General features: G+C 48.7%; 3 protein-coding genes and 2 long non-coding RNA genes across 7 annotated transcripts; 2 read left to right on the top strand and 3 right to left on the bottom strand.

The window, feature by feature from the left end:
- Window positions 1-48,989: 48,989 nt before the first annotated feature.
- Window positions 48,990-82,216, bottom strand: NPY4R2 (neuropeptide Y receptor Y4-2). 3 transcript variants are annotated; one of them, XM_077124678.1, is made up of 3 exons: window positions 82,118-82,216; window positions 72,450-78,003; window positions 48,990-53,014 (listed from the first exon to the last, which is right to left on the bottom strand). In XM_077124678.1, the coding sequence occupies exon 3, from the start codon at window positions 52,956-52,958 to the stop codon at window positions 51,831-51,833; it is 1,128 nt and encodes a 375-aa protein (XP_076980793.1). In that variant the 5' UTR covers window positions 52,959-53,014; window positions 72,450-78,003; window positions 82,118-82,216; the 3' UTR covers window positions 48,990-51,830. The 3 variants fall into 3 exon arrangements, with proteins under 3 accessions (XP_076980793.1, XP_076980792.1, XP_076980791.1); XM_077124677.1 differs by lacking the exon at window positions 82,118-82,216 and having other exon boundaries at window positions 72,450-79,692; XM_077124676.1 differs by lacking the exons at window positions 72,450-78,003; window positions 82,118-82,216 and adding an exon at window positions 58,880-59,098 and having other exon boundaries at window positions 48,991-53,014.
- On the bottom strand, window positions 81,000-88,482 carry GPRIN2 (G protein regulated inducer of neurite outgrowth 2). The gene is made up of 2 exons (XM_077124675.1): window positions 88,406-88,482; window positions 81,000-82,637 (listed from the first exon to the last, which is right to left on the bottom strand). Exon 2 carries the CDS (start codon window positions 82,628-82,630, stop codon window positions 81,320-81,322), a length of 1,311 nt encoding a protein of 436 aa, XP_076980790.1. The 5' UTR covers window positions 82,631-82,637; window positions 88,406-88,482; the 3' UTR covers window positions 81,000-81,319.
- A 1,087-nt stretch (window positions 88,483-89,569) lies between these two features.
- Window positions 89,570-92,167, top strand: LOC143653561 (uncharacterized). Its single transcript, XR_013161372.1, has 2 exons — window positions 89,570-90,207; window positions 91,903-92,167. It is a non-coding gene; the product is annotated as an uncharacterized LOC143653561 (long non-coding RNA).
- An 8,033-nt stretch (window positions 92,168-100,200) lies between these two features.
- On the bottom strand, window positions 100,201-103,298 carry LOC143653004 (uncharacterized). Its single transcript, XR_013161005.1, has 3 exons — window positions 102,728-103,298; window positions 102,422-102,492; window positions 100,201-100,727 (listed from the first exon to the last, which is right to left on the bottom strand). It is a non-coding gene; the product is annotated as an uncharacterized LOC143653004 (long non-coding RNA).
- Window positions 103,299-104,003: 705 nt separating this feature from the next.
- LOC143653562 (synaptotagmin-15-like) lies at window positions 104,004-115,714 on the top strand. The gene is made up of 8 exons (XM_077124679.1): window positions 104,004-104,077; window positions 105,012-105,201; window positions 105,700-105,842; window positions 106,604-106,899; window positions 108,201-108,371; window positions 108,916-109,036; window positions 110,044-110,223; window positions 111,054-115,714. Exons 1-8 carry the CDS (start codon window positions 104,071-104,073, stop codon window positions 111,194-111,196), a joined length of 1,251 nt encoding a protein of 416 aa, XP_076980794.1. The 5' UTR covers window positions 104,004-104,070; the 3' UTR covers window positions 111,197-115,714.
- Window positions 115,715-121,896: the final 6,182 nt, after the last annotated feature.

The following is a 121,896-nucleotide window of genomic DNA, read 5'->3' on the forward strand; positions in this document are numbered from 1 at the left end:
TTACCAGCAACCCATGACTTTCCTTGGTTTGCGGCATAATTCAATCTCCACCTGTGTCACACGGCCATCTGTCTCTCCGGGTGTCCAAATTTCCTCTGCTTTAAGGACACGAGTCATATTGGAGGAGGACCCACCCTAGTCCGGTTTGGCCTCCTTTTGACTAGTTGCATCTTCAAAGACCCTCTTTCCAAATGGGATCACATCCATGAGCCTGCGAGCTGGAACTTTGTTCTAGTTTGCTAGCTGCTGGAATGCAATATACCAGAAACGGAATGGCTTTTAACAAGGGGAATTTAATGAGTTGCTAGTTTACAGATCTAAGGCCGAGAAAATGTCCCAATTAAAACAAGTCTATAGTAATGTCCAATCAAAGGCATCCGGGGAAAGATACCTTGGTTCAAGAAGGCCGATGAAGTTCAGGGTTTCTCTCTCATCTGGAAAGGCACATGGTGAACACGGTCAGGGCTCCTCTCTCAGCAGGAAGGGCACATGGCAAATACAGCATCATCTGCTAGCTTTCTCTCCTGGCTTCCTATTTCATGAAGCTCCCCGGGAGGCACTTTCCTTCTTCAACTCCAAAGGTTGCTGGCTCGTGGACTCTGCATCGTGGTGCTGCAGCATTCTCTGCTCTCTCTGAGTCTCTCTGAGTCTCCAAAATATTTCCTCTTTTATAGGACTCCAGTAAACCAATCAAGACCCACTCAAATGGGTGGAGACATGTCATCCCCTAATCCAGTTTAACAACCGTTCTTAACTAAATCACATCAACTAGGGAGATGATCTCATTACAGTTTCAAATATGCAGTACTGAGTAGGGATTATTCTACCTTTAAGTAATGAGATTTATATTAAAACATGGCTTTCTTAGGGGGCATATATCCTTTCAAACCAGCACAAACTTGAACACATCTCTTGGGGAGGTACAACTCAGTCCAGCGCCCAAGGCTAGTTTCCAGTCCCCTCCTGATTGAGCATCTAATCTCTCAGGCTTGGAGGGGGCTTGAAAGGTCATCTATTTCCGTTCCAACCCAAGGCGTGACTCCCTCCATTGCATCCCACCCAAGCAGGCTTCCTCCGGGGATAGGGGCCACCACCTCCTCAGGCAGCTCATTCTTTTTTGTGTAATGAACAGGTGTAACGGAGCAAACTCTACCCCACCACGCCCTTTTCTCTGGACTCTGCCACCTGCAGACGCGAAGGTTGTTTTTTCCCAGACACAGCATTTAGGACCATCTCAATGAGCCCACAGAGTCCACCAAAGCTGAGTCAGTGTGAAGGGGGCCCAGTCCCTGCAACCACGCCTCTGGAGCCCGATTTGAGGTTGCCGCCTTGAAACATGCCCTGCTTCACAAAGGGAACACCCAAGGGAGAGCAGATCAGGGTTCCAGAGACAGCATGGGTTTGGGGTTCAGTAACGTGGAAAGTAGGGTGAAGTCAGCCCCGTCCTGGCTCTGTGACTCTGACCCCGTCACTTATTCCTCTGAGCCTCTCTGAGCCTTTAGATGCAGAAGTGGGGTCCCAGTTGAAAAATTGCTGCATTTTGAGCCACCCCAGAATTAGTGGTGTAAAGCCATCATTTTTATATGCTCAAAGACCTTGGGAAGGGAACTCAGGGCACAGTGGGGATCGTTCTGCAAAGTCTGGCCACGGGGCCCCTGGTCTGAACCCATTATAAGGTGCTTGAGTCAACTCCCTCCCCTCTGAGGTCACGGACCTGAGGCCGGAGATGGTGGAAGTGACTTAATGGGGCGAGGTGTGCTCCAGAAATGCCAGGGCAAAGCACAGGAGGGCAGGGGAGCAGCTAGCTGGAGGTGGGCTCGGCTGGAGAGACTGGCTGCCGCCTGGTCCCACTGGGGACACTGAAGCCAGAGGAGGCCTCTGGTGCCTGGGCCAGGGGGTCACGAGCTGAGGCTGGGGTGGTGCCGTGCAGCCTCCCCTGCAAGTAGCTCCCAGGTGGCTGAGGACACTTCTGGAGAGAAGGGGCCAGCTGGGTGTTAGTGCACACCCCTCACGGCAGCTGGGGGAGGGAGCCCCCCTGGCCAGGGGCCCCTAGGTGGGGCACCAGCAGGGTCTTTTTTTGCCCCCAAATCATTTTGGCTGGGAAAGCTTTTGGGGTTCTTTCTGATAACACAGACACACTCCTAAGGTCCTTTTTCACCTGCAGTTTGGGACTTTTTTTTTTTTTACACATTTGTGTAATACTGGGGTCATCTCGGTTGATTTCAACAAAGGGGAAAAATGGGTGGTGGGGGGTATCCTCACTTGTGGCCTTGCCATAGCTTTGTAATGGAAAGTTTGGGGCTTTTTTTTTTTTTTTTTTAATTCTCTCCAGACCGTTACAAATACATACACTCCCTCTCTATCCTCAGATCCAGGGTTTTTCTTTCCTGAGAAACTGGTTGGAGGCAGCACCTGGGGCGTGCGGAACACACCATAATAAGCTTAATAATAAGGCAATGAAGAATCCTATCACATCAAATCCCTGCCCCTGTGGCGTCATGGGGAAAGTATCTCTGTTTTCTATGTGTTCCCCGCATGAATCTGTGAGCCCCATACGGCAGAAACACGGCTTTCCTTACTGTCGAACATTCTGTGCCCAGCACACAGCGGATGCTCAGGGAGAATTTTTTGGAAGAATCGCAACAAGAGTATGGAGTGTGGGGACAGGAGACCCTACTAACTGGTGAGCTGGAGCAAATAAAGCCCTTTTCACCTCCGATTCTGTGAAGACACTCCACCTGCTTAGATGTTCCTGTCAGGCCGAGCCCGTCTGACAAACGCAGTCCTGAAAAGAATCTCACGAGACTGTGATTGTGGAAACCTTGTGTCTGATGCTCCTTTTATCCAGGGTATGAACAGATGAGTAAAAAATAAGGATAAAAAATAAATAAATAATAGGGGTATAAGGGGTAAAATAAATTAGGTAGATTGAAATACTAGAGGTCAATGAAAGGGAGGGGATAGGGTCATAGTATAAGTGAGTTTTTTCTTTTTTCCTTTTATTTCTTTTTCTGGAATGATGAAAATGTTCTAAAAATGATCATGGTGATGAATACACAACTATGTGATGATACTGTGAGCCACTGATTGTGCACCATGTATGGACTGTATGTGTATGAAAATTTGTCAATAAAAAAAAAATAGTAGAGAAAAAAAAAGAAAGAATCTCGCAAGAGGAAGCAGCAACACAATTACTTTGGCACCACTTTGTGCCAGGCCCTGACTTGAGTTCTGATGCTGTAGAAACAAACAGGGCCCGACAGGGTTCACTCCCTGTGGGAGCCCTTGGTAAGAGCTCACCCCCTCCCCCACCCCCCACCTGTCCAGTGGGGCCTGAGGGCAGCGGCCAGAACCGGGCACAGGGCCCTCCCATGTCGGTTTCCTGCCACTCGGGCATATGGGGCTGCCACACCGGCTTGTCCTGTTTAGGGTTTGTCCTTGAGCAAGGGAAGGGACACCTCCCTGCAGGCTGTCTACGGGGCAAAGCCAGGATTCTCTTACCAAGGAATAGAGGGGGAATGGATTCGGAGGGGCAACCCACGTGCTCTGGGACCCCAGCCAACAACCGTCCCTACCTGCAATGAGGACGGGCTGGCCAGGTGAGGCTTCACAGGAGGGCCGTGCTGGAACCGCGTCCTGGAGGATAACTCAGGACTGGTCAAGGAGCCAGGACAGGGAAGAACATTCGAGCGCCGAGGAAGGAATGCAAACAGCGCCAGGGGAGTCCGGGCTCCCGCAGGCACGCTGCAGGACCGGAATGCTCCTGCCAAGGTGGGACAGTAAGAAGAAAAGACCAAGATGTGGTCGGGGCAGAGTCAGGCAGGGCTCCTGCTGCCAGGCAGAGAAGCACAATTTCCAAGGACAGCGGTGGGCCTTGAAGAGGGTTGGGCTGGGGAATGTCTTGGTTGGATTTTAGCAAGATTTCAGCAGCAGTACAGGAGGATGTGGCTGGGTGAGTCTGGAGGAGGGAGCCCAGGGCCGAAGCTGCTGTAACACCCCGGCAGGAAACAGAGACTACACTGACAGCCATCACCACTGCCTGGCCAGCTCAGGACTTGTGGTGCTGGGATTGATTCCCGGGGAAGCCCTGGCCTTGGTCACCTTCTCTCCTGGTCCCCAGGAGTCTGCTACATACTTGGGATGTCCCAGATACTGATTTCCACAGCGTCTGCCACGAGCCCATCAGCATCTGAAATAGCTCTGCGAGCCCCAGACCTGGGCAGAAGAAGCTGGGATTCTGTGGCCCCCTGGGTAGGCAGAGCTGGGTGGGCACCTCTAGGATGGTACTGGGCTGAGGCGGGTCCTGTAAGATGGCTCAGAGGCTGCGACTACCTGTGTTCCCCTGCCAGGCTACTCCTGGCTCTGGGCCTGGCTCCCGAGCTGTGCACTGATGAAATCCCGGGGCCACCAGCGTGGTCACCAGATGTCCTCGAGACGAACCCCCAGGGCGCCTGATGCTCAGCCTTGCCTGGACATGCCCGGTTCATGCCACCTGAGCAGCTGGCTCCTCCCCAAGGCCACAGCTTATCACAGCCTCCCCGCCCCCACCCCAACACCTGGCTCCTCTCCAGGACTCAGGCTTCTGCTGCTGGAGTAACGGTGCTGACGGCAGTGCCCCGTGCCCCCCACGCTGTCCTCACAGCGAAGCACACCGTCCCCCACAAGCCGATCCTAATTGAAATGGGAAGGCAATCCTCCTCAGCCCTGCCCCAGATGGGAGGGACGTAAGCCAGCACCCTCCCAGCCTGGGGTCTAGGACCTGCCACCGATGCCGGGCTCTGCCACATCCCCCACAGCCCACACCCTGGGTGCACCCTTGGCCTCAGGCCCTCCTCCCTTCCCGCGCCTGCCCCAGGCTCTGGAGGAGCAGGCCCGCTGGGGAGGACCCTTCTGTTGCTTCCTATTGAAACGGAGCTCGAACGATGTTAAGGAATGTCGAGAAAGAGAGACTGAAAGAAAAGAAACTGACGGGATCAGGGAGTCTGAAGCTTAACCTTAACAAACAACAGACAACTTTATTCTGAACCAGCTCCTGCTTATTTACTGCAGGGTAACAAAAGGCATGCCTGCTTCTCCTGAGGAAACAAAGTTCTTAACTTTCTTCATACTTAATGTAACCATTTGGGGGTAAACGAACATCCTGTTCCTCCCAGACTGTTCCAAACAAAGCAAGTAACAATCTCCTCAGTTTCCTACCCACCCGGGACGCCAGCTGCTCCCAACACATTCTGCAGGTCTTGTTTTAACCCTTTGGCTCCTACACCCTTCCACATCCCGGGCGGGTCCCTGCCCTGCCCTCCTCCCCGCCTCCCTCGGCCCACGCGTGACTGTAGGGCCGTCCCCTGCCCCCAGAGACCAGGTCCCCGCAGTGCCGGGGAGCCGCAGGCCAGCTGGAGCTCGCTCGTGCAGTGCCCTCTTGTGGCCACTGCAGCCAAGGAGGGGCGCGAAGTGTCCACACAGGGGCTGTGGACCCCTGCCCGGGCCAAAGGCAGATGGGGCCCTGGGAGCAGAGAGGGCTGAGGACCCAGAGTCTGGGGAGCCCCAAACCTCAGCAGTACCGGGCAGGGACGGATATGCGTTGTCTTGTACACACTTTCTACAATGTCACGTGTTCTCACAGCTGCCCAGAACCTTTCTCCCGCTGGGGTCCAAAGCACTTAACGTTGCTGAGCCACAGCGCTGCCCCCTGGTCCAGTTTGTCCTCTGGGGAGTGTGACCTGCCCAGGCGACCTGGCCGGACACAACCAAGACATGCCTTGGGCTCCAAGGCCACGGCTCTTCCTACTGATTTCTACATGTTTTTGTGTTTTTTTTAATTAGTTCTTTTTCTTGTTTAAAATATAAAATGTAACATCTGTACCTAATTAAAATTTTTTTCAGAAATAGATCATAGGCCTAAACTTAGAAGGTTCTAGAATAAATGATAGGACACTATCTTCACTGACGTGGGGTAGGAAAAGATTTTTTAGAACACAGAAAGCAGTAACTGCAATAGAGGGGATAAAAAGGGATAAATGGAATTCATTAAAATTTTCAACTTTACCAGCTAGAAAATTAATAGAAGATTCACAGATTGGGAGAAAATCCTTGCAAAATATTTACTAAATAAAAGACTTGATTCTAGAATATTTAAGAATTCCCACAGCTCATCATAAAAAGATAGCCCAAAACAAAAATAGGGGAAAAAAATACCCTGAGCAAACACTTTACAGAAGAATACACATAAATAGCCAATAAGCACACAGAAAATGCAAGCACTTTTAAAAACTTCAGGCAGTTCCAACTCATCTATTACTGGCGGGAGAGTAAAATGGTACAAACACTTTAGAAAATGGTCGGGTAGTTTCTTACAAAGTAACCCAGCAACTCCGTTGCTGGGTTTTCATCCAGAAGAAATTAATGTTTATGTCTAACAAAAAGACTTACACAATGTTCATAGTAGCCCCAATTCATAAAAGACAAAGGCTGGAAGCAATGCGCACACCTATCAATAGAAGAATTAATGAACAGACTGTGGCATAAGCTTAGCGTGGAACACTGGTCAGCAACATGAAGAAATGAACTACTGGTACTTGCCGTTACGTGGTGGATCTGAGCCACAGAAGCCAGACACAAAGGAGCGTGTAGTATATGATTCCGTTTATATGAAAACTAGTTCACAGAAAAAGATCAGAACTGTTGCTGCCTTGAGGTTTGGAAAGGGGAGTGATGTGGCAGATTGGCTGAAAAGGCCACAAGAGAACTTTTCGGAATATTAGGAAAATGTTCTAAATTGTATGGGCTTACAGAAGGGCATGTGTTTGCCAAAACTTGCTGACCTGTAATAGTTAAGATTTGTGCACGTCACTATAAGTAAATTCTCTCTCAGTAAAAAAAACATTACAAATGAAGCCACAGTAAACATTAGTGTGCAGGTTTTTGGGTGTACATAAATTTTAATTTCTCTGATAGATGCCAAGGAACGTGACTTGCTGGATCATATGATAAGTGTACTTTGAGTTTTTAAAGGAACTACCAAAATATTTTCAAAAGTGACTGGACAGTTTTATATTCCCACCAGTGGTATATGAGATTTAATTCTTCCACATCTCCGCCAGCATTTGGTATTGTCACCATTTTTTATTTTAGCTGTTCAAGTAGGTGTGTGGCGAATTCTCATCATCATCTTAATTTGCATTTCCCAACAGTTAGAGATATGAAACATCTTTACATGGGCTTATTTACCTCTTCGGTAAAATGTCTCTTTATGTTTTTTGCCCACTTCCTAATCAGATTATATTTTTACCATTGAGTTTTGAGAGTGCTTTAAGTATTCTGTATATGAGTTCTTTGTAGACATATGGCTTGCAAACATTTTCTTCCATCACTAGCTTGTCCTTTCAGTCTCTTGGCAGAGACTTTTGAAGAGAAGAAAATTTTAATTTTGATGATGTCCAATGTGCATCTCTTTTTTTAATGGGTCATGCTTTTGGAGCAATATGTAAGAACTTTTCGTCAACTCGTTAGGTCCAGAAGATTTTCTCCTGTGCTTTCTTATAAAGGCCAAAAACTTGTAACAACCAAAATGTCCCTTAACAGTGAATGGTTGTACAAATATTTCATCATATAAATCTCGGCAATAAACAGGAATGAACTATTGATGCCTTCAACATATTAAATGGATCTCAGGGGCATTTATGCTAAGTGAAAAAAGTCAACCTCAGAAAATCACATACTGATGATATTGTGAGCCATTGATTGTACACCACGTATGGAATGCTGTGTGTCAAGAATGTTTGTATGATTGTATGTTAAGTTTTTACAATAAAAATATTAAAATTTTTTAAAAGTTGCATACTATGTGTGCTGGTTTGAAGCCATCATGTACATCAGAAAAGCCACATTCCTCTCACCCATTCTCGTGGGGGCAGACCTACTGCTGGGTGGGACCTTTTGATCGAGTTGTTTCCATGGAAATGTGACCCATCTAATTCAAGGTGGGTTTTAATCCTTTCCTGGAGCCCTTTATGAGTGAGAGCCAGAGATATTCAAAGAGAGAGAATATGCCCTGGGAGAAGCTAGCAGAAGAGAAACGCCTGGAGACATTTTGGAGAGAGTCAAAACAGAGAGCAGAGAGATGAAACCAAGTGAAGCATACAGAAGAAGAGAGATGCCCCAGAGATGCTGAGGGGAGACCCACAGGACAGAGAGAGCTCAGAGAGCATCCCCAGAGAAACAAGCAGGGACCCACAGACACTCAGAGAAAGCCGCTGAAAGCAATGCACTGCAGGAGCAAGTGACTGGCAGATGTCACCAGGTGCCTTCCCATGTGACAGAGGAACCCTGGGGGCCTTTCTTCAGAGTCAAGGAATCTTCCTCTTGATGCCTTAATTTTGACATTTTCATGGCCTTAGAACTGTACATTTCTAACCTATCAAATCCCCAATCCATTTCTGCTATGTTGCATTCCAGCAGCTTCAGCAAACTGAAACACTGTGTGATTCCATTTATGGAATACTCTTGAAATGACAAGTTACAAAGAGGAAAACAGATTCTAACCAGAAACAGGTAGTGCAAGGGAGGTTGTTACGGTGGTAGAATGGTACCTTAATTGAAGTGGTGGCTTACACGAGTGCTCACACAGGATAAAATGGCATAGAACCGGACACAGCCAGTGTCCAAATGTCAATTTCCTGGTTTCAATATCACACATAGTTTTGTCAAATGTAACCATTGGCGGAAATTGGGTGAAGGGGACATGGGACCTCTCTGTACAATTTTTGCAACTTCCTGTGAATCAATACCTATTTCAACATTAAAAAAAATCAAATGCATGCAAAATATATGTTATGCATGATTACTCCATAACCTACAACCTCTCCAATAAAAAAATAATTTGAATACCCCCAAATGTTAAGCTTTTCATTGAAACTTAAAAATATGAGAAAAATATTAAAAGGCAAAAATAATAATAATAATAACCTATGCACTTGCTTAAAAACTAAAACAGTACACACCAGGTCAATGGTGAAAACAAATCTCTCTTCTACTCCAGACCCTTCATCAAAGCCCTTTCCAAAAAACCGCAAGTATTAGCCAGTTTCTTGTATATACTTCCAGCAATGTCTTAAGAACGTACAAAAATATATTTATTTTTCCCACATCTCCAGCTTTTGTTTTACACTGATCTACTCCTTCTTTTGTTTCATACAAAATTAATATAACAACAAAAAAAATAAGTGCACATAGCTGTAGCCCATTCTTTTTAGCAGGAGCATAGGATTTCACAGCCTAATGAACCATAATTCATTTAACCAGTCTCTGCTCAGCGAACATTTAGGTTGTTTTGGTCCTTTGTTATTAGAAGTAATGTTGTAATAAACATCCTTGTAGGACGTCATACAGAACAGTCAGAGGATAAAATCCTAATATGTAGTGGCTGGATCAAAAGGCAGATGGATTTGTAACTGAAATCAATTTTGTCAGATAGCTCCACCGATGCATCCCACCCGTTAACTGCCAGTCTCTTACCCCTCTCACCAACCCGACACATTTTCAGAATTCCATCATCACTAATATGATGGGTAAAACAGAGTGAGTTGCTGCTTTAATTTGTATTCCTACAATAACAGGTGAAGTTTTAAACAAATGGTGTTTCTCACATATGTAAAAGCCTTTTTTGGTTTTGGTTTTGGTTTTGGTTTTGGTTTTCTGTGAATTGTTGGCTCAGGTCCCTCCATCACTATATTCCTCATCAATTCTCCCTCTTACTACCAGGAACAGTATCTCCACCTGCTCTACTGTCCTGGTGCCCCTCAAGTCCTCTGACTCTCCATGAGTGACCCTGCTTGGGATTTCCCTGAGAAAATTAGCGCAATCCCGAGACAATCGTCAGAAGTTTCCCACACTGGTGGCCAATGCTGTCTTTCCCGAGGACCTCATGGACGTTGCTCATTATTTTCAGGGCGTGAACGTGGCCATGGAAAATTGAGGGCCATCTAATGTGCCCTCCTTACAGAAGACCCCATTTTTTGTGGTTAGCTTTTCTTTTCTTTATCTTTAAAACTTGATATATAATTCACAAACCATAAAAATCACTATTTTGAAGTGTGTAATTCAGTAGTGTTCAGCAAATTCAAAATGTTGTGCAATCATCGCCACTATCTGGTTGCAAAATATTTTCCTTATCCCCAAAAGACATCCCATACCTGTCGGCCATCACTCCCCAGTCCACCCTCTCCCCAGGCCCTGGCAAGCCCTCAACTACTTTATGATTCTGTGGATTTGGCTACTCTGGACACTTCATATGAATGGAATCACACAAGTCGTGACTGACTTGTTTCACTTAGCATAACTTTTTCTAAGTTCATCCATGTCATGTATGTATTTTATTTCTTCTTATGCCCCGTTGTCTAGATATACCACATTTTTTATTCATTCAGTTGATGGATATTTAGATTTTTCCAATTTTTTTTTTTTTGGTTTAAATAATGCTACTGTGAACCTACGTGTAAAAGATTCTGTGGGAACATATGTTTTCATTTCTCCTGGGGAGATACCCAGGAGTGGATATGCTGAGTGGGATGGTAACTCTATGCTTAATAATTTGAGGAATCATCCAACTGTTTCCCAAAGTGACAGCACCGCTTTACAGTTCCATCAGCAATCTATGAGGTTTCTAACTTCTCCACATCCTTACCAACACTTGTTATTGTTTATCTTCTTATTATTATAGCAATCCTGAAGGGTGCAATGTGGTATCTTACTATGGTTTTTATTTGTATTTCTAGTGACTAATGGCGTTGAGCATCTTTCCATGTGCTTTTTGGCCACTTGTATATCTTCTTTGAAGAAATTTATATTCAGATCATTTGCCTATCTTTTTACTGGGTTGCCTTTTTTTTTTTTTTTTTTGCATGGGCAGGTACTGGGAATCGAACCCGAGTCTCCGACATGGCAGGTGAGAACTCTGCCTGCTGAGCCACCATGGCTCGCCCTGGGTTGTCTTTTTACGGTTGAGTTGTAGAAGTTCTTTATATATTCTGGATACAAGTCCCATATCAGACATATGATTCAAAAATATTTTCTCCCATTCTGTGAGTCCTATTTTCACTTTCTTCATGATGACCTTTGCAGCACAAAAGTTTTGACATCTGATGAAGTTCAATTTATCTATTATTTCTTTCGTCACTTGTACATTTGGTGTTATATCAAAGAAACCATTGTCTAATCCAAAAGCATGAAGATTTACTCATGTGTAGTCTTCTAAGTGTTTTATCATTTTAGCTCTTACAATTATGGGTATGATCGATTTTGATTCAATTTTTTTTGCATACAATATGAAGTAGGGGTCCACGGCATTCTTATGCATGGCAGAGAGCCAGTTGTCCAGTACTATTTATTAAAAAGAACTTGCTCTCAGTTGAGTTGTCTTGGCGCCCTTGTTGAAAAGCAATTGACCATAAATGTAAGTGTTCATTTCTGGATTTTCAGTTCTACTCCATTACCAGTACTACATGTCTTGATAACTGTAGCTTTGTACTAAATTTGAAGTCAGAAAGTGTGAATCCTCGAACTTTGTTGTTCTTTCTCAAGATCATTTTGGCAATTTGTGGTCCCTCAGATTTCCCCAAAATTTTAGGAACAGCTTGTACATTCCTCCCCCTCCCCCACAAAAAATAGGTGGGATTTTGATAGGCATTGTATTGAATCTGTAGATCAATTTGGGGAGTACTACCATCTTAACAATATTGGCTTCTAATCCAAGAACATCAGCTGTCTTTCCATTTATCTACCTTTTATTTTCATTTATTTCAACAGTTTTGTAGTTTTTGCTGTACAACCTTTGCACTTCTTTTGTTAAATTTATTACTGGTTTAGTCCTTTTTATTCTATCACAATAGAATTTTCTTAAATTCATATTAATATTTTTAATTATAGAAACAATTGATTTTGTAATATTGATGTTTAATCTGCAAACTTGCAGAAATAATTAGTTCCAACAGTTTTTGGTGTGATTTTTTTAGGATTTTCTATATATGAGATGTGTCATCTGTCAGTAGAGGTCATTTTACTTCTTCCCCTCCAACTTGGATACCTCTTATTTATTTTTCTTGCCTGGTTGCCCTGACTAGAACCTCTAGGACAATGTTGGAGAGAAGTGGCAAAAGCAGGTATCTCTGCCTTCTTCCTGATCTTAGGGGAAAGCATTCAGTCTTTCACCACTAATGATGAGTTTAACCGTAGTTTTCTGCAGATTTCTTTGGTCAGGTGAAATTTTCTTGACCTAAAACTATTTCTAGTTTTTATAGTGTTTATATCATGAAAAGATTTTGTAAAACACCTTTTCTGTATCTAATTAAATCATGTGGAATTTATACCTTATTAATAGGCTTCTTTCATTAATTTCCTTTAGTTAAATTGAACTTGTATCCCTGGGGAAAATCTCACTTGGTCTTAATGTAGAATGTATTTTATATACATCGTTGGACTTGACTTGCGAGTATTTTGTTAAGGATTATCTTGTGATGTCTTTGTCTGGTTTGGTATCAGGGTAATACTGACCTCACAGAAAAAATTCTGAAGTGCTCCCTCTTTTTCTACTTTTTGAAAGAGATTATGAAGGATTGGAGCTCATTCTTCTTTAAACATTTGGTAGAATTAACCAGTGAAGCCATTTGGACATGACTTTTTCTGGTGGGTATTTTTATTACTAACTTTAACTCTTTACTTATTATGTGTCTATTCAAACTTTCAATTTATTTTTTGATAGGTTTTTGCTAGTTTGAGTCCATTTCAACTAGGATGTACAATTTGCTGGCGTACAATTGTTTATGATTTCCCTGATCATCATTTTGTCTCTGTAAGGTTTGTAATGATAGACCCTCTCACATTGCTGATTTTAATAGAAATTTGAGTCTTCTCTCTTTTTTTCTGGGTCAGTATAGCTAAAGGTTTGTCAGTCTATTTATCTTTTCAGCAAAGTAACTTTTTATTTAATTGAATTTCTCCAATGTTTTTCTGTTCTCAATTTCATTTATTTCTGCTCTAATCTTTATTATTTCCTTCCTTCCTCCTGTTTTGGGTTTAGTTTTCTCTTCTCTTTCTGCATTCCTAAGGTGGAAGTTTAGGTTACTGATTTGAGATTTTTCTTCTTTTTTTAACATAGGCATTCACAGCTGTCAATTTCCCTTTGAGCACTTTTTTGGCTGCAACCATATGTTTTGATATGATGCATTTTAATTTTCAGGTATTTCAAAGAGTTTTCAAATTTTCCTTATGATTTCTTCTTTGACTCATTGGTTATTTGGGAGTGTGTTAATTTCTATAGATTTGCGAATTCCCCAAATTTCCTTCTGTTACTGATTTCTGAATTCACTTTGATTAGAAGGTGTACTGAACATAATTTCAACTTTTTTAAATTTACAGAAACTTGTTTATGGCCTAACATGCATTCATTAGTTTTCCCCTGCAGCTGTAACAAATTCCCATATAGTGACTTAAACCACAGAATGTAGTATCTTTACAGTTCTGCAGGTCAAAAGTCTGGCATGGGGGTGGTGGTGAAAAGGCAGTTCAGTGGTAGAATTCTCGCCTGCCATGAGAGAGACCCAGGTTCGATTCCCAGTCCACGCACGTCCCCCAAATCAAACAAACAAAAATTCAACAAATGGTGCTGCAATAACGGGATACTGACATGGAAAAATAATGAAATGTGACCTAATCATACAGCATACAAAAAAAAGAAGTCTGACATGGGTCTCACTGAGCTAAAATCAAGGTGTCGGCAGGGCTGCATTCCTTTCTGGAGCCACTAGGGGAAAATCTGTTCCCTTAATCATTCAGGTCTTTGGCAGAATTCAATCCCTTGCAGATGTAGTACTGAGATTCCTGTTTCTTTGCTATCTGTCAGCTGGAACACTTTCCCAGCTCCTAGAGGCCACCTATATCCCTTAGCTCATAGCTTCCTGCCTCCATCTTCAAAGCCAGCAATGGCAGATGGAGTCTCCTCAGACCTCAGATGTCTATTCCTTTTTCCATTTCATCTCTTTACCCCAGCCAGGAAAGGGCTGCTGCTTTTAAGAATTCAGGGGTCTGGTTTAGACCTACCCAAACAATCCAGGGCAATCTCCCAATCTCAACATTCATTCCCTTGATCACATTTGCAACACTCGTGTTGCCATATCGGATTATATGCACGCAGGCTCCAGAGGTTTGGGTGTGGACCTCTTTGGGAGACCATTATTGTGACACAACATGGTCCCTCCTTGAGAACGTCCCATTAGCACATGAGAAGAATGTGTTTTTTGCTGTTGTTGGGCGATGTTCTGTAGACGCCTGTTACATATAATTGTTTACAGTGAGTTGTTCAAATCTTCTATCTCCTTATTGACCTTCTGCCTAGTTGTTCTGTTTATTATTGAAAGTGTAGTGAAGTCTCCAACTGTTATTGTTGAATTTTCTATTTCACCTTTCAATTCTGTTGGTTTTTTCTTCACATATTTGGGGCTTCGTTATCAATTGCATATCCTTTTATGATTGTCGTGTCTTTGTGATGTATTGACACTTTTATCATTATAAAATATTTCTTTGTATAGTAACAATTCTTGCCTTAAAGTCTTTTTTTTTCTTTCTGATACTGGTAGGACCACTGCAGCTCTCTTTTGGCTACTGTTTTCACGGTATACCTTTTTCCATCCCTCAACTTCCAACCCATTTGAGTCTTTGGCTCTAAAGTATGTGTCTTATAGTCAGCACAAAGTTGGATCATGGCTTTTTAAATTCATTTTTGTAATCTCTGCCTTTTTATTGGAATGTTTAGTTCATTTACATTAATTTGATTACATTAAGGTACTTTTTACATTTGTCGTGCTGCTATTTGTTTTCCTTATGTCCTGTGTCTTTTCTGTTCTTCTATTCCTCCAACTACTTATTTTCGTGTTAAATACGTATTTCGTAGCATACCATTTTAATTTCTTGTTTTCTTTTGATATATATTGGCAATTTTCACTGTGGACATCTCATTGCCCAGTTTTTCCTTTCAAGTTTTTCTGGCCAGCCTCTACCTAGTCACAACTGGTATCACTACCTTAAGCAGCTGAGATGTTAAACAATTACTGCTGATTTGTTTTTTGTTTGTTTGTTTGCTTGTTTTTTTACATGGGCAGCACCGCGAATAGAACCTGGGTCTCCAGCATGGCAGGCGAGAACTCTGCCACTGAGCCATCGTCACAGTGATTGGTGGTGTTAGGGCTATTCACAAAGATTGAGTTCTGAGTCATGTCAAAGAAAGACAAGCCCTGGGAATGGAGAGTTTCAGGAAACTGCTGGGCAGATCAAATAATGACAATTTTCTGGTTTAGGGGTTATTTAAGCAAGTTTCAAACTTATTCCGTCCCCTCCATTGGCTGCTGGGCACCTGGTGTCCAGAGGTCCTATGGTTGGTTTTCAAGTGAGGTTTGGCTTCCAACTCTACCATGAAGCAAGTGAAAACACCACAAAACCCATTATTCTTACAAGAATATGCAATTTTTCTTGTGTAATTGCTCATCAGATTTTTAATCTTTGGTTAATTTCTAGAGCTCTGAAAAAATTGCTCTGAGAAATACTGACCAGCATTGTCACTGCTTTTATAGAGTGGGTTTTCAAGCATCCTTGTCCCGCCATTCCGGAGTTGCTTCTCTCGGTTTGGGTTTTGTGCGATTGGTTTTTGTTTTTTTTGCTTTGTTTTGCTTTCATTTGATTTTTGGAAGGATGATTTTTTTTTTCAATGAATACCCTTAGAATTTTATTTTCTTTGAAGTTAAATCATTCATGATATGAGGATCTGCCTCCAGTATTGGTCACTATATCAATTTACCTTTCAGGAAGCAAATTCAAGTCTTGCTTTATACCAGGACATGTGTTATGAACTTTGAATTTAAGTTTTTTCCTATCATGTAGTCCAGGTTTCCCTATCTGGGAGGTGGAAAGCGAGGCAGGGAGCAAAATCTTCTCCTCATTTGAATATCTTATGCCCTTATCTACTGTAAGCTGTCTGCATATCACTTGCATCTAACCCATGATGAAGTTTAGAGACCTGATTGTCCGTTTCCACACCTCATCCCATGAGACAAGCATCTAAAATCTTAAGCTTCAAATTTTATCTCACTTCAGGACCATAAATACCATGTGAGGTTGGTATTGTATTCATTTTACAAATGAAACCACCATTTCCCAGAGTGTTTAGATGACTAGTCCACTGCTACTCAGGAATTACATGACAGGAATGTACGGCTCCAAAGCCCATGTTGTTGAACAGATGGCATATGGTTGCTTGATCCTGCCTCGACCAGAGCACTGTACATTGTGCCAGGAACACTTGCTGTCCTTAAGCCCACTACACTGAGAACATCTTGAGGGCTGGACTTATTTATCTTATTTAACAGGGCCCCTTGCAGAGCTTTGCATGGTCCAGTCCAACGATAGCAAGTCAGGTGGTGTGTGTGCCACCCCTCAGCACTCCTGCAGCCATGGGAGATGTGCTCGTTGAACAAAGTGCTCTTGCCCTTTAAGCCCAGATAAGTCCTCAGAATCCTTCTAGACCCAGTTTTAAAAGCAACTGCCACCAGTCATTTGGAGCTGACATGCAAACAGAAAGATATTTGCTGTCTCTTGTCTAATAGCTCATAAAATGAGGAGGCTGAGCCTATGGAACAAATGGAGCCCTCCAGAGATTTCCAGAAATAAAATCCGCAATATTCCTGGAATCTTGGAGGTATGAATTCCAGAATAATCCATAAACTTCTGGTTTCATGACCAGATGCCCACCAACACAGTCCTCACCTAATAGCATATTCGCATTTTCTGTAGGAATGACGCCATTGAAACCTGTCTGGGGCTTCTTTGTGTGTTGTTAAAAGCCTTGTGTCTACATGTCTAACCATCTCTGCTTCTACATTTGCTGCCAATAAGCGATCCCTGTAGCCTCAGCCACGGAAACACTTCAGACCTCCAAGATTAGTGAACTCTTAGGTGACAAAATGCCTCCATTCACTATAAGCCTGAGACTGTCCTGAATGCCTCAGTGCCTGGGACAGGACACCCCGCCCCCACCCTCTCCGAGCTTTAATTCCAATACCTGCAGCTGTTGTGAGGACCAGGAGAGCTGCCAGCCCCCCAAAGGGAAGGTCAAAATGTTGCCCAACAGACCCAGGGAGCTACAGCCTAGAGGGCTGGATGGCTGGCAGCTGTGGAAGGCAGCAAGCAATGGGAAATGATGCAGCCCCAGTCCTAATTGGATTCTGAGTTTCCGTGGGGTATGCTATCACTGCTTACAAATGTAGCCCAGCAGCAGAATTGAGTTATCAGCGGAGCAGATTCCTGAGTCACAGATCATTCTGTCCTCCACAATGTGATTAAATACTGACTGCTGCTTGAGAAGACCTCTGCCACTTGCCAGCTTGGAGGAGTGCTTTTTTTTTTTCTGCTAAAGCACAAGAAACAAGAGCCAAGCAAATATTATCTTGTGACGTTCCTTGCTGACTCCAAAAGTTTGTGTGTGTGCACACATGCACCAGCCCATAATGGGGATGGGCAGGTGAAAGCTGATTCCCTCTACACCTTTGCCCAACTAGGTGCGTCAAGAATGTTTTTTGAGGCTGAGAAAGTGGGGGTATCTGATCCCATCACCTCAGCATTCATGTAGTGAATTAGCAAACATTTATAGAACACCAGCATTTTGCAAGGCCCTGGCTCAGCAGTGGAGTTTGGACATCATGTCTGAAACCAGACAGCAGAAGGCGAGAGGACCAACCACTCACTGAGGGCCGAGCACAGGGCAGGCATATATGAAACATCCCCATTATGCTACTAGCAGGCTGCAACCACGTTGTCTTCCAACTTTCCAACAAATTACACTATTAGTGATGCATTCCTTTGGATCAGCTGTGTGGCCTTGGGCAAATCGCTCAACCTCTCTAACCTCCATAAAATAAGGGGTTGGGTCGAGGGTTCTCCAAGGTCTCCTCTAAAATCTAACTTTTCCCCAGTCCCCATTATGCAAAGAGCTGGTCTCCCCCATGAACCCACCAGCGTAAAACCAGGAGAAGGCCGGGGTGGTGGCAAGGGGCATGTGACACTGGGCTCTGAGGATCATTCCTTCAAATGATCCAGTGCAGGTTCTGGCCCATCGACAAAAAAACAAACAAACAAAAAAAAACTATAGCTAGCATCATACTTAGCAAAGACTAAAGGATTAGCCTCTAAGATCTGCAACAAAACAAAGTATCCGTTCTCAGCACTTTTATTTAACATAGTGAAAGTCCTATCAACTGCAAAAAAGAAAAAGTTGGGGGGGATAAATAGAAGGAATACAGATTGGAAAAGAGGAAATAAAACTGTCTCTGTTTGCAAATGATGTAATTGTCTACATAGAAAATTCCAAGGAATTTGACAAAAAAAACTCCCAGAACTAATGTGTGATTTCAGCAAAGTTTAAGGATACAAGAGGCACAGGCCAAAATCAATTGCATTTGTACCAAGCAATGAGCATGCAGAAACCAAAACGAAAACATAAAATGCAGTAATCCAGAAATCAGGATTTAAGGGATGATTTTGATTACTGAATCATTATATAGATGTTCCTTTTATCTCTTGTCTGGTGCCTTTGTGACTGTAAGAGCTGTTACACCCTTTATCTGGTCATTTTCTTACTAGACCCTAATGGCAAGGAGGACAGTCATTAACTAGCTTCAGTCCCTTACATTTGTAAGTCATATCCGCTCAGCTCCGCCACTGAAAGATAACTTGGCTGTCCTTCTGGCCCACACCTGTGGTAATGAATTGCTAGCTCTGCCTCCCTTCCTTTCAGTTTATGTTATCTTACGTTAACAATGTTTTCTTTTCCACTTTGAACTTTCTTATCCGAAATGACATCACTTTTCTTGCTAGAAAAACCTCAAATCCCCTTTTTTTCGGGGAGACAGATTTTGGACCGCTAGGCTATCTGCTCTCCTGCTACACATGTAGTAATAAACTTTTTCTCTCTCTGAAACCCCCTTGTCTGAGGAATTGGTTATTGAGCACGTCAGGCCTTTTGCCCAGTAACGACAAAGAAGGTGCCATACTTAAATAAATGTAACAAAATGAGTACAAGCTCTGTCTGCAGAACATCACAAAATGCTGGTGAAAGACAGTAGAGATCTAAATAAATGGGAAGACATGCCATATTCCAGAATTGGAAGACTCAGTACAGTCGAAACTTTGATGCTCCTTAAATGGACCTGCAGGTTAATGCAATACCAATCAAACATCCCAGAAGGATTTTTCCTTGTAGGTGCAAATAAGCTGCTTCTAAAATTTATATGGAAAGGCGAAGATGCTGGAATAGCTAAAACAATTTTTGAAAAATTAGAGGACTTACAATACTGATTTTAAGAAAGACGTAAACCTCCTCTAATCAAGACAATGTGGCATTAATTAATTAATTGGCTAAATACATAGATCAGAGGAAAAGAATGCACAGTCCAGTTTCTCGGGAAGGAGTTGCTTTGGGGTATAGAGGCTCTGCATTCGAATCAAGTTAACCCTTACAGGAAAACGTGTATCTATTTCCCTGGTATTCTTCCTAAAAGTATTTAAAAAGAAGGCACTTCCACATGGATGAATCTTGAAGACTTCATGTTGAGCAAAATAAACCAGACATACATCAGTGAGGTTGTTCTATATTTTCCACTATGGCTTTAATAGCTGGTTTAGTTTGCTAAAACTGCTAAGATGCAGGGCAGGCCATGGTGGCTCAGCAGTCAGAATTCTTGCCTGCCATGATGGAGACCTGGGTTCAATTCCCGGTGCCTGCACATGCAAAAGAAAAGAAAAAAAAAAAAAAGCTGCTGAGATGCGATACACCAGAACAGGGTTGCCTTTTACAATGGGAAATTTATTAATTTACAAGCTTACCATTCTGAGGCTGTGAAAATGTCCAAATCCAGGCATCCATAGGTGATGCTTTCTCCCCAAAAACTGGGTACTGGCAATCCTGGCATGGCCCATGGCATGCCTTTCCCTTCTCTCCTGGGTTTCTGTGCTTTCAGCTTCTGGTTACTCCATCTGTGGCTTTCTCTCTCAGCTTCTGTGACTTTCTCTCTCTTCTGTGTGTTTCTTTGATTCTTATCCTCTTATAAAGGACTCCAGTAACAGGATTAAGACCACCCTGGGCCACACCTCAGCTGATAAAACCTAATCAAAAGTCCCACCCACCATAAGTCTACACCCATAGGAATGGATTCCCTTTAAGAACATGATTGTCTGGAGTCCATAAACGACACTTTATCTTAGGCTAAATTTTTTTAATTTGATATTATAAAAGTGCTGATGAGGATATAGAATGACTGGAACTCTCACATATTGCTGATAGGAATGAAAAATGGAAAGTGGTTCAAAGTTTCCTATAAAATTCAACACACACTTGTCATATGACTCAGAAATCCCTTTTCCAGGGATTTTCCTAGAAAAATGAAACCTAGCTTCATTCAAAGACCTGTACACGGATGTTCAGAGTGGCATTATTCATAATTGCCAAAATCCAAAAACACCTGACTGTCCTTTAGTGGGTGAACGGATAAACAGATTGTGGTACATCTATGCAGTGGAACACTACTCAGTAAGGAAAAGGAATAAATGACTCAGACATGCAGCAACATCAGTGGATCTCAAAGCCATTAAGCTGAGTAGAAGAAGCTAGTCTCAAAAAGTTATGTAGTGTATGATTTCACTTATATGAGATCCTTCCCCCCACCTCCACAAAAAGAGGCAAAATTGTAGGGGCAGGTTTCTCAGGGAAAGGGACTGCCTACAAAGGAGCAGCACCAGGGAACTTCCTTTGATGGTAAAACCAATCTGTGTTCTGGTTATGGGGTTTCGAAACTCACCAGGAAAGTAAATTTAACTCTATGCAAAATAAAAAATATATCTATAAATTCTTTGTAAAAATTTGAATTATGTGCCTTCTCCTGAGATGCAGGATGAAGTTCACAAAACAACTATGAAGGAGAAACGAAGTTAAACATACACTTGCCATATGGTCCAGCCAGTTCATTCCTAGCTCATTTCCCAAGAGCAATGAAAGTGTCTGTCCATAAAACTGCAAATAATGCAAATGTCCCTCAAGGACATTTCCTTCAAACACAGCGTCTACAGTGGACCAGTTGTGGTCTAGCCCTGAAATGGGACACCACCGAGTCATGAAATAGTAATAATAATAATGATCTATCAGGACACACAACAAAGATGAACCCCAAAATAATTACACTTGGCATCCAAACATATGTACTTCATCATATATCAATTACACCCCAAGATGTTTTTTAGAAATTGTATTAAAAATGATAAATGCGCAGCTACTAGAAGAAGACATGTGGAATGGATTTGAAATGTAAAGGAAAGTATAATTCCCCCTGCCCACCCTGACATGTCCACTTCTACTCCCCAGAGCCTGCAACTATGTTAGGTTGCGTGACAAAGGGGGAGTAAGGTGACAGATGGTCTGAAGCCTGCTAATCAGCTGACCCTGAAATAAGAGTCCATCCGCGGTGATCCGGGGGAATCAATGTAATCATGAGGGTCCTTAAATGTGGACGAGGGAGGCGGAAGGGGAGGTCAGAAGGAAGCAATGGGGAAGAGGTCCACCAGCTACCGCTGACTTTAAAGGTGAAGGAGGGGCCATGACTCAAGGAATGCTGGTGGCCTCTAGACACTGGAAAAGGCAAGAGGACGGATTCTCTGAAAGAGCCTCCAGAAAGGAACTCAGTCTACTGACACCTTGTTTGTAGCCCAGTGAGACCCATATAGACTTCTGACCTCCAGAACTCAACTTACCTGGAGTGGAATTTTCCAAGCACTTTCATTGGCTCTGTTCTAATCAGTGTTCTAGTTTGCTAGCTGCTGGAATGCAATATACCGGAAACAGAATGGCTTTTAAAAAGAGGAATCTAATACAGTTCTAAGGCTGAGAAAATGTCCCAATTAAAACAAGTCTGTAGAAATGTCCATTCAAAGGCATCCAGGGAAAGATACCTTGGTTCAAGAAGGCTGATGAAGTTCAGGGTTTCTCTCTCAAGTGAGAAGGCACATGGTGAACACAATCAGGGCTTCTCTCTTACCTAGAAGGGCACATGGCGAACACGGCATCATATGCTAGCTTCTTCTCCTGGCTTCCTGTTTCATGAAGCTCCCTGGGAGCTGTTTTCCTTCTTCATCTCCCGAGGTCGCTGGCTGGTGGACTCTGCTTCTCGTGGCTATGTCGTTCTGCTCTCTCTGAATCTCCCTCATTCTCCAAAATTTTTCCTCTTTTATAGGACTTCAGAAACTTATCAAGATCCACCCAAATGGGTGGAGACATGCATCTACCTAATCCAGTTTAACAACCACTCTTGATTAAATCGCATCTCCAGAGAGGTTATCTAATTACAGTTTCAAAGATACAATATGGAATAAGGATTATAAGAAACGGCTGCCTTTACAAAATGGGATTAGGATTAAGACATGTCTTTTCTAGGGTCCATACATCATTTCAAACCAGCACAGTCAGAAAACTAACAAACTGTATTTTTAGGCTCATGTAACTGTGACGTTCAGGAGGTAAATTAAGATCGATTTCAAGTGAGGCAGGATCCAGCAGTCTTTCCCAGCATGAACACTCAAGTCTCTCTCTCACTAACCTCCTCTCTCATCTCTGTTTGCCCCTGGGTTAGGTTTCTCAGGTAGGGCCTCTTGCCACAGTAGCCAGGAAAACCTGCAAGAGCTGGTTTTACATTTCCCTCCTAATAGGTGAAACTTTTCTTTCACAGCAATTTTAGTAGTGACAATCCTGGGGTGGATATTTAATGCCCTGGATTGGGTAACATGCCACATCTTCAGTCAGTTGTCACGACTGAGAAGGTGGAGTGTGTTGATTGGCCAGCCAGGAGCACGTGCCTACCCCCAGGCAGAAGGGAAAAGTCTTTCCCAAAAGAAAGAGGGTTGGAAAGTATGGTCAGCAGACAAAAGACCTGGCTGCCACAGTTTACCACCCTGACAAGAGCTGATGAAATGCAGAATCAAGGAATACTTACATAATTTAAACTTGTAAAAGTAAATAACAGAGGAATTAAAAATATTTATGGTAAGACTATAAAACTTTAAGAAGATAAGAGAGGGAAGGAGAGGCATAGAAGTGATTTCTTATCATTTGTGGGGGAGGTCAATAAATTTTTTACAGATGATGAATCAAGAAATAAGAGTACATGTACACGCTATTTAGCTATGGAGGTAACCATCAGAAGTACTAAAAATGGAAATGTTTAAAACAGTTGCATATCTGGAGAGTAAGATCAGGACTCGAGAGGGTGTGAGGTTGGAAACTGTTTTCTTTCCTCGTAAACCCTTCTCCACTATTTGATTTTCTCCTATTTATATGCACTACTTTGATAACAAAATATACTATGACAACGAAAGGTTTTAAAATATTCAGATGAGTGGAGCTTTGTATAGAAGTGCTGATCTGATGATAATCTATTGTTGTAACTTCATTTGGGATGAAATTTTAGGGTCACAAGGGAAAAAATATGTAATTTAGAGCCATCTGTATTAGCATTTGAGTTACGCTTTTTAAGGGAAACTCATTGTTTCTTATCAGTTGGGGTGAACTCCAGGCATTCGACCTCTAGGAGTCTGCCCTGCTACCTCAAGCTCACACATGTCAATAAAAGATAGATGTCTCCAAGTTTGTAAATAAAAAAGCAATTACAAATAAACAAATGAATGAGCAGATGAATGGACCTCATGTCATTGTCCTCTCACCAAGAGCCAAGGAGGTATGCTAGTTCTCACAAGAACACCTGCCCTCCTCATTGACCTGTCTCCCAGGCAGAGGATTTTCCGTCTCCAGCGATTGTCCAGAATGCCCCTTGCTCCCTGCTTCTGCCTGCATCTTCCCTGCCAGCCCTGGTCTGGAGAAGCTGTCCAGAAATGACCTGAGATTGCAGCTGGACGGGACCCCATTCATCCTTGCTTCTCTGGGGGCTGGACCTGGAGCTCAGAATTCTGGTTGAGATCCCAGTCCGACTGCCACGTTTCCTGTGGCTCATAGATGACAGCCACCTGGAGCCCCAAGGCTGGGATGGTCCCTGCAGCTCATCTGCTCCCAACACTCTTATGTTCGCCTTCCTTTGCCATCATGGTCCCACATGGTCCTCAGCTCCTGCAGTCAGTTCCAGAGAACTCCTTCACTCACTGCGTGGCTGCTCCCTTTCCAGGCTCTTCACATTAATTACATATTAACATATTTACATCTCCATATAAACCCATAATCTTGCCAGGCTTTTCCCAGGTTCCCCCAACCCGCACAACTAATCCAAGATGCAGTGGTCATCGAGACAGCACCCAGTCCCCGCGTTCCTCCCAGGCATCCAGCTGTGGCCCGCAGGGTGCCAATGCACCAGGGACCCAAGCCTGACACTGCCCTCCAAAGTTTTCCTCCAGGTCCCAGCTCCCGCCACACAGGGGAAGACCAGATCTGGTATTCAGGGGGCTGCTCCAGGGGCCCCCTCGCCATTTAACTGGGCCCAAATTGGGAGCCATAAATAACGCTGGTTGATCCCATTCCTGGCGCCTTTGGTCAGCACCCCAAAGACAAAGGTTGCCCAAGTCCAAATGAGGTTTGTGGCCAGGCTGAGTCCAGCCCTCAGATCACCATGTCCCCTGCTGCCTGTCACTCAGCTCCCTTCTCTGTGGTCCCCTTGAAAGGTTGATGCACTAACAATAATTTTTAACCCATCTTAATCACGTGCAGTGCTTTGACTCCCTCCCTCTGGCAAGAAACGTGCCGGCTGGCAGGAGGCTCAGGCGGGGATGCTGAACTCGCCTGACCCGCGTGTGCCCTCCGGGTGCGCTTTTCCATCCGGCGGGGTGGAGGGGGCAGAGATGAAAGAGCCCCGGCCGCGTGTCTGCTGACTGCGCTGCAGCTGGCAGCTGGAGGAATATTCCGAGAGGCCTGGCGGCGAGCCGTAATTTAATTCCAAGCATAATAAATTGAAACCAACTTGCTCGATTTATGACAGTGTCTTCTGGCATCTTTTAATTCTGCGTAATTCTGCGTTGCATTCGTTTGGAGCCAGTCGAATTAGGGCGCTCATTGGAGATGAGGCGGCCGAGGTTGGAGCCCCGTTCCCAGCCGCTGGCGGTGATTAAGTCTCTGGCCCCCGTGGGATAATTCCTAGGGGAAAAGGGAGCCTGGGGAGGAGGTGAGCAGGGGCACGGTGGTCTGCACTTCCATATCAGGACATTCAGAGTCTGCTGGAGCTCAGAACAAGGAGCTCGACTTCAGCGGGTGTGGAACTCGCATTCCTCTTTATTGAACAGGAAATTGGGTCCAACAGCAGCCTACCCCTGAGGGCCCAGCGGCTTGGAAATGAGATCAAGATGTAATAAACATCTCCTCCCCTGATCCTGGGACTCTGGCCTCCTCTTTCTCCTGCCATCATGCCCCACCGCCCGTGACAATGATCCTGGGTGCCCGATTCTTACTGGGGCCCCGTAGCTGGGGCACAATGCCCATCCCCCATCCCGGCAGCCTGGCCAGGGGTAGCCTCAGAGACCCCCTCTGGGTAGAGCCATTCCAAGTACCCGCCCCCAGTCTCGGGGACTGGCCCACAGCCCTGATCTGGTGCTGGGAAGGGCATTTGGGCAGCACCCACAGGCGGACTTGGCACAAGCGAGCACCTGGAAAATGGGGTGCCCTCCCTCCTCGACCCCCAGCCCCTGCACAGGAGCAAGGGGAGGTGCATTCATCTCTGGTGGACTCACCAGTGCCAGGGGAAGAGGTGGCGCACAGGATGCTATGCCATCTCCTCTCTCGACCTCAAGGGAGGGATGGAAACATGCCACTTGGCAGATGAGGAAACTGAGGGACAGAGCAAGCAGGCCTGCTGGCAGACAAGGGATGGAGCTGCAGATCCGGCATCCTCTGACCAGCCACTCCACTTGTTTCTGTCCGAACACTGATGCCATGGATTGCAGAGTCCAGGGCCTGGACATGGGCACACACTGAAATCTGAGCGAGATTAACTGGGATGTTAACCTGAGCACGGAGCAGCTCTCTGTTACTGGGTGTGAGTGTACATGAATGAGTGTGTGAGTGTGCATGCATGTATGTGGGTGATACTCCAAGCAACTCCAATCAATGATATGCAAAAAGGTATGCTCTCAGATTCATACAGGTGAAAAGAGTTATATAAGCCTGTCATTCTAATTGCATTTCAACTGTTAAAATGCAGTCTTGATCATATTTGCAAAGATAATGCTCCAGTTTGCCCAACATGACTGGGTGATTGAGTTAAAGCTCTCCATCCATCCATGGGCACCCAGGTGGGCACTGGAAGATGACAAGAGGGCAAGATGTGGGCTGCTCCACTGGCTGGCACTGTATTCATCTGTGACTGTTTTGAGGACCCCAAGACTCAGCCAGGTTTGTGCTCATTAGCATAGTAAGCTAATGAGTTTCAAGGTAAGATGTCCGTGAATGGAAATGGACTCCAGGCCCCCCTTACTCTTCTGGAACACAGCTGCGACCATGGGGCCCCTAAGATGTTTGGTGGCTTCCTATCACAAGCTTCAGACTCCCAACTTCAGCCTTGCCTAGAAATCCCCTCCTCCTTGTCTGCCCTGGAGATGGTTAAGTTCATGTGTCAGCTTGGTGAGGTTGTGGCATCCAGTTGTTTGGTCAAGCAAGCCCTGGCATGATTGTATTTCATGGATTTAAGTCATTAGTCAGTTGACTGCATCTGTGGCTGATCGCATCTACTATCAGCAGAGGAGACTGCCTTCAGCAATGAGAGAAGTCTCATCCAATTAGCTAAAGGCCTTAAAGGGAAACTTGATTATTTCAGCACTCAGAAAGAAGAATTTCTGTCTCTACTTTGGCCAACCATTCTTCCTGGGAAATTTATGGAAACCTTCATCAGAGTTTCCTACTTGAAGTCTGCTGTTTTAGTTTATAACCTGCCAGAAGGCAATATGCCAGAAATGGAACGGCTTTTAAAGAGGGGAGTTTATTAAGTTGAAAGTTTACAGTTCTAAGGCCATGAAAATGTCCAAATTAAGGCAAGTCTGTAAATTGTCAAAATTAAGGCATCCAGGGAAAGATTCCTTGGTTCAAGAAGGCCAATGATGTTTGGGGTTTCTCTCTCAGCTGGAAAGGCACATTGTGATGTCTGCTTGCTTTCTCTCCTGGCTTCTCCTTTCATAAGGATTTCCCGGGGTCGTTTTCCTTCAGCATCTCCAAAGGTCTCTGGCTGTGTGGGCCCTGTATTTCTGTTGGCTCTTTCCAGATTGGTTCCCTCTTAAAAGACTCTAGTAAGCAACCCCACCTTGAATAGGTGGAGACACATCTCCGCGGAAACCATCTAATCAAAAGTTACCACCCACAATTGGGGTCATATCTCCATGGAAACAATCAAAAAGATCCCACCCAGGAATACTGAATGAGGATTAAAGGACATGGCTTTTCTGGGGTACATAATAGCTCCAAACCAGCACATCTGCCTTACGGAATTTGAACCTGCCCCATCCCACAGTCATATGAACAAATTCTTATTAGAAATCTCATATAATATTTATATATAGAGAGAGAGATATACGGATATATGTGTATATATCTGTACATACGTGTATATATTTACATATAGCTGTATATATTCATATGTATATCTCCTGTTGGTTCTGCTTTCCTGGCAGGCCCTGACAAATGCAGGCTTATCCCATCTCTGGCTAATGCCCTTTTCTGCAGCCACAATGGTTGGCCCCAACTTGGTCTGAACCTCTTACTGCCCTCTCTGACAGGGAGATCCTCCCCAACCTTTCTCCTTCCTCAATGCTTCCACTATCTTGGCTTAAGTGACCATCTGCTCCCCACTCCCAGTACAGCAATGAGCACCCCATGAGGGGCAGGTTCCCTTGGCATCCTTGGGTCCCACACACGTTAGCTCCCCTTCCTAACCTGAGGCCACAGAGTGCAGCCCTGAGCCATTCAGCATGCCCGAGGTCCCGTGGCTGAGACCCCCAACCCGGGTGCTTCCCCAACCAACAGATGGACTGTTCACTGTTCACAGGTGCCAAAACCTGGCATGGACACCTCCTCCCGAGGGCAACAAGATTGCATTCACCCATATTGTCGTTCCTGATTTTGATGTCCGGGCAATTCTGGCCTCAAAAATTAAGTTGGAAAGCCTTTCCTTTTCTTTTACATTCTGAAAGAGTTTATGCAGGGTTGATGTTATTACTTCCTTAAACATTTGATCGAATTCACTGGGAGGTCATCTGGCCTGCAATGATTTCCTTTGTGGTAGGTTTTTAATGATAGATTTAATATCTTTAACAGATAGAGCTATTCAGGTTGTTTATTTTTTAAAAGATGGGTTTTTAGTAATTCACCTTTTGAAAATGTTGTCCATTGCATCTAAGTTGTCAAATTTGTTGGCACAAAATTGCTTCTAATATTCCCCTTTGGATTTTTTAATGTCTATATAATCTATAATGATGTCCTTTCTTTTATCAGTGATATTAGTCATTTCTGTTTTGTGCTTTTTTATCAATCTAGTTGGAAGTTTATCAATTTTATTGACCTTTTCAAAGAACCAGCTTTTGATTTTATGTTTTCTGTCTGTTTGCATGTTTTCTAATGCCTTGGTTTCTACTATTATTGTTTCCTTCCTTTTTTTTTCTTTATTTTTTTAACTTTTTTTATTAATTAAAAAAATTAACAAACAAAACATTAAGATATCATTCCATTCTACATATACAATCAGTAATTCTTAATATCATCACATAGTTGCATATTCATCATTTCTTAGAACATTTGCATCGATTTAGAAAAAGAAATAAAAAGACAACAGAAAAAGAAATAAAACAATAACAGAGAAAAAAAAAGATTTTACATACCTGAAAATGTAGAGCTGTGTTCCAGTAGTCATGTTTCTTGATGATGATTGAACAATGATATAGCTTTCACAATGAGACTCTGTGAACGTGAAAACCTTGTGTCTGATGCTCCTTTTAGCTACTATAACAACAGAAGAGTAGAACATATGGAATAAAAACAAATAATAGGGGGAACAAATGTTAAAATAAATTTAGTTTGAAATGCTAGTGGTAAATGAAAGCAAGAGGTAAGGGGTATATTTCCTTCCTTTTACTTACATTAGCTTTAATTTACTCCTCTTTCTCCAACTTCTTAAGGTGAACCTTAGATCACTGATTGGGGACCTTTTTATTTTTTTTTAAAAATCACTGAAAGTTAGAAATTTTTCTCTCAGCACTCCATAAATTTTGATATGCTGTGTGTTCATTTATATTCAGTAAAAGAAACATTTTCTAATTTCTTCCATGATTTTCTCTCTGACCTGTGCAATATTTAGAAGTATGCTGCTTACTTTGCAAATATTTGGGTATTTTCTATGTGCCTTGATGTTAATTGGTTTCTATTTTAATTCCACTGTATTCAGATAACATGCCCTATTATTTTGGTACTTTTAAATGTATCAAAATTTGTTTTCTGCCCCAGATGTGGTCTATCTTGATGAATGTTCCATGTTCACTTGAAACGAATGTGTGCTCTGCTATGTTTTGGTGAAGTGTTCTAGAAATATCAATTAAATCAGGTTGTCAGTAGAATCCAGTTGTAACTAGGATGGTTCAAATATTCTTTTACTGACATCATCAGCCACTGAGACAACCGTATGAAGATCTTCAAATACAATTATAATTGTCTAGTTCTCTTTTTTACTCCGTCAGTGTCTGTGTCTTATATTTTGAAGTTTTGTCATTAGGTAAATGCAGGCTTAGAATAGTTTGTCTCTTGGTAAATTGACCCTTTATCATTATGAAATGTCCCTCTTTACCTTTCATAATATTCTTTGTTCTGAAGTTTATTTCTTTCTAATATTAATATAGCCACTCCAGATATCGTATGCTTAATACTTGCATGATATGTCTTCCTCTGCTTTTTTACTTGCCTATCTTTAAATAATTGTTGGTCTTTTTTTTTTCAACAGCATAGAATTGGGTCCTGCTTTATTATGCAGTCTGAAAATATCTGCCTTTCAACTGGAGTTCTTGGACCTGTTACATTTAATGTAATTATTCAATATGCCTGGGTATAAATCTCTCATTTTGCCATTTATTCTCTATTTTCTATTCTTCATTCCTTTTTCCTCTTTTCTTGATTTCTTTTAGATAAATTGAATTTTATTGTTCCATTTATCTTTACTATTAGTTCGTTAGCTAAATCTCTTTGTTTTATTGTTTAGTAGTTGTGTGGAAGTGTACAATACTTTTCTCTACCTTATCAGAGTCTACCTTCTCTCATTTTCTGTGTGTGAGATCTTAAGGCAATATACTTCCATCTCCTCCAGTTGGTCATTTGTGCTATTATTATTATTATATATTTTACCTCTACAGTGTTATAAACCACAAAATATATTGTTGTTATTGTTGTTTTAAACAGTCAAATATCTTTTAAAGGAATTAAAATTTGAAGGAAAGATGTTTTCTTACCCACGTACTATTTCAGTGCACTTTGTTCTTTCTCCACCTGGTATAATTTCTTCTTCCCCCACCCCCAGAAAAAACTTCCTTTACTATTTCTTGTAAAGCGAGGTTGCTGGCAATGAATTCTCTTGTCTTCGTTTGTATGAAAATTACATTATTTTACCTTAATCTGTGATTGCTATGTTTTCTTTTTTAATGCAACTTTATTGAGATATATTCACATACCATACAATCCATCCAAAGTTTATAATCAATGGCTCACAGTATCATTACATAGTTTTTTTTTTTTTAGCACTTCTAATGAGAAATCTTCACATGCATACAGTGCATACCTGGTATACAACCAATGGCTCACAATATCATCACATAGTTGTGTGTTCTTCACCATGATCATTTTTAGAACATTTGCATCACTCCAGAAAAAGAAATATAAAGAAAAAACTCATACATCCCATGCTCCTTACCCTTCCCTCTCATTGACCACTACTATTTCAATCTACCCAATTTTTTTACCCTTCAACCTCCCCCATTATTTATTCATTTTTATCCTTATCTTTTTACTCATCTGTCCATACACTGGATAAAAGGAGCATCAGACACAAGGTTTTCACCATCACACTGTTACATTGTAAAAGCTGTATAGTTATATAATCATCTTTAAGAATTGAGGCTACTGGAACACAGCTCAACAGTTTCAGTTTCTTCTCCCCAGCCACTCTAATGCACCATAAACTAAAAGGGGGATATCTATATAAGGCATAAGAATAACCTCCAGGATAAACTCTTGACTCTGTTTGAAATCTCTCAGCCACCGAAATTTTTTTTGTTTCATTTCTCTCTTACCCATTTTGGTCAAGAAGGCTTTCTCAATCCCTTGATGTTGGGTCCCAGCTCATCCCAGTTCTGTTCCATGTTGTCAGGGAGATTTACACCCCTGGGAGTCATGTCCCACATAAGAAGGGAAGCAATGAGTTCACCTGCCAAGTTGGCTTAAAGAGAGAGACCACATCTGAGCAACAAAAGAGGTTCTCTGGGGTTGACTCGGACATGATTATAGGTATAGCATCTCCTTTGTAGGAATAAGTTTCATAGGGTTGAATCCCAAGATCAAGGGCTCAGCCTAATGATTGGGTTGTTTCCACTGCTTGTGAGAATATCAGAAATTCCCCAGATGGGGTCGGGGGAGACAGAGAGAGAAAAACCCCAGAAGGAGAGACTAGAGAGGAAGAGCCCAGACTGTTGGGAGAATTAAGGAAGACTCAGAATGCCTGCTGGGGCTGGGCACTCAAATGGGGGGCAGAGCCAGATACCAGCATGGTGGGGGCAGCTGTGTGGCCAGAGCAGGAGCTACAAGGTCCCGGCTCTGCTCACCGAGTTGAGGTGTCTGTCTTTGGCCAGTTTTGAAAGCTACAGGCCTGGAGGGCTGAATTGTGCTGCTAGACTGCCTGAGAGGAGGTGGCGACATTCCCTTTTCCTGCAGGAGGCCAGCAAGGCTGGAGAAGCTAAGATGATTGTGTTGGTTGCTGGGTGGAGCCAGGCCTTCAGCCTTTGCCCAGAGCACTCTCTTTCCACTCCACGGTGCTGCCCCCACCCCACAGGCCATTTTGTGGGTTATAGCTACAGCTGACAGGCATGGCTGGGGATCTGTTTCCTGGCTTAAGCACCTGACTTGCTGAAGTATTATGGAGAGAACCCATTTCCAAGGCTGCCTCAAGCCCAGTCCCTGCTCCTCCCAAACCAGGTTCTGCACCATGATTGAGGCAAGCTGGGAAGGAGCAGGATCTGCTGGGAGAGACCACTCTGACCCTCAGCAAACCCCCACACCCATGAATGGCCCTGACCTTTCACTGCCAAGAGCCCAGCAGGGCCCCAGGAAGGCAGGTCCCCACTTCCGTCTTTTCTGAAAAAAAAAAAAAAAATCCTGGGATTTCTCCTCCTTGGCTATTGACTGCCTCACCTCCACCCTATGAGGCAGGTAGGACCCAGCTTGCCCCTGAGCTCCCCTCGGCCTTGTAAGGAGAGTGTCCTACTCAGCGTGTATGAAGATAGACCTCGGAGCCTTGACTTAGTCGTGCCCCAGAACCCAAGGCTCAGTCTCTCAGCATGCTCTGCTTTCCCTAACAGACCTGTTGAGACAGGACATGCGGGGAAAGCAGGATGGAGGGAGGGGTGCCTGCTGAGGAGAGAGGGGAGCCTCCGGTCTCCTCCCAGCTGGCCTTCCAATTGCGCTGGGACTTTAGGCAAATCTCTCCATCCCGCTGGGCCTCATTCGAACTTTGCCAAACTCCATTCTTAACACTTTCAGCTCAAGCAATCTGCAATCCTGAGTCCTAAGCCAAACTTAGAACTCAGATGACACCAAGTCACCCACGCTGAGGAGTGTGTCAGGATGCTGGGGTGGCTCAGAGATTTCGCCAGCATCCCCTTACACCACAGCGCTGGGCATGGCTATGTGTTCAAGCTGGAAGGAGAAAGACGTGAGAATGCATTTCACAGGGGAGGAAACTTTGCTCCAAGAACCTTTGCTCACCAGGCTGCCCAGTCCCTCCTCAGGGCTGTCGGCCGCACCCCTTTGCTGCCTGCCTCCTGGGTTCTCCCTAGCAACAGTGCTGGTACCTGGTGTGAATGGGTCTCCTGCAAACTCCACACCACTCTGGAGATAACAGACCATTCAGGCAGACTCACGTCCTTCCAACAAAGGTCTCTAGCAACGGCAGACACTGTTTGCCTTCAGAGATAATCCTGACGAGGGCTGATTGAACTGTGTTCTAGTCTTTTGTCAAAATGCATGTATTTCTGATCACTTAACCAGGCCTGAGTGTTTGGAGATAGGGGACGGGGTAGGAGGAGCAGACTTGGGCCATAGTTCACCTGGTGAATGCCCTGTGGGGGAGAAGTGGGCTTGCCACGAGATGTCCCCAGAGAGAGCACGTGTCCCCGTTGGAACCAACAACCCTCATGCCTCTCACACCTGTTGTTGGAGCCTGGCTGGAAAAGACTTTTGCAAAACAGATCAGAAGCTTAAATGTGTACCTATTCTGTGTTCCCTTCATTCCACTTTTAGGGAACTCAGCTAAAGGAATTATCAGATCCAGGTATTTATTTATGTCCAAAAATGTCTCTCTGTGTGCTGGACCAGGTTGTATAACAGAGGAAATAGCCAAATGTCCAACAGGTCAGAAAAGGTTAAATAACCTCTGGTATGATAACTACTGGGCTGAGGGTTTCTCAGTCACATTGGAAAATGCTCGGGATTTAGACCCATCGGGTAGGACCTTCATTCTTTTTTAAGTGCATTTGTATTTTTATGTGGGGAAAAAAGAAAAGAAGTCCGGGAAGGAAATACACCTGTGATGATGAGATTGTGCTGATATTTTTGTTTGTCCTCTTTGTATTTCCCATGTTCCCTACAGGTAGACGTTCCCTTCGCAATCAGAAAAAAAAAAAAAAAAAGTTACTTGTAAAAGTCCGTCGTGCATGGTTGAGAAGAGTTGTTCATGGGAAGTCACAGGGTGGCCAGGATCCAGCTCTTTGGAAGACAAGGAGATAGACCCGACTTTTCATTGCTCCTTCTCAATGAAGAAACATGAATAGATCAGGGGGAAACAAATGCATTAACTTACACCCTCAGTGAGCATGGCCTTCTACCCAAAAGGAAAGTCTTCCACACTTCCTTCCTTCCAACATCTGTCCGAGGGCAGGAAACCCCCGAGGCCTCAAGCCTGCTGTCCAAGGCCCCACCTTTCTGGGGCTTGTCTGTCTGTCTGTCTGTCTATAAGGAAACAGGAGCAGCACAGACCTCGCAACATTGCCTCAGGGATGAAGGGACAAGGCTGGTGTGCACGGTTCCAGCCGGGCCTCCTCCGAGGTGCCCCGCTCCTCCCCAGGCGCTGTGACGTTTGAGGTGTCAACTAAGCCAGGCCACCGTACCCGGTTACTTAGCCAAGCGCTTGTCTAAAGCTGCCGTGGAGGTGTTTTGTAGCTGCGGTTAATGCCTACTGTGTGTTCACTGGAAGTACTCCTCACCCCCAAGATATGGTGGCCCTCCTCCCACCAGCTGAGGCTTCCTTGAGGAAGAAGGAAAATTCTGCCTCAAGACTGCAACATCAGCTCCTACCCGAGTTTGCAGAATGCTGGCCTACCCCATGGATTTCAGACTTGTCAGCCAGCACCAATGCCCAATTTCTCTGTTTCTGTCTACAAGTATAATTTATATTATACCGTCTTGCTTCCTTTTTTTTTTTAACTTTTTAAATTGTATAATATAACATAAATGCAAAGCAAAAAAAGAAAAAATCAATAGTTTTCAAAGCACTCTTTTACAGGACAGATCCCAGAGTTTGTCATGGGCTACCATGCCATCCACTCAGATTTTTCCTTCTAGCTGCTCCAGAACATAGGAGGCTAGAAGGGATACATGTTTTTTTAATCATCACAATCAACTTTTTTTCTTTCTTTGTTAAGAATAACATATATATATATAAAAATACATTTCAAAGCACAGCAACACAATTAGTTGTAGAACAGATTTCATTTCAGAGTTTGGTATGAGTTGCAATTTCACAATTTTGGATTTTTTCTTTTAGCTGTTCTAAGATACTGGAGACTAAATAAAAAATATCAGTTTAATGATTCAGCAGTCATATTCATTTGTCAAACCCTACCTTCTCTGTATAAGTCCACCATCACCTTTGGTCTTTCTATCCCACTCTTTAGAGCACTTTGGCTATGGCTGTTCTAATTTTTTCATGTTGGAAGGAGCTGTCAATAGTATGGGGTAGAGTCATGGAACCCGCTGATGTTCTGAAGAGGCTGGACCCTTTAGGTTTCAGGCCTTATCTGGTCCAGGGAACCATCTGGAAGTTGTAGGTTTCTGGAAAATTACCCTAGTGCATGGAACCTTTGTAGAATCTCATATATTGCCTTAGGTGTTCTTTAGGATTGGCTGGAATGGTTTTAGTTGGGATTGGCAAGTTATGATAGATAGCAATGTCTAACTGAAGCTTGTGTAAAAATAACCTCTGGAGGAGCCTCTCAACTCTATTTGAACTGCCTTGCTTTCTTAAATGCAAAAAAAAAAAAAGAGAGAGAGACAGAAAGGGCTCCTGCCTTCTCCAGAGTCAAGCACTGCTGCCAGGTAGTGGTGGCCTCCATGGTTCTGCATCTGGAGGCTTCATCCCACATCAGAGCAAGTCCCATTTGCATTCCCTGAAGGGCCTTGTCGAGGCTGCTGCAGGGCTCTGGCCCCACGAATTGCTGTCTGTTGACCAGTGGTCAAATGTGTGGCTGGGGGAGATGGGCAGCACCTGGGTTTGGGTTTGCCTCTCAGTTAGAACGCTTCTTAGCATTTCTCACACCAAGCCCTGGAAGCCTTCAGCCCAGCCCTTGGTCTGGTTGGCCATGGACCTAGCTGAAAGCAAGACTCTGTCTCTGTAGGAGAACAGACATTGGCCAACTACCAGGAACTCCTCCATACTTGTCCTTTCCCTTCCAATGCGCACTCAGCCTCCTAGTCCTGCTGAGCTTTCATCCTTCAAACATCCCACCCACCCACTCGCCTGCCCACCTCCACAACTCTGGATCTTTGCAAATTGGTTTTTTCAACCAAAAATCACCTCCTCCAGACCTTACTCACCTGTCAAATTCATACCATCCTCCGGCCAAGCTTAAATGTTCCCTCCACAGTGACCTGTCCTGGCACCCATCCAGGGACCCACCTATGTGGGTTCGGAGGCCAACACATAATATAATCCACTGCAAGTCACCCTTGGGGCTCCCTTCTGCATCTCTGTGGCCCCTGGGCCTGGCACAGTCCTGGCAGGTTGGAGGCGCTTGGTGATGTTGACGAAATCCACCTCATTCACTAGTGCCTCAGAGGTAGTTGACTCCCTCTCCTTGTTCAGTGAGATCACACGGGTATCTGGCACATCGTACACACTGAAAACAGGTTGGGGCTAATGGTAGCGACCATGGAAATGCTCAAGGCCCAGCAAGAGAGACTGACAGCAGCACATCAGCTGGGCACCAGAGGAGGGGTCGCACCTGCATCCCCTTTGGGACCTGTGCTTGTTAAATATTTCTAAGAGCCCTGCCAAATGTCTGCGTAAGGAAGTTTGCATATTTACATAGGAACACAAGCATTTGCTAATTGGTCTCTGGGTTGATTTATACAAATGTTGTAGATTAGTGTGTCAACAGCTCTGCCTCTGGGGAAAAGTGGAGGAAGTATGATCTGGTGATAAAGTTCTGGGTCCAGATTGAGAGCTGGCTACCACTGATACTCACAGAATTTGCAGGGAACAAGGCTTTTCTTTTTCTTTCTTTCCTTCTCTCTCTATGTCTCCAGGTATAATTTACATTATATTACCCTGCTTTCTTAAATGCAAAAAGAAAAAAACAGGGACAGAAAGACCTCGTGTCCCTAGAGCCCAAGGTCTAGTTTAAATGAAGTCATGGACCATTGTTTCTTCCATGCTGTGACTGAAGATTAACACAGCCTCCATTAAATGTAATACAGGGAGGAACAGGCTGTGGACTGGCTATTCCTTGCCCCTAGCACTGGCCCAGAGGTGACCCTTAAGCTTTGACACCTGTTTATTCTTCATGGGTGCAACCCAACATACTGTCTTTGCATCTACATTTGCCTTGGGCCATCCACTGTGCTGGTTACCCAGGTGATAAAGGAATTATTTTTTTCCTTGAGGGAGTTACAGCCACGTAGAGAGACCAACCAAGAGATGCTGTACTTCTTTCCAGCTCTAGGACTCTTTGTGTGCCCAACAAAGACATTTCAAGTACTCTGCAGATGCAGGTGATGAAACAAGAAAGTCAGGGAAAGCTTCTCAGAGAAGGCTGCCTTAGGATTGGAGAACCCAAAGGAACTCCGTGGGCATTGACCAGGTAAAGGGTGGCATATTTGAAGAACTGAAAATCAGTGGTTTGGTGGACAGGACTGTGGAATGGGTAGGTGGGGTCAGAGCAAGCAGAGGTAAGGAAAGATCAGCCAGAGGTCAACCTTGAATGACTTTGGGTGCCATGTAAAGGAGTTGAGACTCCATCCTGTAGGTGGTGGGAATGACTAAGTTAGAGAATCAAGATCAGATTTGTGAATGGTGAGGAGAGGATCCCTACAGAGGCAGAGATACCAGATAAGGAAGTTCTTGCAACTGTCCAAGTAAAAGCTGATAAAGGAGCAAGAATGGATGAGATGCTCCTAATTTAGGCAGTTAGGTGGTTGTGATAGGGGTAAGCACAAAAGAAAATTCAGCAGAAATCCAGGAGAAGGGCACACATTTTTTTGGATTTGCATTTGAGTCACATATTCAACACCTGGAGGTGATGTCCAGCAGGCAAGCAGATAGATGAAGTTTGGAGGAGGTATAAATTGGGAATTGTCAACTTGTACCCGGCAGCTGAAGCCCTAGGAACTCATGCTATTGCTCATGGAAAATGTGCAGATGAGTCACACAAGCCAAAAAGAACCAAGAAAATCCTGATATGTGAGGACCAGAGGAACATGGGAAAGGACAGCCGGAGGATTGGGAGAACTGGACTGGGCTCATGTCATGGAAGAGGGAATTTCAAAGATGGGATGTCTGAAGAACCAAATACTGCAAAGATAAGGTCTGATGAGGACCCCAACCATGTGGTGAGTAGCACACTGTCAGTGAGTTTTGGGAGAGCAATTTCAGCAGTTGTGCAAGTCAAATGCCTATCAAGGTGATGAAGGAGTGACCATGAGCACTCTTCAGAGGGGCTCAGCTTTGAACGGGAGAAGATCAGAAAGGAGATAGATCCTGGGGTTCGCAAAGGAAGGATTTTTTCAAACATAGGGACTTCCCTAAGTTTGTAGGCTAGAAAGATGGAGTTTGCAGAGAAAAGGGAATGAAAGTGACCGTGATGGTACTAAATTAGGAGACTAGAGAATCATGATCTTATTAATTCTTGAAGAAACTTTCCCCAAAGGAGGAATCCTCACATGACTTGGCTATGCACTCTCACCCAAACTCAAATATTTTGACAATCCCCAGTCCTGGGCTTCAGGCAAGGCCTGTAAGGGGAGGAAGCTCAGACCCCCCTTGGAGAAGCTGCCTGGGAAGGCTCAGCACTGACATCCTGAGTCTTGGTGGAACTTCATGGAATGTAGTGCTAGATACAAGTCCAAATGCCAGAGCTTAGCATCACAGGCTGGCCATGTGTCACATGGTTTTCTGATTCTATTCATCCTACATTATTTTTTCAATATTTTAGACAGTTATGGCTTATTATGTCAGTTAGTGCTCAGCAATAATTGAGAGTAAGGAGGCTATTGTCTGGCTTTTAATAGCCAATTGCACTGCTCAGACATGGGTAATGTCTCAAATGAATAAATTAACTAACCAAGCCATGAAATCAAGCTCTGCCCTGTGTGTGCAGGGCCAGAAAAAGCATCAAGACAATCTTCACAAAAATGGGACTTTGAATTTTACAAAAATCAGGCAACTACCACCATGAGTTGGAAATTCTATTCATTGGTATTGAATACAGGCTCTGCAAGAAAGTTGGGGAGGGCTTCAAAATCACTCCACTCCTTTTTCCTGTAAAGATGAAGAACTCATGGATTCTTTTGAATAGCAGATTCCTGAAAATATTCTAGTTCAAACCCCCCATTTGAAAATGAAGAAAATGAGACTCAGAGAGTGTTAATGACATGGACCCTGTTTAAAAATTCAAAGACTGTTACCATGTTCCTGGTAAAGGCTTCTGGCCCACTCAGGCAACCTCTTCTGGTTAAGCATCAGTGGGTCAGCAAATCCTGCCCTGTGGGGCTTGGGACTGGACACAGAGCCCTGATAACTTCCAAGTTGGAGGGGCAGCCTGGGCTGCCTTGTGGGAAGGGGCTGTATGTAACAGAGAGGAGGACTGAGGAGGGTGTGGTTGGGAAAACAAATTTAGCCAGCCCAAGGGGCACTGAACAGCCTCGTCATCCTCCAAATCCTAGGTTACATCAAGACTTTGCATGGTAAGTGAGAGAAACCTTCCTTTAGCAAGCTTAAGCAAGAAACTGTCCAAATGATCTCAGGGTCCCAACTCTTTAATCAAGCAAAGGAAAATTATCTGTTGGCCCACACCCTGCCTGTTGGAACAAGGGTCACTGGGGGGAGACCCACAAAGATAAGATGGGATGCAAGAGCATTCACCCCGTTGCTCATTCCAGGATAGGAGCCTTGGGGTTACTAGTGCTTAAGGGAAGCACTAGCCCTCTCCTGGTAGGCTCAAGACTGGTGATCCAACCACACGACGGTGGGGCAGAACTCTGGCCTTCTGCCCTGCTCGTCCACCTCAGCACTCAAGGTTGGGGGAGCAGCAGCCCTCCCTGGAATGATTGGGGGTCTGGAAAATAAGCTGGCAGTGTTCTAACAGGGTTCCTGGGAGCCCTGCAGGAAATCAACATCACTGTGAGGCCAGCGTGCAGAGACTTGGTAAACAGGATATCAACTGAATAAGGCAATTATCACTCCCCCCAGCACCTTCTCCCCACTGCTGCCAAAGGAAGCTTTCCAAACCTCAAATCTAACCATGCCAAGAACCCTCCGTGTCTTCCCTCATCTCCATGATACAGTCCAAACCACTCAGCCTGGCAGGCAGGACCATCATCATGGTGGCCCATGCCACCTCACCCCTAAATAGACCAGACCTGCCACCTGCATGTCCTCATACCTGTCACCTTGTATATCTACAAGGTTAAGAAGAGAGTGCAGGAGGATCTCAAGTAATAAATGTATTTCCTACCTCCAGCTGTTGCTCACAACTTCTCCACTGCCTTTTCCCACCCTGTCTGCCTGGTGATCTTGTACATACCTCCTGAATTCTCAATTCAAATGGTGACTTCTCCCAAACTCCCTCCTGGAGTTTGGCTGGCTCTGTCCTCCATCCCTGTCTCACTCAATGGTTGATGTCTCAACCACTCCACCCATAGAGAAGATGCCGAAACCAAAATATTTTGCCAACCCGAAGCTCAGCCTCTAGGTCCTTCATCTCTGCCACAGCTTTAGACCCCAGTCTCATGGAAGCTGGAAAACCCAGTCACTTGAGACAAGAGCTGAGCAGTCAACTCACTAAGCCCAAAGGGCACACATATCCTCTGGTAAGAGAAAGCAGATGCTTATCTGGACAGAGCATGCACAGTTCTAGGGCAATGTTGCCCAATAGATATATAATGGGTGCCACAAATGTCATTTTAAATTTTCTAGTAGTTATATTAAAAAATAAAAAGAAACTGGTGGAATTAATGTAATAGTATATTTTATTTGACCTGATATATCAAAATATTACTATTTCAATATGAAATCAATACAAAAATTGTTAATGAGACATATCACATTCTTTTGGCCAGGGTGCTATCTTTGAACTATTGTGGGTGATTTACAGTATAAATCAATTTGGACTAGCCCCATTCGCACATGTGGCTAGTGGCTACCATATTGGACACCTGTAGAGCTGTGTTAGCTAAAAAACTCACTTGAAGAGCCAGTGGAGGGAGTTCTGCCCTTGACAGGAGAACACTCAAGGGAGTCTGTAGACCCAGTTTCTTGGAATGTCCAGGGGAGACAGCTCCCATGGCCAATCCTGGCCACACAGGTGAGTAATAGGATCAGCCCAGATGCCTCTAGATCCCAACAAATACAGCACCAGTATGTTCCAAGTATATCTACAAGGTTAAGAAGAGAGTGCAGTAAGATCTCAGGTAAGAAATGTATTTCCTTGCCATAGGTCACTAGGAGCCTCCAGCAATTCTACAGTGATCACACATTCCAAAGAAACACAATGACCTGTAGCAACAAAAGACTCTTTCCTTTCCTGGAAAAGCAATCCAGATGGAAAGCAACACATCTGAATTTCCTAAGTCTCATAGTTCAGCTTCCTGTTGAGCTCTGCAAGGGTTCAAGGCTTCTGATATAAGGGTGCTAATGAGGGGAGGCCACAGAGGGAGCTTCAATGTATGGCACGCTGCATATTAACTCTACAACCTTGAGCAAACTGCTCTACTGAGAGCTTGCATTGAGTTGTGCTGTTCATTCTCCTTCAGCTCCAAAAACACCTTTTTATATTCTGCCTCGTGATTTTTGGGCTGGGACTCTGCAATCCCATTTCTGCTTTGCCAGCTGCTTCATGTAAGAGTTTGCCAACAGTGAGTCCCAGGGGGAGCTTTCAACTGGAACTGGAGTGCAGACTTGCGCCTCCCTGTCTGCTGCCTCTTCCCTCCAGCATTACCTCAAAGGAAGTGATACTCAAAGGAAGTGATACCCAGGAGTGGCTACTCCTTCCCATTGCAGTACATGGATCTGGTCTGCAGTTTTTCCCAGTCCTCCAGAGCCAGCTTCATGGCACTATCCTTGCAGATACCAGCACAGCCATGCCCTTCCTTGAAGCTTCTAAGCTTAATAATTCCAACCTCTTCCCTTCATTCCTCAACCCACTTCTTGCAGTCTTTTCCCATTTGTGCCATTTCTGTTACCTAGTTAACAATCTTATATCTAGTTATCAATTTTGTGCATTACATTCTCTCTAATAACATGACTGGTGTGGCTTCTCTTTCATAGCTGATAAAGTGTTTGGCACATTAGACACTATTATGGTTATTATGAAGCATGGACAAATGGCATCTCTGCACACCATGAACAAAATGCCAGACAATATACAGTTATTACTCCATTTAACTTCTCAATGTTCTTAGGTCTCCATGGTATTTCTTGCCAGCACCTTTTCCTTCTCCTGAGATCTACCTCCTTCCCCACCACACCACACAGCTAAAAAACAGGGCTGTCATGGTCTTAGAGGATCCATCTCTCCTTTGCCCAACTCCTGAAGCAAACCTGACCAGTCAGATCCTTTGCCAGAAGCTTTAAACTGGAATTGAGGGAAAAAGCCAGTCCTTCTTCAGTGGTGGAAGCTATAAAAAGTAAAACTCAAAGATAGTTGGTGGCCACGTTTTGCATCATATGGAATTAGTCAGTCTTTGATGAGAATGATTATAAAGCACATCAGAGTCCTTGGTAACTTGGGAACACCTGGTTTCTTTCCTAGTCTTTCCACAGTTTAATTGCCCAACCCTTCCTTGGATTCCAGGAACCTAAATGGCCTCTCTTTTTGGTCTATACCTGTGCAAGAAGGCTTTCCATCTATTCATATTCATTATTCTATATCATTCTTCTCATTTTATAAGTATTACACTGAAATGCTGAAAGATTATGCTTCTTTCCCAATGTCTGACCCTCATAATAAGTCAGTTTGTCAGACTCCAAAGCTCATGCTCCTCCCACTAGTTTACCCTGCCTCCTTTATGCCTAATGATAAAAAGGTGTAGGAAGAATTGAATAGAATGCAAACTCACACTTGGACAGAAAACCTATTGGCAGGTAAACCTAAGCAGCAATTCAAGGCAAAGAGAGCTTCGACGGAAGCCCACTGAGGTCTCTGAAAGGCCAAGAACGTTGACTGGCCGAAAGTGGAACTCAGGAAAAGGAATAACTAATCATGAAAGAGAATATGTGTTTGTTTATTGTCCAGTTGTGCTGGTTTGAATCTATGGTGGACCCCAGAAAAGCTGTGTCCTTTAATCCTCATTCAATATTGCTAGGTGGGAGCATTTTGATTGTTCCCATGGAGATGTGACTCACCCAATTGTAGGTGGTAACTTTTGATTAGATGATTTCCATGGAGGTGTGTCCCCACCCATTGAAGATGGAGTCGCTTACTGGAATCCTCTCAAAGAAGAAACATTTTGGAGAGAGTCCCTTTTGGTAAAGCCACGAGAAAGCCAGCAGACACCGCCATGTTCGTCATGTGCCCTTCCAGCTAAGAAACGTTGAATGTCATTGGCCTTCTTAAACCAAGGTATCTTTCCCCAAATGGCTTAAATTGAACATTTCTATAAGCTTGTTTTAATTGGAACATTTTCTCAGCCTTAGAACTGTAAACTAACAACTCATTAAATTCCCCCTTTTTAAAAGCCATTTTGTTTCTGGTATATTGCATTCCAGCAGGCAGCAAACTAGAACACCAGGGAAAGGAAAAAATGGACCATTAGTCTACTTTCTGGAGGACCAGAAACCAAGATGGAGAAATGAAACCATCTGACAGGCAAAATGCTGGGATACCAGGAGATCAATTAAGGATTAGAGATTGTGGAGTCTAATTCCATATCCAGGTGATATACTTATTCACATCTTGCTCTATAAATCTCTCTTTCCACATATTTCTCTTCCATGTTATATTTGACTGTTTTAAAGCTAAACACTGGACCTCTTATACTGGAGGCAATGGGTATAGTCCATTGCCTCTAGACAGCTAATATACTGTTGTATCTCGCCCCCAGGCCCCTTGAGCACCAAATGGCAGCATGTTCTGACAGGGCCCCAGGAACCTAGGGAAAGGATACATATTCAAAGCTGCAAATCATGGAACCTGTTGCAAATTCTTGCACCTGTTGCAGGTATGTGGGTTGAAGAGGTGGCTCATAAAGGCAAAGGTTAGGAAAGAGGACTTCTCTTGTGGGAAATCCTTTGTAGATCCAAACCAGGTAACAGACATAGCCACACCTTAGAGCCATAAAACCCGGAGAGGGCTGAAGTGACATTTACAAGATGGCAACACAAAGCCACTATCTGGCAGGGAGATATAGCTATCAGCAGGGCTCTCCCCCAGAGCGATGGAGTTCTTTGTTCCAAATGCATTACCTATATTCGTTATGGTTTCCTTGGCAGTCAAAAGGATCACTAATCAAATGTCCCATTAACAGCTTTATGAATGAAAGTGAATGTATTTTAAGTGAGCTTTGTCCTGGCACCCAATCACCTTGATAAACTTTTCAGAGGGCAGCAGGAATTGGTTTCAGGTAAGTGCTGACATTTAAGCAACCAGAAACCTCAAGGGCCACAATTATGTGACCACACTCGCAAGCACCCTCTTGCTCTGTGGGTCTTTGGCAAACCACCCAAGAGATGCTGCTCAACTGCCCGGAGGTCGCTGATTGCTGTTGACTAAAAACACATTGTTCTGTGCTCAGCAGACCCTTTACCACTTCAATCAGGGGCCCAAGAGCCCATCTTGGTACTTGCAGCAGTGGAAAGATATATGAGAATCTTGAAGAGACCTCCTGGGGAGAGGCAGGCCTTGTCATTGAGGATGTCTGTCCAACCCCCCGTGACGCAGACCCACTTTAAGAGATGGAGAGTAGATCCCTGTGCTCCTTCTGCCACCCCACCATCTCTCAGCAGGGTCTAGGAATTAAAGTCTCTTCTTTAAGGAACTTCCAGATCTTTTCTGCATTTTTTTCAATCATCATTCTTTCCCTGTAAAGCACTAAGTCACAGCAACAACTCCCATCTTCTAGTCAAGAAACGATCTTGAAACTGTCCTTGATTCTTTTAAGAAGGGTAGGCAGAGAAATGAAAGGCAATTTATCTGGCATCATCTCTGGTTGCAGCCCAGGAAAAGAGCTTCTCTGCCTGGCTTACCCCTAAATAAACCCCCAACCTGAACCCCACCCTGTCCACCAGGAACTCCTTCATGGACACAGCCCCTCCCTATGTCTCATGACCACAACTTGCTTGCTGAATTCAGTTTTCCTATCACCAGATTCAGCTCTGGGAAACTGGAATTGCTTTGGTCCATACCCCAGCTCTTGCCTTACCCTTTAGCACAGTTTGGTCAGACCCTTGACCAAAGGTCTCTCTAAAGTATTGGAAACATGTATTAGACCATCCTTCTGCATGCCCTCAAAATATCTCAAACCCACCGTATCCACAAATAAACTTCCCTGTCTTCACTCCACCTCTTTCTCCAATAGATGGGAAATCACCCTTCATTCCCATATACAAACCAAAAACAGGTGTCCATTTGGTCCTTAAGTATCTTTCCAGTGAATTCCCTCCTCTCCAGACCCACTCCCCACCTCAAATGGAAGCCACGCATCTGTGTTTATGACTGCCTGGCATCACATCCTTCCGGGGACTACCGCTATTCCATGCCGTGACATTTTGTCACATCCTGTGAGTCAAGTGAGAGTGACCCCACCATGGTGGTGGTCAAGGAACCTAGGTCTGGCCAAAGTGCTTCAACACCATGCCCATGGTTCAAGAATGGGCTAATCAGAATCCTCCCCAGAGTTCTAATTGGATAGTTATGGAAAGATATGCCCCTTTTCTCTGAGAGCATGAGGACCAAGGCAAGGCTTAAGTTCTTGGGGCCTCTTATGGCTACATGTAGAAAGTCTGTCTAGAGCCATGCAGAGACCAGCAGAACCAAAGGGATTAAAGAGAGAGGAAGGAAGAGAGGCAGAGGAGAGGAGATCTGTTATGACATCTTTTGAATCCCTGGATCCAGCTTAAAGCCAAAGAACTCACTTGGACAGCCTCAGTGCATGAGTCAATAAATCCCCTATCTCATTACAACCAGTTTAAGTTGGAGTTTGTCACCAGCCACTGAAAGGCATGACTTAACATAATATCTCTCACTGAATGGTATCCCTGCCTCCAATTTCTCGTTCTGTCTTCCGGATGCACTCTGACCCTGCATCAGAACCCTCTTCTGCTCTACATAGTCAAGTCCTCTCATCCTCACCTGCCTTGTCCCACAGCCACTGCAGCTTGCAGCTCAGTGAGGCTCCAGCCAATTTCACAATTTCACCTGACAGCACCTCCCCTCATGCGCAGACAGGAACTTCCTCACCTTCTACCCTGGAGCTGCTCTGTTGACATAAAGGTATACACTGTCACAGCCTCCATCAGTGTTTATAACACACAACCCAAGAGTGTGGGGTGACCTTTGACCAAGAGAATACAGGAGCCAACGGATAAATTCTTTCCTCTTTCTCCTTCCAGACTGACTGTCCTGAGACAGTACACAGCTTTCTCACAAGCATTTCCAAGAGATTGAGTAATCCACTGCCTGTAGAAGCAGCCAGCTCAATAACACACCCTCCTTTCCTGTCTCATCCCCCATGTCCGTACTTCCCCAGGAATTGCACTCCCCAATAAAGGAAAAGCTTAAAAACCCTTGCCTCAACTTTGCTTTCTGGTGAACCTAGGTCAATTTAACCACACTATTTTAAATGTAATGTAACCAGACCATTTCCCTGCTTAAATTCCCTCATTACCTATCCACTGCCCATAGAGTTCAAATACTCTAGCTAATACCTGGGGAGACAACTTAGAGTTCATCAGGTCATCTGGTCAACCTTCCTTCATGCTACAACAGTCTAGTTCATGGGCTTCAGAATCCAGCACATTGTGTTTCAACTCAAGTTCTTTTTGAAAACTTGAACAAAAGTATTTCACCTCTCTAAGCCTGAGTTTCTTTATCCACCTAATCCCAGGATAAGGGGATACAATGTATTTAAAATGTCCAACACTGTGTTTGGGATGCTAAATACATGGCAGTCAGTATTATTATGAGTGAGGAACCAGAAACCAAGATGACAAGTGAGCCAGCTGCTCACCATCACACAACAGCTGTGAAATCTGGGAGAAAAATCCCACAATGTCCTATGATAAAAAGTAAGCCCAGGAAGCAAATGGAGAGTGAGGGGGCTCTATTTTTACAGGGTGGGTGAGGACATACTCTTCTCATAAAGCTTCATTCAAGGTAAGGAGACAAGAAAGCAAGAATGTTGGTATCAGGGGGAAACTGTCCAAGAAGCAAGACTAGGAAGTTCTGAGGGCCAAGATAATAGTGATCCCAGAGTGTTCAAGAGACAGCAGAGAAGCCAGCAATGCTGCAGAGGAACAGGCCAGGGGGAGGGTGGTAGGAAATCAGGATGGAGGAGCAAATGTCAGCTTGCACAGGCCAAGGGCTGTGTGTGAATTTTTCTCTGAGCTTGATGGGAAGTCATTGGAGAGTTTTGAATGGAAATGTGACAGGATCTGGATCAGTTGTCAAAGGGTCCCAGAAAAACAGGCTGAAGAGAACAAGACCAGAAATGGGGAGATCAGAAAGGAAGTCACCGCAGTAATCTTGGAAGAAATGATGGTGGTTTGGTGGCAGTGCCAGGGGTGGTAAGAACTCAAGTCATTTTGAGTAAAATGTGAAGGTAGAACTTACAAGATTCATGGATAGCTTGGAGGTGGGGTATGGACAGAAGGTTGATCTAAAAGATTATGGCCCAAGCAAGTGAAAAGAAGGAAGTATCATTCGCAGAAAGGGGGAGATGAGGAAGAAGGAGGTCGGGGAGGAGAATCACGTTGATTAAGAACATGCCAAGTTTGAGATGCCAAATGGATGTCCAAGTAAATGCAAAACAGCGATTAGATAGACAAGTCGCTAGACAAGTCTTCACTCAAGGAGAAGACCAGGCTGAAGATTCACATTTGGAACATCAAAGTATTGGTGTTGCTTAAAACCACAAGACTGGTTACACTCACCTGGAAAATCAGACTAGATGGGCTCCCTGGCTCCTTGGGGGACACCAATGTCCCAAGGTCAAGGCGATGAAGTAAGTCTAAGGAAGGAGACTGAGAAGGAATGCCCAGGAAGGCACGGGGAGACCCTTGAGAATGGTCCTGAAAAAGCCACCAGCAAAATATGGTTTAAGAAGGGAAGGACCAACTCTGCAAAATGATGCAGATGGATCACATAAGATGAAACTGAGAATTGACCTTGGGATTTGGCAACAAGGACGTCACTGGTGACCTGAGCGAGGATGGGTTTTAAGAGTTTGGGAAAGAGAAGAAGTAGAGAGATTAAGATCAGACAAGACTTTTGCTCTGTTCCCCTACACTGATTTTCTTCAGTAGAGGAGAGGGGACAGGGTCTGATGGATATTGAGGGCTTGTTGTTAATGCTAATACCTCAACAGTGGCCAGGGGACAATGAAACGAGCACTCTCATAAGCCTATTCAGGGAGTGCAAATTGTTCCAGCCTTCTGGAAAATCAACTGAGCAGCACACAAAGAACCTTGAAAAATGTCTGGGCCCTTTGACCCCACTTTTGGAACTCTCTCCTGAGGAAATAATCCCAAATACAGTAAATGTTCTCTGCATAGATATTCATCTCAGCCCCATAGGCAATCTGTCTAGAAACATCTAATTATGCCACATTAGATCATGATTGAGCAAACAGAATACAGCTAATCAGTGGACCATAAATTCCTTGAGAAAGACAATGTCTATTTTATTTACCTCTGTATCCCCAATACCTACCACAGTGCCTAACATATTTGTTAAATGAAGGAGAAATGCAAGATACAACATATATTATATCCTTGAATATTAATATAAATATACACACATAGAAAATTATCTCAACCAAGTTTTAAAATAAACTAATACCCTACACAGGAAAACTAAAGAAATAATTCCTCAAAATGTAGACAGTGACTATCTTTGGGTGATGGAACTACTTGATGATTTCCTTTTTTCATTTTATTTATGTATATTTTGCATAGTTTCAAGAATGAATATGATCACTTTTATAACAGAAAAAAAGTCAACTTCATATCTAGGAAAAGAAAGGGCTAGAGTTGGTCAGATTTTAATCTCTTACCCCAGGATTTGATAAGATTTTCCACTCTCAAGGCACCGAGTCAGTCTTTTTTAAGTGTGGATCTGAAATCCCAATGGTAATCTACTCTGGAAGTTGGGCAGAGGGTCCATTTGCCAGATAAGAGAAGGCCCTTAAGAGAGAAACTTTTCCAGAGGCTTTCACTGGAAAGCCTTCTAAACCCTTAAGCAGTTGCCAAAAATGGTATCCAGCAAGATGAACAATTGTTGACAATGCAGTTGTAAGTGAAATAAACAGAATACAAAGAAGCATGTTCACTATGAATGTCACTCTGCAAAATATTCATTTGGCAAATATTTATTAAGGAAACAAATAGGTCTCATGAGAAACCACGTCTGCATGTGGCCAGAGATGAGACACTAGCAACCAAAACTGAATCCAACCCTTTCAGCAATAACAATTTTACAGAATATCTCCAGAACTAGAATTCTAGACAACCATGTGGCTGTCTACAGTTGCTCACCACAGGTGACTCAAGGCTCCAGGCAATTTTTTCTCCAGGCAAAGTTTCCTAGAACAGAGCTTCTCAAACTTTCACGCACGCACAATTAACCTGGAGATATCAATGAGAATTCTGATTCAACAGATCTGGGGTGGGAACAGAGATGCTGCTGAGCTAACAAGCTCCCAGGTGACACTGAAGCTGCTGGTTTGCTGAGGACACTTTCCATACCAAGTACCTAGGGTGCTGACAGCCATCCAGGCAGGAGACATCAATTTAAGCAAGCTGAGGGGAGTGCAGAACATGTTCCGTGGGGCTTCCATGCACCACCCAGTTTCTAATGCCAACTCCCTTTACCAGGTACCTACCCTAAAGCATCTTTGTCCTCAAGCATCTCCGCACAATCAAGATTGCTGGTGAGAAGTAAACTCCAGAAAATTGCACAAGATCTGGGTGGTACGGAGGTCCTAAATTAATCGGGGAACTTTGTCAATGACATCTTTCTGGGATGTGTCCCAGGGTCTGGGCTTTCCTGGGCAGCTGGTTACTTGGAGCAACCAGCATCAGACAACATCAGATGACAAGTGCAAGCCACATCCAAGAGAGTGGTTCAACAAATCTGTCCCAAAAGTCAAGATAAGATTGAAAAAAGGAACAGAGAGGAAGAAGTGACCACAAGCTGGAACAAGACAAACTGCCCCAGGAAGGCAGCTTGGTGGCTCAAAGAGCCCTTGTTTTAGGTATTGTCTGCACAGGTTCTTGGTCAGAGTTCCACAGTGAGAGAGATGGTCTGAAGTGGCTGCTCAATCTCCCACTGCATGATTTTTTTACAGATCTTCTACGGAGAACCAGCTCCTGGGGGGCCAGAGAGGCATTTCAAGGTCTCTGGGCACCTGAACACTAGGAGACCGTGGTGGGTCCAGCCACTGCCCACTCTGCTGAACAGTAGGTCTCTGCAGCTAAGTCAGGTCTAGATATCCCATCCAAAATGGCAATCTTGACATTTGCAATCTTGACATTTCTTTCCCTCCAAGGAAAGACTCCCTGGTCCACACACAGATGAAGCATTGGATCTGGTGCAGCAGCCAGAAGACTGGGCCCTAACCCTCAATGTAGCTCTTCCTCCATTTTCCCTGGCCACCGAAAGGAAAGTGAACCCCTGCTCATTTCATCTAGTATCCTTTGAGCCAGACTTCAAGGAACCTCTCCCTTACCACTACTGAAGGACCCAAGGGTGCCCAAAGTCTCAAGAAGGCTTTGGAAGCACTGTGGCTCATCTCCCAGGCTAGTGTGCTTAGTGATCAGAGGATGGGATGAAGAAGGCTGGAGTCATGTCTTCAGAACTGCAGGCCTCTGCAGGGAATCAACACTTGGGAGGTCGTGGGAGGCAAGGAAAGGCAAGTGAGAGTATGTGGATGCAGCAAGCTGAGCCCTTCCCCAGCTGGACCACAGCACACCTGTCATTGGCCAACAACTCGGCAGTGGCACCTTGACCAACAGCTCACCACTCTTCTGTAGCTCTCTCCCTGAGCCAGGACCTGTCCTAGGCATGATACAAACTAGGTGACCATACAGCTGTTACCGCCACGGAGCTCACCATCTCATTGAGAAGGAACATTTGCAGGCTTATTACAAAACAAGGTGGCTGGTGCAGTGATAGACAGAAATGATGGAATTCTGGCAGCTCCAGTCTAGTCCTCCCACTGCAGAGGGATGTAAGGATCCAGGGCTGCCAGGATCTGTTCTCTTCAGCTGGATGTGCTAGTGATAAAACAGGAATCCCACTGTCTTGCATCCATAGAATTCATCACCACTTACAAAGCCCGTCCAAAAACATCATCTCTAAACCTCACACAGTCCTAGAGGGATGCAGAAAAATCCCAATTTTACAGCAGGAGAACTGAGCCTCACAGAGCTTACAGGTTGACCAGAGTCCAGAGTTCTGACTCCAAGAACTCCTTTCTTCACCCCACGGTGGCCTTGCAGGCTCCCTAATGGAGGCTAAAACCCCGGCTTCCCAGGCTTGGCGTCTGTGGCTGAGTTACTAGAGTGAACCATGCCTGTTATAAGCAGACCATCTCTGGCTCTGGCATCTGCTCAAGCTGCAAGGCACACTGCAACCTGCAGAATCTGGACTCAGAATGATTACAGGAACAGATGCTACACCATTTACAAATTCAGGCTCTTGCCAGCACACTAGGACCCTGGAAAACCAGCAATGTAGGGATGCCACAGCTCAAAGCATGCCCACTTAGCTAAATGAAAGAGCCTGGCAATGACCATGGCAGGAAGAAACCCTAGACATGGCTAAATGGATTTGGATATACCACTTGACCTCAGAGAGCCTTTGGAAACTTCCGTGTGCACCGTGGACAGGGGCACATGCTCATACTCCTCCACGGGGGCACTCTGCTGGCAGGTCAGCACCAACACCTTGATCTCCTTCTTGAAGTTGGTGTTGAGAAAGCCATAGATGAAGGGGTTGACACAGGCGGAGGCCATGGCGAGCAGGTGGCAAACCAAAAAGATGAGGTTACCCTGGCAGATGGGGATGGCCTTGGGGTACCAGTCCTCGAGGCTGTTGAACACATGCATGGGGAGCCAGAGCACAGCAAAGGTGGCCACCATCACCAGGAGCACCTTGTTGAGGCGCTTCGTCTGTCTGGCTCGTGAGCTGGAGGTGTCCTTGCAGAACATGTGCCTTTGCTTCTGCAGGCGCTGGTAGATGCGCACGTAGCAGATGAGGATGAAGACCAGTGGGATGCAGTACTGGAAGAGGAGCAGAACGGTGGTATAGATGGTGCGGTGGTGGTCCAAGGGCCATGCCTCAGTACAGACCATCTTATCTGCCAGATACGCCAGAGCCTTGGAGTGGTTATTGTGGAAGACATTCTCCAGGATGCTGTTGGCCAGGAAGGGCAGGGAGAGGAAGCCAGCAAGGAGCCAAATGACCACAATCCCGAGATAGGCCTGGGAGACACTGGGCTTCCAGCCTGTTGGATTTATGATGAGCTGATGCCTCTCCAGAGCCACAAGGACAAGCGAGAGTATGGAGACCGTCACCGACATACACTGGATGAAGACCAACATCTTGCAAAGGGCCTCACCAAAGACCCAGTAGTCCATGATGGTGTAGATGGCAGTGATAGGCAGACAAATAAGGCACATGAGGAAGTCGGAGAAGGCCAGGTTGGCAATGAGCAAGTTAGTCACGTTGCCCTTCTCCCTCTGCCTCATGATCACGTATATCAGACAGAGGTTGCCCAGGATGCCCACAATGGTCTCTATGCTGTAGGACACAATGATGAAGATCATCGGGTCCACAGAGTCCTGGCAGTGGTCAGTGAAGTTGTATGGGATACCCTTTGGCATGCTCCTGTTTTGACCATGCAGAAATAATGGGAGCAACGAGGCCAGGAAATTAGACATATTCATGGTGGATATGAGAAGATTCCTGGAACACTTGAAGGGGACAGATTCAGGAGTGACACCTGCAAGACAGACAGACCAATGTTATTCAGGAATCCTGTAGTGTGGAATCCAGGGACGCTCTAGAGCCATTTAGAGAGGTTTGTGGCTGTTTCCGTGCCAAGATTGGATCCTGGAGGACCTGTCACCTAAAGTTCAAGGTAAGGAACTGGCATCTAATCATTGCTACCCTTTAATAAGCACTTACTAAATACTGGGGATTATATGCAATATTTTACATATATTAGTTAATGGATAGTATTAAACCATTTTATAGATGAAGAATCTAATATTCAGAGATGGAAAGCAACTTGTCCATTGTCACACAACTAGTAAGGAATAAGACCCAGATAAAACCCAGGTCTGCCTGATGTCAAAACTCATCCCACTGCCCGTGCAAAAAAAAAAACAAAGGCAGGCCACAGTGGCTCAGCAGGCAGAGTTCTTGCCTGCCGTGCTGGAGACCCAGGTTCCAATCCCAGTACCTGTCAATGCAAAAATAAAAAAAACCCTCATTCCCACAGACCTCGGGATTCAAGGGCATTCTAATGATAAAGAAATTAGGTTGTTGTATGTGAACTAGAAATCTCCAGATGACACTGCATTCAAACGGAGACTACAGTAAAAAACGCCACTGTGTTCAATGACTGCTTACTTTCTTCTATGGCCTCTTCAGCTCAAAATCTTTTGGTCTCAACCACAATCTGCCCTGCTGGCAGAAGTCGTAAGGCAATGTTAAAAACTACCAAGTTCACAAAGCCTGGGCCCATCTGCACATCAGCACCACCTTGACTATCATGTGCACATGCACCCAGCCAGCGTCACTGGGATGTCACCCACGCACCCTGTGGTCCAGCCCCACGCACTCAGGTCCCATGAGAACAGCTTGCCGTGCAAAAACACACCAGATTATTCCACACCTCCAGACCTTGGCCCCAGCATCCCTTTCCTTCTGGGCCTTCTCAGCTTAATGGACCTTCTGCCAAGGCCAAATGTGGCTTCCAGGGCTTATCGCCAGTGACAATGACAATGTTTCTGTGGACAATCACTATGTCATTACAGAATCATCGTGATGCTCTACTCCACTCCACTCCCTCCAAGTTCTCTGGTTGCCATTGACCCCATTTGGTTGCAGTTCTCGGGAGTTTGTTGAAAGTGAAGATTTCAGGGCCCTTCACCAGGAGAGGCAGTTAAGTGAGTCCAGGATGGGACCCAGGAGTCAGTATTTAACGAGTGATTCTGATTCATGAGGCCCTCAGGCCCCTTTTCGAGAAACATTGTTCCTAAAAGAATACACTTCTTGGGACATTATTATATTCCATATAACAATCATGCCTATTTTTAACCAGATGTATTTTCTTCTTATGCCAAAATTAACCAGGGATCAGTCAAATCTATTTGTCAGGCATCATTTGTGCATTTGATCTTACTGATAAAGATACATCTCATTTGGCCATTTATAAGATCAAGTCAACCTCTGATTCCTGGATCCATGCCACCTCTCCTCTGATCACCCAGTTCAAGGCAGCTATTCTCTCCTCTCCCCATGCATTCCCTTCAGCAGGCTTTGGCAATGGCAACGTGGTCTTGAGGTTCACCTGACTTCTACGTAGTGAGTCCTTCTGGTCTGGGAGAGTTAGTTTGGCCACTGGATTTCCAGGGCAGGAAGATTCTTTTAGAACCATAGTCTTCTGGCAAAAGGGGCCATTTGGGACTGAACATGACCAAATGAAATATGACAGGACCGAATATAAGATTCAGTAGGTGATGCAAAAAAGAGCCACAGATGCATGAAACTGCAGCAAATGCACTCTGCTCAGAAGCAGCAGATGGGACAGAAATCCAAGGCCCTGGTGGACCATGAGCTGGGGATAAGTCAACAGCCTGGAGCAGCACCTGAAATTCCAAACTGACCCATGGCAGCATGATTGGAGTGAGATTACTGGGTGAGGAAGGCTTCAGAAAATATTACTCCTTCGTTCACTTGTTCACCCAACAAACTTGTGTCAAGCCCCAAGCTAGAGACAAGAGCTGTGAAGGTAACTCACCCAGCCATGGCCCTCCCAGACCAGAAGAACTCGCATGGGGAAGTCAGGTGGACCTCAAGACTATGTTGCCATTGTCGAACCTGTATGGAGGGAATACATGGGGAGAGGAGAGAACAGCTGCCTTGAGCTGGGTAATACTGAAGAGAGGTGGCATGGATCCAGGGTTCAGAGGTTTAAGAGGAGTCTGCCAATTGGACAAGGTGGAAGAGGGAATTCAAGGGGGCAGGAAGAGCACATACAAAGGCAAGGAGGAAGGACAGTGCACGGTGTCCTCAGGGAGTAACAAGCAGTTCAGAAGACCAAAGCCCAGAGGCGGTGGGAGGGGGTGGCTAAGATGAAGCCAGAGAGGTGGGCCAGGGCCAGGGGCCAGGAATGATGGGTGAGCCACGGAATGGCTGCCAGAAAGCCCAAGTGCTTTCCAGAAGTAGAGAATGGACTGGGAGAGAGGGCCAAGCCAGAAGCTGGGAAGGTCAGTTCTTCTCAGGGAGCTGGTGGATGGCCATGCAAGACAGAATGGCCATAGGTGAGCCAGGACACCCCGCACCAACCACCCCACAGAAACCACGCGAATGCCTGACCCTACACAAGGACTTTCCAGCAGGCTTCAGGGAAAAGGGCAGAGGAGGAAAGTGGTGGGACTGGGGAGAGCAGTAACACAAAAAGGCAACCATGGGGGACCTGAAAAGGGGGCAGGAGGATGAGCTGGGCCATGACTTTTTCCAGAACTGCAGAAGCTGGGAGGGGCTGACTGGGAGGGAACTGCCACACCCAGCCCAGAAAGTCCCTCTGTGAACAGGGACTGAGGATTTCCAAAGGCAAGCTCCAGTGGCAAGGTGACAGTAATCCAAATCCCAAGAGCTCCAGGTCAGCAGGAATGCTGGGCTTCTTTAGGAGAATGTGCCTACAAGAGGTAAAGGCCCCAGGGATGGGGAAGCCATGGGAGGATGCTTCTGAACAGAACAAAATAAGAAAGAAGAGGACTCAGTTGACACTAGGGCCTGGGGAGGAAATTCTCATGATTCAGCCATGGTCCCTCCAATTTGGACTAAGGAATTTAGGGTTAGGGCTGACAGTGTGAGACCACATGGGTGGTAGAGAGGGGATCTCCTTGCACTAAGGGGGCCATCCACCCAAGAGCAGACTATGGGCCTGGCTCTCAGGGCATCTGAAGGTCACTGGGGTCAAGAAGAAGATTCCCTTGTCATGCAGATAGAGCCATGTCATGGTCAGGTTCATGTGTCAACTTGGCCAGATGGTGGTGCCCGTTTGTCTGGTTGGGCAAGTGCTGGCCTGTCTGTTGCTATGAGGACATTTTGTAGAATTAAATCATGATCATGTTGGTTGCATCCACAGCTGATTCCGTTTGTAATCAGCCAAGGGGCTTGTCTTCTGCAATGAATGATGCTTAATCTAATCATCGGAAGCCTTTTAAGGAGGATTCAGAAGAGAGAGGCTCTCTTCCTGCTTTGGCTGGTAAGCCTCTCCTGTGGAGTTCATCCAGTCCCTCCATCAGAGTCATCAGCTTCACAGCCTACCCTACAGACTTTGGACTCTACATTCCCACAGTTACGTGAATCACTTTTATAAATTTTGTATCTATAGATATTTCCTGCTAATACAAGCCACCTTAGGCTTCCAGGAAAACAGCAGAGGAGGGAGCCAGCAGGCCAAAGTGCTTGACCTGGATCTAAATCTCAGCTGTGCTACTCCTCTGTGGGGTGGCATTAGCAGAGCCACTGAAAATATTTCTGAGCCTCAGTTTCCTCAGTTATACAAAGGGGGTAGAGCATATATTATCTTCCAAGTCAGGACCCAGTTTTCATGGTTTAACACAAGAAGTCATGGGTCTGAGAGATAGGACAGGGGGGCCTGGAATTTCCCTTCTGAAGGCTCTTGCAGGTTCAGTTCATCCTGGCCCTTTGGACAGATTACTTAACTTGACCAAGGAAACCTGCATTTAACGAGCACCTACTGCATGCCAGATCCTGTTCAGGGAGCAAGCTTTGCCACACCCTGGGAGGCGGAGCTTCCTGTTTTGCAGCAGGGCACGTAGTAGGTACTTGTCAAAGGTTAGTTCCCTTCCCTGCCCACTGATCCCATTTTCCACCAAACACACCCTAGAGGACCTTGCCCCCCACCATGAGAAGCTGGCCTCGGAATCCACCCGGTCAAGCTCCGGCCTCAAAACCTCTTCAGGTAGCCTCATGGCACAGGCACAGGAGCAATCACCAACTCTGATTCCTTCACCAGGGGCCTGGCATCGAAAGACGGCCAGCAGCACGCCACAACCATCTCATCCTGCCCTCTCACTCTGTCCTCTCTCCCTGTCCCTCGAGGCTCTCAGGGGTGCTGCTCATCCACACCACCCTGCCGAGAGGTGGAGCCCCCAGGAAGCCAGGGCAGAGACTGCCGAAGCAAAGCAGAGGCAGAAGCATGAAGAGTGCACTCTGCTATGAGTTCGCCTGCTCAGAGAGCCTGGGAGATGCCCCCACACAGCCTGAGAAGGCTGCTCCCTGGCTCCACTGAGGCACGTGGTAGCCAGAGAAACAGTGACAGGGGTGTGGCCAAGGGAGATGGAGCACTCAGGAGCAGAGGGACGGCTCACCTCACCTTGGAGAGCGCACACCTTCCTGGGAGATAAATGGCAGAAGGGACGCTGCTTCCCCTAGTCAGCGCTGAGCAGCTGACATCCCACAGCCCCTGCAACCCACACTTCAACTTCACAAGGAAGCCATTATTGAGCTGCATCATATGAAATCACCAGCATTTGGCCGGTTTTGACCGGCAAAAACGGCAAGTTCATGCGGTTCAGTGTGATACCAGCCCCATTTTGAAGAGCAGGAGACCGAAGAGCAAGGGGCCCAAGCAAGATCCCACAGTTAGGTAAGTGGTAGAGGCCACCGGAGCCTACTCAGTCTGACCCCGCAACCCTTTCAGATACACACAGATGCTGAAAAGGAGAAAAGGGAAGTTGGGCTCAGACTGAAGGAAGAAGCTGACGTATGTTCGGCCGGGGCAGAGAGAGAGGGCCAGGGGTGGACACACAAGGCACCCCAGCAAAGCCTGGAACGTGGCCCAGGGCCCAGGTGAGCCCCTGGGTAGGGCTCGGGAGGCAGGGGTGGGGTGCAGGATGTGGCTTCAGTCAAGTGTGAAGATGCCACAGAAACACCAGGGGCCTCTGCGGATCACTTGGAGAGGCAGGCAGGTCCCGGACAGCAGAGGGACCTTTGGCCTTTAGCCCCAGCAAACTGGCTCAGAACCCCCAACCTCTCTGCCCAGCCTCTCCAGCTGTCCCTAATGTGATCACACTCTCAGAGTCGTCCCCTTCCCAGTGCAATCTGGAGGAGCCACGGCAGATCCCAAGAGCACAGCTCCCCTGGGTGAGGAGGTATGAAGGAAAATGATTTCACAGAGGTCCCTCCCTTTATAGGTCACCCATGCTTCCTTCCAAGAAAGGACATTCCTCAGAGATGCCCAGTGAGGACAAGGGGACCTTAGGCCCCTCAGGACACAGCCCCAGGGGATGACAATTCTGCAGGGGGAGGGGGGTCGATGATTGTGCAAGGTCAGTAGAATGGTACCTGGGGATTTAGGACTGCCAAGCAGACCTCCAAACCAAGTGGCAACAGTAGCACTCTGCCCCCCACCTCACCCCCTCACCCCGGAATTCCACACAGGTCGACCTCCCAACCACCAGAAAAAAACTAATAAATAATATTAATCTCCGAATGAGGTAAGAACAGGGAAGGACATTTGCTGTCTCCTGACGTTTTTAAACAGCAAGCAGCCGCTATCTCCCGATTCCCACCACATGCCAGGCACTCTCTCTACACCCCTTACCTCCTCGTGTTGCACCTCGCACGGTGAGGCGTCGGGCCACCCGCGTCACATGTGAGGAAACTGAGGCTGGCAGGAGCCCACCGGTGAGCCCAAGAGAGGCAGGACGCCCCCCGGGAGCGCGGCTCTGAGCCCGGGATCTTCTGAACCCCAGCCGTGCGCCTCTCCGCAGGCACCCCGCGGCAGGCAGCGCGCTCCCGGCTCCAGGGATCCCAGACCGGTGCCCGGAAACCCCGCTGCCGAACTCAGGCGCCGGGAGCCGCGGCGAGCCTCTCGGACGCACCCGCCTCCGTGCCCGGAACGCGCTGGATCTCCGCCCGCTTCACCTGCTCCCGCGGCCGCGGTCTGTCTCCGGGTGGGAGCGCAACTGCCCTGCCCGCCCGGCCTCCTCCACCCGCGGATCCGGCCTGCGCGGCCGCCCCGCCCACCGCGTCGCCTACGAGGGCCCTCCGGCCACCGGGACCGAGGCGCCAGCCCCGGGGAACCGCGCCCGCGGACCCCGCCGCCCGCACGGAGCCGCAGCCGGACACCGTCTCCCGGACCAGGACTGAGATACGCGCTCGCGCGCTCTCGGTGGCTGGCTCGCGCTCTCTCTCTCTCTCTCTGTCTCTCTCTGTCTCTCTCCCTCCCTCCCTCCCTCCCTCCCCCCCCCCCCCCTCTCTCTCTCTCTCTCTCTCTCTCTCTCTCTCTCTCTCTCTCTCTCTCTCTCTCTCTCTCTCTCTCTGTCTCTCTCTCTCTCTGTCTCTCTCTCTCTCTCTCTCTGTCTCTCTCTCTGTCTCTCTCTCTCTCCCTCTCCCTATGCTTCCGTTTTCCTCATCAGTGAAATGGGCACAGGAAGACTTGCCTTTCAGAAACGCACTCAGCAAGTATGAACCGCAGGCCTCCTGTGAGCCTGGGTCTATAGGCACCCGGCTTTACCAGGGTGCTGTCCTCCTGTCCTCATGTCCTCGCGAAGCTCACAGCCCTGGGGAAGAAGAGAGATGGACAAAAGGCAGGAAAACAAATGAGAGGAGCTGTAAGCCAATGCATTGGCTTTCGATGGAAAAGCCTCAGGAGGTAACAGCTGAGTTGAGACTTGAAGGGCAAGGCGAGAGCCTGAGGCTGCAGGAATTGGAGGACCTGCGAGGGCTGAGTGGCTGGGGAAGTTCAGCGAGGGGCCAAGGGGATGAAGGGAAGGAGATGAGCTATGGGAGCGGAAGGTGGGCCCATGGAGAGATCCCTGTAAGTCCTGGAAGGGCCTCTGGGGTTGCTGCCATGAGGCGTATGAGGAAGCAGTTCTCATTTGGAGCCCAAGTGGCAGAGGCTCTGGCTGAAATGGAGCACCTGTTACAGAGGCTGTTTCTGTTTTGAATCCATAAATTGGTCATTTCCTCCCCAAGGAGGCCACATGGCAAAACACATGTGCGATCAGAGGCCCTCCTGCAAGTAGCAACGTCTACTTCAGAAATGCCTCCTAAATAGTACATGAATGTTAAAATGGTGGGTCCACCCCTCACCTATAAAACCTGCTGTGGCTCCCCGTTACCCACTGGATATGGTCCAGATGCGTGCACACAACAACTAACCCTGGAGGCCCCATTCACATCACCGCTCCCGTGGAGGTGTGGGCAGTGGCCCTTTCTAAAAGGGTGTATGTGACGCAATAGACATTACTCTTATTAAGTCATCATAGGAGCTCTGGGGGGTGGGTGTTTTTCTCTGGCATTTATTGATAAAGCAAAGTGAGACTGATGGAGCCACTTGCTCTGAAGGCAGCAGAGAAATGGTCAGGTCTGGGATGTGTGTCAGCTGCCCCACAACACACAGGCCTCTGTGCTCGTCTCCTGTATGGCTGCACCTGCCTTTTCCCCTCTCTGGATCACTCTTCAGCCTGTCTCAACTGCCTTGGCCACCCAGCTCGTGTCCTCTCTCCTGCAGAGCCTCCCTGCAGCCTGCATGCTGCCAGAGGCAGTGGCGCATCTGTGGCAGCATCCTTGTCCCCACTTCTGCATCCTTCACACATGGTCCTCGTCTCTGCCCCACTGCCATCCCCACCCCCACCTGAAATCCAGCACAGGTCCAGGCACACAGGCAGGGTCTGACAAAGGAAGGAGGGGATGCATTTAGCCAAGTCATGTGGGGGAGAGGTCTAAAGTTTAAACCAAGAAAATGATCCTTTCCAGAAACCAGGGACCAGGCTCAACCCTGGCAGGAAGCTCTGTAAACCAGCTGTTCTCCAGGCAGGCGAGAATTCAGACACTGTCGCCTCCTCCTGGCAGTGCAGCTGTGGTAGCCTTGGATACCTTGCTGGGGTTGGTGAGGGGGGTGCCTTTGAGGGCAGCCCACTGAATGGACACATGTGAGATGCCCTGCCCTGGGCACATGGGCCTTAGCCCCAGTCCCCATGGGTCAGAAACAGAGGAGCAGACTTAGGACTCCCTGCAGCACCTACTTTTATTCTATCCTCATACCTATCTGTGAGGTGGGCTCATCCCATTTCACTGGGGAGAAATTGATGCTTCAAGGAGTGGAATGACTTGTCTCAGGCACCAAATTCCTAAGCGGTGGGGCTGAGATTTGAGCTCCAAATCCGAGCTGCTTCTCCAGCTCCAAAACGCTCCTGCGAGAGGTTCAGCAGCTCCAAGCGGCCGGTGTTCCGGGCTAAATGCCGGTCCCCTGGCTCTGCCGGGGAGGGAAGCAGCATCCCCTGCCGGCGGCGGAGCCCTGTGCCGACTCAGCCAGGAGCATCTGAAAGCTCCCGCCAGAAAACAGGAGCCAGGCAGCGAGAAGCGGGGCGATCCGGGCCGGGGCCGCAGTCCGCGAGACTCTGCGGCGGTCTCGAAGCACCCCGCTGTCTCCGAGGAAGGGGCTTCGTCTGACCTGGAGATCGGCCTCTTTAATAGCTTCGTGACGCCCTCGCTTTCAGCCCCTTTAGGAAAGCCCCGCACGGGTCACCCCGGAGTCGAACGGGAGCCATAAGTCCGCAGAGGCGGGCGATCCCTCCTGGCTCGCCCAGGACTCGCGGGACGCACGACCTCGTTTGGACCTTCCACCCGGCTGCAAAGTCTGTACTCTCCTTCTAACGGTGGCGGGGAAACTCTCCCCCAGCGAGATGGGGGATGGGCTCCTGCCACCCTCTTGATTGGCAGCGGGGGGCCGGAATTTGGAATCAGGCCAGCTATCACTTTTCACCCCTTAGAGAGCCAGGACCGGAAAGGTCAGGAACTGGGGCAATGGAGCCCACTAGCTGAGCTTCAGACTCGCCTCTGTAAATTAGATCTAATAATAAAAAGCAAATAAATAAAGAAACATTCTGAATAATTCTCTAATAAATAATAGCAATTATTGTAACTATATATAATGAATAATTACAAGTGAAATGAGGCCCACATAGCTCTTAGCACTGCCCCTGGCAAGAAACTGACACTGAACAGCTGCAGCTGCTGAGATGAGTCCTGTGTCCTGGTGCTTGTCCACCTGCCTGAGCAAATAAGCAAGCACTATCAATTCTGGACTCATCACAACCCACACCTCTCCTGCATTAGTCCATCACAGTTCTAGTGGGCCCTGCACACCCAGCCCTGGTGAGCTGTGCTGCTTTGAATCTGTTATGCACATCGGTAAACCCTATGCTCTTTCCATCCACCGCTGTGGGTGCAGACCTGTTGTGGGTGGGACCTTTTGGTTGGTTGTTTCCATGGTGATGTGACCCAGCCCATTCAACCTGGGTCTTTCTCCCCTTGCTGGGGTCCTTATAAGAGGATAAAAGGCAGAGGCATTTTGGAGAGAGCTTAGAGAAGAAGAGACTGAAATGCCCTGGAGAAACAAGCAAAGACCCACAGAAACAGAAAGACATTTTGGAGAGAAGGACCAGTAGATGTCGCCATGTGCCTTTCCACGTGAACGCTGGACGCCAGCAGCCTTTCCCCAGAGAAGTTATCTCCCTCTTAGTGCCTTAATCTGAACATTTTAATGGCCTCAGAACTGTTGTTCATTTGTAATCTAATAAACTCCCATTGAAAAAGCCTTTCTGGTATATTGCATTCCACTTCTTTAGCAAACTGAAACATGAGCCTTCTAAAGTCAGTCTTGATTCTCCTTAAGCCCTTCATGGCCACCTCTTCCAGCCTCATCCTCCACTAAAATTTTTCATTTATACCGAATACCATTGAGTTTCACATATCCAGACCTGTGTAGATGCTACTTCCACAGCCTGGGCACAGCTCATTGTTCACCTGAAAAACTCCTACTTATTCTTAGGGACCCTACTCCTATGACAGCCCTCTGTGAAGTGTTCCTTGACTCCCTCACCTGCTCATTCTAAAGACAAGCTGCCAGGAGACAACCATGGCCTTCCCTGGGGGCTATTCTGCTCCTTCCTTCAAAGATCTAGAACAAATGAAAGTCATAGCAGTTATCCAGGAAAATCCATTTATTTTCCCCATTTTTATGAACAGAGAACCAAAGGTCCCCAGGCACATTTGGAAAATCAACAGCACAAAAGAGAAAGGATAGGAGAAAAAGATGCAACTACTGACACCCAAAGAATCTGGGATAATTCAGAAAATAGAAAAAAACTTGCCGGTACCAAAAATTTCCATTAATTCTTTAAATGATTACAGAAGTTACTGAATCCATAAAACAAAAAGTGATTGCTATGAAACAGGAATCACCAAGAAAGCAAAACACAAAACTTGAAAATCAAACATATGGTTACTGGCATTTAAAAATATTTTATTAGAGGAGATGAGAGGTTAAGTTGAAGAAATGTCCCATAACGTAGGGTAAGAACATACCAAAAAAAGATGAAAAACCAAAGCATTTTATAAATAAGAGGTATAGAGGAGTAAACTAAATGATCAACCATCCTGCCACGACTTTCCCAGGAGACCTCTTCCCACTGGGGAGCAGTAGACAGGGCACAGGTCTGGAACCAGTCCAGCCCAAGTTTCAAGATTCTCTGCTCCTTACCAGCCAAGTAATCTTGAGCAGACCATTCTGCCTCAAACAATGGCATGTTAAATAAACGCTGGCAGAGGCTTCAGTGTATCATCATCCCATTCATCAGAGTGTGAAGTGAGACCAAAATACAGCTCAAGTAGGGTGGGAGCCCATGGCCTCTTCACTCTCCCGCCACCGCGCCCCCATGCTTCAGGGTAGAGAAGGCTCTGGAGAGTGGGGGAGGAGGGATCCCGAGGCAGGAGAAAGAGGTGAGCAGTGTTTTAACAGAAACCTACTGATGTTCTTTGGGTGGAGGGGACAAGGTGGGGACTCTGTTTTCCTCCTCAAAGTTCTAACAAGAACTTCTTTGGGGCCAGAACCCCAGAGGGCTTCAGCCTGCAGGAAAAAGAAGACTTGGCCGTGACGTGACACTAGAATCAGTGCTCAGACCACCGAGCTAAGGAGGTGGGCTAAGCTACCACACGGGCCAATGGCTGCAGCATGGAACCCTAAGAAACGTGAGAAGGGAGACGGCCCAGGCTCACGGGTGGTTGTGATGAGAGGGTCCCGGTCCCATGTCCACACCAGAGTGCGCGCCCTCTGAAGAATTACGGATCTCAGAGTGCCCACCTGCCCTGGGAGAGTTTCTTTTGAGGTGGGAAAGTTTTGGTAATGAACGGTGGTGATGGCAGCACAGCATTTTGGATGTGGTTGGCGTCACTGAATGTGGTTAAAAGGGGAAATTTTAGGTCATACATATGTTCCCAGAATAAAAATGTTTTAAAAAACAAAACATAGGACTGTACATGACAAACTGAACTCTGATGTAGACTCTGGACCCTAGTTAAGAGTGTAATTATAGTGCAGGCCACAATGGCTCAGCAGCAGAGCTCTTAGCTGCCACGCCAGAGACTTGGCTCCGATTCCCAGTGCCTGCTCATGCAAAAAATAAAATAAAATAAAAAGAGTATAATTAAATTCTTTCATCAATTGTAACAAAGGTGCAACACTAATAAAAGGTGTTAATAGAGTGTTATATGGGAACTCTGTATTTAAGGCAGGGTTTTTCTGTAACCCTACTTTCCTAATAAAAAATAAATAATAATAATTGGAGGGTATATGGGAACTCTGTATTTATTTTTAAAAGCATTCACCTCTGCTTCCCCTCCCTCCTTTCCCCTTTCCCCCTCTCTGGGTCTCATTCATGCCATGTCAAATCTCAAGAGCTTGTGGCTCCATCACATGTGCAAGAGTTAGAGGGAAGGGTGACGGATTCCTACTAAGCAGCAGGAAGGCATAGCAAGCAGCTGCCCTATTCTCTCCCTCCATGAACAGACCTGGAGGCTGGGAGAACCCAGGCTGTATGGGGTGGAGGGGGCGGGTAGTAGCCTTTGTTTCCTCACTCCCTAGCAGCATGCCTGGCACACAGCAGACCTCAACGTTTGCTGCATAAGTGAATGAATGAATGACACCAGAGTAGAACCCTGCACACTCGCTGCGGAAAGGAGCCGGTCTCTGTGGGAGCAGCCCAAAGGGCTTTCAGGTGGTCACAGCTTCCAGCTTCCGGCTTCAGCCAGCAGGGCCAGGCAGGTTTCGGCTGGGTGTGGAGTGTGGGAGCCACTACAGGCAGGGACCAGGGAGGAGGAAAGTACGGGGGTGACAGTCCCTGGGGAACACCTTGTGACCCGGCCTCTGCCCCAGACTGGGCCCAGCCAGGACCTTTTGTGCAAATCACTGCAAAGAAACTGCATGCTCTGGTGGTTAGGTGCGGTCTGAGGGCCAGTCCCACCCGACCCCTTTACTCAATGACCCTCAGCCGGCCAACCTCAACTCCCTCCTCCGTAAATGGAGGTAAGTACCTGCACAAAAAGCACTTGGCATGGAACAAACACGCAATTAGTATAAGTGATTATTATTTTCATTATCACAGTCATTAACTGTCCAGAGCCTGGGTTTGGGTTCCTGCTCACTGGCTCCCCCGTTTGTGAGCTTTAGGGATTGCTATCCAGCCCAGAAGAAGTCCCCTACCCAGAAGGGCCATCTCGGCTGGGGCTAGCACCTCCACCAGGTCTCCGCCACGTCCCCACCCCGCCCACCCACTTTCCACCCGGGCAGCAGCACGGCTACTTAAGGGAAAACCACATGGGCTGAGCCTCTACCAAGTATCAGACCCCCATCGCATTGGAAGCTCAAACTAAACCCTCAGAGATTAGGGTAATTATGCCCATTTTACAGACAAGCAAACTGTGGCTCCCAGGAGGGCGTGGTTTAGATCCCACAGCTAGCTGCAGTACACCAACAACCCAGCGAGGCAAGGGGCGGCCAGCTGTCCTCTGTCTTAAAACAGTGAGAACTGAGACCAGAGAGGTGGCCTGACCTAACCAGTGTCACCCTGCAGCAGGCTAGGCTGGGCTGATGTTAGGAGATGACCCAGACAATCAGGGAGAGACTTGGGAGAGCCAAGGAGCTCTAGACACCCTGTCTACACAGTACATTATTCTTATTACAATATCTCAAAAGCTGATGAAATGAGAAACCGGCAAATTGGGACTTGACTCTATTGCTCTCACCCCAAGTTAAAGATTCCCTTAAGTTCACTTGATGTAATGAACACACATACATCCATCTCTTGTCCTATCTACCTATCTGTCATCTCTGTCTACCTCTATCTATTTATCCACTCACCCATCCCTCCATCTATCCTCTGTCATATCTATCTCTCTCCCTACCACCCACTCATCCACCTATCCATCCATCTCTGTCTATTTACCCACCCACCTATCCATTGATCCATCCATCATATCACCTAACATATCTCTGTCTCTCTCCCCACCCACCCATCCACTCATCCATCCATCCATCCATCCGTCATGTGTTTATATTATCTATCTCCTTCTCCATCTCTCTCTCTTTTCCTTCCAAGCAGCAGGCAGTCCAAGCAAGGAGCCTCCCAAGTACCATGCACACTTGACTTTAATTATTTCCATGGCCTATCAGTGGCGAATGGTTTATCAAAAAGAATGGACCCAGGCTGCTGGGTTCTGAGAGGTGGGGGAGGGAAACCAACTGTTCTGGTTTGCCTGGGACTGACCCTGTTTTAGTCCTCAGTATTGGGAAACTCCTTAGTCTCAGGCAAAACGAGCTAGCTGGTCAACCCAGAGGGGCCACATCACATGTTGGGGTTCCATCTTCAGGCACAGCTTCCTCCCTACAAGGGTGAGCTCTGCAGCAGCGTGCCCCAGCTCAGCCTCCCAGAAGACGAGGCTTCCCCAGCTATGGTGTAAGGAAGGGGCCAGAGGGACTGGACGTCTTCCTCTCAGCCTCACCTGTGGAGCCAGGCCAAGGAATTCATTCACTCATTCAACAAATTAAGCACGTAGTATGCCCTTGGGGAAGCAGCAATGGACAAAACAAAGATCTTGCAGTCTAGAGCAGATGGACAAACCAATATATAATTCTGCAATAGTCTACTGAGTGGTAAGAAGCACTAGGAAGGAAAATAAGGCAGGGTGGGGGGCAGAGCATAAAATAACTGCTGTAATGGAGAAGGCAAACAAGGACGGCCTCTTGGAGGAGGAGGCGGCACTGCTGCAGGCTGGAGGAAGTGGGGGTGAGCACAAGAGACATCTTACCCCTTGCCTAGAAGCTTCCATTCTTCCAGCATAGGGGCGAGGGAAGAGAAGCACATGTAGACAGACAGATCCGGTCAGTGGCAGGGCCAAGAGGCTGAACCCAGAACCCTCCTCTTCTGCCCTGACCTGCTGACTCTCAGTGGAGAGTCTGGGCCCCAGCACCACCCTGTTCCTATAGAAAAACATTGAGCTCATGGAGACTCTGGGATTCTAAGCAAACTCTTAGCTTGGGTCAGACCTTTAATTTTCCTTCCTCTACCTTTAATTTCTTGTTGCCAGAACTCTCCTCAATTGGGAGGCCCTGGAGAACATTCTCTGTGGCCTGGCATTCCCTCCTCCCATCCCTGCAACTTCTCACCCTTCCCCCTGACCCGCCCTGCATGGTCAATTTACTCTCACAGCCCACAGATAAAGAGCCCAGAAAAAATCTGTGGAAATGGGAAACCAGTAACTCAGGGGAGGAGAACTTCCTCTACCCCCCAAGCCCAAATGACAGCAGTCTTCCTCTCAAGGTCTCAGGCAACCCTTTCCTCTCCAGCACAGGGAGGTTCTGCCAGCAGCTCAGAGAAGTCCCTGTCCACGTCACAGCAGCCAGTGGTGGTGCCAGGATGCAGGCCTGGCTGATGCCAAAACCCCCGGGCCTCCCTCCAGAGCCCCACTGCTGCGGTCACCTCCACAAGTGCATCTCTCAGTCCAGAAAGCAGAGTGCCCACAGCCTAGAGGTCAGGGGCATTCAGGATGCAGGGAGCAGGCCAGCAGGGCTGCCTGGGGTTTCCTGCTTACCTGGGTCAGAAGCTGGAGCAGCTACGTGTCTACCAAGACACTCAGTATAAGAGCAGAGCATGTCCCCTCCACGCTCAGAGCCTCAGCCACCTTATAATATAGAACTAGAACCCGTAACTCAGACAACTGCTAGGAGGGTTCAAAGGCAACACGTGGAGAGGTCAAGCACAGGGCCGGGTATGAGCAGGTATAAACACAACCAACCGTGAGTTGCAGCTGCAAAATCCCCACCCCCTGCCCAGGGGGCTCCCATTTCCCCAGCTCATGCCCACCCTGTGAGCACCAGCTCCCCCCACGAGCTGGACCCTGATGGCTGTGGAGCAATGATGGTCCTGGAGCATGCAGAGGTGATAAAGACTGTGGTGTCCAGGCAGGGACCCAGGACTACCCTGCGGGGGAGAGGGGCATGCTCTCAGCATCAGCCTCCTCCCTTCATCTGTGAGGTGGACCCTGCGTGGGGGCCCTGGGAGGAGCCCTGACTGTCGCAAAAGGAAGGCAGCCCAGCCTTGATCTTCCGTGTTCCCTTCACACTGCCCATCTTGGTGGCCTTGACTTGCTTCTCTCTTACACCTCCAGATTCTCCCACATCCTCTTTCTCCAAGAGCTGAGAGTCCGACTGGAAAGACCCAGAGAAGTCACAGCAGGAACCAGGACCCATCATTTCAGCCCTGAACTTGTGTGTCCTTAAGCAAGTTGCTTGTGCTACCTGGACCCCAGTCTCCTCATCTGTTGAAAAAGACAATGGGCTCTCCTCCAGCTTGCCTCATGTGGCTGTCCTGAAAATGACAGGTGCGTTTCAAGATTTGTGAGTTTTACAATGTTGCATCCCTGAGAAGCATTGTCCCACTGGTAGGAAGCCATGTCCCCCAGGGTCTGACAAGGCAGGAAACAAATGGAACATTGGAATACAACATACTTGTAGCTTATATGGAAAGAGTGGCATACTCTAATATAGCAAATCAGTAAGAAAAAGAAGAGTCCAATAAACATGGGAAATAGACATGAAAAGGCAGATCAAAAACAAAGAAATTCCAATGGTCACTAAATATATTAGATAATATAATGGCTAATGTTTACTTAGCATTTATTTATTTTTTTTTTTTTGACAGCCTCATCCTCGTGTGATGGCCTCATCCTGGGGTCACTTAGCATTTATTTTGAGCCAGGAACTGTGCTAGCCCTTTAAATGTACGATGTCATTTAATCCTCAAAACAAGCTAATTAGTTGAGTATCATCATTATCCCCATTTTATAGATGAGGAAATAAGGTACAGAGAAGTTCGGCAACTTGCCCCATATCACACAGCTTGAGAGGATTCCAGAACAAGTGTCCTCACCCAAGGGAAACACAGTTCATAGTGAATGAACTGCAAATCAAAATAGCCATCAAGAAATTATTTTTTCAGTTAATTAACCAGCAAAGATATTAAAATTTGACAACACTCAAACATTGGCAAAGTTGTGAGAAAGTAAGCACTTTCATATATTGCTGGTACAATCTTTTTGGAGAGCAATTTGCCAATATCCATAGAAATGCTACAGGTACCGCCTGACCAAAAATTAATCCTACAGAGATTCTCACACATGAACACAAAACTACACATCCAGAGATATTTATTTTTACCACATTTAATAACAGCAAATATGAAAAAATAGTTTAAAGCCTAGTGTTAGGGAAATGGTTTAATAATAACTTATGCAATACAATACACCCAGAACAAAGAAGGAGTTAGTATCAATATATGGCAATAGTATCTGTAAAGAAATAGATGGCCGTTAGCATCCATCACCTCCCTATTATTCTTAGGGGATGCATTAGAGAGCATACAGAAAAGCTTCCCCAACCTAAGAAAACCGTAAGTAAGGAGCTAATTGCTTCTAGTGCATCAGTTACTTTTTGATGCAGGCACTATCTCTGCAGATGAGAGTCCGGAAGCACTTTTCCTTGCTTTGCAAGGAATGTGGGGGCCACAGGCCACTTGAGTGGTAGGTCACATCAGGATGTTCTCCTAATAAGGATCCTCTTATTTCCTTTTTGCATAATGAAAGAGCCTTTGGATTCGTTAGAAGTGGATTTTTTTTCCCCTTTATCTTTAAATTCTTGATCCCTTCCAGTCCTTCCCAGGCCTTGAATGGACTCGGAATTCTGCCAGCTACCTCCCTGAGATGGATTTGGGAAGCTTCCCTTGACCCATTACTTATTAGATGACAGCTGTAAGATATCTGCTGCTCCCATGTCTGCTTCTCCCAGGTAGCACATTGAGATTCAGACACAACCAAATCTTAGCCCTAAAAAAAAAAAAAAAAAGTGCTGCAAAGTTTCTTGATGTGCATTTATTACAATTTTTTATTGTTGCTTCCCATGAAACGGAGCTTGAAGGATATTAAGGAATGATGAGAAAGACAGAAAGAAACTGAAAGAAAGAAAGAGACAAACAGATGGGATCTGGGGGTCTGAAGCTTAACTTTAGCAAACAACAGACAACTTTATTCTGAACCAGCTCCTGCTTATTTACTGCAGGGTAACAAAAGGCATGCCTGCATTTCCAGAGGAAACAAAGTATTTAACTTTCTTCATACTTACTGTAACCATCTGGGGGTAAAGAACGTTCTCTTCCTCCCAGACTGTTCCAAACAAAACAAGTAACTATCTCCTCAGGTTCTTGCCCACCCAGGGACGCCAGCTGCTCCCAACAAATTCTGCAGGTCTTGTTTTAACCCTTTGGCTCCTACAATTTATAGCTGTACTTAACAAACTTTCATTCAATTTGATGCTATTACACCATTGCTGTGTAAAGGAAACCCACTTCGTGGTGGGGGGCGCATAGCAGTAAATAACCTTCACCCCATTTCTATGTCCCTTAAGCATTATGTGACCATCTACTCCTGAACTAGTTCAAAGGCTGACATGCTTGGAAGTCTCTGATATTTAAGTGCCACCAAGTGGCTAGGAATTAGTATTTCTAATTATTAAATAAATAATAATGATAACTACTGAATAATATCTAAGTGATCTCATTTGTATAAAAAATTTCTAGGGTGGGCCACGGTGGCTCAGCAGGCAGGAATGCTTGCCTGCTATGCCAGAGGACACGGGTTCGATTCCTGGTGCCTGCCCATGTTAAAAAAAAATTTTTTTAGAGGTTTGAAATTGTAATTAAGGAGGAAATTTTTTGGAGGATTCACAGAAACTATTAGCAATGAAGTTAGAATGGGGGTAAGCGAGTAAAACCTTCATTTGATACTTTACAGTATTTGAAATTCTTATCATGAACAGATACAGTGTTTAAAAACAAAAAAAAAAGCCAAGGTCTGTGTTGTTTGAAATTCTTATCATAAATATGTATTACTTTCCTTTTTTTTAAAAGGCAAATAAAAAGTTAAGGCCTGAAGTCCCCTAGACTGCAGTTTTAATTCCAGCTCCTTCATTTTCTGACTGTAAAATAAGGCAAGTCACTTAACGTCTCTGCATCTCACTTTTGTAGAGTGGGGCTGATTGTGAGAATTGAAGATACGGTGTGCAAAACACTATCACTGCTCCTGGGATCCATTTAGTGTCAGAAGGAGGCAGCTAGTATTATTGTCTTCATTTATGTCAGACTATGAAAAGCTGGTGTTTTTAATCAGTTAACTCTACGTACCAACAGCCACCCTGTCAGACTGCTGGTTTCTTCCTTACTGTGAGGATGTGATGTCTGGAGCTGCAGCAGCCATCCTGTGACCCTGATGGCATCCCTCCAATCCTGAAGACAGCAGAGCAGAAGTATGAAAGTACCTGAATTCTTGATTTCTTTACTGAAGCACTGGATCTACTGAACTTTTAAGTGGAAAATGAAATGTCCTAATTGTATAGATAACTTTTAGTTCATAACTCAGTTACTTGCAGCCCAAACTGTTCTAAGGGTAACACACGTCCATAGACCAAGAAATAAAAGACTGTGCAGAGGACTCATACGCTACCTGTCTTGGCCACTTAAAAAGCAAAGAAGCCCACCTCCAGCCAGGTTCTCTCTCTCTTTCAGTCATATGCAGTGTAATCTCTGGACCCCATCCTGCCATGGACCTGCTGTAAGGAACATGCTCTCCCTTGGACCTCTCTCTTGGCTACCACCACCCCCTCGCACACCCAGACGGCCCTCAGTTTCAGGTTGCAACCCAGTGAATTTTAGGCCCCAGTCCCTCTATGACAGGACACTGAGTTCAGCTCCCCCACCCCCCTCTCCTGCCCCCACGCTCACCTCCCTGAGGTCTTTCCCATCACACAGGTCGTTCCCAGGCGGGGGAGGCGCAATCCTGGCTGTGCACACCCCTCTCCCCACCGTCCGGAAAGGACCTCCTTGCAAGTGGGATGGCCAGGTTGGTCACAAGGTTCTCAGTAAATGTCAAGAGGAAGGGCCTCTCTCTCCAACCAACACAAGCAAATTCACCACCCTCCCCGTCTACGTGGGACATGACTTCCAGGGGCGTGGACCTTCCTGGCAACGTGGGACAGAAATCCTAGAACGAGCTGAGACTCAGCATCAAGAGATTGAGAAAAACCTTAGAATGAGCTGAGACTCAGCATCAAGGAATTGAGAAAACCTTCTCTACCAAAACGGGGAAGAGTGAAATGAGACAAAGTGTCAATGGCTGAGAGATTCCAAACAGAGCCCAGGGGTTGTCCTGGAGGTTATTCTTATGCATTAAATAGATATCACCTTGTTATCCAAGATGTAATGGAGAGGCTGGAGGGAACTGCCTGAAAATGTAGAGCTGTGTTCCAGTAGCCATGTTTCTTGATGATGACTGTATAATGATATAGCTTTCACAGTGTGACTGTGTGATTGTGAAAACCTTGTGCCTGATGCTCCTTTTATCTACCTTGTCAACAAGTAGAACATATGGAATAAAAATAAATAATGGGGGAACAAATGTTAAAATAAATTTAGTTTGAAATGCTAGTGATCAATGAAAGGGAGGGATTAGGGGTATGGTATGTATAAATTTTTTTTCTGTTTGCATTTTATTTCTTTTTGTGAATAGATGCAAATGTTCCAAGAAATGATCATGATGATGAATATACAACTATGTGATGGAATAAAAAAAAGAATGTTCATATTGTATGTTGACTGGTTTTAGTAATAAAAATTTTTTTAATTAGTGCAAAATAATCTATGATAAAATGTCAAAACTATAAATAATGACGACTCCCACAAGGCAGCCTTGGAAGTGGCTTAGGGGTGGGACACGAGGTGAGTACTGCAGATGCAGCTCTGGGGAGGCAGTGGTGGGTGCACTGGTGAAGCCCGCAGGTGGCCCAGATGCAGCTGCACCACGTGGGGACCATGTGCTCTGGGTGTCTTTACTTACCTTTTCCACCTACAAAAGGGAGTGAAAACAGTTGTCTCCCTTATCTGGCTGAACATGCCCAGTTAGTGTCCTAGTGTCCTTGTTAGTTTTACAGGAAGGGTACCTGTGTATGCGTGCATGTGGGTGTGTGTTTAGGGTGTCACAGAGACAGACATTGGGCTGGGGCCCATACTGCCCAGAAGCAAACCGGGCACCCCCACTGCCCCTGGCTGCCCGTGTCCACCTCTCACCTGTGGGTTGAGCTTTCCCGCACCCAGGCAGCAGGGACGGTGCATCCCATATACAGCAGGTGCGACGCCATCTGCAAATTCCAGTGTCTACTTTGGTATCTCTCAGATAACTTCACCTGAGGGTAGTCGGTGGAGAGGAACGGATGCCCTACAACCAGCATCACTTTGTTGGCTGTGTGACTGAGCCATTGAAAAGTGGATGCTCCATCCCTAGCCAAGGCTTCCGATGACAGCACAGCCTCATGAGACCCTGTCCCAACCCACCTAGCTAAGCCACTTCCAAATGCCCACACGAACCATGTGAGAACGTAAATGTCCATTATTGTTTTAAGCCTTCACTTTGGGTGCACTTTGTTATGCAGCATTAGATGACTAATACACATTTCTTTCACTCACTAGACACCATCTTGCCTCTGGATGTGAACCTGCCTCAGGAAGCCCCTTGTGCCCAGTTTGGTCCCTTGTTTAACTCTGTAGCCCAGCTCTAGTGCTCACAGGCCTCCACACCCGAGTGGCCTCTTCAGAAAGTGGTCAGACGGGCATGTGGCTGGGACCTGTCCCCCAGGACCTTGGAGGCTCATTCCCCACTGGGCTTCCGACCTGGCCAGGCTGCCCTCAGTAAGGCTCAGATGACTTCCTGGCCTGCCTCCATGTCTCAATCCCTTCTGGTCACAGCCTCTGGTTCCTGCCTCACCCTTCCCCAGCGCAGAGGGTATCCACAGGGAGGAGGAGACTCTGGTTGTGCCCAGGGGCCCCCAAGGAGAGTTCATGCTTGGAATTTTCCCAAGAAGCCCTTTCCCTGAATCTCTCCAAGCTGGGCTTGCAAAAGCCACGAAGATTGCACCCAGAGTGACCCTTGGCCACCACCTCCCCAGACCCTTGGGTGCTCAAAGTGGGAGGTGACTCTCTCTGAGCCAGCTCGGCAACTGAACTCAGTGCCCTCCCCACCACGTGGGACATGACTCCAAGGGGTGTAAATATCCCTGGCAACGTGGGACAGGACTCCCAGGGATGAGCTAGGACCAGGCATCAAGGGATTGAGAAAGCCTTCTTGACTGAAAGGGGGAAGAGAGAAATGAGGTAAAATAAAGTGTCAGTGGCTGAGAGATTTCAAACAGAGTCGAGAGGTTATCCTGGAGGTATTTCTTACGCATTATAAAGATAACCCTTTTCAGTTTATGATGCATTGGAGAGGCTGGTGGGAAGTACCTGAAACTGTAGAGCTATGTTCCAGTAGCCTTGATTCTTGAAGACAACTGTAAAACTATATACCTTTTACAATGCTCCTTTTGTCCAGGGTATGGACAGATAAGTGAAAAAATAAGGATAAAAAATAAATAAATAATTGGAGGAGGATAAGGGGTAAAAAAAAAATGGGTAGATTGAAATACCAGTGGTCTTTGAGAGGGAGAGGCAAGGGTTACGGGATGTATAGGGGTTTTTCTTTTTTTTCTTTTTCTGGAATGGTGCAAATGTTCTAAAAATGATGATGATGATGAATATGCAACTATGTGATGATACTGTGTGCACTGATTGCGTACTTTGAATAGACCATATGTGTGTGAAGATACCTCAACAGAAATATTAAGGGGAAAAAGTGGGAGGTGAACGTAGGAACAGCGAGGAGCCAAATGGGCAGGAAAGAAGGAGAGGCCTGGGGTAATGGGACAATTCCACCTCTCCACACTGGGCTCCAGGGTTTTGTATTAGTTCCTTGGTCAGCCCATGGAAGAGTCCAGCCTCCATAGGAGTGCCCTGCCTGAACCCTGCACATGCTGGGAAGGAAGTTGCATACACTTGGTGCCAAAGACAGGCGTCTCCTTCCCACATCATCAGCTCTGGCTCTTAGACACATGCCTGATCCCACACAAGCAAAAGGTCAGAGATGGGGCAGTGCAGGGTGCAGGGAGACCCAGGCCACCCCTCAACCCAATTATAAGTCAGTCAGGAAGAATCTGGAAACGTGAAGAGGAGATGGTCTGCCTAAAGCCACAGGTGACCCAGCCAACCAGGCCCCCAAGAAGGGCCACTCAAAAGTTAGGACTGATGCAGTGTCTTCCAGCCTGAACCACAGTCCCCCAACTCCACTCCACGTGATCACTGCCACCCAGTCGCTCTTTCTAGGTAAATGCATTGGAGACCTGACAGAGCAACCCCCGGGTGCTCCAGAAGGGGGTTCCTCTGTAAGGACATGCTCAGAAGCTCTCTAACCAGACATCCTAGCTCACATCCAAAGTGGTAAAGAACAGGTGGAAAGAAAAGGCCTAGGCCTGTGCAAATCAGGGAGGCTGAGACCCAGCCATGGCCAGCGTAGGGAAATGCCAAAGACCACAAAAAGAGAGAGACTGCTGTTTGCAGTGAGAGGCACAAAGCAAGGCAGTTCGTGGAGTATGGGGGAAGGAGGCAGAGGTGGTACCACGGGACAGTGGGGAAATGGAGAGTTCCACGGAGGAAAAGAGAACATGAGAAGAAAAGGAGGAGAAGAGAAAGACTGAATGAAGGAGAAACAGAGACAGCAAGCGAGCTGCCCAGCAGAGCAAAGAGGGCTGGGCGTGGGGTCAGTGGTGGCTGGAGGCTCTGGAGGTCGTGTGCTCCACACATTCACTGGAGGTTGGGGTGGTGAAGCCATCAGACTGCATCCATAGCCTCCCTATTCTCAGGAGGATGGTTCAGAAAAGAAAGCTCCAGCCAGGACAGACTCACTTTGGACCAGTGGCTGAAAACCGTACGCCTTAAAAATTGACACGCTCAAGCCATCCCCAGCTCCAGAGCCAATTTTCCTAATCCTACAATTCCCATATCCTCTTCTGACAAAGAGGAGCAATGAGAGACGGACCTGAGGATAATCGGGGGAGTAGTCAGGTCCCAGATCTGCACAGCCTCCTTGCTCAGCAGTCTTGTCCTTGAAGGGGGAGAAACGAGGCATGAGGCATGGGGTACCCTCCCACAGGCCCGTGAAGGCTGTGCTGACCCCATCCTAGACCCCTGGTCTAGAGCAGTGGAGGCAGGTGCCGCCATCCACCCCAGTCCTACAGGCCAATCCAACTTCTGGTTTGCTTTGTGATAAGCATTGACTTTCCCCAGTCATTTTTCCTGCTTCGTTATCCCAATGTAACTACAGCCACAGAACTAGCTCTGCGTTCTCCAGATCCATCCGGGAGACGCTCAGCACACTTTGGAAAGACACCCACCAAGAAGGTTGAGCAAACCCAGGGAGGAGCTTTACAAACGTGTTCCAGATGGGCCATGCGAGAGCCTGATTTGCCTCACCCTCAAAATAACCTCCTGGGAGCTGTGCAAGCAGCACCCCACATGCCAGGACCAGCTCTCAAGGGCCACGGGTGAACAGGGAAATGTTAAGGGCGTGCGTTGGTCAGCTCCCAATCTCCAGAAACTGTAAGAATGTAGTCTGCCAGTTGTTCATGTCAATAGCAAACCTCCAGAACAGCACATTAAACCATAGGGATCGCCAGAACCTTCTTCCTTGTTGCCGAGGATGTGGACTCAAGTCAGGCCACACCACCCTCTTCCCGGTTTGGGGAGGGTCTCTGGCCTGTGATGTGAAGGACTGCAGCTGTTAGAAATCAGGATTTGAGCAAAGCCTAAGGTGCATTTGCCTGTAATGACAATGTGGATCTGGAGGGAGGGGAACCCAGGGGCCAGAGCTGACATCTGGGATGGCCCAGCCCGAGGCATGCCCTGCCCCACAAGCTGGAAGAAACCAGATCAAGGACTAGTCATGGCTTCAGATGACAAAACCGGGAGGTGAGGCCCAGTCGAATCTGGATTCCAAGAGAATGGGCCAGACCAAAGCAACACACAAGAAGAAATTTAACCTGGGCAAATGCAAAGCTCTGCGTGTAACTAAAACCACCTCGCTGGGTACAAACACGGAGGAAACGAAATTGCCTCAGAGCAGCAGCGCATGCCAGATCTGGGCGTGGAGTGGGTCTGCAGGCCAGCGAGTGCCTGCTGGGGGGCGTGCCGCTGGAGGAGTTATGGCTGCTCTCGGTGGGCACATCCCAGTCCCTCTGACCATCATTTACTGTGCGTGTGCATTTGTCTGTGCGCAGACTTACCCTAGGGCTCAGGGGGGCTGTTTGCTCAGCAGAACCGAGTTTACAATCCCTTTCTGGAATTTGCTCCATGAGATCTTGGTTGTTGAAAGAGTGCAAGATCCAGTCTTAGGCTTTTGAAGGTCCCTTTCAGCCCCCTGCAAAATAGGAATCACCCAGTGCTGAGCCCAGAGACAGAGACCCAAGCCAGCCGACACAGATATGCAGGGAACAGGACCTCCCTTGGCTTTTCCCCCCACTATGACCTCAGGCCTGCTGCAGCCCACACTCGAGGGGAACAGCTTCTCCCCCAGGATGGATTGGTGCTGGTGTGAAGTTAGTGGGGCCCTGTGTGTCCTGCCCACAGAGCAGGCCCAGAGGTGACCAGCTCCAGGAAGCGAGCTGGGGCTCAGGCTACCTCAGAAGGAGCCCCTGGAGAAGACAGAGGGGGGATTCCTGATTAATCAGGGAGCACTCGGGATCTGGGCTTATGCACCAAAAGACCGAAATCACTGGAACAAAATCAACAAGACCAGCCAGGACCCATGTCCCTTCCCTGCTGGAGCCCAGAAAACCTCTAACCTCCAATTCTTTATTTATTTTGAATTCAAAACTAAACAAACATACGAACAATAAAATCTGCCACCTCCCAGAGTGAGGCCTGAAGGGGATCCAGGAAGTCTGCTCAGAAATCTGGGGTCCGAAGGGAGGGGATCTGTCAACTAAGTCTGCGGCCAGGAGAGGGTGGAATCGGGCCTCCAGGTCCAACTCAGAAATGCGGTTGCATTGCCCCCAGGGGCTGGGCCGACTGGGTTCCTGAGCCAAGGACAGTTTCCCCGTGAGCAGAAAGCTGAACTGGGAGGGTTTTCAGGGACCCGGCCACATAGAGCCCCGAGGAGGGACACAGGCCTGGCTGGATTCCAGTGCCACCCTGCAAACCTCAGTTTACCTCTGTCGCGATGAGAGTGGATGGGCAGCCCCGCTGGGCCCAGTGCCCACCACGCTGGCACCCCACCTGCAGCCGGGAGGTGGCAGAGACTGGCCCACATCCAAGAATTTGCATATGACAAAGAGGAAAAAGTGTCGTCTTGAAGTGGGTTTCACTGGGCCCAGCCAAAGTGGCAAGTGGCCACCCTCATCCCAGGTGATGGCCTCACTCTCCTCTTGCCCAGCCTGGAAACCTCAACCCTCTAGGACTCCTCTGCCTTTCAAGCCCACCCCATATCTGTGTGACCCTGGTTCACTGCTCCCCACCCACCGTCATCTGCACTGGGCACCCCTAACAAGGTTACCCCCCCAGCACCATGTCCACCTCCCTCTCCCAGCCCCTCTCCTCTCCACAAAGCAGCCAACAAAATCTCTAAAATGAAATCTGGCCCACAGCCTCTTCTACGGCTCCTACTGCCCTGTGCTCGGTCACCCCAGGCCCTTCACATCGGGGGACCTCGTCAGCCTCCTCACCCAACAGCACACTCCTGTGTGAAGGAGTCCCGTCCCACTCCTGCTTACCATCCCTTCTCCCACATCCCACAGCACCCCCTTCACAGCTTCACAGTTGCCACTGACCCTCCCCAGGCTGGCCCAACAGCTGCCGGTGTCTGGAGACCCACCCATCACCCCACAGGGTGCGAGGTACCTGCCCTGCACCTCCACACAGCGGGACACACAAGCCCCAAGTCTGGACACAGGATTCCAAAAAGGGGGTGCTCCTGCTTCCAGGGCCTCCCAGCTCAGGACCCCAGGCTGCAAGGGTACCCAGAGTCTTGGCCCCGGCAACCAGGCCCACCAGGCCTTCATAAAAACCCACTTGCCCACGTGTTTAAAGGGGGGCCAAAGTTAGGACCCTTCTCCCCATGACCCCACCCACCCTCGTCTGCCCCAGCCCCACTGGCAGACATAAAACCTTTAAGCAAGGGCAGCCTTTGGAGTGGGAAAGAAAATCCCCTCTTGGAGCCTTGGGAGGCTCTTACCAGAAACATGCCTCCCTCACCCGATTCCTTTGACCTGCTGGAATGTCGTGACTGCTAAAAAAATAAAACAAACAAAAAAACTAACCCACAGTCACAAAAGTCATTTCCATCTCCATGGAGCAGCACACCAGGTTGTTGGGTGTTGGTGGGGGGTGTGGGTAAGCTAGCTCGTGGGTCCTGGGTTCCAAGGTGCACGACTGGAACACGACTGGGTCATGAGCAGGGTGGCATGTGGGCCCTGATCCCACCCTGCCCTGCTGGATGACCCAGGGCAGGACACTGGCCCTCCAGGCTCCTCACAGAGCTGGACCAGGTGACTCTGTTCCTTCCAGCATTAGGAGCTTGGAATCTTCAGTCCCAGGACAAAAGCCCCACACCCACCCCCAACACCCAACCCCTGCAGACGTTGAGAGATCCTTGGGCAATGGAGTCAGGCTGTCCCAAGCTCCTATGTCCCAACACCCAAACCATCCCCTGGCTCCCACCACCTGGCCACACCAGCTGTCCCGGCTTCCATAGCCCTGCAGGCCCCCATCCATTTTTCACCAGGTAGAGCCCCACCCCACGGCCCACAGACAGTCTGCTTCCCTGTCCGCAAACATTCCCATCCTTGTTCCTTCCAAGAACTACATTTTGGCTGGGAATCAACCTTAAGGAATGCGGTAATGGTGCAATTTCAGGTATTTCGACGTATCTCGGAGCTGGTAGCCACCTGTTCTCGCCTTCCTTGGGCCAGCCCCTGACAGCGACCAACAAGGTGGTTCTCAGCCTGTGCCTTCCAGGCACACACGCTGGGAGCACTGCAAGAAACAAGGCAGCCCCAGCCCAGCTACCTACAGAATCCACAGGGCCTGGCACAGAACCCAGGCTCAACAGACGCCTCTTGGTGAAAACTGCACTGAACTGGCAGCGTGCAGCACAGAAACACCCAGGCTCCCACCGGACCTAGCTTGCATGTCCAGCCCCACCACCGAGAGGCTGTTTGGCTTCAGGCACATCCTCAGCAGGTCTGCTCGATGCCCACACCTTCACCTGTAAGATGGGGCCTTGGAGTGAAGACTACACAGGGGGTGGCAGGCAGGAGAACTTCGACAAGGCTGTTTTCCATCCCTCCCATCTTGGACCCATGCCGTCCCAGCACTGCCTTGAAATAAAACCATCAAAAGTCCCAAGGGAGAGCAGGGCAGAGTTCTGAGGAGTGATGAATGGGAGGTCTAGTGTTTTCACAGAAAAAATGGGATGCCCTTAACACACCATGATGAAACTGCGTGTCAAAACACTGTGCCCAAGTCCAGAGCCCAGGTGTGGCTCTTGGAGTCAAGCCCTTGAACACAGCTCCGCTGCTGGAGCGGGCCGCCCTGGGCCTGCAGGCAGCTGATGTTCGGGTGAGAAGTGAATGACCCACAGATCCAGGAGACTAACCCAGCTGTCCCTGGCTCTGGCCTGGGAGCCAAGTGATGGGGATGGGGGGAATGGTTCAGGCAGTTCCAGGGACCACAACTCCTCACTCGGGGGCAGCGCCCGAGCAGCCGCAGCAGCTGGGACGCCGCAGGGACTGCATGACGGCACGCAGCGGTCTCCTCCGGCCCTCAGCAGACAGGCTGTCCTCACTGGCTGGCTCCCGCTGCAGCTGCTCGAACTGCATCTCCAGGTGCTTCTGGATGGCCACACCAAGCACCTCAGGGTCCACCGCAGCCCCATACACCTCCCAGGTCATGCCCTCAGCATCCCATCGCACGTCCCGCACGGGCGACGCTGCCTCCTCCAGGCTGGACCCCAGGGTTACCTCTGGGAACACGTGCAGGGCCAAAGGGGCTTCCAGAAGGGGACTGGTGGCCACAGCCTTGCAGGCTGCCACAGGGGCCACCTGCACCCCAGCATCCTGAGCTGACGGAGGGACCGACAATGCCGTACCCAAGTCGCTGGCTGAAGTCATGGTCCACACGTCTTTGGTTCTGGTGCCGGGTTCCATGGCTAAGCCAGTGGGACCCCAAGGGTGGGCACAGCAGTGGGTGTGCCCAGCAAGCCCCCTGGGTAGCCTGCAGTGGAACTTCACCCCAGGGTGCGCCTGCAGCCCTGACTCACTCACTGAGGCCACCAGTTTGGGAAATGCCAGGATCCCTGTGGCAGGCAGGGCATGGCAGCAGCTGCCGGCCCCCACCTCCCCTGTGTCACAGAACAACACTGCAGGGGGCAGGGCCTGGCCAGAGGTGGCCACTGGCTGCCCAGTAGCTTTGGACCCAGGTTGGGGGCTGCTGTGGGGGGTGGTTGTGTCCCCTAGGACTAGAGGCGGCACCCATACCTGACTTGTACCCAGTGTCCAGGCTGACTTAGAAGTCCCCACGGCTCTGGAGGCCACCCCATCCTTCAGAGTCAATTCCCCTTCCAGGCTTGCGGGGGTTTGGCCACCTTGGCCAGAAGTACTGCCAGGCTGCACTGGGGCCTTGTGGGCGGGCGAGCCACCAAGGGCTGAGCAACTGAGGCTGGCCTTCCGAGCACCGCTGTGCCCCTGCGTCTGGGGGCCGCGGACCAGGTCCGAGTGGCTCCTATGCACGGCAGTGGCACCCGGGGCCCGCAGGCAGCACAGCTCCCCGCTGCCCACCGTGCTCTCAGCCTGGGGCCCCTCCTCCTCGGGGACCTGGGCACCAGCCTTCCCGGGCCAGGCCTGCCACACGGTGCTGCTGGCACTCTTGTGAAGCTCTGGCCTCTGCCCACTGCCTTCACCCAGCAGGCTGGAGGAGCTCCGGGACAGTGGCTGCGAGCAAGGGCTCAGGGGGGCCTGGGCTTCCGGCTCAGGGTGGCTGCTGCTGCTCATGGCTGTCCTGTAGGAGAGACAGAGACAAAAAGGGGGGGTGAGCTCAGCTGGACACAGCCCCTGCCCCTCAGCCTGGACTCTGCTGGGACAGTGCTCGGCCCAAGCTTCAGTTCCAGCCCAGCAGGCGCCTCCAGGGCCATAAGTGACAGGATACCAGACGCTTCACATCAGGACACCAAAAACATTTAATAACCAGAACCAAGCAATGGGGATTGGCCCTAGAGAAGCTACCCAGCAGCCATGGCTCCTTACTGGCAGGTGTGAGGTGGGATCTGAGAGAAGCCAAGTCTGCTTGGGACCTGGTGGGTGCAGGACTGGGGCTGAGGGCATTGGGTAACAGCTCCCAGTCAGTCAACACAGGACTGTGGTATTTGGACAATAGTCCAGCTCCACTGATGAGACCAACCCTGGCTCCTCCTCCCCCTTGCCCACCTCTTGGTTGAGCTGCTGTGTCCCTGTGAAGGAGGAAGGGGCTCCCCAACTCCCACCCCACCCCCTGCATTTGTCCATTCACTCCACAGCCCTCTTCTGAACAATGGAGATGGGCCCTGGAGCTGGGGATCACCAAACCACTCTAGATCAGGCTATGTCCCCAGGGAATGGTGGTCCGGGGGTGATAAAAGATACGCATCCAAGGCAAACTCAGTGCCACCATCTCCCACCCTCCAGAAAGTTTAAACCCTTTCCTTCTTGGCCCCTGTGATTGCATCCTCCTCCCCTCACCCCCTGTCATTCCTAGCCCTCCTTCCAGCCACGCAGATCCACTGGAACTACCCACCAGCCCAGGCCACCACTGGCCCCTCAACCTCAGTGTTTCCTCTGTCCCTGCCAGCTAGGCCGGCCTCCATCTCTGGCTGAGCATCTTTGGCTGATGGTTGGCCTCCCACAAGCCTGAGGCTTTGCAGACAGGCCTATGACCGGTTCCCCTCTGTCCCTCCAGCACCAGGCCTGGACTGACTCAGAGTGGGCACCCGCAGAATGTTTGCTGCACTGCTGACAGAGAGACTGGGAGAGGATGAGAATAAGCCCACACGGGAAAGCACCAAGTGCCAAGGACAGGACTTGCTCTGGGTGGCAATGGGCCAGGAAGGGCTTTCAGGAAAACCTGTCAAAGAAGGTGGGCCTGGAAAGAGAGGAGGGAGAAGGTGCCGGGGGAAAGAAGAGCTTGTGCAGAAGGCAAGACGTGTGTTCAGAGCTTCCAGTGAGCTGGGAGCAAGAGGGCTGAATAGGGGTGGGGAGGGGAGGGGCCTGCACAAGGCTGGGAATAGGGGTGACGGGTCCCGGGTCTCCCTGTCAAGCAGGACCAGCTGGAGGAACGCAGGTGGGGACAGCAGGCAATGGCCGCAGCTTGGGCGCTCCCAGGCCTGCCGTCCCACTGCAGGGCCCAGAAGGAGAGGCAGGAAGCCCAAGTGCCCAGGCCAGGAGAGCAAGGCCACCTGGAAACAGGGTGCAGGAGGGGCTCATCTCCCTGACCCCAGACATCTTACTGGGCCCGGTGCTCAGATGGCCGGTGGCTGGCTGAGCTGAGAGTGACGGTGAGAGCCCGAGGCACACTCTAGCGGTCAGATCAACACAGCTCCCTGCGGAGGTGGAAAAGGTCTCCTCTGTGCTGTCCAACAGGGCAGACACTGACCTCCTGGGGCCACTGAACACCTGCAAGGTGGCCAGTGAGACTGAGAAACTGAGTTTTTGGTTTTATTTAAATGTAGTCATTTAAATTTAAATCGCCCCATGTGGCTGACAGCTACCATATTGGACTCTACAGCTCTGGGGAGAGCTCCAGGCCAGGCATGGGGACCAGGGAAGGAAGGAGAGCAATGGTGGGGAAGAGGGGGACACATAAAGAAACCCCACCTTTCCAGCCTAAGGCCCCCAGGCTCAGCTCACCAAGGAAGACCCCAGGTCCCGGAGGCAGAAATGTCCCAGGACACCTGAGGCTTCCTGGAACTACCCAACACTGCCCTAGGGGCTTGGGGCTCCCAGGCCACAGCCCAGCTTCTCCCTGGGACCCACCCATTATGGTGGAGGGGGTGGGACAGGCAGCAGATCCTGGGCTCTAGAAGCACACAGCCTGAGCTAGAATCCCAACTGGCCTCCCTGGGGACTGGGCAGGTCAGCCCAGGTCCCGGCCTCACAGGCCACTTAATATACCCTGCGGCCTCTTCTCCCAGTTTGCTCAAGTTTCGTCTGGGAGCCAGGTCTGGCAAACAGCTCCCAAGTTCTATCAAGGCTGAAGGCCTCTTAAATCCCCTTGCCTGGAGGAGATAGAGGGCCCCAGTACACTTCTCAGCCCAAGTTCCCAGAGACTCCCACCCACCCAGACAGACTTGGGAAGGCCAAGCAGGAAGTGTCCCTCCCATTGGCTGCTCCGGAGTACCTCCGCTAGGGGGGTCTTGGGAGGGTCAGAAAAAGGAGGAGAAACAAGAGAGAAGAGGACCCAGACCCTGCCCTCAAGGAGCTCTAAGCAATGAACATTTAAACAGAAGATGATAAATAAAAAAGCTAAGGATATTAACAGTGATACTAATAATAACAGTTCCCAGGTCCCAGCCACATCCTGCCACACACATAGTCTCATGTAATGGTCAGAGAAATCCCAATACCACCATCCCCATTTCACAGACAAGGAGGCTGAAGCTCAGAGAGGTTTAGTGACTTGCCCAAGGACACACAGCTGAAGAGTAGCTAAACCACCACTCAACCCCAGGAGTGCTGAGGTTCTCTGTGCATCCTTGAGCCCCATGTGGTCCTGTATCCTGGCAGCCACCACCCTCAGCTGTAATCGTCTTTCTGCTTACGGGTGTCCTGGCTCCACTGGACTGCCAGCAGCCAGCTCAGCATTTGGCACGTGCATGGTGCTCACATGCTAGCTGACCAAGTGAATGAGGAGGAACACTACCTGGGCCCCCTGTCCAGCCCTCTCTGCTTCCCAGGAGCAGAGTTGCTTGTGAGTTTTGCAGCTTCTTCAGCTGCCAGAAGTCAGGAGAACAAGAGAAGCAGCTGCACTGGCTGTACCAGTCCGGCCAAGTGGCCCCAGCAGGCAGCCAACCCCTCAGTCACAGGTCCAAGATGCCAAGGTAACCCACCTGGACAGCCTCCATAGCCTCTGAAAACTCCAAGGGGGACATAAAGAGTCAGGCAGGCCCTGGAACCTCCCCAGGAGGCAGGAAAGGAGAGAGCACCCTCCCCCAGTCCTTCCAACAAGCTAGTGAGAAGCCAGGACAAGGCAACTATATACCTGTTGGTTCCATGCTCCATCCACCTCTGCAAGGGGCAGGGGACAAAACTGAGGCTTGGACAGTTCAGAAACCTGCCAACGAACCCACAGCTGAAACTGGCTAATGCAGAACACCAACAGGACCTTGCCCCTACAGCCTGATGTTCCCAGGCCAGAGGGAGGAAAAGGATCTGCGGAGACCTCGCTCAGGGTCACCCTGGGGGCAGGAGGCTTTCTCCTGCTTTGGATTGGGCCAACCCGAAGGGCACCCCGGGGAGTCACGTGGAGCCCAGAAAATGGGCATGGAACCAGGGGCCAAGAAGCTAGGGCTCGAGATCTGGTCCTAAACCTGCTCTTCCCCCTGCAAACTCCGTGCCCCTGTGAGCCGGTCCCCTTAACCTTTTTAGGCTTCCATTTACCCATGTGCAAAAGGGAAGCAAAGCCTCACCCTGCAGGGTGGCTGTGAAGACACGCGTGGAAGGTCGGCCGCAGTGCTTATTGACGGTGGCCCTCTCTGTCCCCTTCCCATCAAGAGTGACTTGAGCTCAGGGTATTGCAAGGATTAACAACGTGGGCAGAGAGGTCTTTGTAGGAGCCACAGACACCCCAGAGTTGAGCCAGGTCTTCCTTCCCAACCCTCCTGCCTTCATCCCCTCCTAGAACCCTGTTACCCAACATCATGTCGCCAGCACGCCCAGCCCTGCACTCAGTTTCCCAGAGCCTACTTTAAATCTTTGATGTGAGAGGTCAGACACACACACACACACGCGCGCGCGCACGCACACACACACATTTGGCATCTGCATTCTAAATACCCAGAATGACATACCCACCTCATCTTTATAACGATGGAAAAAGCTCTGGTGTCACCCTAAAGGGGACTGGGAAGATGTTTTAACACAAGAAACAGGTATACAGATGCACCAAGACCCCTGCCCTCCCCTGTATGCTTCAGATGACCCTTCAATCTTAACTGCAGCTACTCTCCTGCCCCATATGGTGCCAATCAAATCTGCAATGGCTGTGGCCAGTGCCCTGTGGCCTGGGCCAGGCTCTCCTGCCGCCTCCGGTCCTGCCTATCAGCAACCAGAGAAGCAGCCAGCATCACATGCTGCTAACAGTCAACGTCATTTTGAGTAACAGCCCCTGATTCTGCAGAAACTTCCAGACTGGCCCCAACCAAAGAGACTGCTGGGGTCGACTTTGTCAGAGATCCCAATGCCAGGCAAGTGACCCCAGCAGAGAAGCCCAGTTCTCATGTGCATACCCAACGGGAGCACCGAGGCCAGCCCAAGCAGGCCAGTCTCAGACGACATGCCTGGTCTCCTCGTGAGTCCCCTCTTGTTAAGGAAGTGGCTGGCTTTGGGGAGATGCCCTTTGCTTCCAGCAAAACCAAACAGGAAAAGCAGACCCCCAAGGTCAGGAGGGGAATTGGTCAAATGGGCCTTACTCTTTAGGGTCCAAGGAGGGGATACATGCCCCACAAATCCTTCGTTGCCACTTCCAGCCAGTGATCAGACCCATCCCATGGAGGACATGGGGCCTGACAGAACTGCTCAAGGCCAAAGGTGGGCAATGAGCTGGGAGGACTCCCGAGATACCGAGGCAGGAGTGCTTGGAGAGGACGAAACCTGCCCTGTCATAGACAGGTTGACAGGGTCTTAAGGGCAGTGTGTCCAGGTCACACTCCGTTCCAGAAAGGGCTCTGTTCCAAGGACCCAAGAGAGGCCCAGGCCCCCAGCAGTCCCTGAGTTTCGTCCCCACCCTGGGGAGGATTTGCCCCACACTTCCCCAAAGGCGCCTGGGGTGCAGAAGATAAGTCTAGAAGCAGCCCAGGTGGCCATGTGTCCTCCCCGCGCACTCACGCCACCCGTGGACACACCACAGGCCGATGCACAGGCCGGCATCTGCTGTGCAGCCTGCATGAAACAGCATCTCCACACACTCTCTCTGCACACCAAGTGCACAGGCTGCCCAGCCCGGGGCGAAGGCCCCAACACACACACCACACAACGTGCCAAGTCCGGGCCCCCTCCCCTGCCCTCCAGCACAAGCCCACCGGGCTCTTAAGGCCTCACACAGTGCCCCCAAACTGGGCTACAGACCCTGCGAGCTGCAAAAAGCAGTGACCGAAGGAAGATGGGGCAGTGTGGGTAAGGGGCTAGGGACCCGGGCAGGAGGAGGCAAGGGGAAGGGAAGTCTGGGGGTCGGGGAAACTAAGGCAGGAGGGCGGGGTGCGGATGCATGGAAAAACGAGGATGGGAAAGGAAGGAAGAGATGGGAAGCAGGGGTGGAAGGAGGAGACCGGGTCATGGGAAACGGGAGGGTTGGGCAGAGGAGAGATGGAGGAGGGGATGGGATGGGGCAAGGTGAGGGGACAGGAGAGGAGGGGCGCAGCCCGAGGCGGGGGCCGGGAGGCCGAGGGTCTGAGCGCAGGGCGGGGTGAGGGGCGGGGTGAGGGGCGGGGTGAGGAGAGGGGCGAAGGGGCGAAGGGGGAAGCCGCTGCCCACCCCCAGCCCCCCACCCCCCCACCGCCGCGCACGGAGCCGGCCTCTCACCCTCTCGCTGGCCCGGGTCCGCGCAGGCCGGGGGAAGCGCCGCTCCAGCGGCCGCCACAGGTGCCCCGGCGCCTCGGCCCAAGATGGAGCCGGAGCCGGGCCTGGCCTGGGCCGCAGACACCGCCTCCCGCCGTCCGCCCGGCTCGCCGAGCCCGCGCTAGGGAGGGGCCGAGAGGGGCCCGCGGTGGGGGGGGAATGGGCCGGGGGAACAAGGGCGGGGGGGGCGCGGCCCGGCCTCACCTGGGCCCGCCCCGCGCGCCCCCGCCCGCGCGGCTCCCAGCCCCGCCCTCCTCCCGGCCCCGCCCCCCAGGCCGCCGGCTTAACCGCCCCGCCCCCTCCGGGACCGGCCCTCCCTCCCGGCCCCCCCCCCGCAGAGTTCTCCTCGCCGGCCCCGCCCCAGGTTGCAGGCCTGCCCAACCAACCCCCAAGAGGCTCATCTTCCCGGCTCGACCCCAGAGTCCCGCGTCCTAGCGGCTCGGCTTCCCACCATCTTCCAGTCCCCGATCCAGCCGCCCAAACCCTCCTCATCTCAGCCCCACCCCCACGGGCCCCGTCCCCTCCCCAGCTCGTCTGCCGACCCCCCTGCTCGCGGCCCAGCCCCCAAGTCCTTCGTCCCCTGGCCGGGCCCCTCGCAGTTCTCCAGCCTCCCACCCTGCCTGTGCGGCCCCTTTCTTCCAGGGACTGCGCTTTCGGGGATTTGCAGGTCCCTACTACCTAAGGCCCTCCTAGCTCCGCCTCTAGAGACCCCCATTCTCCCAGCCCTAGACCCCACAACCCATCCTCTGAGCGCCACCCTTAGGCTCTCCAAGCCCCCACCCGCCCCCTTTGGGCTACGCTTCCACGGCCCCAACGCGCCCCCGCTCGGCTCCTACGAACCCCAACCAGGTAGACCCCTTCCCCCACTCACGCTCCCAGCCCCGCCCCTGAAGGCCCGTCCTCTCCCACTCCCTGCCCCGCCCACACCCCCATCCCCACCCTTGTCCCCCCACCCAACTGGGAGCCTGCAATCTCCCGGACCCACCCCCACGAACCCCCCTTGGCCGCGCGGGGGTGAGCCGACCCCACCCATGCCCGTACCCTTCCCGGCCGCTCCCGAGAGCCCGAAACACCCCTCCCTGGTTCCCCGCCCGCCCCCGCGGCAAGGGGAGCCGGTCTAGGCGCTGGGAACGACTGGTCCGCCCTGCGCGCCTGGGGTGCCCGCTGGGTGCTAGTTCCCCTCTACTGTCCCCAAACCCCCAACTCCGCCATCCGGGTTGGGGGCCTATCAAGTGTCCCACCCCCACCAGGCCTCCCAGAGCCTGTCCGCCCTTGCTGGGTTCCTGTCCCCGCGGACCCCGCAGGACCACTGGGTAAGAGGAGCGTGCTCTGAGACCCGGAATCGGACAAGTGCGTCTTAATATCTCTCCTCCTCCACCGCCCCCAGCCCCGGGATCCCCGACTTGCTTGCTCAGCCCTATGCTTAAGGTTCTGCACCCCTCCCATCCGGGGGCCTCAAGCTGGCACCCTCTCTGCCCCTCTCCCAGTTTGGGGGGATTTCAGCCCCAGCCCCAGCCTCCCCCCGCTCTGCATCTCAGATGGAGCGCCAAGGGGGCACCCTGAGGAAAGGTTGCCAGTGAGGTCAAGCGAGGAACACCCTGGCCTGGGTATGCACCCTTCAATCTCCATCAGCCCCACCCTGGCAGTGGACCCAGAGGAGGGGTACATGGCACCCAGCAGCCCCCACCTCTGTGTGCTCTCTGCTGGTCTGTGTGTAGCATCCTGGTCTGTAGCCCTGAGCTGCTCCTCAGCAATTGTCTCAAGAGGTGAGGGAGATGACCAATATCTCCATGCTGCCCCCACCCCCACCCCCCAAGGAATTTGGCACTGCGGGTCACACACTCACACTTCTGTGGGGCCGGGGGCCCTGCCAGTCTTGGCAATGGCTTCTGAGGGCTGTAATGGGCCTGGGACCTGAGATTCCCCACTGAGTGCCTGGAAGCCTTGGTCCATCTCCTCTGCTTTCACCCCATCTCCCCCCTTCCCTCCGCCTCCCCTCCCCTCCCTTACAGCCTCAAGTTGGGAGCTCAACTGGCTGCCTGGTAGGGTGCGTGGGATCCTCCTCAGGGAGACCTAGCTTCCCTAAACACCCCTTCCCAGAGGGGTTCTAACATCTGACAAAGGGAACAGAGCGCCAAGGCCAACAGGGGTGTCCAAACAGAGACCCAGGCCCTGGCCTCTCCACCACATACAGACTGGCAGATGGCGATCCCCTGGCAGGGGGACCCTGCTGGAAGGAGGAAACTGGGGGATGCATTTGCCAAGGTCATCACCCTCTGCTGCCCCTGTCCAGGAATTAGGCAGCCCCTCTTTCCACATCTCACAAATCTTATTCATTGTACCTTTGTATGGAAGTCAACTGAGTTCCAAGAAGGGACAAGCTACCTGCGGTTACACTGAGAGTGGGTGCCAGATCATCCCAGCTCCCTAGGTATCCCCAAAGCCCTGAGAGAACCATACCACATATCTTAAGGAAGCCTGCTTGGACCTGGGGCCAGCAGACACAGTGGGGCTGGATCATGCCACTGGGACCTGCAGGTATCTCCTTGGCCTTGGTGCCTTATCTGACTGTTCCCCTCCTTCCATTCATGACCTGGTAAGTAGGCTATGCTGGCCGTGACCACTGCCCAGGGAGAGCCTGTGATGGGGAGTCAGAGTGACATGAATTCCAAATCCATACTCCTCCACTTATTCCCTGCCCTGCAGTCCACACCCAAGGAAAAATGTTCGTCCTTCTGGGTGTCAGTTTCCACATCTGCAGAGTGGCAGTAATGACACCTACCTACACACAAGGATACAGTGACAAGCATGTGAAAGTGCTCTGTAGTATTATCGCTGCTATCAGTCAGTTGATAAAACAGTTCTCGAGCTCCTCCCCTGTCAGGTACTGGAGATACAGGCTAGGACTGCCTGGTGGGGTTGGGGAGATGGAGACAGTGCTGATTGCTTTGGGTCACATGCCATTTCCTGAGACTCTGAACCCTGGCACAAGAGGAACAAGTGTGGGGCGCTCAGGGGCTGGGTCGGGTGCACTGGGATGTTTGAGATGCTAGGTGAGGAGGCAAGCTGTACAGAGAGACGCCTGGAATTCACCCCAGGTCTGGGCACTTGGTCCCTGAAGTCACAAGAGTGGATGAGTGCACAGTGAAAAGAGGGCCTGGGACCCAGCTGTGAGTAACCAGGTAGCAAAGGACTGAGAAGAAGGAGCAGAAAGGAAAAGAGGGAACGGGGGCATCTCAGTGACATTGGGACAGATGGAGGCAGAGCCATTGGAGCGAGCTGAAGGGTGGGCTGGAGGGTTGCATTAGGAACACTGCTTGTAGACAACTGTTAAGCATGGCCATAAGGGGGACAAGAAGTATCCTTTGGAAAGGGAGAGAAATTTTTATCTTTAAATTCTGTTTTTTTGTTTGCTTTTTAATATGATGCATTGTATATATTTCCTTGATTTCAAACAACAGAAAACTCTTGAGAAGTGAAGCATAAAAGGAATTTGTTGGAAAATTGCAGGGAATGGACAGAATTAAAGCAAATGCTGAAGAACCAGGCTTGATTCTTCAAGTCAGGAGCCAGGTGGCCCCAGACCTTGACAGCAAAAGCCTCTTCCTGTCACTCCCACCGAAAGAAGGAGAACAGTCGTTTTCCTTCTCTGTGTCTCAGCTCAAGATTCGGAATCCCAGGAGAGCAAGAGCTCATTTGGCAGAACTTCAGCCATGTGCTAGGATGGTGAGACAAACCCAGCAGATGCCTCTCGAGGACCACCTTAGCTTTCTTGATATGAGGGCAGGCTCCTTTGGCCTACTGTCCCTCCCCCCCAAGACTGCATGCAACAGGACAGGCCCCTTCCCCCAAAAGGAGGATTGGAGGCTGGGTGGCCAGGGACAGACAAATATCATTGCATATAGTAACAAACTGAATATATTTGACAACTAAGGGGAGGACTGAGAGAAAGGGAGCAGTTGGAGATAGAGGAGAGAATGGGAATTCCCACTGGCATAAGGTGCCCAATGGACTGGGATCTAGACTGTATCAAACAGGAGGAGGGATGGCATTTCTATGAAATCAGAGGACAAGAAGAGATGATGGGATAGTACACAGGTAAGCCATAGGTTTGGAAATGGAGGGAGTTCTTGTTTGATGGTTTATATGCTCACCGTGAAATAAAAGGCAAGGACATGTGCTGAGATAGAAAGGTTGGAGGAGTAAAGAGCCTGGAGGTTTGAGATAGTCATTGCAAACAGTAAAGGGGCCAGTTGGCCCAAAAAATGCAATAGAAGATTGCCAGGCAACATTGAGACCATTCAAGGCTTGTGACCATCAGTAACATCCCCATAGAAAGACTCTCCATCAAAGAAAAACCACGTTGTAGTTGGAGTCTCAGTTGTAAGAGAGAGGAGACTGACTCTAACTTTAAAAGAAACTTTTGACTCATCTTCACTTAACTAACTCACAGAATGAGCCAAATTCCCCATCTGTCAGTGAAAAGGGTGGCCAAACCACAGCCTTCTGGATGCTGGTAACATTCCTAGGAGGCTACACACGTCTGCTCTCACCTATTGAATTGTTGGCTTACGAGAGCCTTACCAAGTTGAGTTTGTACTCAAGTTTATTTATGCTAACTGTACGTACAGCTATAATTATGTAATTTAATTTGATAACCCATGAACTGATGGAATATGAATGTAAAAAGAAAGTTTTGTTCCTGCGAAACCTAGATTAAATGTTCTGGAAAGTGAGTCACAAAAACTGCTGTCAGTTAAGTATGGGGAAGGCAACTGAAAAAGACTAGGAGAAAAATCGTAACAAATCTAGACAAATTCTGAATCACACTGCTTCCCGACTGCCTTTAAGTTAACTGACTTGTCTATTTACCAATCATCTGTGAATGCTAAATTAAAGGACTAATTTTATAGTTTATGTGGATAAGAGAATTTATCATATCTAGCCTTGGGCATTGCTCAAACCAAAAGCTCAAATGACGTGGGCAAGCCTCTGTCTCTCTCCCTCCATTCCTATGCTTCCTTCTGGATTTGATGCATTCTTGTGTAGGCTATCTGCTCTTGAAAGAGAAGACTGCTAGCAACCTCAAACCAACATCCTCACTTCTCTGGATCTAAAAGGAGGTTGGACCTTTCCAGAGAAGATTCTGACTGATCCTGCCCCAGAATCCTAGAACCAATTATTGTGACAAAAGAGAGAGAGAGAACTCTTCAGTTGGCCAGCACGTCATGTGCCCTTCCTGGGGTGGGGGCAGGCAGTACACTGTGACTGACAGCCCCACTGGGCTCAGACTGGGGAGGGAACGTTGTTCCCCAAAGGAAACACAAGAAGCTATTAGCAGACTAAGGGGAAAGAGACAGTGAGCTGGCCCAAATCTGAGATGACCACTGAGGCAGCATCTGTGGCAGTCTCAGAAAAGGAGACCCTGAGAGCAGGAACCTACCTGCCTGTGTGTCATCCATGCCTAAGGAGGGGAGAGCTTTGACTAAGTTGAACGTTATCTGTTTTCCAGACCAAAAAAAAAAAAAGACAGCCTCTTGAGCCAGGGCCCAGCATCATGAGATTGAGAAGCCTTCTTGACCAAAAGGGAGAAGAGAGAAATGAGACAAACTAAAGTGTCAGTGGCTGACACCATTTTCAAACAGAGTTGAGAGTTTATCCTGGAGGTTATTCTTATGCATTATATAGATATCTCTTTGTAGTTTATGGTGTATTGGAGTGCCTAGAGGGAAGTACCTGAAACTATTGAGCTGAGTTCCAGTAGCCCTGATTCTTGAAGACAATTGTGTAATGATACAGCTTTTACGATGGGACTGTGTGATTGTGAAAACCTTGTGTCTTATGCTTCTTTTATCCACGGCATGCATGGCAGATAAGTAAAAAAAAAAAATAGATAAAAATAAATAAATAATGGGGGGATAAGGGATAAAATAAATTGAGTAGATTGAAATACTAGTGGTCAATGAGAGGAAGGGGTAAGGGGTATGGGATATAAGAGTGTTTTCTTTTTTATTTCCTTTTCTGGAGTGATGCAAATGTTCTAAAAATGAACATGGTGATAATATCATGAACCATTAATTATACACCACGTATGGACTGTATGGTGAAGATTTGTCAACAAAATTTTTTTTTAAATATCTGTACAGTGCAAGAGACCCCTCTAGCCATATGATTCATAAGTGAAAAGGCTGTGTTTTTTGTCAAAGACCCCCTGAGATCTGGCATATAATTAATGTTCGATGAATGAATGAATGAATGGTAGTTTATCCAAGAATACCTGTTATCATCTCAGTTTAGTTCCACATGCATTTTACTGAGTCCCTAATAGATGTTAGTACCAGGCTGTGAGCTAGGAAGAGGCTACATCAGACAAGCCTTGAGCTCAAACCACGTGTGATGGGACAGGGCGGGAAGTTGATGACTGACATAAAAGACAGATCACAGCAATTGAAGAAACCACAGGGTGTTGGGGGAGCCCAAAGGAGAGGCCCTGGAATAGACATCAGCTGCTAGTTTAGTCCCCAATAATCCATCCTCCCATTTCTTTGGGGGATCACCCCAGGACAGAGGCTTCTGGTTGTCCCTCAATACTTACTCTCTCCTTCTATAGTAGTAGAACTTCTTAAGCTGAGAACCTGATGCTGAATGCAGACCTCATTTCCCAGGCTTTGGGGCTGCTAGACATGGCACGCGACTAAATTCTGTCCAGTGAGATGCTAGCAGAAGTGAAACATACAGTTTCTTGATTAGTGCCCTTCAAAAGGAGTGTACCTCGCTCTTTTCTACGCCCCACCCTGGATTGGAATGAAGTCATGGCGTTAAGCCAGTTTATGCCATTCCAATGAAGGTAAGACTGTGGGGACATCCCAGCATTGTGGGGTGGCCTTTACAGCCCTGGATTACCTGTGGTCTGGGTTTCCATGAAAGGGAAATTCAACTCTAGCCTATTGAAGCCACTGTTTGGGGTGAGGTCTCCCTTACAGATGTGAAGCCCATTAACACGGAATTTTCCACCTGGAAGAAAGGTGCTACAGAAAAGAGAATGTAAAGTATGTTCTGCATATGGAGATCTTGCAGGCTGGAAAGGGGAACCCTTGTGCCATAGGAAAGCAGTTGGTAAACTGATCCCTGCAATCCCTTGGAAAGTTGTGTGTAGCTTTAAGGGAAACAGCTGAAAATTTTGGAACGTTCACGTGTGCTGGCAGTTTCTTGCCACTCTCAATGAAGTCCTATCTGAGCCAGAAAAAGTCAGAGTTTGCCAGGATGGTGGTAGAGACGGAAGGAGGAGGCAGTGATAGACTCTCTTTGCCAATAGCCTGAAACCTAAGTCGAAAAGTTTTTCAGGGTTGAAAAGTCCACCTGCTTCTGTGCCGCAAACTGAAGCTGATATAGGAAATGCTTCTGAAGAAGTAATATCAGCAGAAGACAGGACTGTGGGTCCTATCCTTTCTCCAGCATTTTTAGGGTTCTCAGCCTGGTAATAAGAGCCAGTTCTGTGCCAAAGATGAGATAAAGATGTCCTCCAATCCACTCTGGATGCTTGGGCTGGTTTCCAGTTGAGAGGGAGGTAAATGGATAGAGGATACAGGGATGAATCAAAGACCAGAGTATTTAGGCTTAAATACCTTATTACTTGGCCCTGGAAACTACTAGAAGCAGATAGGCAGGAAGTTAGCTGAGATTTTGAGGAGAATGTGTTACCTAAGAAACAAGCCTGGCTGGCACAAATCTGCGTTTTTTTTTGTCCCCTTAACTCACCCCCTAACCACAAACCTGCAGCAACAGAAAGTGGGTTGAAAAAAGCCATGCAGCCCCAAAGGTTGCATGCACTAGGGTAACTCTCCAGAAACCTAAAATCTCCAGATGGGTCCCTGAACCAGATAACTCCTGAAACCTAGAGGGCCCAGCCTCTCCAGAACATCAACTAGTTTCATCCCCCTACTCCTTATTATCAATAGACTCTCCCAACATGAAAAAGTTAGAATGGCCACAGCCCCAATACCCCTAAAGAGAGGAATAGAAAGATCAAAGGTGACAGTGGAGTTATACAGAGAAGGTAGGGTTCAACAAACGGATATAACTGCTGAGTCATTATATTTCCTTCAGTCTTCAGTATCTTAGAGCAGCTAGAAGTAAATACCTAAAATTGTGGAATTGTAACCCATATCAAACTCCGAAATCTGTTCTACAACTAATTGTCACACTGTGCTTTGAAATTTATTACTTTTTTGTATATATGTTATTTTGCACAAAAAAGAAAAGAAAATTGATTGTGATGATAAAAATATCTATATTCCTTCTAGCTTCCAATGTTCTGGAGCACCTAGAAGGAAAAATCTGAGAGGATGGAATAGTAGCCCATGACAAACTCTGGGATCTGACCTATGACTACTTGTTGAAACTATGACTACTTGCTTTGAAAACTATTGCTGTTTTTCTTTCTTTGCTTTGTATATATGTTATGTTATACAATTTTTAAAGTTAAAAAAAAAAAGAGCTGTATAGGGTGTATGAGTAGTTCAGTGGTAGAATGCTCGCCTTCCAAGCAGGAGACCTGGGTTCCATTCCCGGACCATGCACAAAAAAAAAAAAAAAAAAAAGCTGTGCAGCCCCAAGAGGTGTGTGCCCTCTGTTCTAGTTTGCAAGCGACCGGAATGTGATACACCAGAAATGCAATGGCTTTTTAAAAGGAGAATTTATTAAGTTGCTAGTTTACAGTTCTAAGTCTGTGGAAATGTCCAAATTAAAGCAAGGCTATAGAAATGTCCAAATTAAGGCACCAACAAGAGGTTACCTTCACTCAAGAAAAGCCAATGAAGTTCAGGGTTTCTCTCTCAACTGGGAAGGCACATGGCAAACATGGCGACATTTGTTAGCTCCTCCAAGGACATTTTCCTTCTTTATCTCCAAAGGTCTCTGGTTGTGTGGGCTCTTGTGGTTCTTGTAGCTCTCCTGTGGCTCTCTAGTGCTCTCAGGACTCTGAAGGTCTTTCCAAAATGGTTCCTCTTTTAAAGGATTCCAATAAACTTATCAAGACCCACCTGGAATGGGTGGAGTCACAACTCCTTCTAATCTAAGGTTTAATACCCACAATTGGGTGTGCCGCATCTCCATGGAGATAATCTAATCAAATCTCCAGCCTAAAGTGCTGGATAGGAACTAAAAGAAATAGTTGCCTCCACGAGACGGGATCATGATTAAAACATGGCTTTTCCAGGGTCCATCATCCTTTCAAGCTGGCACACTCTCTAATACCCAACACAGATGTGGCTGTGACAGGCGGTGGAAAAAGAGCAGACCACCGAGATCCCGAGGGGTTTCTTACCAGAGAACAGTTCTGGCGAGAGGGGTTGTCATCCAAAGAATTTTTTCCTCCCTGGGAATCTTCACAAGTTCTGCCCTTCAGAATTCCATAACTGCAGCCAACCCATGGTTGCAGTGGGTTTCCCATTTTTCCTCTGACTGCTGAATATTGGGTGTGATGAGGTGGATGTCTTGTCTGTGATTCATGGAGTCCTGGCCCTAAAAGAACCACCTTCAGACCTGATAGTTTAGGCTGTTTATCCCTGAGATCCTAAGCCTGGAGCTGGAAGCAAGTACTGATTGGAAACTTGGGGTTGGGAAAAGGATATTGCAAATGTTAGAAGAAAGGGACACATAGACTTTTGAATGAGACTGTTAATTGTCCCTTCATAACCATCATCTTCTTCTCCTATATTTAAAGAATCCCTGCTTTTTACCTAGAGGCATGGAAATCCAGAAAGAAAGAACTGTATTTCCTTCTCTCCCTTGAGGCTAAATTTGGCCAAGCAACTGACCACAGGTTGAGAGTGAGGTAGGTTAAGCCTTTAATGGAAGGGTTAAGGGCTCCTCTCTCCCTTTTCCCCTTTTCACAGGTTGGACTATAGGTGTGGTGGTGAAAAATCTCAGACCACACAGATAAACACCAGCTAGGGAGAGTGAAGCAACAGGACAGAAAAGAACCTTGGGTTTCCAGGCTACTCACCTGCAGACGGGTGAGAAATAACTCCTATCTTGCTAAAGGCAATCTTTTTTGAAGTCTTGATGATTTCATCCTAAACTCTTCCCTAGACTCCACACATGTGCTTTGGCCAAGGGGGGTGTGTGTGTGCACATGACCAGGCCTAAGCCAGTCACTGCATCCCATTGTCCAAGCTCACTCTTTTCCATAATTAGACGGGGTCCTGGAGCTCCTGTCACCACCTTACACCAAGCTTGATTCTGGAACCAACCCAGATGCTGGCAAGGTGAGGACATAGCGAGAGGCAGGTCCTGAGGACATTATTTGCAGCTATTATGGGAACCCAGCTAAAGCAAAGGCTGGTCCCATCTCTTAACTTCTCAATTAACTAAGCCAATAAATTTCCTTTTTGTTTAAACAAAAACAATAAGGTTTGGGTTCGATTTCTGTCCCTTGGTTCTGTCTCAACCACCCAGTCCTGCAACCAACAACTCCTGCATCAACAGCCCGGGAGTATTATGGAGGCTGTGGAAGGGAACTGTCTTGAAAGGTTTAAGTCAGAGACCACCTGCAGCTTGCTTGGGGGTGGAGGCCTGGGGGGAATATGTTTATTATAAGGATGCAAATGGATTTGGACCAGAATTGGAAAGTCCTCGGAAACAAGCAAAGCAGCATCAGGGATGCACAACTCCCTGCTTTCCTGTGCTGGGCTCTTTCTGCGAACCAGCGCCCTCTACTGACAGAATTTCTGTGGCTTCTAAACTTTGAATTGTCAAGGCAGAAACCCTTCTCAAACCGGCTTGAGCACAACAGGGACTTTGGCTCTTCTAAGTGTAGAGTACAGGGCTTGACTGGGAGCACAGGCTTCAATGATGAGGTGACAGTTCAGAAAGGACAGGCTCTGCCTCTGTCCCTGACTTAGGCTCTGTTCTGATGGGCAGCCTGGGCTGGTCAAGAGACCTGGAGCCACAACAGCCAGATGCCAAACCCGACTCGGTCCCTTCTTAGCCAGGTGGCCTTTGGCAACTCACTCGCCCCTGGCGATCCTCAGTTTCCACCTCCGTCAAGTGGGATCACCCGCCTGCCCATCCTCACTCACCTGCCTCTGCCACCGTCTAATTGCCTCTTTTGGTTGCAAGAGGCAGAAATCACCTCTTACTGGCTTAAAAGGTGGACCCCCCCAAAAAAAGACAATTTATTGACGTGTCCAGGGACAGACTGGCCACCAGCACAGCAGGACCCAAGGCTCAGGCAGAAGCATCTGGTCTCTCTCCCCCTCCCCATTTCTGCTGCTGGGTTGCCATCCCGACTCTCGCTCCACATGGGGGATTCCAACTGCTCCACATTCACCTCCTTCAGCTCAACAACTCTTGCAACAAAAAAAAAAACAAAGTCGTGGCGGGGGTGGGGGTGAGGGTGGGGGTAGAGAGGACTGTCCCTTTCCCAGTGAGGCCCACAAAAATTCCAGGCTCCATCCTGATCAGCCCTGCAGGGGTCACATACCCTTCCCGGAATCAATCACTCTGGCCAGGGAATGAAATGCTCCGGGTGGCCAGGCGTGGGTCATGTGCAAACCCTCTGCCCCTAAATGGGGTGAAGAGGTGACTCTGGGAGAGGTAAGGGATCAGCTTTACAAGCCATTTGTGGACTAGGACTGGGGGTGGGGGAAGTACTTCCCCTGAGAGAAAAAACAAGATGCTGTTGCCAGTCCCAGGCTGGGGGGGGGGGGGGGCAGAAGGAGGGAACAGTGGGAGCAGGAGAGAGCTGAGGGCTCCGGACTCTATTCTGGGACTCTGGGTGGCTGTCATAGGATGGGACAGCACTATGGAGTGGGGGAAAGTTACCCCCTCCAACTCCTCAAGAGAAGGCACTGCAGGAAATTAAGTCTGGATCCACCCTCCAGAACTGAAGGAAAGGATCTGCTGGTGACAAGGGAAAAACCTTCCCTTTATTTACATTTACATAAATGTGAGAAACACCACCTTCTGCATGCTGGCTGGCATGGCCTCTACACTGCTCCAGCCTCCGGGTCCTTAAGTGATGAGAGATGACACGTCCTCCGAAGGGGGCTGATTCTTAAGGTTAATTGAAAGTGGCCTTTCTTGTGACTCATCCACTGCTCTGAATTATTCATCAATCACCCGCCGGCACACCCGGGCCTCTTACACCCTTGGACTTCCTGCAATCCTCCTTGGAAATACTCTTGCAATGGAATTAGGACTTCCTTTTGGCCACGGAAAAGAGAAACCATGTCTGCTGCTGCCTTCAGATTTTCTGGCTCCCAGAGACGCTAAGGAGCAAGATCTAAAAACAGGAAACAAAGCCAGGGCTGTGGCCCAAAGTTGGAGGCTGTTCTGTGATGTGACGTCGGATCCCAGCCCGCCCAGCCTCCAAGGGGGCGCTGTCCCCAGTGTCTGGCTCTTGGCTTCGTTCTCTGTCACCTGCATAGGAAAGGCCTCCTGGAGTCTCCCGTGGGCTCCCCAGATGGGTCTTATACTGAGATCATCGGTGCCCAGTGAGGAGGAAAGAATGAGGTAAGCCCAGGGCCAGGGCCAGCCCCCTTCGCTCCCCGAGTGGACCACAGAGCCCCTTTTCTTCAGTGTCCTTACCCGAGGAGTCCCTGCCTGGCTGGACTTGATGCCATAGTATAAAGCAAGGCCACATGGCTGCACCTATAACCTAAAGGGTGGCACGAAAGGTCCTCCTGCTCACTTCTTCCAGTGGGAGAGAAAAGACACAAAACTCAGGGGACGAGGGTGTGGAGGAACAACAACCCTCGTGCATTGCTGGTGGGAAACAGTTTGGCGCTTCCTTGAAAAGTTAAACATGGAATTCTCATGTGGCCCTGCAGTGTATCCCCAAGAGAACTGAGAGCAGGGACTCTAACAGATATTTGTAAACCGATGTTTGTAGCAGCATTATTCACAATAGGCAAGAGGTGGAAACAACCCCAGTGTCCATCAATGAATGAATGGACAAATACAGTGTGACATATCCATAAAATAGTCAACTATGAAAAAGAATGAAGTAGTGCACGGGTGGTTCAGTGGGAGAATGTTCGCCTTCCATGTGGGAGACCCGGGTTCGATTCCCAGACCATGCACACACCCCCAAAAAATTAATGAAGTGCTGATACATGCTACAAGAAGGGACATGGGTGAAATAATACAAAAGGACAAATATTGTATGATCTCACTCATATGAAATATCTAGAAAGAGCCAATTTGTGGAGATAGAAAGTAAGGGCTGTGGGGAGGGGAAATGGGAAGTTATTGTTTAACGGCTGCAGATTTTCCGTTTGGAGTATTGGAAAAGTTTGGGTAATGGATAGTGATAGTACAACATGGTGAATGTAATTAACATCATTTAAAGTGGTTAAAATGGGAAATTTTGTGTTGTGTGTATATTACCATAATTTAAATTAAATATATATTTTAAACACAACTCAGTGGGCTGGCTGGCTGTGTAAGGTGCTTGGAGATACAGCCAGCAATGTAAGTGCAGAACCCAGCAGCTGATCTCCAGAGAAGGCTGAGGAGCCCCGGTGGGGCCCTGCAGTGTCAGGTGTGGATGGCGTGGGCAGAAGCAGGGAAGGGGAATCCGAGCACACAGCCTTGGCCCAGAGACAGACACCAGGGGTGCCGAGCTGAGTAAGACAGGGCCCCTTCCTTCAGGGAGGTCCTGGTCTGATGGGGGGAAAGGGGGCCAAGTGCTTGTCACAGGCTCAGAGTCCCATATTCAGTGTGGACAGTGAGGACTCCAAGGAGGAAGGATGGAGGGCTTCCCGGAAGAGGAGATGCTGGGGGCCCCTCTTGAAGGATGAGCCATGAGGGTGTCAGGTGGGGAGAGAGCAGCCTGGAGAACAGGGGTATGGGTATGGGCAGAACTGTGAGAAGCAGTCCTAGCAGCCTGGCCCCGACTCCCTGCACAGGGCTGTGGTCCAGGTACGTGTGAATGAAGATATTAGCAGGAGAGTAGGGACAGGAACAGGATCATACCTGAAGTCCCAAAAGGGAGATGATGCAGTGCTCCCTCCAGGTGAGACATGATGGAAGCCTGGCTGAGGGTCCTGGAGTGATGGGGGGTCGGGGGGGAGCAGATGTTGGAGACGTACTGAGAAGGAAGACCTGCAGGGCTTAGGGGAGTGGGTGTGCCTGTATCCAAGATGGGGACCCCGGAAAGACCCAATATGGAGCTGGGGGAAGATGGGACAGTTGCTGATGACCACAAGGCATTTCCTTTTAGAGAAGGGCCCACTGTCACACCCTACAACCAGAGCAGCCCCAAGTTCAGCTGAGACCAACTGTGGAGGAGGCTGGGGGTTGGTATGTGCCATGCCCTTCAGGGAGCTTCAGGCCACGGGGCAGGAGGCTGGGATCAGGAGTGGGGAAGTCGAGGTAGCTGAAGGGTTGTCATGCAGGAGCCTCTGTGAATCCCCTTAGCTGCCCGGTCTGGGTCCTCACTGCAGGGCCCCAGAGAGGGAGAGGGGATATAACCATCCCTCCCAGAGGGGGGGGGGGGGTATGGCCACTGCAACGGCCAAACAACAGCTCCCAAAGGTGTCCTCATCCGAATCCCTGGAACCTGCAAATAGGAGACCTCCCCTGGGTCTCCTGGAATCCATAGCCCCTCAGGGTGGGGCCTCATACCTGACTGAGGGTCTCGTCGGTCACCAGGCTACAGCGACGTGCCTGTGGGGGAAGCAGAAAACCAAGACAAAATAACAAGCCCGCCTCCACCCACCCATGCATCTCAGCTCCCACTTGCAGATGCTGCCTGCTGCATCGCCGGCCCTGAGGTCTAATAGCAATCACCATACCTGCAGTCAGAGGGGGCACCCAGGAGAGCTGCCCTAGATCAAATAATCACCATCAGACACACTGGCACGTAATGCGTCTCCCCCACCCCCGACTCCCCACCCTCACCCCACTCCTTGGGCCTGGCACCGTCCTAAATGCCTTGCAGATAGAGGCTCTGATGCGCTCTGAGAAGGGGTGCTACTATTAACCCAATTCAGGGAAGCGAGCCCAGAGAGCTCAAGTCATCTGTCCAAAGGCACACAGATGGCGCGTGGGGTGCTGGAGTTGGACCCCAGGCTCCAGGGAAACTTCCGTGCCGGACCCTGTGCTAGAAGCGGCCACCCAGGCGGCGTCATCGGGGAAGGTTCCCTGGGGCAGGGGTCGGAGCTACGTCCCGCTGGAGCGGGCCCAGCCGCAGTCTGGGGACAAAGCACGCGGGCCCGAACGGGTCAAGGCCGCGAGGTTAGACGGGGGCTCCGTGCCGAGCGCCAACTGCTCAAGGAGGCGGAGGAGGCCTTCGCTCTGCCCTCCGGTCCCGGGGGACCGCGCGCCCCCTCCCCGCGCTCAGCCGGACGGAGCCCCGGGCGGCCTCTGCTCTCGGTGGCCCGTCCTGGGCCTCGGCCAGGGCCGTGCCGGGGCGGAGCTGCGGCCTCGAGCCGGCGGGCGCTGGGTCCTCGGCCCCGCCGTCCCCCGCGCGCGGCCGCCGGCGCCACCGCAGGACAGGAGCGCGACAAGGGACCGCCCCCCGCGCCCGCCCGACGGCCCGCGCTGCGCCTGAAGAGCCAGCTCCCCGGCGGCGGCGGCGGCGGGCGGCGCCGAGACCCGCGGGCCGGGCCCAGCAGCCCGATATGGCGGGTAAGTGCCCCCGGCGCGGCGGCCGGACTGTCGGACTTCCAGGACTTCCCTTCCGCCGCGCCGCCCCCACCCCGGCGCACCCCAGCGCACCCCAGCGCACCCCACGTCCCCCGGGCGCGACCCTCCGCCCCGCCCCGCCCCGCCCAGGGCCGAGGGCTGCGAAGTGAGGTCGGGGTTAGCGCCGACGGCTGGCGGGGGAAGGAGGGGGCGTCGCCACTTCTCACCACCCCCACCCCGGCCGGAGCCCGGGCAGCCTCGCGTCCCCGCGGGACCCAAAAGACGCACTTTCCTTGCCCGGCCGGGGCGGCCTGTCGGCGGGACCGAGCGTGTGCGCGCCCGTGGCCCTCCAGATCCCGGCACAGGTGCAGGCACCAAAGGGTCGTACCCATCCCCCGCCCCCCGCCCTGTCCTCATCCACACGCCCTCCACCTCCTCCCACAACTAGGTATGGCCTCAAAGGGGGTGGCGTTAGGGCAAATTACAGAATTCAAGCGAGAGTCTAGCCTTTGGGGGCCCAGCGGGTTCCAGAACCCCAAAGGTCAGGGCTCTCAATGCATCGAGGGGCGTGGTCCCCCGGGCTTTCCCTATGGTGTAAGGTGCCCATTCTGGGGCGCCTCACCCACCGCAGGGACAGCAAGGAATCCAGGGAAGTTGGAGGCTCTGCCAAGAGGAGGTTTGGTTTCTGCTCAGAACCACAAGGAAATGGTTCACTTCAGCCAGAAAGCCAAGTCCAGGGCCAGGTGCTTTCCAAGGGAAACCAGAAGACTCTGCCCCTCACCCCCGGACCCCAGGGAAGATGGCTTTTTCCCTCCAAGAGCTGGCAGAGCCCTGGGTGGCAGCACCCCCTCCCCAGGCAGACACTGCGGCCTGTGCTAGGGGCGGGAGGGCCAGTGACTGTCCCCAGGTGGCACAGACCTGGTGCTTCTCTTCCCAGAGCAGGTGGCCCTGGTGATAGGAGGCGTCAGTGGGGGGCTGTTGCTGCTGCTGCTCCTGGTGAGCTGCTGTCTCTGGAAGAGGCTTTGTGTCTCCTCCTACGAGGAGCTGCCCAGCACCCTGGCCCCAGCCCCCCGCAGTGGACAGGGGGACAAGCTCTGCCAGCCGAGCCGCAGGACCCGGCCAAGCAGGTGAGGCAGAGTGTGGGCTGTGTGGGCACCTGCCTGCAGGCCCTCCTTGTGCAGTTCCCCTTGGCTGGGTGGGGTGGGATGGGGGATGTTGGGAGCTGGCATCAGGAGGCTCATTCCCTGGTTGAGGAGACTGAGACTCAGAGGGCATAAGTAAGGAATCGGGACCGCACAACCAGCAGGAGTGGAATGGGGATTCGAGCCCAGGCAGGCTGGTTCAGGCCCTGCACCATCTCTAGCAACCCACTGATGCTGGTAGGCAGCGTTGGCTCTGGCTATGAGACCGTGTGTGATATGGTGTGTGTGTGTGTGTGTGTGTGTGTGTGTGTGTGTGTGTGTGTGTGTATGCACCCAAGAGTCTCCTTGTGGGTCCAGAAGACTGTGCTCTCACCTCCTCCTGGCTCCTGCTGGCCTTTTTGTCCTCCAGCCCCGTGCTCCCTCTGGGCTGGGCTCTCTGGGGCACGCTTGCCACCTTCCTGTCAGCTCCCTGCCTCTGGACAGGCCCCCAAGGGTACCATTCGTGGTGCCCCCTTCCCTGCGAGGCCGAGACTGGATGCCCCTGCACCGTGGAGAGTGGGTCCAGGCCCCAGGAGACCCCTGCCCAGCCCCGGCACTCCTGCCCCACCCCTCCGGGGGCAACCTTGGTGAGTGTTCCCCCTCCATCCCCAAGGCCTGCCCTCACGGGGCCTGGCTTCCAGAACATGGCCTGACCCCACCGACGCATGGCAGAGCAGCCCAGTAACCCTTCTTTCTGGGTGCATCCATTTCACCAGGAGCCTAGCGCACCCCTGCCTGGGCTAGGTGTAGCCTCACGTGCTGCCTGGGTGTTAGACCTCAGCAGGACTGCCAGAGGGTTATAATCCCACTTCACATATTCACAAACTGAGGCTTAGCCATAGCCTGCCCGAGGTCCTGAAGGCAGAAAGATTGGAACACAGGTGTGTCCTGGTGTAGCTGTTGTGCTGGGTCCCTGGATGATGGGCTGGCGGGTAAAGAGGGCAGAGATGATAAGAGCCAGCACATGGCTTTGACCTCTTTGCTCCAAAGGCCCCCAGAGACCTTCAGAGGAACTACCCAGGAGCCAGCGTGGCCTTGCTAATTTGAAGGGGAAGAACAGAGGTGACACTTTTTCATTGGGACATCTAGGCATCATGGAAGGGGGTCGGGAGCCTGTTTCAGGGCCACAGGGTGCAGCAAGTGTCAGCTCTGTTAGGGGTCCTGGGGAGAAGCAGTACCGGGAGGCTTCCTGGAGGAGGCTACACGAGAGGGGGGCGATGTGGGCAGGAGAGGCCAGAGAACGGGCCAAATGAGGCTCAGCCAACAGGGGTGGTCAAAGAGCGGGGTGCCCAGCCCCATGCCTGCAGTCATCCGAGCTGCCAGACCTCCCAGCCTCTCTCTGTTGCAGGAAATGCATTTGCTGGGGGCACCATCAACCCTGAGCTGTACAGGCTCCCTGAGGACAAGAGTGAGACCGAGTTCCCCGAGGGCTGCCTAGGGCGGCTGTGGTTCTCGGTGGAATACCAGCAGGAGGCCGAGCGGCTGCTGGTGGGGCTGATCAAGGCTCGCCGGCTGCAAGCCCCCTCGGAGACCTGCAGCCCCCTGGTGAAGCTGCACCTGCTGCCCGACGAGCGCCGCTTCCTCCAGTCCAAGACCAAGCGCAAAACCTCCAGCCCGCAGTTTGACGAGCACTTCATCTTCCAGGTAGCGCCACTAAGGGACAGGATGGGTCTGGGGCACTCTGGCCTCTGGAAGGAAGGAGCAGATCTGGTATAGGAGAGTCGCCACCTCCTGGCGCTAGCCAGGGTCCTGCAGCCCCTGCACCTCGGGGGCGCCTGCCCTGCTCTGCTCTACCCAGCCTGCCAGGCTGGACCTACAGGTGCGGGCAGGGGAAAGGCCTTGGAGTGGGGGGGTGCTCCCCAGAGGTGAGACACTGAAGGCCAAGGTCTGGCCCCCAGTGCTGGGGGAAGTGCTCTGAAGCCCAGGCATCATCTGGGGTTTCAACCTGGTTATCCAAGGAAGGTGGAAGGTAGGATCTTTCGAGCTTGGGAGCAGCCTGGGTCCCTTGGAACAGAAACTCCCCCATGCTGTCTGAGAGTCCCCCAGGAGTGCCCTTTGGCCCCATGGCAGGGCCCAACCTGGGCCTGGGAGCGCCAGCAGGTGACAGGGGCCCCAGGGGAAGCAGGCTCTCCAGACCTGCAGAGAAGCCTTGAGCAAACATTTTCAAGAGCGGGGCAGCAGGCTGGCGGTGAGGAAAAGGAGAGGCTTCCAGGGAAAGGGGTAGATTCCTCCACGGCTGAGAGCTGGGGAGAGGGGTGCCTGAGCCAGCCTGCTGAGGCCCAAGGCTGGGAAAATCCAGTTGTATCTGCTCTTCCTTCCCCCTCTTCCATCTAGAATCCAAGGCACGTGGACTTGCTTTGCTGCTCTATTTTCTTTGTGCATTTGTATTTTCTTGTCTTGACTCATCACTTCCCCACACCCTACCCCTGCCTCAACTTGACCTTGGCCCCTTAGTACCTTAAGGAGGAAGGGGAAGAAAAAAAATCAGTATTAAGCCAGCAAATGCTATAGGTCGGAAACTGTCTTGGGGTTTTATAACCCAGAAGGTAGAACTCTCATTCCCGTTTTCCATGCAAGAGGCTGAGTCTCAGGGCGAGTAGACTTGTCTTGTCCAGCTCAGATAGCAGAGGCAGGCAGGGTGCTCAGACTGCAGCCAGCAGGGTGCTTCTTGCATTTTCATCTGCTGGCAAATCACTGGGGGGGGTGGGTCCAGTTCACAGGTGGAACCCTGGGTCTGGGGTGGATCCATGGGAGGGGCTCTGCCACAAGGCTTGGACAGACATGCCCGCTCCCCTGGGGCATTTCTCACTTCCCCACCTGGATCTTGGGGGGGGCTGCGGGTCCCCAGTGGATGCATGGAGCACACCCGTGTCCACAAGAACCTGTCACACCATCCCTCCTTGCACCTCGTGCCTGCCCTGCACCCGGGTCCTCGTCTGCCCCAGGTGTCCAGCAAGAGCGTCACCCAGAGGGTGCTGAAGTTCTCTGTGTACCACGTGGACAGACAGAAGAAACACCGTCTCCTGGGCCAGGTGCTGTTCCCCCTGAAAAGCGAGACCCTGGTGGGAGATGGTGGGCGTGTCATCTGGAGAGACCTGGAGGCCGAGAGCCTGGAGGTAAAGGGCAGGGGCGCTAGATAGGGGCCACCCAGGTGTCAGCACCACCTGGGCCTGCAACAGGTGTGGCGAGGACCGCCCATCCCCCTGAAGTCAGCTCTCAGCCCACCACCCAACCCCTACAGGCGAGGCAGCCCGGGGGCAGGGAGGGACCGCCCAGGGTTGGTCAGATTACCCGGAGCAACCTGGAAATAACCACATTTAGATTCCCATCCAGGTCAGACAGCTGTGAAAGGTGATATCCCAGATGGCCCAGCCATGGGACATATTTACTCACCATCCCCTCCCCCCATCCAGGAAGGACCCAGGTGGCTGTCATTGGGTTTTGGAATCCCACACCACCTGGGTTTGTGTCCATGGCTCTCCCAACCGCAGTTTCCCCACCTAAGAAATGGCGTGTAAGGCTTCAGTGAGAGGAGGTGGGGCAGAGGGGGAGGCAGGCACTGTGGGTTTGGGGGCTGCTCCAGTCTGGGAGACTTTAGGGAGCAGAGCGGTCAGCCCTCACCCCAGGAACCAAGGGCATTCTCATCCTGGCCTCTTCCAGCCTCCCTCGGAGTTCGGTGACCTGCAGTTCAGCCTCAGCTACAACAATTACCTGAGCCGCCTGACGGTGGTTGTGCTGCGTGCCAGGGGTCTCAGGCTTCAGGAGGACAGAAGCATTGCCAGTGAGTCACCCCTACCTCTTAGGGCAAGACCCCCACCCTGCCTGAGGGCTTGGGGCCAGGGACTGGAGTCTGACCTTCACCCTTGGACACCCAGTTTCTACTTACTTGCATACCCCAAGTGACGGTGCACTCACTACCTTTCAAGACACACCCTCCCCCCCTCTGCAGACAGTTCTGGTGGGAGAATCTTCTCACTTATATTGAACCCAAGGCCACATTCCCTTGGCCTCCACTCCTAAGACCATGTCCTGCCCCTCCCATTTCCCCCTGGCAGTATCCTGGCTTCTTGAACCTGTCCTGACAAACACTCACATCTGCCCATCTCCAGGCTAAGTGGTCCTGGATCCGCACCTCCCAGTGTGGGTGGGAGGTTGGTGACCCACCTGTTTAGTGACACTCACCAGGTCAGCTCCATCCCTTCTCCACCTTCCCAGTCACAGGCTTTGCAGGAGAGGAGGCCCTGGCTTATCCCACACAGCCCCTCTCTTATATGAGTTCCCCGAGGAGGGGTTTTCTGGTCACCTTTTGGGCTGAGCATTGGGGTCACTCTTAAACAAGCTGAGATTCAGGGCTTCCACTGCAGATCTCAAAGCCATCTGAGCCCAAACCCCCCCCACCAAAAATGAACGTAGCCCTCTGAATGAGGAGGTGTTTAAGGGGTCAGCAGGCGCCTGAGGGCCCAGTAGGCAGGGGTCCGAGTGGGCTGCACCTACCGGCAGGGATGGAGGAGAGGTGCCAGGCTCTGACAAGCAATAGCTGGCCCGGCCATGGGTGTGTCCTAGAGGCAAAGAGGAAGGAAGGAGAAGGGAGCCAGGCATTTCCTCGGCCCTAAAGCATTGCACTAATCAACCCTGCTTCCTCTGGCGATCCCCTCTGGCTGCTGTGGCTGCCCATAACGGGGACCTGGTGCCCAGTCGGGCCTGTGACCTCCTTGTGGAACCTCCCGCAGGCTGGGGGCTGGGCTCTACCACCTCTCCCAGCCCAGTGGTCTGCACTGCCCTCTACAGGTGTGTTTGTCAAAGTGTCTCTGATGAACCACAACAAGTTTGTCAAGTGCAAGAAGACCTCGGCTGTGTTGGGCTCTGCCAATCCCGTGTACAATGAGACCTTCAGCTTCAAGGCCGAACCCACCGAGCTGGATACTGCCAGCCTCAGCCTGATGGTGCTGCAGAGCTCTGAAGGGGACAGTAAGGCTGCCTCCCCCCACCTCCAGGGCAAAGGAGGACTGGATGCCCCATGCGTTCCCCCTACCAGCACCCCCCCCAAAGGAGCTGCCACGATCTCTGTTCTGGAGATACAGACAACTAGGGCTCAGAGAGGCTGATATACTTGTCCAACGACACAAAGCTTGCTAGCTGGAGGGCTGGGATTCGCCCCAGCTTTAATCCAAATTTTGGCTCAGTCCATGGTATAAAAAGAAGAGGCTACGAGTTGGCCCCTGGTGGACAGGATGGCTGCCTGCTGCCAGCCAAAGTGACCCAAGGCCCACGGATCACTGGGTGTCCTCATTTCCTCACATTTTCCAGACCAGCCTTTGGAGTCCTGGGAGTGGGACAGGGCAGATGAGAATAGGGTTGAGTTATCCCCGCCCCCTCTCCCACCCTGCCCCATGTCCCGGTGTTCACCACACCATCCGAGGAAGCAGCCCATCAGGGCCTGGCAGAGGGCTCAGTGCTTCAGACCTTGACTCCACTGTGGCAGTTGGTGGGTGAGCATGACTTGGGGCCCCAGTCTCCTCCTTTCTGGAGGCGTCTTCCTTGGCTCCAGGAGGCCCCCCACCAGGGGGTGGCAGGGGCAGAGGAGATGTCCCTGGAGGACGGAGAAGCAGTCCCTCCCACTCCAGAGCAAAGTCAGGGCCCCTCTGGGACCTGTCAGCTGATGCTTAAAGAGGGAGAGGGCTTTGCTGCGCCCTCCAAGGGGAGGCGGGAGTGAGGATGGAGGGGCTGCTGGGGAGGTCACTGTGGGGCATGTGTCTTCTGTGGTCGAGAGAATGACTGTGCATTTCCCTTCTCCGCAGAGGGCCACCCACTGGGCCGGGTGGTGGTGGGCCCCTACATGTATGCCCGCGGCAGAGAGCTGGAGCATTGGAACGAGATGGTCAGCAAACCCAAGGAGCTGGCCAAGAGCTGGCATGCGCTCTGCCGCCCGGCTGAGCCCTGATGCTGGAAGCCTCATGTCTGCTTCCAGAGCCTGCCCTGCCCACAGCCACGTGTGGTACGGCCACCAGGCAAGGACGTTCCCTCCACCATCTCACTGAGCTGCCGGGTCGCCCCCTGAGCCCCGGGGACGTGAGTGCTGGCGTGCAGGAGAGCAGAGGGGCAAAGAAAGCTCTGGAACCCTCCTGCCACACTCCGTCTCTCCTACCTGTGTTGCTGTCTGGATGTAGAATCCCAGCTCTGCGTCATCACAGGCCTGATTGGGACCCAAATGTCAAGCATTTGGAATAAATATTCTGAATACTTAGCATTAGCATAGCTGCCTGTTCCAGATGCCAGTGCAGGATGAACTCTGGCTGTGTCACCAAAAGCTAATGAAGTTGATGCCAAGCCAAGCTGTGACAGCCTCTGCCTTCTGCATAGCAGAAAAACAAACTGTTCTGGGGGAAATAATAGAGGAAGTGTCCAAAGCCCTTATTTCAGTGGATCCGCAATAAATACACAGCCTGAGAACTGCTTTCCCTTACTCTGAGCTGCGGGTGAGGAGGCAGGTCTGGGCATCCCAGCTGGCCCACCCAGCTTTGGAGGGAAATCTCCCTAACGTCAGAGCCTTGGAGGAGAAGGCAGGAAGCAGCCCACCCCAGGGCCAACGGTGGGGGAGCAGGTTCTCCCAGTTAGCAGGATTCAGCTTCTGGGTCTTTGGCTTTGTGCAGGAAATTATGAAAGCAGGTGAAAGGCTCAGCCACAGGGCTGAAAGCTTTCCCTGTAATACAAGCCATTCCATTATTGCGTGGTGGTAGGTATAAAATTCATTAAGATGGAAGTTCCCAAATCATGCTCCCTGTGAAGCTGGACTGGAGGGGCCAAGCAGGGACAAGGTGGCACGCTTGTCCCTGTCATCCTAACGGGCTGTCGGTGTTTCCCCCTTTATGCTGTTGAGCCTGGTGTCTTCCTTGGCTGGAGCAGTGTTGTTTCTTTGCAGATGGAATGCATCTACTGTATCACTAAACAGCCTCAAACCAGTATAGGGCTCCCTTTAATGTCTTGGAGCAGCAACTTCAGCAAAAGAAAGTCATGGAAGTTACACCGAGTTTGTGCCTCCTTGGCCCCGCCTTCAGTCCTGTCACTGCACAGACACGAGCTGGACGTGGCTGTGGCCAGCATTCAGGGTGGACGGGATAGCACGTGTTTGCTTTTGCTCCTGTATTTCACTTGCATATTTGTAAAGGAATCCACACACCGGTAGCTTCTAATCACTTCAGAACGTGTGCATAGAAGGAGCTCTCCATACGTTTGCAGAGCAGACTTAGCTGGAACTGGTTCGGTTTCACCCGAGGACCAAAACAAAAGGTGTCAACCCCCCCACACTTCGGGAGGTGGTCCCAGACTAGCTGTGGGCCTTCTAGGACCCCTGGGAAAAGTTGGTGAGTATTCCCTGCGTGGGACGGAGTGAACTGGTATCTGACTCACTGCTGAAACATCTGAGTGGCCGATGGTATCTTAGCTTGCCAGGGCTCTGTAGCAAAGTACCACAAACAAGTTGGCTTAACCCACAGAAATGTATCAACTCAGAGTTCTGAAGGCTGGAAGTCCGAAATCAAGGTGCCAGCAGGACCCCGCTTCCTCTTAAAGGGGACCACTTGTCTCACGCCTCACCCCGGACTTCCAGCGTGGTGGCTTTCCACGGCTTTCCTTGGCCTGTGGGGGTACCCCTCAACCTCCGCCTCTGTCTCCTGGCCGTCTCTTTCTGTCTCTGTCTTACGACTGCCTGCAAATGCCGTCATCTTATAAGGACACCAGTCATAGCAGGTCAAGGCCCACCCTAACCCAGTTTAGACTTCTCTTCACTAATATCACCTTCAGAGATCCTATTTACAAATAAATTCACTGGCCCAGGCATTAGGACCTGAATGTGTATTTTTCGGGGGACACGATTCAATCCAAAACAGATAGGAAAGTGACAGAGTTTGCTGTACTGGGCTGGCCTGTGTCTACGGACATGGTAGGGGCGAAAAAACAAAAAGCAAAATCAACGAACACAGGGGTTCTTCCCTTGGAGCCGAGCAAGGTGGCCTGGGATTGTCTAAAAGGTGACCCCAGCAGAAAGAAGCAGGCAGTGGAGCTGTGGGTGCCCGGGGCTCAGGGCGCTGCCATAAGCAACCAGCTGGAGACATCACTACGTAGCGAGTCAACCTGGATTTAGGCACAAAGACCAGCTGAGAGAGGGGTGTTTTTGTTTTGCTTTGTTTTTGTTTTAAGTAAATGTTTTCTTGAAGGGTAGCATACACACAGAAAAAGCATGAGCCCAGCTCAGCTCATTTTCATAGGGTGGAAAGCACTTGTGTGACCCACACTGATGTCAGGAAATAAAATGCTACCAGCACCCAAGAAATCTTTATGCTCCGCCACCTTTACCCTCATGGAGAAATCACTAACCTTATATCTAATGCCGTGGATTTGTTTTGCCTTGTTTTGATCTTCTATAAATGGAATCAGATGATATGTATTCCTTCTTGTCTAATCTCCACTGAACATATTGCTTGGGAGAGCTGTCTGTTTCATTGTGTCATTGTAATTTCCTTTTTCCCCTTCATTTCTGTACAGAACTCTCAAGTATAAATATACCATCATTTTTTTTAATCCATTCTACTGTCTGTAAACATTTGGGTTGCTTCCAGCTTTGGGTTATTATGAATATTGCTGCTGGGAATATATTTGTACATAAATTTTGGTGAGCATATGTACGCATGTCTCTGAGATTTTTTTATCTAGTATATACACTCAATTGTTGGGTCACAGGGTATGTGTACGGTCCAGCTTTAAGAGATACTGCCAAGTAATTTTCCAGTGTTTGTAGGAATTTACACTCCCGTGCATGAGAATTCCATTGCTTCCCCTTCCTTACCAATGCTTAATACTGTCTGTTATTTCTTTCTTTTTTTTTTTTTTTTTTGCCTGGGCAGGCACTGGAAATTGATGTCATTTCATTTTAACTATTCTGGAGGGCAAGAAGTTGTAGTACATTGTAACTTTACTTTGTATTTCCCTGACAGTAATAAATAAAAAGCATTTTTGCCATACATTTATTGGACATTTGGATATCCTTTTAGCCATTTTAATGGATTTTCTTTTTCTTATTGACTTATAGGAATTCTTTATATATTCTGGATTAGAGCCTTTTGTTAGTTACGCATATAGCAAATTTCTTCTCCCAATCTCCAGTTTGCCTTTTCACTCTCTTAATGAAACTGTTTGGTGGTCAAATGTTCATATTTTAATATAGTCTGATTTATCCAAATGTCCATTATGTTAGCATTATTTTCTGTTCTTCTAAAGAAATATTTGCCTCTCTCAGAGTCATAAAAAATACTCCCTCAAATTATCGTCTAGAAACTGTTTTGTTTTACTTTTCACATTCAGTTCTATGAGCTATGTGGAAATGATTTTTGTAACTGGTTCAAGTAGGGTGTCAAGACGCATTTTTTTCCCTGTAACTATCCATTGACCCAGCATAATGTATTGAAAAGCCATCCTTTCTCCCACTGCATTGTCAACTTTGTCACAAATCAAGCGATCATGTATGTGTGGTTCTGTTAGGGAGCTTTCTATTTAATCAGATTAGTCTGTCCTTACACCGAGATTACATAGTCTTAATTACCTTAATTAGTTTTTCTAATAGGTCTTGCTGTCTATAAGTACAAGTCCTCCAGTTTTGTTCAACACGTCTAAAATTGTCTTGGCTACTTTTGGCCCTTTGCATTTCCATAAAAATGTTAGAATCAGTTTGTCAATTTCTACCCAAAACACTTTGGAATTTGATTGGATTTCATTGAGTATATAGATTCATTTGGTGATGCTTTGACATCTCTAAATCTACAATATTGAGTATTCCACTGTGCTGGTTTGAAAGGAAGTATGCCCCCTAAGAAAGCCATGTTTTAATATAAATCCCATTTCTTAAAGGTAGAATAATCCCTATTCAATACTGTATATTTGAAACTGTAATGAGATCATTTCCCTGGTTGATGTGATTTAGTTAAGAATGGTTGTTAAACTGGATTAGGGATGACATGTCTCCACCCATTTGAGTGGGTCTTGATTAGTTTCTGAAGTCCTATAAAAGAGGAAGCATTTTGGAGAATGAGTGTCCGTCTCTCTGAATGAGAGATTCAGAGATTCAGAGAGACGGACACTATGAAGCAGAGTCCACCAGCCAGTGAACTTTGGAGATGAAGGAAGATGCCTCCCGGGGAGCTTCATAAAACCAGAAGCCAGGAGAGAAAACTAGCAGATGATGGCACCACGTTCACCATGTGCCCTTCCAACTGAGAGAGAAGCCCTGATTGTGTTCACCATGTGCCTTCTCCCTTGAGAGAGACCCTGAACTTCATCGGCCTTCTTGAACCAAGGTATCTTTCCCTGGATGCCTTTGATTGGACATTTCTATAGAACTTGTTTTAATTGGGACATTTTCTCGGCCTTAGATCTGTAAACTAGCAACTCATTAAATTCCCCGTTTGAAAAGCCATTCTGTTTCTGGTATGCATTCCAGCAGCTAGCAAAACTAGAACATCGGCTCTATGAATATGTATGTCCTTTCATTTCTTTAGGTCTTTTGCAAGTTTTCTTAGAACGCTTCTGTGGTTTTCAGTAAAGCATTCTTGTACCTCTTTCCTTAGATCCATTCTCAGGAAATGTATTTTTGCGTGTTGCATTTTTCATACTCTTGCTCTGTAATTTAGCTGGCTTTTTTAATACTACAATTCAGTAAATCTTTCTTTTGCAAAGTCTAAGATATAATTAATACATATATTAAGTTCTTTATTTTGATTGTCACATTTTTCAGTTCTTAATTTCCATTTGATACTTTCTTATAGATTCCAGTTCTTTGATGAAAATTCTCCATTTTGCCAGTCAAGTCTCTGATGACTGTAATAGCTGAGTCATGAGTGGGCCTGCCTAGAGAGTTTACCTCTCACCCCTTGACCTTTTCTGAGTGGATCTGCAAGGTTACATGGCACTCGATGCAGCTTCAGGGAAGAATGAAGCACTTCTTCCCTGGAGAAGCACTTCTTCCCTGGGGAATTCAGTGTTGCGTCCAGACTGCGGACTGCGGAGCTCCTGCTTGTCTTTTGTCACCTAGGAGAAGGCTTCCCCGCTATCAGGGAATGCGCCACTTGATGTACCAATGCCAATTTAGCATTCCAAAATGAGAGTGGCCTGGAATTTGTGCGGTCATTTGCTAATTATGCAGCTTCCTATTTTTATTATGGAATTCTTTGCCCAGATTACTATAACAGCCTGATAGCACCGGCTCTTACAATTTCAGAACCAAAAGAAAAAAAGGGTTCTTTTTACCTTATCTCTGCTTTCTAGTCTCAAATTTGCAGAAGCTGGAACCCCACTCATAAGTAAGTCTGAGAGATATAAATTCTAGACTCCTGTTGCCAGAAAATTTAATTAAGACCTCTAAAGGGACAGGGGGTGTGTGCCAATCCCACACTGTGGCAAACCTGGGACAAGGGAACCATAGGCATTCAGCCTCCAGAAAGAGGAGGGTCATGGACCCAGCCGTACCCTCCAAGGAGACCCTGTCCTGCCCCTTTGTGTCCTCCTTCCTTCGGACCCTGGTAGGATGGATTGGAAAGTACTGTTAGCAAGTTGGGGAAGGAGAAGTAGAAACACAAAAAGGAGAAAGAAAAACTACACGCCAATTTTGTAGTGCAGCCTGATGCAGATGGACCGGGATGGGGGGACACGAGGGAAGGGGAAGCTTTAACTTTCAATGAACTCGGAACTTCGGTCTTTCACATGAGATGGAACACTTTAAGTACGAACAGAGACTGTTTTCATAACCGGAAGTTACAGGAGGAATTTTCTATTACCCAAGAGTGACCAGAAAGTCATGAGACCTGCCCTAGATTTCATCCAAAGGGCAGGGGGAAGCGACCTGCAAAGCAGGTTTGGTGATTGAACGGGTCAATGGAATTTAGCATGCCATCATGAAGATGGATTCTAGTATTTACCTGTTATGCCTTTTTCCTAATTTCAAATTATGGAATTAGTTACCCAAATTGCTCTTCCCTCCCCACTTTTAGTTTCATTTCAAGAGGTGTATTTCTCAAGGTGGGAGTGGGAAGAAAGAAACTGGTTCTCAGGAATTGTACTATGCTTTTTTTTTCACATGGGCGGGCACCGGGAATCGAACCCTGGTCTCCGGCGTGGCAGCCCACCGAGCCTGTGCGAGCTCTTTCTACACCAGCTTGTTAGAGCTGCACACCACAGATGAGGGGCCGTCCCATCTCATTCTTAGAGAGGAGGGTGGCGGGGGTCCGGGTGGCTCTGCTGCTCCCCAGGCCCCTCCAGCCAGAGGTGGTGTTGCTGGGCTTTGAGTCGCTTTCCAGATAATTCCATTCTTGTTAACTTATTGGAGGAGGGACTTCATAGAAGACAGGGCCAATCTGGGGTGTCCCCACCCTCCCACGGCCTGAGGAAGGGCCGTGAAAATTCCCTGCCGAGCCCAGCAGATAGAAGCTTTTCTATTTGTACAGCTTTAGCAGCTGGTGAGGCATTTCTGGACGTTTCTACCCGCCCCCCCTCCTCCGCACATTTTTCTGTGTAAAGCATCTGTCCGTCTCCGTTGATGATGAACTAAAATCTGGCAAGTGACCAGATTTGATTGCCGTCAGTCCTTTGTTTGTGATAATAAGCCTTTAGCGGTTTGCTGGTTGACAAACCTGATAAAACAACCTTTCAGGGCGGGGCGGGGCGGGGCGGGGGAGGGCGGGGCGGGGCGGGGGAGGGCGGGGCGGGGCGGGGGAGGGTGGGGGGAGGGTGGGCGAGCCGGAGGCCGCCGTGGGCCGGACCGGGGTCCCGGAGCGCGCGCTGTCCTGGACAGGAGGGCGCTGGGGACGCGATTCCCGCCAGGGGCCGGCGCGTTTGAACGCGTGGCGGGAGCTGAGCAGCACCGGGTGTCCCCCCCACCCCCCGACCCCCTACACCGCCGACCCAGGGTGCCGCTCCCAGAACCAGCCAGCACAGAAGCTCCCCGCCGCCTGCGCGGCCCGCCAGCGCCCTCTCCTGTGAACGCTCAGCAGTGCGCCGCCGCAAGGAGAGGCGCGCCTGGGGCTGCCGCAGCTCTCCGCGGAGCAGAAGCAGGTAGCACTGGGGGAATTTGGAGCTGAGCTGCGATCCCTTGACAGCTGGTACACTGGCCTTCCAGAATCTTCCGTGGCGCCCCTCCCACTCACCTCTTCCCACCCCATCCAAAATAACTACTAACCTGATTTTTTTATGGTGAGCGCTTCTTTGCATTCCTTTATAGCTTTTACCACCTAACCATGCAGCCTTAAACGCTATGGTTTAAATGTCTACGTGTGTTTAATGTTTATGTGCAGAATCGAAAAGAATGCATTCTGGGTTGGGCTTCCTTCACTCAACATTATGTTTTGAGACTTGTTCTTGCATAGTTCATTCGTGCTCATAGCTGCATACATTTGGGGAGGGGGTGGTTAAGACAAGGAGTGGAGTTGGCTGCGTTGGAGGGTTTGCATATCTTCAAATTTAGTCGATAAAGCCTGGGTAGTGGATTTGTATTCTCTGTGGCCATGTGTAGAAATTCCCATCACTCTACACCCCTGAGAACACTCAGTGTTGTTAGTCTTAAATTTAGTCATTCTTTTCAGTAGGCACAGATATCTCATGGGTTTAATTTGAATTGCTTTGAAGACTGATGAGACGGAAGCTTTTTATATGTTTATTGGTCATTTGGGTTTCCTCCCTTGTGAAGTGTCTTTTCATGGCCCTTGCCCATTTTTTTGTTGGGTTGTTTGTAGTTTTCTGATTGATTTGCAGAAATTCATTTCGATTATGTGTATTGCAAATGTTTTCTCCCCTGTGTTTCTTTTAAATCGATAATATATATTTTTTTTTATTTCTTCTCACTCTATGGTTTTGTTTTGATGACTGAAAGTTTTTTTTTATTATTTTTAGTATAATCATATGAAACTATGAGTGCTTTTGTGTCTAGGATAAGCTTTTCTATATCCTGAGATCATGAAGCTATTCCCCTATATTATTTTCCAGAAGCTTTATTATTTTGCTTTTGACAGTTAGAGCTACCATCTACTTTAAATTGGTGTTTGTCTAAGTGATGAGATAACGTTGAAGTTTCTTGTTTTCTTTTTTCTTCCCTCCCTCCTTTCCTCTCTTCCTTCCTTCCTTCCTTTTTATTAAGGATATGCAATTGTCCCAGCACCAATTACTGGAAAAGGCAATCCTTTCCCCACTGATCTGCTGCTCCTCCTGTGTGATAAATTGTGTGTCCATGTCTCTGTTTGCCAGGCTGCTATGACAAATACCATACAATGGGTTGGCTTAAACTATAGCATTTATTAGCTCACTATTCAGAGGCCAGATGTCCAAAATCAAAAGGTCAATAAGGCCATGCTTTTTCCCAGGGTCCTAGACTTGTGGGGCTAAATTGCAGCAATTCTTGGGGTTACTTGGCTAGCATCTCTGCTTTCCATCGCATGGTGGTCTTTCTCTTCTTGCGTCTGCTTTTCCAGTTTCCTCTGACTTCTGGCTTCAGTTTCTTCTCTGTAAGGCCTTCAGCTATATGGATTAAGAGCCAACTCGATTCAATTGGGCCAACCATAGCTAAAATTAACATCTTGAAAGGTCTTCATTTATGCAGGAATGTGGATTAAGGTTAAGAACATGCCTTTGCTGGGGTGCTTAATCCAGTCTACGAAGTCCATATGTATTTGGTCTGTTTCTTGACTCTTTCTGTTGCATCAGTTTGCCCATCTCCATACCAATACCAGCATGATTTAACTACTAGTTCAATTCTTCTTCAAGAGCTATTTTTGATTGATTTGCAGAAATTCATTTCAATAATATATTGCAAATGTTTTCTCCCCCTGCGTTTCTTTCAAATCGTTAATTTTTTTTTATTTCTTCCCACTCTATGGTTTTGTTTTGATGAACAAAAGTTTTTTTTTTAATTTTTAATATAGTCAAATGAAACAATAGTTTTTCTATTAGTGCTTTTGTGTCTCCAGAGAAGCTTTTCTATATCCTGAGATATATTTTCTATATCCTATTGGCTTCCAACTTGGCAGGTGAGCTCACTGCCCTCCCCATTATGTGGGACATGACTCCCAGGGGTGTATATCTCCTTGGCAATGTGGGCCAGAACTCCCAGGGATGACCCTGGGACCTGGTACCATGGAATTAAGAAAACGTTCTTGACAAAAAGGGGGAAGAGAGAAAGAAGACAAAATAAAGCTCAGTGGCTGAGAGATTTCAAACCGAGTCGAGAGGTTATCCTGGAGGCTGTTTTTATGCATTATATAGATATCCCTTTTTAGTTTTTAGTGTGTCAGAATAGCTAGAAGGAAATACCTGGAACTGTTGAACTGTTTTTCAGTAGTCTTGGTTCTTTTTTTCTTTTTCCTTTTTTTTTTTTGTATGCTGTACGGAGTTACATTTCATCCTTTTTCCATGTGGGTATCCCATTATTGCAGCATCATTTGTTAAATTTTTTGTTGGTTTCTTTGTTTGTTTGGGAAGTGCATGGGCCAGGAATCGAACCCGGGTCTCCCGCATGGCAGGTAAGGATTCTACCACTGAACTACCTCGCAGCCCCCAGTAGCCTTGGTTCTTGATGATGATTGTATATCTATATAACTTTTATAATGTGACTGGATGATTGTGAAAATCTTTCGGCTGACGCTCCCTTTATCCAGGGTATGGACAGATGAGTAAAACAAAAAGGTCAGAAATGAAATAAATGGGGGGGGGGGTAGGTGAGGGGTGAAAAAGCAATTAGGTAGATTGTGGTAGTAGTGGTCAGTGAGAGGGCTGGGTAAAGATTATGGATTATATATTTGTTTCTTTTTTCTTTCTTTTTCTGGAGTGATGCAAATATTCTAAAAGTGATCGTGGTGATGAATACACAGCCATGTGATGATATAGTGAGCCATTGCTTGTATACTGTGGATGGGGTGTACAGGGCTTGAGGATATCTCAATAAAAATATTTCTTAGAAAATGATGATCATGCATCTATGTGATGATGTTAAGAATTACTGATTGCATATGTAGAATGGTATGATTTCTAAATGTTGGGTTAATTTCTTTTTTTTCCATTAATTAATTTAAAAAATATTTCTTAGAAAAAGAGCTATTGGCTATTTTAGTACCTTGCATTTCCATATAAATTTTAGAATTGGATTAGGTCCCTCCCACCCCACATTCCCCCAGAAAGAAATCTGTTGTAATACTGACTAGGATTGTGTTGAATAATATAACATGATCTCTCCTTCTGGAGGGGACTGGTATCAACAATATTGAGTCCTCTAATCTGCACTCACATATAGACTTTCATTTATTTTGCTCTTCTCAAATTGCTGTAAATAATATTTTCTAGTGTTATGTTTTGAGACCTTGCATATCTGTCACTAGATTTTTTCCTTAGGCATTTTATTTTTTAATGCTATCACTTTAAATTAATGCATCATTTTAAATTAATTGTTTAAAATTTTTTATCTTCTAACTCTTGCTGGTATAAAAAAATAAAATTTGTTTTCGTATATTGGCCTTGTATCCAGCAGTCATGGAAAACTCACTAGTTCTAACAATTGAGCTGTAGATCTTTGGAATTCTCTGTATATACGTAATCACTGTTTTATTTCTTATAATA

This window comes from Tamandua tetradactyla, chromosome 13 (genome assembly GCF_023851605.1).
Source record: "Tamandua tetradactyla isolate mTamTet1 chromosome 13, mTamTet1.pri, whole genome shotgun sequence".
In the NCBI taxonomy this organism is placed as follows: Eukaryota; Metazoa; Chordata; class Mammalia; order Pilosa; family Myrmecophagidae; genus Tamandua; species Tamandua tetradactyla.

Excerpts from the sequence above, each read along its gene's own strand:
- NPY4R2 (XM_077124678.1), bottom strand. The coding sequence starts at position 52,958 with ATGAATATGTCTAATTTCCTGGCCTCGTTGCTCCCATTATTTCTGCAT.
- GPRIN2 (XM_077124675.1), bottom strand. The coding sequence starts at position 82,630 with ATGAGCAGCAGCAGCCACCCTGAGCCGGAAGCCCAGGCCCCCCTGAGC.
- LOC143653562 (XM_077124679.1), top strand. Across the intron at positions 105,843-106,603 it reads CCCCTCCGGGGGCAACCTTG|GAAATGCATTTGCTGGGGGC; the intron begins GTGAGTGTTCCC and ends TCTCTGTTGCAG. Across the intron at positions 106,900-108,200 it reads ACGAGCACTTCATCTTCCAG|GTGTCCAGCAAGAGCGTCAC; the intron begins GTAGCGCCACTA and ends CGTCTGCCCCAG.